General features: G+C 46.2%; 3 protein-coding genes and 1 long non-coding RNA gene across 5 annotated transcripts; 3 read left to right on the plus strand and 1 right to left on the minus strand.

Moving 5' to 3' along the window:
• Positions 1-1,885: 1,885 nt before the first annotated feature.
• Positions 1,886-73,794, plus strand: FA2H (fatty acid 2-hydroxylase). Its single transcript, XM_079988462.1, has 7 exons — positions 1,886-2,241; positions 41,348-41,440; positions 59,912-60,054; positions 62,138-62,244; positions 64,874-65,046; positions 68,425-68,677; positions 69,591-73,794. The coding sequence occupies exons 1-7, from the start codon at positions 1,954-1,956 to the stop codon at positions 69,668-69,670; spliced, it is 1,137 nt and encodes a 378-aa protein (XP_079844588.1). The 5' UTR covers positions 1,886-1,953; the 3' UTR covers positions 69,671-73,794.
• On the minus strand, positions 26,177-36,553 carry LOC307222932. The gene is made up of 3 exons (XR_013841916.1): positions 36,223-36,553; positions 30,119-30,213; positions 26,177-26,407 (listed from the first exon to the last, which is right to left on the minus strand). It is a non-coding gene; the product is annotated as an uncharacterized lncRNA (long non-coding RNA).
• A 6,451-nt stretch (positions 73,795-80,245) lies between the features above and the next one.
• MLKL (mixed lineage kinase domain like pseudokinase) lies at positions 80,246-94,390 on the plus strand. Its single transcript, XM_079988447.1, has 10 exons — positions 80,246-80,550; positions 84,040-84,504; positions 86,240-86,408; positions 86,560-86,657; positions 87,158-87,293; positions 87,453-87,537; positions 88,267-88,418; positions 90,309-90,358; positions 92,503-92,640; positions 93,565-94,390. The coding sequence occupies exons 2-10, from the start codon at positions 84,042-84,044 to the stop codon at positions 93,633-93,635; spliced, it is 1,362 nt and encodes a 453-aa protein (XP_079844573.1). The 5' UTR covers positions 80,246-80,550; positions 84,040-84,041; the 3' UTR covers positions 93,636-94,390.
• Positions 94,391-94,514: 124 nt separating this feature from the next.
• RFWD3 (ring finger and WD repeat domain 3) lies at positions 94,515-108,389 on the plus strand. 2 transcript variants are annotated; one of them, XR_013841890.1, is made up of 12 exons: positions 94,515-96,201; positions 99,290-99,498; positions 100,650-100,741; positions 100,839-101,042; positions 102,039-102,130; positions 102,628-102,742; positions 103,822-104,050; positions 104,195-104,345; positions 104,575-104,751; positions 105,470-105,684; positions 106,292-106,597; positions 106,667-107,120. XR_013841890.1 is itself a non-coding variant. In XM_079988401.1 (12 exons), the coding sequence occupies exons 1-12, from the start codon at positions 95,903-95,905 to the stop codon at positions 107,278-107,280; spliced, it is 2,145 nt and encodes a 714-aa protein (XP_079844527.1). In that variant the 5' UTR covers positions 95,270-95,902; the 3' UTR covers positions 107,281-108,389. The 2 variants fall into 2 exon arrangements, 1 of the variants encoding a protein (XP_079844527.1); XM_079988401.1 differs by lacking the exon at positions 106,667-107,120 and adding an exon at positions 107,137-108,389 and having other exon boundaries at positions 95,270-96,201; positions 106,292-106,509.
• The last annotated feature ends 1,596 nt before the right edge of the window (positions 108,390-109,985 follow it).

Below are 109,985 nucleotides of genomic sequence, written 5' to 3' on the forward strand. Positions count from 1 at the left end.
AAGCCACTGGGAGAGGTCATCAGGGGGTTGTGACTGGGTGTCCATCAACATGCAGATGATACCCAGCTCTACCTCTCTTTCAGATCGGAACCAGTGAATTCGGTGAAGGTCTTGTGCGAGTGCCTGGAGGTGGTTGGAGGATGGATGGCGGCTAATGGATTGAGGTTGAATCCTGACAAGACAGAAGTACTTTTTTGGGGGGACAGGGGGTGGGCTGGTGTGGAGGATTCCCTGGTCCTGAATGGAGTAACTGTGCCCCTGAAGGACCAGGTGCGCAGCCAGGGAGTCATTTTGGACTCACAGATGTCCATGGAGGTGCAGGTCAATTCTGTATCCAGGGCAACTGTCTACCAGCTCCATCTGGTACACAGGCTGAGACCCTACCTGCCTGCAGACTGTCTCACCAGAGTGGTGCATGCTCTAATTATCTCTTGCTTGGACTACTGCAATGCACTCTACTTGGGGCTACCATTGAAGGTGACCCAGAAACTACAACTAATCCAGAATGCGGGAGCTAGATTGTCCATTGGGGGCGGCCACCAAAACCTACATTGGCTCCCAGTATGTTTCCGAGCACAATTCAAAGTGTTGGTGTTGACCTTTAAAGCCCTAAACGGCCTCAGCCCAGTATACCTGAAGGAGCATCTCCACCCCCATTGTTCTGCCCGGACGCTGAGGTCCAGTGCCGAGGGCCTTCTGGCAGTTCCCCCACTGCGAAAAGCAAAGCTACAGGGAAGCAAAACTACAGTCAGAGGACCTTCTCAGTAGTGGGCCCACTCTGTGAAATGCCCTCCCATCAGATGTCAAAGAGATAAACAACTACCTGACATTTAGAAGACATCTGAAGGCAGTCCTGTTCAGGGAAGTTTTTAATGTGTGACATTTTAATGTATTTTTAATCTTTGTTGGAAGCTGCCCAGAGTGGCTGGGGAAACCCAGCCAGATGGGCGGGGTACAAATAATATATCATTATCATCATCATCATTTTGGCTGTGAGTCCTGGAAGACCTGCAGGCATTTTTCCACCTACGCTGGGGGGGGGGGGGGGCGCAACCAGATGCCTTTGGGGAAAGTCCAAATAGGACCCAAGAGCACTTTCCCCACCGATGGTTCCATCAACTGGCATTTAGAAGCTTATCTGCCTCCAACCATGTAGGAAGAGCACAATCATCCAGTGGCGTAGCGTGGGTTATCAGCACCCGGGGCAAGGCAAGTAATTTGCGCCCCCTAACCCATGGATTTGCGCCCCCTAACCCGTGGATTTGCGCCCCCTAACCCGGGGATTTCCCTAACCCCCAGATGTTGCGCCCGGTGCGGCCGGCCCCCCCTGCACCCCCCACGCTACGCCACTGCAATCATCTTAGTTAGTAGCCACCGGGAGTCCTCTCCTCCAGGAATTTGTCGTCTCCTCTTTTAAAGCCCTCCAGCTTGGTGTCTCTCACCGCCTCCCGCAGGAGTGAGTGCCATAGTTTATGTTCCGAAAAAAAACCCCCTTTTCTCCCCACCCCCCGACTTCCCCCAGCTTCGTTGGCTGGTGTTGTGGGGGAGAAAAACTTCTCCGCTCCCGCACAAATTGTTTCAACTTCTTTTAGAACGTCGCCAAGTTCCGCCGCCCACCCCGCTGCCCATCATAGGTGCTCCGTCTCGCCCCGAAACGAAAAGGTCCCCAATGTTGTAACCTTGCGGCTTTCGGTCGCCATCCTCGGTTAGTGGGAAGGTGGATGGGCGTGGGGAGGGAGCAAGGCGGCAAGCGCGGCGCTGCGTGGCGGCCGGAGACCAACGGGACGGGGCGTGTCCACGCCTCTGGCTTAAGTACTCTTTGGGAAGCCTGGGCAGCAGCAGCAGCAGCCGCAGGAGGAGGAGGAGGTGCCTGGCTCAGTGCTGTGGAAGCCGTCGGAAGAACTGCTGTGCCGCCGCCGCCGCCGCCGCCCTCGAGGATTTCGCTGCCCAGCCATGGCTCCTTCCCCGCAGCAGCCCAGCGGGCACACGCGCGCCGAGATCCAGCAGCGCTGCGCGGCCGGCGAGTGCCTGCTGCTGGTGGGCCCCCGCCGCGTCTACGACCTGTCAGCCTTCGTGCGGCTCCACCCGGGCGGACCCGAGCTGCTCCTCCAGCGGGCCGGCACCGACGTGAGCGCCCAGCTGGACGGGCCGCCGCACCGGCACTCGGAGAACGCGCGCCGCTGGCTCGAGCAGTATTACGTGGGCGACCTTGACGACTACGACCCGCGGCAGCAGCAAGAGGTAACGCGGGCGCCTCCTCGAAAGCTTTCCCCACTCCTGGCTACGGGGCAGGCAGGAATCCAACCGGGAAAGCCGCCGCCGCCGGGCAGCTGGTTCTTTCGGAGAGGTTAATCAGTGGGGCGGGGACGGGCGCGCGGATTACAAACCCCAGACATAATTAAATATACTCTTCCTTTGTGGATGTTGAGTAGGGGAGTGCCTGAAGAAAAACAAGGGGTGTGTGTGTCTATCTCTGGGTAGCCTGGAAAGCCAAGTTGTGGCTGCCAGGCACGTCCACAGGTGTTCAGCGAGCTGGGAGCATCATCATCATACCCACCCTCACTGCAGTGGGGTGTCTGTGTAGCAGCACCTGTTGCCCCAGGTACACCAAGGTGGAACCATCAGCTGAGGGAACATGAGCAGTTCAGTTTTGCTCTTAGCTGTAGCCAGGATTTGGAGGGAGGGGGGCATCATCCCTCATCATCCTCTGTCCGGCTCTGTCTACTAGCAGATTCGAAAAGAAATGTCTCAACAACAGTTGTTACATTCTTTTGACCCCAAGTGTTCAGAAAAATCTCTCAAAATCTTCTTACGATTTCTACTTTTAGTTAAGTATTTTTATTTATTTGCTTGATTTAGTGGGGTGGTGAAGTGGTAGCTGCTCTCCCTACCCACTGGCTACACCCATAGTTGTGCTGTCATTGAATGGTGGAGGGGGAGGCTGAGGGGGCAGAATGAACCCTCCCCCCTTCCCCATCCTTTGATAGTTCCCCTCCAATCTAGCCATTATTTTCCCTCCAGTTCAGCCAAATTGTGGTCCCCCACTCCTAGAAGCAAGAGCTAAAAGGGTGAGTATCCCAAAAGGCAACTGGGGGCTCGACTGGCTTGGTCTGGTCTGGCCTGGCCTGACCCCCATCTGGCCTTCCTGTAATTTGAGTGTGGCTGGATGTGCATCTTTCACAACCCTGGAAGAGCCCTGTGTTGAAGCAGGCAGGTTTACTGGCAATGGGCAGTGCCTGTGCTGGGGCTGTCTTGCCCCCTTCCCCAATGGTTGAGCAATGCTGCAGGTGAGGAGCGGGAATGTGCTTTTACAAGGCTGTTCATTCCATTTTTGAAACATTTCCCTAACTGTTTATTTCCACATTTTATTTGAGCTTTCTCATGTGCCTCTTCCGGAACTCTAGTGGAGTGGAGTGCAAGTTTGGTCTTATTTCCATATTGCTTGCAAATGGATTGTTTCTGGAAGCAAATGACACAGAATACCAAACTTGCACTATGTTGCAGTTCCAGAAGAGGCTTTTGTGTCATATGAAAGCTCGGGTATAATGTAACACAGGTGTGTGTTGTGTGAGGTGAGGTGCCGTGGAAAAAACCCCCAAACTGCTGCATGAATTGTAGAGTTGGAAAGGGATCCCAGGGGTCATCCAGCCCAACCCTCCCTCCAGAATGCAGAGCTCCAGTTGGGGCTTGAAAACCCAGCTGGGCTTGGCTGTGCCTCGATAGTACACTGCTCTGGGGACAGTAGCTCTAAGCAGGGCATTCCTTGATCAGGAGAGGCGTTGGCAAGTGCAGAGATTGTGATGCCATCAGCAAGGGTGGGCGGAGGGCACCTCCTGTGCCCTTGGGAAACTTTATGGTTGGTGCTTAACTAACTTGTGGAACTCACCTGGGCAGCTTGTAATGCGCCGAAGGGTTAGGAAACTCAAAAGGCCTTCCCTGCTCCCGCTGCTGTCACCCACCCCACCCCAGATCCCTCAGCATGGCTAATGGTTGGGGATAGTGGTCAAGCAATATTCAGAGGACCTCCCCCCATGCACCAGAGAGACTTTTTGTCTGATTCTGTTGGGGCACGTGCTTACGCTCGCACAGCGAGTGAGGTCCCCCCCCCCGTTCTGAACCTCTGATTTGCCAACGTCTATGGGGTGTGTGCAAGGAAGGCACTTTTGAAGACAATGACTGTCTGCTGTCATGAAGGAGTGGTGCTTATGAAACAATATGTAATGCATGATGCTGCTTATCTCCTTGTCTCTCCTCCCTATTGCAGATCACGCCCCTAGTCCCTTAGTAAGTATTCAGCCTCTTAGGTCCATGATTGAAATGATGAGATAAACTTTGCCACAGTGTATGTGTTTCGCAGTAAAGAGAGGTAGCTCCCCAGCGAGGCTGCCCTTTTGAGTAGAAGACCAGCATTCTTCTGCTTGGTGCTTTCCGCTCTCCTCATTTTCCTGCTGAAGATCACCCTCCCTAGACTGCTTTGCTCAGTGAGAGAGTCCCCTTGCCACAATAAAAGCACCTTTGGGAGGGTGCATGAAAACATCCACACAAAGAAAACATACCACCGTAAGTTTTTATTTTACACAAAAGCAGCAAAACAAAGGAGAGGATCATTTTGGTGTGTGATTTTGATCTGAGAAAATGGCTCTTTCTCCACCCACCCACTGATTTTTCTGCTCAAGTCTGCAGCCTTCTGGGGCAGATTTATCTTTGTATACGTTTGTGAAAAAATGGGGACAGAGTAACCTGCTGCTATGCAGCTCGTCCTCTTGGTTAATTTAGTGTTGGCTGCCTTTAGGGCACAGGTGAAAGGTGGGGCTCAGTGGAGGGATCCACCTGCAAGCTGGATGCCAGAGCAAATAGGAAGCACCTTTGTATGAGCCAGCATGGCCAGGCCTGGGCTGCTAATGATTATCTGGGATATTTTGCCTCCCAGGCTTGGGCTGAGCTCCCCTGCAAAAGCTACACACTCCCCTCCACCTGCTCCCCCCACCCCGACTTAATCTGGTTTCTGAGAAAGGACAGCATGGTGGGGCTGTCTGTGGAAGACCCAGCCTGGCGATTTAAAAACTGAGCTTGCTGACTTGAAATGACAGGTGTGCACAGATGCAAAACCAACTATTGGAATCTTAGGTGCTTTTGTTTTAACTGCATTTGTTCAGTTTTCCAGGATGTTACATTGCAACATCAAAATGCATGACAAATGGACATTGATTGCAATCTTGCAGCAGGGAGGAGTCATGTTCTTGAGAGTTACTTTCCATATTAATTCATTAGCAGAAGGCGTGAGCCTCTGAAAAACTTTGATCAAAACATCGTAAAAGCCCTGACTTGAAATGACAGGTGTGCACAGATGCAAAACCAACTATTGGAATCTTAGGTGCTTTTGTTTTAACTGCATTTGTTCAGTTTTCCAGGATGTTACATTGCAACATCAAAATGCATGACAAATGGACATTGATTGCAATCTTGCAGCAGGGAGGAGTCATGTTCTTGAGAGTTACTTTCCATATTAATTCATTAGCCGAAGGCGTGAGCCTCTGAAAAACTTTGATCAAAACATCGTAAAAGCCCTGTTGGATCAGAACTCTGGCCTACTTAGTCCTGCACCCTGTTCCTCATAAAGGCAATCCGATGCCCATTAGAGGAAACCTGCTAGGATCACCATGTGCCTGGAATTTCCCATAGCTGGGATCTGTCTGTCAAAAACGGTGTCTGGGTGGAATTTTCAAAAAGCGGCTGAAATGTCCAGGAAAACCCAGGCACATGGCAGTCCATATTGGAAGTGTTAATTATTTGGCGATTTCCCTAAAAAATAGGTAAAAAACTCAACAACCTTTGTGTCCGGGTTTTCACTTTTTCAAATATGGCAACCCTAAAACCTGCAAGCCCCACCTGAGCATAAGAGGGCTCTCCCTCCCTACCCCTGTTGTTCCTAGAAAATGAAAAGAAATGAGCCTAGAAGTGCAAGGTGTGGGACAACCTTGTTGGTGTTGTCCCCCGCCCAAGACAATATGGCCAAGTGGTCCATGCCAAGTGGGTGGGTGAGGCTTGGAGGGCAGTTTCTTTGAGTCTGACCAGTCTTTTAAGGCCTTGCCCATCGGTGGGTATTATGTCCTCTCTCCCACTCTTGACAATATGTTGAGGTTTAGGAAAAGGCAGCAGAAGTGTTGTGTTCCTCCTGCAGGGAATTTTCAAGGTTCGTTAAGATGCCCTTGCATTGAATGGATAGCGCTGCATTTGGGGCCTTGGTGTGAAGACCTGACTTCTGAAAAGACCTGTGGCCAAGCACCAAGGGGCCTTGCAGTTTGGAAAGCTCAGTTGCAAATAAAAATAATGATGATGATGATAACAACAACAATTGTACCCCACTCATCTGACTGGGTTGCCCTAGCCACTCTATGCGGCTTCCAGTGCATATAAAAACAGAATAAAACATTAAACATTAAAACCGTCCCTATACAGGGCTGCCTTCTGATGTCTTCTAAAGGTTGTATAGTTACTTATCTCCTTGACATCTGATGGGAGGGCATTCCACAGGGTGGGTGCCACCACCAAGAAGCACCTGGGTTTGGGGTCAGTCCCTTGCTGGTGTGGGAATGCTTACCTTTGGCTTGTGCGACCGGAAGAAAAGCAGCCAGGGAGGGACTGGCATGCCTGATGGCATGGGGTGCCAGATCCACAGGTGGGCTAAAGCTGAGGTGGTGGTGAGCCAGATCATGGAACTGGGGATGCTTTCTGAACTGGGGGACCAGGGGTTGTGGTGGAACTCTGGACTTAATAGACTTTTTGTGGGGGGTCAGTGGTCTTTAGATTGTTGTGTGTCTTCCTTTGCTTTCTTAAAATGTGCAAGCCAGGCCTGTTGCATTTGGGGGCCCTCATTCTGCTGAGCTGTGCCCTTGATTTCCACCTCTAAAGTCCTGCCCTGAAAGTTCTAGGGAGGACAGGAGTTGAGGTCAAGGGTAGCTAAGAAGAGTACTGAGTTGGGGGAGCTAAGTGGTCTGTCCCAAGGAGCAAGGAGTACAGCTGGGACGGGACTTTCGTTCCAGGCAAAGCAAAGTTCTGGTTGAGCAAAAATCCAAGCCTGACCTGGAAGTACTGTACTTGCAGCCATGCCAGGAAGAGCTGCTGGCTGCTCTGGGGCTTGGGATCATGCTGGAAATTAGGAGGTCACCTCAGGCTCCTCTTCCCCTGCTCTGCATCCTTGAGTGGCTAGAGTACACCAGTTGCCGGAAACCACAGGAAGGCAGAGTGCTGCCCTTGTGTTTGGGCCCTGCTTGCTAATTCCCCACAGGTATCTGGTTGGCCACTGTGAGAACAGGTTGCTTGGGGCTGATCCAGAAAGCTCTTCTGATATTATTATGGCTGACGCTCAAAGAAGACTTCCTATGCTCCTTCTAGGAGACTTGGGCATATACATCCTTGATTTGACTCAAGCTCAAGAAGCATGCCAATATAATGTGGGGATGGTAGCGTTGTTGATGCCCAATTCTGGGAGAAATGTGTGTTTTAGTCTTCTGAACTGTTTGTGTGTGGACAGAATAGGTGCTTTATTCCTCCTGTGTAATGATTTATCCCTGTTTCGCCATCTGACGCCTTGCTTACCAGCTGCTGCTGCTGGGGATAGGGCGCTTATAGGGACACTGCCCCGTGGCATCTCACCATCTGAGGCAGGTGTTTCTGTCCGCCTCATGGGTGGGCCGGCCCTACTGCCATGTTTAGGAGCAAGTTTCAGCAGCAACTTGACCTATGGCCAAGGTCTTTATGAAGGCTTGTACTCAGTGAGGCAAGAGCACATGGCAAAGCACCTTTCTCTAAAATCCATGTGTGGTAATACAGGGCCTTTGTTCCCCTCCAGGGCCTTTTGGGAGCCTCAGTCAGTCACTCCCTCCTCTGGGACAGAATTAGCTCCCTGCTTGTCTCAGCGCACCAAGGTAGCTTTGCAGTGGGGCCTGAGGCACAAGGATGAGGCAACCATGCTTCTGTGAGACAGTGAAAAGGAAGCCCTCCTTCATGCAAGCACGTAGTTAAACTATGGAACTCGCTCCCACAGGAAGCAGTGAGGGCCACCAACTTAGATGGCTTTCAAAGAGGGTCAGGCAATTTCCTGGAGGAGAGGGGCTGCTGATGGCTGCCTCTTGTTCTGAACCTGCAAAGTGTGTAACTCTGCCATACAGATTAAATAAGAAATTTAGCAGAGAGGGAACAAATCTAGATGATGTCAGTCATTGGGAAAACTGAGGGATTTAATCCAGAAGTGGAAGGATGGCAGCAAGACTTGGGCCAGTACTATGTTCTGATTCTGATTAAAATTGTTATTAGGATTGGAATAACACTTGCAGTTTACTGCTGAATTTTGGATATAATGGAGATGTAAAAGATGTGAATTATTATAAAAGAGGCAGGGGGAAATGATTAACAATAGGACCCATAAATTTAAAAAAGTGTGTGTGTGTGTAAAAAAGTTTGGGCCAGTACCTCTTGGCTAATGATGGACAAAATGCAATCTTTCTCAATATTTGTAGAAGCAAAGCTTGCTTCATTTTATGAGGCTCAGCACAGCCATATAAAGCCTCCCCCCACTTTTAAACACACCCACACATTTCGTTGCTTGTAGGGCAAATAAAGAGCCCAGCATCTTAATTTCCTAGAGGTGTTGCCCAAGCATCCTCCTCCAAGGTCTCAGCCACCTCCCGGGGAGTGTGCAGGTGCTGGGCTCCGACCCCCTTCCTCCTGGCTGCCTGCTCCTGTCTTCTGCGCCTCTCTCTTCGCCATCTCCTTCCGTGGCCCCCGGCTCTCCTTGTCCCTCCACAGGCAGAACGAGTCCAGCGAGGTTTCGGGAATGCGCCAAGCCAGACAAACGAGTTCTTATTCTCTCCCCTTTGAAATGCCATTGATGATGTGTAAAGGCAGGCGATATGGGGAAGCAGCCACGGAGGCAGACCGAGCACAGCCTGGCACCAAGGGAGCGGCTCGCCAGCGGCGCTGGAGGCCACTGGCCTCGGTGACAATCGCCTTATCTTGCCCTTGTCAGAGCCCGACCCAAGAGAAACACTCCGCGGTGACATGGGGGGGGGGGGAGAGAAAGCAAACAGGGACCTCCTGCTGCTGCACAGCTAGCCTCAGGCGGTGCCTTGCAATGGAGCTTCTCGGTTATTCTCTGGGGAAAGAGCCAAGACGAATTAGAAGTTAGGATGCTTGCATGTGCCTGCGAGTGCGTGCTCTCACGCTGCTGTCGGCACAGGGGGCGCTTTCAGTGAAAAACGACTGAATGAAACAAAGACACATTTTTAAAATACACATCAGAAGTCAGGTGCGGAAGGAAGCAGGTGTGCTGACAGGCGAGGGGAGGGGTGGTTTGGATTGCATTTGAGCCAAGCCAAGCTGCTCTTTCCGAAACGACACAGGCGTCCTTTGAAATTTGTACTTATCGGAATCTTGCAATGCAGAAAGATGCATATCTAGGAAAACAAGTGTGCATTTTAAAAAAACACAACCCACAACAATATTAGTGAAATCAATCAGTCAATCAATTAATTAAATTTCTATACCACCCTTCCTTTGAAGATTACAGGGTGGTTTACAATACAAAAACCACAAAATACATAATAATAATAATAATAATAATAATAATAATAATAATAATAATAATAAATTTTATTTATATCCCACCCTCCCCAGCCGAAGCCGGGCTCAGGGCGGCTAACAACAATAACCAGTACAAAAGTACAGCACAAACAACACTCTAAAATCATTCAGGGAAGTTTTTAACGTGTGATTTTACTGTATTTTTGGTTTTTATGGAAGCCGCCCAGAGTGGCTGGGAAGGCCCAGCCAGATGGGCGGGATATAAATAATAAATTATTATTATATTATTATTATTATATTCATTATAAAATTAATTAATACCATAATAACAAGCAAAACCATACTCCCACAGTTTAAAAGGCCATAGATTGTTTAATTAGCCCAAGGCCTGGGAGAAGAGGTATGTTATTGCCTAAATATATGTCTAAATATATATGTCTAAATATATGTAATGAAGGCACCAGGCAAGCCTTCCAGGGGAGAGCAATCCACAAACAGTGCCCCTGATGATTAAATAAGGTTAAAACATATTATATTAGGGATGTCAGCCTTGCAAAAATGTGTATATTAAGAGAAGTTAGCACAAAAAATGTTGATGAATTGGCTTTTTTCTTTTTTAAATCACAAACTGATTTATGGTTGTTGGTTTTTTGTAATCCTGTCACTTTTCATACCACAAATGTTTTCAGTTTTTTTTGCCGCACGTTCTTTGTGCTACGGTGCAAGATGGCAATAACGTGCTAACGTTAGGGAAGCATTGCAGAACAACTAATAAAGCACAATGATGTGTGGATGGTCTAGTATAATTCCACCACTGATGTACTATAATTGCACCAGTGACATACTGCAGAATATACCCCTTCCCCTCGAAAAAGCCTATAATATGAAAAGGGACAGGATTTCTGCATAAAATTGTGGGATATTGCAGTGACTGGGAGTGAAGCTGTATTTGTGCCCAGAAACAGGTGCAAAGAGTATTGAAAGGGGAATTGTGTCTAACCACCTTGAATACCATCATAAATACCAGTAATCACGAATGCATGATTAAAAGAACCTCTGGAGGGATTGCTTACTGCAACATTTCCAGAAAACTCACATTGTTAGCTAAATGAATTGACCCCCACATTGTTCGCATTAAGGGGCAATTCAGGTGTGAAGGGGCTGTGGCGGTCCCATTGCTGTCCTTGATGCAATAGCCTGGATGTTTGAGGTAGGGGAGCTTATGGAGGTAGCAGTCTCTATGTGAGTCAGGTGCCTATACACAAAAGCTTCCTGTCCATTTGATATGATGCAGCCTTTCACCCGAATAATGTGTCTGGAGAGAGAGAGAGGTGGTGTTGGCAAAGGAGGATCCCTGCTGATCAACTGCAAATCATTTGCAGGTCTCCCCAGTGCCGGATTTATGTATAAGCTATAGCTTAGGGCCTCAGTCTCTTGGGGCCCCCAAAAAATTTAAAGGAAAAAACCCCCTGGATGTACATTTCCAAAATATAAGATAAAAAACAAATAAAACTTACATACAGGTAGAGCTTAATAATTATTTCACTATTAATATACTTCTTAGTTATATTTCAGTTCAACAATTACTTTGATAAAATACATATTATGTTATGTGCAAATGGCTTTAGATACCTATTAGGTCCATAAATTACCATATAGCATATATCCAACCCAAAAAAACAGTGACAATTTGTTGTTGACAAAGCCACTTCCAGACCTGGCCAGGAGGTGGGGTTGCGGGCTTCACGCCCACCCCACGTGAGCAGGGGGCTGGTCTCAGCCCCCACGAGAGCAGGGGAATCCCGGCCGCGTCATCTGCCCAGCCAGCCAATTGGGTGGCTGGGGGGCGTGGCCTGCCCTATCGATAGGACCAATGCCTAAGCCAATGCCTCTCATTCCTGAATTCAATAAAGTTGTGGCCTAATGCGCCCATTTAACCTTAATTCTGGTGTCCGGTGTCTTTATTTATCCTAGGTGGGGGAGGCAGGAACTCGCCATGCAAAGGACAGCTGGACATATAAAGGGCCCCATTACCTTCAGTGGCTTAGGGCCTCATCAAACCTAAATCCGGTCCTGGTTCTCCCAGTTAATCCTTCACACAAAACACCTAAACCTAAATACAACAACAATACATAACAGGACACATAATATCCTTGCATCGTAACACTGAAAAGTTAATTATCAACAACAGCTCATTCAGTTTATATTAACATTTAAGTAAGTGTGCAGTTTACTAAAAGGACAATTCAAAGAATCCCTTAAGCAGCTCCCTTATGGAGGTTCCTGCAGCTGGAAGGTAGGGTAAAGCAGGTGAAAAAACACCAACACTGAGCCTCTCCTTCCTTTGGAAACAGCTCCCTTCCATCTTCCATAGCCAGCTTGGGAGATGCCAGTTGGCACCTCCTAGCCCAGGGCTTTCTAGATGACATCTGCAACCTCACCTAACTCCAAGTAAGTTGCAGTACTTCCTGGGAACATAGAGCAGGGGTTTTGCAACCCACAGCCTCCTAAGTTCTCCATCACCAGCTGGCTCATCCGGTTGCCCATTGTGGGACTTTGTCAACCCTAGCTAGATTTGCTTGGCTGCATTCTGACCATGCATTTAATTTTGATATAAGAAACCATGCAGTAAAGAGGCAGCAGCCACACACCCTCTCACACCCTTTGGGAGAAGTGAGCGCTGCTGAGTAATCCACTTTTGCAACAGGGTTGTTGGTCATGCTTGCAACCTGCTCTTTCAGCTCAAACACTCACAGATTTGTGTGTTAATGTGGGCTGAGGTTGTACCTCACACCCTCTCAGTCAACTTGACAGGACCCAGGATCAATATTTACGGTGTTTGACTCCACTCCTTGGTCCCGTTTCGTCATTCTGGATAGTTTTCAGTAGCAAGCATGTGAACGGTGCCTGGTTCTCTTCCTTGAAAAGAGAAGTGTATGTGTGTCTGTAGGGGTCCCTTATATTGCTTTTTATATTGTTTTAGTTTTATTAGTGCTCAATTACTTTTTAATGATGGTATTTCCTCCCCCCCCCCCTTTTGCTTGTGATTCGTATTCTTTTTGTAAACCAGCTTGAGTCCCAGTCTGGGTGAAAGGTATGAAGCAAAGAAAGAGAGAATGAATGAATGAATGAATGAATGAATGAAGAGCCTGTTGGATCAGGCTAATGGACCATCTAGTCCAGCCTCCTGTTCTCACAGTGGCCAGCCAGATCCCTCTGCGAAACCAGGATCTGAGCACAAGAGGACTCATCCCTCCTGTGGTTTCCAGAAAGTGTTATTCAGAAGCATTGCAGCCTCCAAGCGTGGAGGCAGAGCACAGCCATCATGGCTAATAGCAGTGCTTTTTTTCTGGCAGCATGCAACATTATGCAGTACCGCCACCTTTTGCCCAGCTTAGGGAAGGAGGTGTGATGCTTTGACAGGATCTTGGACCCTGCTGCCTCCTTTCCAGAACTGGGCGGGGGAGGCCTCTTCACCTGGGTGGCAGCACCCCAAGTAGGTAGGTGGGTGAGGGAACATCAAGCAGCTAACCTGCCCTCACTGCCCAGCCTTGCCATCAGGTCATGTCCCTCCCCAATGTGCTTGCCCCTCCTGCTGCTTGCTGGTGGCTGCTGGCACTAGCTGGTAGCCATTGGTAGCCTCCTCCCCCATGAATTTTTCCATGCCTTTTAAAAAACCCATCCAAGATGGCGGCCATCACTGCCTCCTGTGGGAGGGTGTTTCATATCTTAACTCTGTGCTGTGTGAAGAAGGACTTTACAGTGGTGCCTCGCAAGACGGAAAGAATCCGTTCCACGAGTCTCTTCGTCTAGCGGTTTTTTCGTCTTGCGAAGCAAGCCCATTGACGGCTTAGCGGATAAGCGGATAAGCGGCTTAGCAGTTTAGAAAAAAGGGGGGGGGAAGGGGAAAAAAACCACAGGAAGTCGCAAGAAGCAAGCCCATAGGAAATTCGTTTTGTGAAGCACCTCCAAAACGGAAAACTCTTTTGTCTAGCGAGTTTTCCGTCTTGCGAGGCATGCGTCTTGCGGGGCACCACTGTATCTTGTCTTTCCTGAATCTTCTAACGTCCCACTACTAGTATTATGGGGGGTATTTTTCTAGCCACTTTACATATGCTATACATAATTTTATAATATTTTTGAGCTGTGTCTGAGACCTGCAGTGGGATTCTTGTTAGAATAAAGTTATAAACTCAAACAGAAAGCAGCCAATCCCTGGTGCCCCCTCCCTCCGCCAGCTTACGCTCTGTGGCCCAGGGCACATGTACCTGGCTGCCCCCCAACACTTGCTTGTTTCCCCCCTGTGGCTGACTTAGCTCTTTTCTAGGTCACCTCTAGATGACCAGTTTATTGAGTACTCATCATGATTTGGTTTTGGGAGGGGTTAGATGAGGCAGCATTTGTAGGAATGTTCAGGGGTGCAGGAGAGGATATATTGACTAATTATATCCTTATCCAACTTGTGTTAACAAGTTCCCAAAATATCAGCAGAGTTTATATACATTCCCCTTGAAGTTCGCAACGGTAACGTCTGCACAGGTTCACTAGAACCTCTATAATAATTACTCTGGTAATTTCCCATTTGTTCCCTCTTAAAATACAAGACACGACACAGTCTTTATAAAAGTATAAAAGAGTTTACTCACGTTCTGTTCACAATGTGATCCCAGAAGGCAGACAGCTTAAAAAAAGTAAAATACACTCAGAATCTATCTTATAGGAAGATAGTACTGTCCTCTCTTGGCTGAGAGCCAAGAGGGCATGTTGCTCCTTCAGAAGATGAAGATGAGAGAGAGAGATATGGCTGCCTGCCCTGTGCTTTTATCATTTACCTGCACAGGTGAGGCCACACCCACCTCTGGTCCCATGTGGAGGAAGTCCGTCCCCAGGAAGTTTACCTACTTGCTAGACAGACATCCCTCCCCATGTTCTAACATGTACACTCTAGGAATGTTGTCATTGACTGCTCCTGTGTTTACATCCCACATACCCCTTCTCAGGCAATACAACATACACAAAACATAAACAACTTTATTCAACCACCCAGAGTCCCAGCTTGACACGTAGATTCTGGAAACTCTCTCTTGGTAGGGGTTTCGTCAGGATGTCAGCAGTCATCTCTTGGGTGCTGCAGTAGGATAGTTCCACAAGTCCATCCTGGATCATCTGGCGTATGTAGTGGTATTTAACCCCAATGTGTTTTGTTCTGGCCAGGAACTTCTCACTCTGCGTCAGCTTCAGGCAAGTTTGATTGTCCTCTAGCAAGCTGACAGGCCCTTTTCTCTGTGAGGAGAATCAGAACTTACAGGTTAAACAGTTCTGTGTGACGTCTCACATTCTGAGGCGTGGTTATGTTCACATACGGGAATCTTTCTTTGTGTGTGAGTTCTCTTTCGTTTTCGGCTGAGAGGCGAAAGGATGCCTGCTCTCTCGCCTGGCTAATTTATGATGTTTTTCTACTCATTAAAAGACTGTTGGAACTTAGCAAAAGGCCTGCATTCGGTCTGATTTATTATCCACACACAAGGCAACAGTTTCTGCTGCTGCAAAGACTCTGCTAAGAGAGCTGAGGGAGCTCGCTTTTTCTATCAGCACGGACGTCCAGTGGCGCAGTAGAAGCGTGCCAGACGCCATCTTATCTCACAGGTTATGGGAAGCCAGCCAAGCTTTGGAAGCTGTTGCCACGTCGTGCCTGTGTGTGTGTGGGAGAAGCTGGCTGGAGCTCCTGCCTAACGTTTGAGGCAGTGAAGCTCGCTGGGGAGGATCTCATCTTCTGGACCGGGTGCCAAGAGGAGCTGCTGTTACGTGAGTAGGCTCAGCCCCAGGGGAGAAGATGGCAGACAGCCAGGAGTCATACTCCGTCCCTTTCGAAAAATTAAATGGAAGAAATTGGGAGGAGTGGTCCAGGAAGCTGAAGGCCTGGCTGGTAGCCAAGGTTCTGTGGGAGGTGGTCCGAGGGCCCCCACAGCAAGCTGCAGCCGGAGCTGCAGCAGCAGATGTTGCAGCTGCCCATGCCTCACAGAGGAAGAATCAGAAAGCCCTGGGAGCTATAGTGCTCAGTTTGGAGGGCTCACAGCTACCTTTGGTGGAAGGTCTTGACAGTGCCCAGGCTGTTTGGCAGGAGCTGGAGAGGGTTTGCCGAGAAACCACAGCGGAAGCCAAAAGCCACGTCCCCAGATGCAGTACAGCCTCAAGGAGCGCTGCTGGCAAGGTTGGGGGGGCAGAGAAGACCAAAGGCAAGTTTGCAAAGTTTTCCACCGGTCGCTTGTGTGACGAGCAGGAACGCTGTCTGAGAGAGGGCCGAGCTGGCACAGAGAGCCCTGCCGGGTGCAGAGGGGGGGGGTCAGGCCAGCAGAAGGCACAGTTCTGGCTTTTCCCACTCGTCGCTGTTTTATCTGTGGGTCTGTTGACCATTGACCATCTGCATCGATCTTGTCCGCGGAGAGCCAGAGAGACCGGGCAGGATGTCTCCAAGGTCGCTTCCCATGGCAGTCAGCCAGGTTTCCATGGCAGCCAGTCTAGCAGAGGAGGCCAGTGTGGGAATGCGAAGGGAGGACGTGACACAGGAAGTGAGAAGGACGGTTCTTATCACCTAGCTGCCTCCATGGCAACGCTGAGGGACAACTCCAGTGAGGGCAGCATGCTGCGTTGGGTCATCGACTCAGGAGCCAGCCACCACCTGATGCCAGCGCCACCTAGTGGTGAAATGTGGAACTGCAGGGCTGTTTCAACTGGGAAAACAGTCACTCTTGCTGATGGCTCACAGAGACAATTAACCACTGTTGGCAATGTGTTTGTTTCTTTTTTACAGGCAGAGCTGGAGGTCTACATTGTGCCAGGAATGAAATGTTGTCTTTTATCTGTATCTTGTCTTGTACAGGAGGGTTATAAGGTTTGCTTTGAAAATGATGTCTGTTCTATTTCCAGGGGTGGGGAGCAACTGGTCAGTGTTGCATGTCAGAACAACTTCTTTGTTCTGGAGACACCTCTGGAGGGTAAGGGGGATGCTGAGATAGCACAGGCGAGGTGTGCTAATGTTCCCACTCATGATTCGTGTGCTCACTTGTGGCACAGGAGAATGTCGCATAGCTGTTGGAAATATATCCAGAAGTTGCCCAAATGCACTGAAGGTTGCAAGTTGAAAGCATGTGATAAATTCCTAGATTGTAGGGCATGCAAAAGAGCAAAGGTAAAAAGGTGCAGTTATCCCAGATCGGAGAGGGTAACCACAAGGCCTTTTGAGCTTGTGCACACAGACCTTTATGGACCCATGCCAAAGAGTCTGGGCGGGGCCAGATTTGTGCTCACGCTGACAGATTATTTTAGTAGGAACGGGTGGGTCTTCTTGCTCAAACAGAAAAGCGAGGCAGCGCAACTGATCAAGGACTGGGTTGCGGCAGTGAAACTACAGTTTTCCACCAAGGTGCAGAGTTTCCAGAGTGACCGAGGCGGAGAGTTCACTGGGTCTGCTCTGCAGAGTTTCTTCCGCCAGAAGGGAATACGTCACAGGTTATCGGTTGCTGCTTCTCCTCAGGAGAATGGCGTAGCAGAGCACAGGAACAGAACACTAGCTGAGGCAGCTGACGCTTTACTCTTTGACTCTGGTTTGCCTCAGAGCTTTTGGGCCGAAGCTTGGAAGACGGCCAATTTCACGTTGAACAGGTCCTATAGCTCTGTTGTAGGTGACACACCGTACTTCTTGCTGCACGGAAAGAAGCCGAAAGTGCATTTATTCCGTGTGTTTGGTTGCGAAGCCTAGGTGCTTGTGCCAAAGGCTCAACGAAAGAAAGGTGACCCGAGGTCCCGGAAAATGATCTTTTGTGGGTATGAGCCTGCGACAAAAGGGTGGAGGTTTGCCTATCCAGAAGGTGATCAGTCCAGGATTCTAGTCAGCAGAAGTGCTGAGTTCTGTGAGCAGAATGGTTGGTCAAGGATCCATGCAAATCCTGACGTTCTCTCAGAATGTCTGTCTGATTCTGATGAGGAGGGAGAGTTAGAAGCTGAACCTGTTGATGAGGACCAGGTCTCTGACCAGGGTCAAGAACAGGGAGGGGCATCTCCACAGGTTGTTAAAAGAGAGCCCAAGAGTCTTCGTCTCCCGTTAGCAAAGTTCAGAAGGCCCGAAGACGCAGTGAGTCAGAGGGGGCACCTGAGACAGTGCTCAGACGTTCCGCACGCACCACAAAGGGGGTACCACCTGAGAGGTTTGTGGCCACCAGCGTGTGGGCTGGTTTAGCGCAGTGCGAACCTGAGAGTTTTGAGAAGGTTCAACAGTTGCCTGAGACAGAAGCCAGGAAGTGGCAAGAGGCAATGGGGAAGGAGTTGAACTCAATGAGGTCTTTAGATGTGTGCTCGACCACGAAGCTGCCAGAGGGCAGGCAGGCCGAGAGCTGTGCACAGACAGATAGACAGGTGCAAGGTTTTGCCAAAGAGCTTGGTAAGAAGTTTAAGCTCAAAAACCTTGGTCCCGTTCGGGTTTATCCAGGCGTCAAGATAGACAGGTCTGAGAACGGGAGTTTCTTGCTCAGTCAGAAAGGCAAGACTGAGCAGTTGCTTGAGAAGTTCCGGATGTCTGACTGTGCAGGGGTCAGAACGCCCATGGAGTCCAACTCTGTGAAGGGTTGTGTTTGGGGTGAGTTATACTCACAGTTTCCCTCAGGATGCGAGACGAGAGGGGGTGTGAGGAGAATCAGAACTTACAGGGTTAAACAGTTCTGTGTGATGTCTCACATTCTGAGGCGTGGTTATGTTCACATACGGGAATATTTCTTTGTGTGTGAGTTCTCTTTCGTTTTCGGCTGAGAGGCGAAAGGATGCCTGCTCTCTTGCCTGGCTAATTTATGATGTTTTTCTACTCATTAAAAGACTGTTGGAGATTAGCAAAAGGCCTGTATTCGGTCTGATTTATTATCCACACACAAGGCAACAGTTTCTGCTGCTGCAAAGACTCTGCTAAGAGAGCTGAGGGAGCTCGCTTTTTCTATCGGCACGGACGTCCAGTGGCGCAGTAGAAGCGTGCCGGACGCCATCTTATCTCACATTCTCACCAACCCAAAGTCCTTTATGAGTTGATCAAGCCAGGCGATCTCTCTGCAGGCTTCTGTTGCTGCAACGTATTCTGATTCTGTGGAAGATAATGCTACACAGCTCTGTTTATAACTGCCCCATCACCAAACATGAAAACATGACCACTTGTTGATTTATAATCAGCATTATCCCCAGCCGAATCTGCATCAGTATACCCAACCAACTTAGGGTCTCTGATGGCTGGTAACCTTAATTTACAATTCATGGTACCCTTCAAATATCGCACCACCCTCTTTACACCTGCCCAATCATGCTCAGTGGGAGAATTCACTTTTCTGCTAAGAATCCCCACAGCATTAGCTAAGTCAGGTCTACATGTGGTAACTAAATACAAAAGTTTACCAATCGCTGACCTGTAGTCATTGTTGTCTGGCAACTGCTTCAAATCCTGCTGATTCTTCAGGAAGTCAGTAGCCATCGGTGTAGCAACTGGATGTGCGTCTTGCATCTGCATGTCCTCAATCAGCTCATGGATCTTCTGTCTTTGGCTGAGAAGAAATGAGCCGTCCTCTTCTCTTTCCACCTGGATCCCGAGGTAGTACTGGACATCTCCTAGCTCCTTGACTTCCACCTCTTTGCTAAGGTGTTTTACTATCTGTGTATAGTCTTTCTCACTTGCTGTGGCAATAATCAGGTCATCAACAAATGCTAAGATATATGAGAATTGTCCATTATTTGACTTACTGCACAAGCACTTGTCAGCGTCGCCTTGCTTGTACCCAAGTTGCGTCAGCATTTTATGCAACTTCTGGTTCCAGGCTCTAGCAGCCTGTTTAAGTCCATAAAGTCCTTTCTGGAGTTTGCACACTAAATGTGCCTCATGTGGTTTCACAAAACCTTTGGGCTGCTTCATGTAAATTTCCTCAGAAATCTGCCCATGTAGAAAAGCAGTAGCAATGTCTATGTGTTTCACTCTCATTTTCTTGGAGGCTGCAATGCTTAAAAGCATTCTTACACTGCTGTACCTCACGGTTGGTGCAAAAACTTCATCGTAGTCTTCACCAAAACGCTGTGAAAATCCCTGTGCTACAAGTCTAGCTTTGTAGCGCTGCACTTCTCCTTCTGACCCCTTCTTAACCTTGAAAACCCATTTACTTCCAATGGCCTTCTTACCAGGAAGCAGCTCAGTGAGTGTCCAGGTCTTGTTCTGATGCAGTGCATCCATCTCCTCCTGTGTGGCCTTCCTCCAGAGACTGGTTTCTGCAGCTGGCATCTCCTGTATCTCTTCCCAAGTGGAAGGTTCCTGTGGAAACACTGACCCTGCAAAGTAGGACAACCGTAATGGTGGGACACCTTTGTTGGTTCTGGATGAGCGCCTGACCTCTGGTTCTGCGACCGCATCAGCTTCCTCATCCTCCTCCAACGCAGGCATGTCCCCATCTGAGTCCTCATCTTCATCTCTGGTGCCGCCAGGGTTCTGGTCCTCTGCGTCTTCTGGTGCGTTGCCTGTAGGGGGTGCTGTAACACTCGAAGGCAGATTAGTACTTTGTGGGGTCTCAAAAGGGAAATATACGAACTCTTGAGTCCTTTCTGACTCATCTGAAGAATCCACAACAGTGTTCTTAGTGTCTACTTTTCCATATTCATCAACATAAACCACATGGTATGCATTTGTCTTACCAGTTTGTAAGTCCATAATTCTATATCCTTTGCCTCCAGAGGCATATCCCTCAAGGATACCTACTTTTGCCCTGGAGTCAAGCTTGTGTCTGTGTTCCTTGGGCATGTGGAAGTAACACGGACTTCCAAACACACGTATGTGTGACAGATTGGGAGCTTTCCCATGCCAAAGTTCAAATGGTGTGCGCTCTGCTCCTTTAGTTGGCAGTCTATTCTGCAAATAGACTGACATGTATACTCCTTCGGCCCACAGCTTCTGTGGCAAACATGCATCCTTTAGCATGCACCTTGTCATGTCCATAATGGACCTAAACTTTATCTCAGCTATGGCATTCTGCTGTGGTGTGTAAGGAATTGTGGTTACGTGTGCAATTCCTTCCTTGGCCAGGAGAGCCTGCATTTCATTTGAGCAGTACTCACCTCCATTGTCACTCATTATCACAGCTGGAGCTCTTTGGAATTTATTCTTGACCATGGCAATGTATTCCTTGAGCTTGTCCACTGTCTCACTCTTCTCTTTGAGGAAATATACAACACAAAATCTTGAAAAGTCATCCAGAAATATTAAAATATATCTATTCTTTCCCAGTGACGGAACATTCATGGGTCCACATATGTCAGTGTGCACAATATCAAGCACTTTGGTGCTTCTTTGTTCAGCACAACGTGGAAATGAAGGTTTTACAGCCTTCTCAGTAATACAGCTTATACACTTTGCTGGAGCTTTGTTGCTCTGCTTTACCTGCAAACCTCTTACAAGATCTCTTTTCTGTAGATCCAGAATGACATTGCTATCCCTATGTCCAAGCCTTCTGTGCCATAGGTCCAGATCTGCTTCATCCTTCTGGCTGGAATGTGCCACTTTTGCAGAATGGTTCTCTGAAAGATCAAGCTCATATACACCATTTATTAGCTTTGCTTGAGCAACCAGTTTGCCATTTTTAGTCACCTTGCATTCTCCATTTCCAAATGTGATCTGGAAACCTTTCTTGTCCAATGTGGACACACTGATTAAATTGCAGCTCAGCTCTGGAACATACAAAACTCTAGAGATTGTGTTCCCAATGCATTCATTGTTTATATTGCATTTCAGACTCATGGAACCTGCACCTTTTGCTTTAACAATGTTGCCATCTGCAATTTCAATTTCAGATCCTTCTTCATCATTTATCTCATTAAAATATTCCCTTTTATATGAAAAGTGTGAGCTGGCACCTGAATCTAAAATCCATTTATTACGTTTATTTTCACGATTCTGGACAGCTAAATTCCTTTCTTGCAGTAACCATGTGCATTCACATTTCCCCTTCTTTTCCCCTTTTGGCTGAAAGGGGTGGGGTTTCTTTGCTTTAGGAGCCCTGCAATTCTTTGCAATGTGTCCTTCTTTGTTACAATTGAAACAAATCACTTTCTTAGGCATCTCTTTGGACTTTGTACATTGCCTAGATGCATAACTGCTGTCCTTCCTTCTAGCATTTCTCACTGCAGATTCAGCTCTATCTCTGCATTCTTCTTTTAAATAACCAATCAAGTCTTTAAAAGTAAGACCTTGTCTATGATCTATCAAACTTACAAATGTGCTAAAGCGTGGTCCAAGCGATGATAACAAAAATGCTATCTTTGTATCTTCATCAAAAGCTTTGGGAGTCAGATCAATTCTTTGAATAATCTCAGTAAACTTGTTGATGTGCTCTGTGAATTCCTCTTTTGAATTCATCCCCAATCTGGTTAATTTACACACCAAGTTTCTGAAGCAGTTTATGCTAGATTCTCCAAACACGCGCTCAATATCTCTTAAGATTTGAGACGCATCATCTGTACTATTTATTAATGATAGCTGCTCATCACGAAGTCCACTCAAAATTATGTGTCTAGCTTCGCTGTTCATGCGTTTCCAAGCACTTATCTTGGCTAAATCTCCCTCAGTTGTTCCTGTAGGTTGAGGGTTTAAAGCTTCCAAAATGTGCTTATAATCTAAGCATGCTATCAAGCGCTGCTTCCAGTGTATGAAATTGTGTTCATTCAGCACGGGCATTCCTAGCTTTGCATCACTATCAAAAGCTGCTCTAGCCATCTTAAAATCCAAAATTTGAAAATTCTTCAAAATTTCAAAATTTCTCAAAATTTTAAAATCAAAATCTCAAAAATCTCAAAATACAAAACAAATTTTCACTGCCTTGGGTCACTGTGAACTCTGAGGGAAGGAGGGGTTGCTTAATCCCCACTGCCCAATGGAACAAAGGACCATGTGCTTACCAGGAAGTTCTCTCAGAAAAATACTACTCAACTCAAAATCACAATCCAACGCAATCCTTCAAAAATACGCAGAAATATGCAATACTGGGGCCAATAACCCTTTGTGAGAATGTTCAGGGGTGCAGGAGAGGATATATTGACTAATTATATCCTTATCCAACTTGTGTTAACAAGTTCCCAAAATATCAGCAGAGTTTATATACATTCCCCTTTAAGTTCGCAACGGTAACGTCTGCACAGGTTCACTAGAACCTCTATAATAATTACTCTGGTAATTTCCCATTTGTTCCCTCTTAAAATACAAGACACGACACAGTCTTTATAAAAGTATAAAAGAGTTTACTCACGTTCTGTTCACAATGTGATCCCAGAAGGCAGACAGCTTAAAAAAAGTAAAATACACTCAGAATCTATCTTATAGGAAGATAGTACTGTCCTCTCTTGGCTGAGGGCATGTTGCTCCTTCAGAAGATGAAGATGAGAGAGAGAGATATGGCTGCCTGCCCTGTGCTTTTATCATTTACCTGCACAGGTGAGGCCACACCCACCTCTGGTCCCATGCGGAGGAAGTCCGTCCCCAGGAAGTTTACCTACTTGCTAGACAGACATCCCTCCCCATATTCTAACATGTGCACTCTAGGAATGTTGTCATTGACTGCTCCTGTGTTTACATCCCACAGCATTAAGCAAAAATGTCCAGGTTTTGGGGGAAGTGGGTTTGCTGTACAGGGAGCACAAAATCCACTCCTATGGCACCACCTGAATTTGCTCTGGTGCGCAATTGAATCCCACCCACTAAATAGGGATGGTTAGGAATCACCCTAAATTGAGTAGCAAGTGTCTACTCCATCGATGTTACCTGCTGGTTTTAAGTGGTAGCTATGAAAGTTACGAAATTGAGAAAATAAAAGTTACGAACATAATAAGCAATACATAAACAAAAGGACAAATGAAAATGGCACAGAACAACATACCACCTTTTGAGTTCTCATGACCTGGCTCTTTAGGATGTTAAGCAAAACCAAGGAGTGGGTGAGAAAGTGAAGGCCCAGAATTATGCTGGAGCCCCAAAGTCTGCAGGTTCATCAATATGATGATGAAATGCAGGAGCAGTTCGACCAACTTAATTGGATTAGTCTCTGGTAGGTGCACAACGATTTCAGAATCCCCTGAAAGTTGCTGCGGTAAAGCGAAACAAACCTTTATTGTTACAATAGCCAACACGGAGAAAACAAAATGAGAAGCACATTAAAAATGCTATCCTAATGTGTCTCATAGCATAAAGGAGAATAAATTAAAATGAGTTAGATTAAAAAATAATAACACCAAGGAAAATAAAATGGACATTGATGTATTGGCTCACCCCAGCTAAGGAAGACACCTGTCTGATAGTTAAGTCTTTATTGACAAAAGAAGCACTTTCATCAGCTTCCACATTACTCTGGCTGCACATGTGCACACGCACATGCTTCTAGTCACTAGGCAGCTGTGCCTTAGACCGTTCCCCTCTTCTGGCTTATATACCCTCCCCGAAAGATTACGCACCTGTAACCTGAGACTTCTCCTGCACAGAAGTCTCCACTGCTCTTCCCACTTCAAGCCCCTCCTGGTTCTAGGAGACAGTGTGGGGGGGGGGAAGTTGAGGCATCTACTGACCTGCCTGTTGCCAGAACAGCATCTTCTTGAGCCATATCTGGCTCATCTTCCTCCTCCTCGGACTGCCCTGACTCTTCCTCTTCCCCCTGCCCTCACTTCTGCTTTGTGCCACACCCCCTACATCACTAGTTCCCTCTCCTGGGTCACTCCCCTGGTCCCCAGCCTCCGCCACCCACTCTTTGGAGCCCTTACAGACAGTTGAGATGAAATCCTGTCGCCAACTCCAAGCAGGGAAGCTGCAGAAAATCTGCAATCAGTTCTGGCGGGTTTCGCTCACTGAAGAGCCCAGTCCTTGGCCACACTGAACATGACAGATGCATCCTGAGCCAAAAGGCATAGATTAGGAGGTTATAAAATGCACCTGATCATCCTGGCAGATTTGATCAGAAGGGGTTGATAAAGATATTATGCACACAGTAAAAGGAGAAATACAGGACAACCAACTGGTCACCGACTGGTCCTCTCCAGAGTCTCGGGGGCACTTGTGTCCATGGTGGTGGTGGAGTTTGGATCCCTTCCAGTCGGGATTCAGGCCTCATCATGGGACTGAAACTGCCTTGGTCGCACTGGTTGATGATCTTCGGCAGGCTAGGGACAAAGGTGAGTGTTGTTTCCTAGTTCTGCTGGATCTCTCAGTGGCGTTTGATACCATCGACCATAACATCCTTCTGGACCATCTTGAGGGGCTGGGAGCTGGGGGCACTGTCATACAGTGGTTCCGCTCCTTCCTCCTGGGCTGTGTTCAGAAAGTGGTGGTGGGGGATGAGTGTTCAGACCCCTGGGCTCTCACTTGTGGGGTGCCTCAGAGTTCTGTCCTCTCCCCCATGCTTTTCAACATTTACATGCAGCCGCTGGGAGAGATCATCAGGAGGTTTGGGCTGGGTGTTCATCAGTATGCGGATGATACCCAGCTCTACCTCTCTTTTAAATCAGAACCAGTGAAGGCGGTGAAGGTCCTGTGTGAGTGTCTGGAGGCGGTTGGGGAATGGATGGCGGCTAACAGATTGAGGTTGAATCCTGACAAGACAGAAGTACTGTTTTGGGGGGACAGGAGGCGGGCAGGTGTGGAGGATTCCCTGGTCCTGAATGGGGTAACTGTGCCCCTGAAGGACCAGGTGCGCAGCCTGGGAGTCATTTTGGACTCATAGCTGTCCATGGAGGCACAGGTCAAATCTGTGTCCAGGGCAGCTGTTTACCAGCTCCATCTGGTACGCAGGCTGAGACCCTACCTGCCTGCAGACTGTCTCGCCAGAGTGGTGCATGCTCTGGTTATCTCCCGCTTGGAGTACTGCAATGCACTCTACGTGAGGCTACCTTTGAAGGTGACTCAGAAACTACAACTAATCCAGAATGCGGCAGCTAGACTGGTGACTGGGGGCAGCCGCCGAGACCACATAACACCGGTCTTGAAAAACCTACATTGGTTCTGAGTACATTTCCGAGCACAATTCAAAGTGTTGGTGCTGACCTTTAAATCCCTAAATGGCCTCGGTCCAGTATACCTGAAGGAGCATCTCCACCCCCATCATTCTGCCCAGACGCTGAGGTCTAGCGCCGAGGGCCTTCTGGCGGTTCCCTCATTGCGAGAAGCAAAGCTACAGGGAACCAGGCAGAGGGCCTTCTCGGTAGTGGCACCCGCCCTGTGGAACGCCCTTCCAGCAGATGTCAAAGCAATAAACAACTACCTGACATTCAGAAGACATCTTAAGGCAGCCCTGTTTAGGGAAGTTTTTAACGTGTGATATTTTATTGTATTTTTGGTTTTTATGGAAGCCGCCCAGAGTGGCTGGGGAGGCCCAGCCAGATGGGCAGGGTATAAATAATAAATTATTATTATTATTATTATTATTATTATTATTATTATTTGTGTAGCTGAGGTAGAGAAAGAACAAAACTGCCCCCACCCCATATTTTGAGGATATAAAATTGTCCCTTGCTCAAATGGGAAAACTGACTCCTTTGTGAGGCAGAGAGCAACACCCAAGGGAAACATGGTAGTTTTTGTATATATTTGCAAAGTTTGAGGTTTTAGCTAGAGCACCAGATAAAAGGGCAATGAAAGCTGACGTGGGTAGCACGGCCTGTTGCTTGGGACCTTGTAACTCCCACCCCCACAAAGTAAAGATCTGTGTTCAACTGGTAGAAGGCATATTCTGTCAGCGTTACAATCCCATCTGTAGCCAGCTGAACTCGGCAATTTCATAAGCTGTAAAAATAGGGAGGATGCTATGTTTATTCATTAGAACATAATTTTCAAAATCACTATAGCGCAGTAAGTGTTGTGATGCCCCCACCCACCCCATGGACCAGCACATCTGCCTGGGTTTATGGTATAGAAAACAGCAAGTTTTGCCTAGGATAATCTTGAAATCTCTCTTCAACCTCCTGCATCTCTTGACCAAGACAGGGCAACTTGTCACCCTTCAGATCTTACTGGACTCACAATTCTCAGCAGCCAATGATGGGAGTTGGGAGGGATGATGAGAGTTGTAGTCCAACAACACTGCAAGGGTCATGAGTTTCCCACCCTGAGGTATACGTTAGATTCCCCACTCTTCCCTTATATGTGAATAGGGCAGATCAGTGTGAACCAATAGGTGTGGCTGCTGATTGTCCCAGCTGGTGTGACCCTTAGATAAGATATGCAAACCTCTTTTTTGAAGGAGCAGAATCTGGGCAGAGGGCAGAGGGTTGGGCACATGGCTGGGGAGAGCTTTGAATGGGAGGACAAGGAAGCAGAAGAAGTGCAGCCTGAGTCATTTTGTGGCCTGATACAATTTAGCAAATGGCTCCCCTTACCCCCAAGGCAAGATGTAGCATTCCCAAAGCTCTGTGAGAATCTCACAAGTGCTTCTCATTGGTAGTTAAAATTCAGTACTAATTAGATTACTGTTGGAGAAAATATACAGAAAAGGTTTTCTCCCTTTCTCCGAACACTAGAAGTTGTGGACATCCATTGAATTCTGGATGATTCAGGACAGATAAATAGGAGGGACTTCTTCATGCAGTGCATACCGTATTTTTTGCTCTATAAGACTCACTTTTTCCCTCCTAAAAAGTAAGGGGAAATGTGTGTGTGTCTTATGGAGCAAATGCAGGCTGCGCAGCTATCCCAGAAGTCAGAACAGCAAGAGGGATTGCTGCTTTCACTGCGCAGCGATCCCTCTTGCTGTTCTGGCTTCTGAGATTCAGAATATTTTTTAAATTGTTTTCCTCCTCCAAAAACTAGGTGCATCTTGTGGTCTGGTGCGTCTTATAGAGCGAAAAATACGGTGGTTAAACTATGGCACTCCCTCCCACAGGAGGCAGTGATGGTCACAAACCTAGATGGCTTTAAAAGAGGATTAGACAAATTCATGGCTACTAGCCATGATGCCTATGTTCTTCCTCCACTGGAGGTCCATGAGTTCTAGTGCTATGCTATGAGGTGGATAGAAAAGGCATTCTCTATCCATTTTATCCATGCAATGCTTAACTTTATAAACTTCTATCATGTTACTTTTTAATCACCTTTTCTCTAAACTAAAAAGTTATAGATACGGCAACCATTCCTCACACAGGGGTTGCTCTATCACCCTCATCATTTTTTGTTTCCTTTTCCAATTCTGGTGTAAACTTTTTAAGAACAGAACAGAACTGTATAAAGTGTTCCAAGTCCGGTCACATCATATAGGTTTGTCTGACAGCATTATAATATTGGCAGTTTTATTTTCAAATGCTGTTATTTTCAACAGCCAAGTCCAAAACAGGCTGGATTATTAGAAACCTCAGAGAAAAGGGAGGTGCCAATGGCCAAAATATTTTTTTTTTTTAATAATATTTATTAAAAGTTTTCCAGAATAAAAAGGAAAGATAGCAAGAAAGAAAGAAAAAACAAATATGATTTACACTTGGTTTCAGTGGCATCTTTCCCGGACTTCCCCCCCCTCCCCCTCTTGTATTCCATTTCCCTTAAATTGATTCCACAGATTCTTACCCCAAATTTTAAAACCTTATTTGTAATTTTAAATAACCCATTTATTCCAAATTATTTTATCTTATTTATCTTAATGAACCATTTCTCCTTATATTTTATATAATTCCCTAAGATCGACCCCATTTCCCTTCCACGAATTCCCCTATTTTCAAACAACAAACATGAAAAAAGAAAAGAAAGAAATAATATATAATTTTACAGCCTTTGGATTCCAAATCTCCCCCCCCCCCATTCCCCGGTTCCAATCCCCAAAGTTCATCCATTGTCTACTGCCAGCCTGGTGTATCCACGTCTATATCTCAACTCCACTTTGCCGTCTTTTGATAGCTTTTAATTTCAGAAAGTCCAATCTCGAAAAAACTCTCAGAAAAAGTCATTGTTCTTCCATCCAGACCTCTATGTTTAAGAGTCTAACTTAAATTCTATTTCTTGGTCCTTTTAAAGTCTGGATGTTCCAAATACTCCGGCTTCAAATTTGGTCCAGCTCTTATTCCTCAGGTTGCTTTTTCCTGTTCTGCTGCAGAAACCTTCTAATTCAGAAACTTCTTGTTCTCCACAGAGGCTTTTGTTATTCAGGAACATAACTTGCGTCAAGTCCCTTCCTTTCTTCAATAGATAAATCCATTGTCTCCTTTAGTATAGAAACCTTTGTAGACAAAATAATGCTTCGTTTTTGCAGCTTTCCCAAGAGATAACAGATCCTGCTCAAATTCATAGTATTTTTCCACTTGCTGCTACTGTTGCAATGTCCCAGCCTCCCTCTAGAGGGAATATGGTAACTTAATTTCTTTCAAAATCAGACCCAAAAGTCAAATAACTTGTTGCCTTTATTTCCAATAATTTATGTCCAAATTGTAACAAATCTAACCAGCAAAGCCATCGTAACAAAGTTCTCTTTTATTTTCCTGCTTTGACAGCTACTTTGACAGCTGTCAAAGTTTCTGTGTCTCTTCGCCAGTCTCTCATAGCGGATCGTTCCCGGTTCCCGGGGGGGGTTGCATTTTAGTTCCCACAAATCAGTCTTCTCCTCCAGCACAATTATTATAATTTCCCTTCGTGAAGTTAAAATTTTTTCTCAGGTAAACAAGTTCATCTCTCGATCTTAGTTGTCAAATCCTTGCGTTGAGGGGGGGGGGACTTCCTTTTTGCACTCCCCCCGCTCGCTCCAAATTCAAAGATCAAATTTCCCTTTTAAGTCCAATCAATTTACTCACGGGTTGTTCCTTTTAGTCCAAATCCGAAATTTTCAAAGAAGAAGTCGTTGCTCTCCGCCGAATGGCATGCGGCTTCGCTGGGCAGGGGAAGCATTGGACTCACAGCACCACACCCCCCCCGTCACCCGCTCTGCAGCCTTTAAAAAGGCTCCTTTGCGGGTCGGGGGGCGCAAACGGTGCCCGCCGAGTCACCAAGTCCATGGGCATCTCCGCCCATGGTTTTTGAGTGTCCCCGCGTCGCAGGCACGGCAGGACCCGACCCCTACCCAGCCGACTCCCTCCGGAGCTCGGAGGGAGTCCGCCATTCGGCGATGGCGCCGACCCGGGAGCCCGCCAATGGCCAAAATAAACTCTATTTGGCTGTTCCTGGTGATTAGCTAAACCGAGATTGCAAAGCTTTAAGGCTTGGGAAACGCTGCTTGTTGGATGAGGCACCTGCTGGCTAAGGGTATGAGAAACCCTGCTTCTTCCTTGGCTGCCCAGCATTGGCCAACTTCAGCCCTAAGGGGCAGGACAAATGTTGTAACAGTTGGAACATGTACATAATTTTAATTGCTTGGACTACTGCAATGTGCTCTATGTGGGGCTACCTTAGAAGGTGACCCGGAAACTCCGGAATGTGGCAGCTAGACTGGTGACTGGGAGTGGCCACTGGGACCATATAACTGAAAGACCTACATTGGCTCCCAGTATGTTTCTGAGCACAATTCAAAGTGTTGGTGCTGACCTTTAAAGCCCTAAACGGCTTCGGCCCATCTCCACTCCCATCATTCAGCCTGAACACTGAGGTCCAACTCCGAGGGCTTTCTGGCGGCTCCCTCCCTGCGAGAAGCAATGTATAGGTTAATAATAATAATAATAATAATAATAATAATAATAATAATAATTTCTTTTCCACTTTTTCTCTGAGGGAACTCAAGGTGGCAGACACACTTCTCCCTCTCTGCACATTTTATCCTCACAGCAACTCGCAGCAACAGTAGGTTAAACTGAAAGGCAGGGACTGGCCCAAAATCACGCAGTGGGCTTCATGGCTGAGTGTGGAATGGAACCCTGGTCTCTCAGCCCCTAGTCAAGAATTCTAGCCACCACTCCACACTGGCTCTTGTAAGTGTTGTTTGGTCAGCTTTGGAGGTTTCTGCTGTTGTCTTCAGTTGTGCCACTTCTGTACACATTAGCACATTTTTCATGCTACTGAAATATGTAGGCAGTTGGAAAAGAAAAAACACACCCAAAAGGTTTTGAAAGAGTTGCTGAGTCAAGATTTCTGAGCAGGTGATTTGGTACATGAAGGAAGGGACTCATTTTTTTTCAAAAAGATGTGAAGGGTCAGGATGGGAGCTGTTTTTTGAATTATTTTATTGTTCAGTACCATGAAAGTATGAGAGAGAAACGTCCTTTGGGATGAGAGGCGTGGGGGGAATTCTATTCAGTTGGCATTTAGAAGCAAACCCACTTAATTCGCACTTTTCAGAACAATGAGTGAATCGAAACACAGCCATCCTTTTAAATTTGCCCTTTCCCAAAATTTGCAATGCGGAATTTCCAGCCAAGAAGCGAGTGTATATACTAGGACAAGGCATGCGGAGATCAGTGAACATCATACAAGAATAGATTATATTATGGAAAATTGCTTTGCAGAAATGTGTATACCAGGCAAAAGTATGTACACAAAATGTGTCAATTTTCCCAACAACTTTCTTGGATTTTTTTTTTTTTTTTTATGTGATCGCGAACTGATGTGGAAATGTGAAGAACTGGACTTAAGATGGAGGGAATGAGAAACGGACAGAAACTGAAATTATCAGGTTCTGCCATCTCTGCTGGGGAGTGAAAAGGAAGGTTGCACGTTTATGGCTAATCGGCCTGAGGGCTTTCCCTCCCTGCTTCCTTTTGGAGAACTGGGCTTTGCTGCTAATGAAAGGAGTGCTGTTCCAATCCACACCCCTTCTCTGCCTGTCCTACAACAGGCAAGGGATCAGTTGCCTAATTCTATGGTCTCTTGGAAATGATGCTGTGACTCTTACGAAGGCAATTGTGGAACTGCCTTTCTATGAGTCATGTTGGTCCCAGAAGTCAGAAAGGTGTCACGGGATAAATTTCTCTGGTTTCCATTTTGAAATCTTTGCCTGTGGGGATAGGAAAAGTTCTTGTGCCAGTAGTTTGAGCTCACTTGTGTAATGCAAATGATGAGCCAAATCCTGTGTCTTGAAATGCTGCGCTCTCAGAATAGGGATGGGTTAAGAGCTAGGGTAAAAGCACATGACTTCCTTGCAGATGTTGCGTCCTCCAACCTGTATCACCTCCTGATTGCCAGTATTTTGCGGGAGATATTCAGCCACATACCAGAAATTTACATTTGTGCAATTAAAGTAGCCTGGTGCAGCAAATCCAATTTTCTTTTTCTTTTTTTAAAAATGGACTTTTCCTACTTAGGAAAGTGTCAGGGATAATAAATAACTTACGAATGGGAAGACATGTGTGAAAATCAGAAGGAAAACTCCTACCCACAAACCAACTGGAACAAATGCTCACTAAAGACCAGACATCGTCTTGCCTCCACCTAAGCTTTGCGCAAGCGAATCAGGGTGAATGCTCAGTAAGCAGGCTGTCTGGAGGAACCCTGGAAGTGCCCCATGGATGGTTTGAACTCCAGCTATGATCCTCCACAGCCAACATGACCAGTTATGGGGTGGGGTATGGTTCCACAACATCTGGAGGGCCATAGTGTCCCCACACATCTGGACACATCCGCACTACAAACATAGTGTTATGAGTTGGGGTTTTTTTTGGTGGGGGGGGGGGGAGTAGGCTGTATGAGAGCTCCTTCTAACCCCTGGATCCAGAAAGTGTTAAAATATAATCCAGGCTTGCTTCCTCTGTTGAGGTGATCGCTTGGGTGATGGGCCACTAAGGGAAACAAAGGAAAGAGGCTCTGTGTGAGATGGCAAATGGGTGCTCTCCCCATCAACTGGCTAGCAGTTAGAAAAAGACAAAGGTGAGAGTTGGGAGAGGGCAGTGAGGTGAGCTAGGTGTAAAGCAGCAAGCTGGGAGAAAACGGAGACAGAACAATGTTTGAATCTGACGCTGCGGCTATGGGAGAAACAAGACCCCTTTGGGGTGTTGATTCTATGAGCCCCTGCATCGTAGGCTCAGGCTGTATATATGCACTGACCCTCCCCCCCCCCAGAAAAAGAGGTCTCAGAGCTCACCATGAATGCCTCCCTCGTTCTCTTAGAATGGCAATGGCGCCCACTGGAGAGGTGCTGGAGCTGAGTTCCAGCTAAAAAAGCCCTGTATATATGTGTAAATAAACCATATATTATAAAGATACCACAGTCGCCACTGTACCTCATTTCCAAAAGGAAGCATGAACCCTGGGTAAGTTCCAGGGCTCCTGGCATCTTGTACCACTCAGAGATTGGGGTGGCAACAATACTATCTACCAGTTTTGGAACAGGTGCACTGTTGTGGATTTCCCTTACAGTTCCTTAAGTCTCCATTTCACAACTTCTGCTTCTAGAGCTTCCTAGCAAGAAGGTAAATGATGATCGATCCAATTTGTGCAGATAACCTCTCTGCATTAGGGCAACGATGTTGCCTCCCTCCTCTAGGCATACAGGTGACTAAATGGCTACTGCAGGGGTGCTCTCCAGATGTTACTGGACTACAACTCTCAACAGCTGCAGTAGCTAGCCAGCATGATCAAAGAGTCAGAGATAATGGGAGTTGTAGAGTCTCAACATCTTGATAGTATGTTGGCTATCCCTGAGCTACTGGAACCATTGCAGATTGTTTCTGCAGGGCCGTTGTAATTCCAGTTCAGAGAGAAGCGTTTTGAGAGTCCAAGAATGTCTGGAAAGTACCTAGAACTTGCCCAGGCAAGAGCAGTTTTTAATAATAATAATAATAATAATAATAATAATAATAATAATTATTATTATTATTATTATTATTATTATTATTATTATTTATATCCTGCCCTCCCCAGCCGAAGCCGGGCTCAGAGTGGCTAACAACAGTAAAAAGATAAAACATTCTAAAATCATTTCATTATAAAATTAATTCCAATCAAATTAATGGCAACCATTGGGCTAGAAGTTCTGTGAGGATTGCCAAAGGAGGGAGTCAGGCTGTGCCCTGGCCAAAGGCCTGTTGGAACAGCTCTGTCTTGCAGGCCCTGTGGAAAGATGACAAGTCCCGCAGGGCCCTAGTCTCTTGTGACAGAGCGTTCCACTAGATTGGAGCTACAGCCAAAAAAGCCCTGGCTCTGGTTGAGGCCAGCCTAATCTCTCTGTGGCCTGGGACCTTCAAGGTGATTTTGTTTGAAGACCGTATGTTTGAAGTGGATGAAGGCAGAGATGGATGTACTTTAAAAGATTAAAGTGTGAGAACAAATGATACCAGGGAAACCAATAATCCCTAATAACTTTGGTGATTGCATATATTCAACACACAGATGAGAGGTGCAATTAATTTTTTTGAGTTTTCCTAAAGGAACCACCCACATGCTTTCCTTAGAGGTTTACAGGAAGCTCAATTAATTACTAGCTTCATTTAATTTATTCAGTGTTGGCTAGGGTTTCAATATTTCCAGAGGTAAAAATCTAGACAAAAATTGTTCTTGACCTTTTTTTGGGTGATCACCCTGCTCGGCCCCCTGGCTGTCCACTGCTGCCAAACCCAAAACAGAGCCCAAGACAGAGACAGAACCCAGGTCACCCAACCACAAGCCTACGCAAACACACACACTTTTTAAAAACCCCTACATGCCTGGGTATTTGCTGAAAATTGTAAAAATCCCCCCGGATGGGCATGTAGGCCCTCCAAAAGAGACATGTCCAGGATTTCCCAGACATATGGCAACCCTAATATTGGCTCCCCAGCTGTTGTAGCACTACAACTCACCATTCCCAGCCAGCTTAGCCAATGGGCAGAGATGATGAGAGCTGTAGTCCAACAGGTCTGAGGAACACTCCCCCAACCTTCTGCCCTCCAGGTGTTTGGGGAACCAATTCCCATCAACGCCAATCAGCATGGTCAATGGTCAGGCATGAGGCAAGCTGCAGCAGAGGCATAGGAAGGGGGGTGCGGTGGGTGCAGACTACCCCGGGTGTCATCATGGTGTGTGTGTGACATTCAGCACGCCGCCTGCCCGCGACTCCTGAATACAAACATGAAACAATATCTCCAAGGGCAGCCCCATAAAGAGCGCATTAGAAGAGCAGGTTGTGACGGGTGGTTTCTGAAAGTGCATCCTTTTCTGAGAAGGAATGTGGCTGGAATACTGGATGCAATTGGTCAGTGCTGTTCAGGGCTACTCTTGGGCTCTCTTTCTAGTCTATAGAAATATAGAAACATAGAATGGTAGAGTTGAAAGGGACCCAAAGGGTCATTTAGTCCAACCCCCTGAAATGCAGGAATCTCAGCTAAAGCATCCATGACAGATGGCCACCCAAACTCTGCTTAAAAACCTTCTCTCCTGGAGAGACTTGAAGTGGACCAATTCTTTGTTCTTCACCTTCTCCTGATGCATTGTGAAAATAAGGGTCATGACACCAAAGGAACTATTGTGCACCAGACAAACTGTAGCACCCTGCTTGTGGTTAACGCTTAGCTGGAATGAAATATTCAACGCAGCAATAGAGAAATTAAAATAATAATTTATTTGTCAGACAAATAAATATGAGGCACAGTGGTATATGGTTACCAAGCTCTGGCCTGGCCTCCTACCGTTATGGCCAGCACTTATATTTCCTTAATCCAGCCCCCTTGCTACTCCTGTGGCTGCCTCTGTCCAATCAGCCTGGTTGAAATTCCTATTGGCTGCTTGCTAGAACCAATCACAAAAGATACACCCATTTCCTCTTGTCCTTTTATGGGAAACAAAAAGATATATATTCTTCTATCTATAAATGACAAATAAGTAGTAATATATCTTACATGTGTCTCAACAAGGAACCTTAATTACCAGCTCACCTCGCCCTATTGCCCTCCAAAACAAATGGTTTAATCTTAAATTTTTATCTTAAACAGATGTCAAGGATCTTGAGTTCACATCATCATTGAAAGATCTCCTTCTCTTGAAGGTCTTTAAACAGATAACCATATGTGTGCTCTAATGATGTTTCCTGCTTGGCAGGGGGGGCTGGGCTGGTGGCTGATGGCCCCTGTGATCTCTTCCAACTATATGAAATAAGAATCTAGCGTAAGGATTTAACATTTCTTAGCTTCTAATTCCTTTGCATAATTACATTTAAGCCTATATATTTAATACATAACATAGATAGCTTTTTAGAAGAATAAACCTTTTCAAAGTAAAAAAGGAAGGAACATTTTACAGCCTCAAAATAAGATAGAAAGAAAACCTCTTCTCCAGCCAAGCCAGTTGCCTTTTTCACTGCTCTTGACCTTTCAACCTTAGGAAAATATGGCTCAAGTTTAATGGGAGGCACATGGTTTTATTTTACTATTTATCAACTCTTAATTATGTTTATCTCTTTTTTTATCTTCTGTAATATGTAGGGTCAGTGTAACCTTGGCTGTCAGCCTGTAATTCCCTTTTTACGACTTTGAGAATTGTTTTCTGCTATAAATCAGGGGGCCCCCTTGTCCAGGAGAATAAACATCTTGCCAAGGTTCTTAGGCAGCTGGTCTTCTGCCTGGCATGAACATTTGAAAATCTTTAAGCTCATTTTAAAATACAGGCCCTGATCAAGCCTTAATAAAAATGCAGGCTATGATTAGATGCCTCAAAACCAGACCAAATATGACTTCTGTGTACCGCAATGACATGTTGTTATACGTGAAAAATGGAAGAAAAGCACTCACATGCAGATGTTCCTCAGCATTCTCTCCAGTGGTGCAGCTTCATTTGTTTCTGTAGAATAGAACAGAAATCACCACCCAAATCCTCAGTTGTGGTGGTCTCATCAGGACAGCCTAGCCATGTGTTTTGCCAGCTTTGCCTTTCCTGGGACTTGCGAGGCAATGCAGAAGGGAGCAAGGCCAGCTCTTGCCTTGCTCTGCCTTGTTGTTAGTAGCTGGAAGAGATCAAACACTGTTTCCATTCCCATGGGCAAGTCTGAAAGAGGAATCTGTTCTGTCCTCTTGTGGCTTCTGCGTTGCCCTGGAGGATGCCACTGAGGGGCATTCAATGGGATTTCTGGCCTGGCAGGCAAGGCCTTCCAACTCCTGAGCAAAAGTCTGCTTGAAAGCTGCTGCCACAACCTCCATTTTTATCACTCCTGCCCAGCGAAGGCGTGGGTTTCTGCAAAAGCGAGATAATTAGCCTTGGCCAAGTTAAAACTGGGACTGCCTTTGTGCTCTTATGGACCGAGGGTGTATGTGTGTCTGCCTGCAAGTAAGCCCTAATAAAAGGCATGCTAGTTTGATCTAGAGTTGCGTAGGTGAAGAATCTGAGTAATGCAGGAAAACCAAGGCGCAGAAGAGAATTTCATTTGCTGCTACCAGCTGGACCCGACTGCCTGGTGTTCTTCCTGGTTCTGTCCCCATATCATATCAGCAGCTGTGGCTACAGCTCACGTCCACAATCTTTCATGATAGACATCCACACCCACAGTGCTCCTTCATATCCAGTCCCTCTGGGTATTGCTAGCTGCACCCTGAGGCTTATTGTCAGGGTTGGAGTGAGGCGTAGGTCACTGACAAAACAACAAATAATCTGAGGCCAGTGAAGTTAATTCTTTATTCTTTAGGAGGCTAGTGCTGAGCTTTCTTTCCCTGGGGGTTCCCTGTCTGGTGTCTCCCACCAACTCCTCTGAACCAACCAGTCCATGACACAAAGGGCTGTACAACTGGGACATTTACAATTTGCATCCCAACATTTTTAATTTTTAAGACAACAACTCTGGCACCTTAAGGTGAGTTCATGCTGAGTATAGAATCATATGTGCTCTACCCTCCTTAAGGGGGATGAAAAGCTTTGTTCTCTCCCCACCCCCACCCCCACCTGCCAAGAAGGACCAAACACCAAAGTCTGGCTTGGAAATGTGAGGCATCTCAGCCCCCTTTGCAAACAGGAGCCAGTAATGTGGGCAGGGAATGGCTCTGAGTATGGACAGAGTGTTTCTTTCTCTATGTTTTATGTATTGTTACAAGGGGGCAGGTAGTCCACTGAGCCACTTGGTCAGTGGTTTGAATCCCCAGAATGGGGTGAGCTCCCATTGCTCTGTCCCAGTTCCTGCCAACCTAGCAGTTTGAAAGCACACCAGTGCAAGTAGATAAATAGGTACCACTGTGGTGGGAGAAGGTAAATGCACAAGGGCACGACAAAGGACGAGATGGCTGGACAGTGTTCTCGAAGCTACCAACATGAGTTTGACCAAACTGCGGGAGGCAGTGGAAGACAGGAGTGCCTGGCGTGCTCTGGTCCATGGGGTCATGAAGAGTCGGACATGACTAAACAACAAATTAACTATGGAGTAAGGCACAGAGGTTTTTAAACTGTGGTTGCCAGCCTGGCGCCCAGAAATCACCCTATAGTTTCAATTGGACCCATGCGAGTAGCAAAATGTGCCTGGCATCTGGCTAATTTTGAACACTGGTTGAGAGTACTGTATGTCCCAGAGGTGTGCTTCATTTGTGCTTTGAAAATGGCCTTTTAGTATTGCAACTCCATCCATCTGGGATAAATTGCCAACTGAAATTAGGCAAGCACTGTGGCATTTAGATAGCTAAGGAAGACATTATTTTCTAAGAAGGCTTCCCCTGAAGCGTGACCCAGTCATTTTATGGAATATAAACTGTATGAATCATTTCACGGTATTACCTTTAGTTTAGTGAGCTGGTAACCTTTTAGGGACACAGGTGGCGCTGTGGGTTAAAGCCTCAGCGCCTAGGGCTTGCCGATCGAAAGGTCGGCGGTTCGAATCCCTGCGGCGGGGTGCGCTCCCGCTGCTCGGTCCCAGCGCCTGCCAACCTAGCAGTTCGAAAGCACCTCCGCGTGCAAGTAGATAAATAGGGACCGCTTACCAGCGGGAAGGTAAACGGCGTTTCCGTGTGCGGCTCTGGCTCTGGCCAGAGCAGCGATGTCACGCTGGCCACGTGACCCGGAAGTGTCTCCGGACAGCGCTGGCCCCTGGCCTCTTAAGTGAGATGGGCGCACAACCCCAGAGTCTGTCAAGACTGGCCCGTACGGGCAGGGGTACCTTTACCTTTACCTAACCTTTTATATTTTATCTTTATTCTTATCTAATTGTACAGTGCTTGGGTAGCTTAGGTCTTTGAAGTGGTTTTAAAATCTGCAGATAAATAAATCTGCAGATAAATAGCAAACAGATAGCATGAATACAACAGGCTCTGGGGGCATTTCCGTTCCAGTAATTCTGTTTTTAAAACCTTGTTTTAATATTTAGGTTATAATTAGGAAGAAAGGAACTAATGGGAAATAAGGTGGAGATGTGAAGTGGGGGAGGGAAAGTAAGAGAAGTTGTGTTGTGCTGGCAGATGGAGGTACAACAGAGTACCGGTAGATCCTACAGGTAACTCGTCGTCAAGGAATGGGAATGCATCTATAATGCTAAAATAAATGCTTGCTCTCATTTTTATTAGTAATAAATATGATAATATTTCTTGAGACTATTCATATCCTTATGACTAATTTCAATAGTATCATCGCCCGCACGGCCATTGCTGAACTAACTGTATAATTCAAACGTTAAACTTGTGTGCGTAGCAAAACACGAACGTGTATCGCCCAGCAACAGTGTTGCATTCACACGATGTTCACATACGAAAACCATACAAACACACTGCACATAATATGGTGTGGCTGCGTTGCCGTACCGTCAAAGTACATGAGCGAACGTTCATAGAGAGTCGGAGATGCTTGGTTAATGGAAGAACTTTGCAAGTCTTTGTTCAGAATTGTGTGGCGTTGAACAGGAAATGCATATATTGTTAAGAATTACATTAAAATTATGCAAGGTAACCGAGGCCCTTTTCAGACCATCATGCCCCAACAATTTGTATCAGCTTCCTGAGGCTCACCCTGCTGTCAGGTTAATGAAGCAAAGCCCGCTTGACGAAGCTATTGAGGTGGTTGGTTAACAGGTGACTCTCAGTGGGTCAGGGCACTTGGCTGTTAACCCAAAGGTTGGTGGTTTGAGCCCACCCAGGGACGGCTGTGGGCAGGATTTCTACATTACAAGGGAGTTGGACATGATGACCCTTGGTGTCTCTTCCAGCTCTACAGTTCTTTGAGTCCATGACTTTGGTATGCGGTAGCTGCAGACAGAGCTTCTGAATAGATTGCTGCCCTCCATGAGAACTTTTGGCAGTAGCTTCCTTGGACTTTGCCTGGGGTCCAGATGATGTTTCAGTGGCATGAGTTGAGCATGCTCACTCCTCAAGGCCTGGGGAAGAGGCTCTTGTTGGTGCAGACTTCAGCAGCATGGGCCTTATGCACAACAGCATCACAATGAGGGCTGGTAGAGGAATCCAGCTGGCTTCACATTTTAATATCTGCATGCCCCAAATATTGGAGAGAGTGCCTCATTCCCTACAAACTCTCTTGTGTTAAGACTGGCAAAGGGGGTCCTCTTGGTTGCCACCAGAAGTTTGAGGGGGCGGCCCAGGAGAGGGCCTTTTTGGTGGCAGCCCCTAGGTTATGGAATTCCCTCCCCAAAGAGGTGTGTCTGGCAGCTTCACTGTATAGCACTTTGCAATTGCTGGAGGCACACTTCTTTGACATAAGAACACAAGAAGAGCCCTGCTGGACTTGGTCCAGTGGCCCGTCTAGTCCAGCATCCTGTTCTCACAGTGGCCACCCAGATCCTGGGTGCAAGAACAGTCACCTCTGCCCTTGTGGATTCCAGCAGCTGGCATTCAGAACCATACAGCCTCCAACCATGAAGCAGAGCAGAGCCATTGCAGCTAGTAGCCATTGATAGTCTTCTCCTCCATGAATTATCTAATTCTTTTTTAAAGCCATCCAAGTTGATGGCCATCACTGCCTCCTGTGGAGCCAGTTCCACAGTTTAACCCTGCACTATAGTTTATAGTTTAACTATGTGTGTAGCAGTTACAGATAGGTAGCCGTGTTGGTCTGCCATAGTCAAAACAAAATAAAAAAATTCCTTCCAGTAAACTGTAGTTTAACTATGACACATGAGATGTGTGTTTTCGGGACCTGCCCAATTCCTAGAACTGTAATTTGTTTTAACCGCTTTTAATTAAGGTAGGGCATTTAATTGTTATCTTCATCTATCTGGTTTTCCATTTTCAAAACAGTACATGAACCCAAACTGTGCTCTCCTCCCAAGTTCACACACCTCTGAAATTTGCAATGCAGCTCTTTGAGTAATGTGTAGAAAAATGTGCATATTAAAGGAAAAATTGTAAGAAAAATATATATTAACTAAATAGCATTCAAAAATGCAACAGCAGAGCACACATAAACCTGCTCCTTCTTGCTGTGCCCCCTTTTTTGACCACTTCCGGTTCGCTGTGTAAAATGTGTAAAAAAGATCAGGAGTGATACCGACTGCTAGTGACTGGACAGAGTAAAAATGTGGTAGTTTGCCTGAATGACCATCTTAAGGGATTATGTCAGATTTAACGAGAAATTGGCAGGCATTATTGACTCTAGCAAAGATGAAGGGTTAATTAAAACCTATTGAGTTTTTGCACTGTTTCGTAGTCAGGTTTGTTGAGGACAACTCAGTCTATTATGTGGTGTTATGGTTAAGAGTGTCAGACTAGGAACTGAGAGACCAGGATTAAAATACCCACTTGGGCCATGGCTCTTACTGGGTGACCTTAGAAGCCAGTCACTGCTTCCCAGTCTAATCTACCTAACAGGGCTGTTGCCGGGATTAAACAAGGTCCTTCTGATAGCCAGCCAGGGTGGAAACCGGCAACTAAAGTGAATGAGTTTGGCCTTGGGCAGTTGCACATTTGCATTCAAACGTCTCTGCTTCTTTTGATCTCCTAGGACCACTCCAAGGAACAGAACTCCTCCAGTTTTCCAGCAGTAACGAAGGACAGCAAGATGGACCCCAGGTGTAAAGCAGTGGATGAAGACCAGGTAAGAGGCAGAGCAGAAGGTGTGCTTCAAATGGTTGGGGGTGAAGAGCCAATTGCAGAAGGATTTGGAGACACCCCAAAAAGCACCTCAAGAAGGGCATGTTTAATCAGTTGCATGTCACAGGAGTCAGTGGTAGCTGCTCAGACTTCCTTTTCAGGTGCCTTTGCAAGGGTATTGTAAATTTCATTCAGGATGATTTGTGCTCTTGACGCTATCTGTGGCATCTTAGGCATTCCAGCGTAGGGTTAGCAGACCTCCAGGCTTGACCTGAAGTCAAGGTGAAGTGGCAGGTACAGGGCTTGAATCTCCAGGGGGGCTAGGGTGCCTTTAATAAACAATAATATATATATATAATAATAAAATATTAAGAAGACTATACTTGCAGCTTGCAGGCATCAGCCTGGTATCAGCTGGCTGCAAATTATTGCATAGAGACACTCTGGGCAGAGTGTGCAGAAGGCCTGCCTGGAGGCACAGTCTTTTCCCAGGAGTCAAAATCACAATGGTTTTCTCTTGTCTTCCACACATTTAATTATGACTTGGGCATTTTTGCCTTTCGTGGTGAGCTGCTTCAAGATAGCTTCCAAATGCACACACTGGAAGAGTGGCAGATGCAGCTGATAGACTATATGGAACTAGCCGAGATGACCGGCAGAATCCGAGACCTGGGAGAAGAGAAAGTTGAAGAAGACTGGAAGAAATTTAAGATTTATTTAAAAAAGCATTGTAATTTGGTTGAATGTTAAGAAGGATGCTAGATCATAAACAATTGAGCACCACTAAACTAGATGGAATTAGGATGACAAGTGAGATTGAGGAAAAAACATAAACCTTTGGGAGAAATATTAGATTATATTTTAAATGAATGGGATACAAGAATGTAAACAAGATGATAAATTGCGGGTAAGAATTGACAATGATGCAAGTGGGAGTGGGAGACGTGAGGGAGTCCAATGAAGCTAAGAAAATATGTTATGATATATGTTTCATTGTTTTTTATTTCTGCATTTATGTTTAAAAATTTTAATAAATATATATATATATAAAAACAAGATGGCTTCCAAATGTGGACCGTTTAACCCGATGGTTGCTGTTCTGTTCTGAACCTAGAAGCAGAAGAGCAACTCTGCACTCAGACATACATCACCCTGTGGCAGAGGGGGCAGTCTGCACATGTTGGAGGGGTGCAGTGATTATGTGGGTGAGGAAAGGGTTAAATATTCCCATCCATCCTCACTGGAGTCACAGTCATGATTCCACCCCACACACTGCAATTTAGGAGGAGAAAGAGGTGTTATCAACCTGGCACCCACAAGTGCCATGGGGCCTGTAAAAGCCTTCCTTGAAACCCCCAGGCAAGAGGCTTCCATTTAAAAACAGGGTTAGTCTCTATCCCTCCTAGAAAGAAAGTTAGGAATCAAAATGTGCAGGTACCCATCTAAACAATTTCTGTGAAAGGATCAAGCCTGGTTGCTTCTGCATGTGTGGGGTTTATTTTGCCAGTGAGTGAAGTCAGAGCTGTGATTAATGAATGAGTTTTTTGGACACCATGCAAAAGAACCCACAGTGTCTGAAAGAGCTGCTGTTTTCCCCTGCCCTTTAATTCACTTTTCCTGTTCCTGTCTTATTTTCTAGGCAGAAATTCAACAAGTTAAGACTTTTCTCCATTATGAGAAAAGCTTCATTATGGTTGCATGCTAATTTTATGTTATGCCATGCTCCCCATTGCAGCCATTTTCTGATTGGCACTCTCTCAAAAATCAAAATGTGTCACTGACTCAAAAAACGTTGACAATCCCTCATGTAAAATGTTTTGAAGGACAGGGGAGAAGGGACACTCTTTTTCCATCCTGGTTATATTCTAGGGATGAGGAAAAATCCAATTCAATTTGCATGTAAAGATGAATCTATTTAATTCACACTTGCTGAAACAAGTTGTGAACCAAAACACAGCCATCCATTGATATTTGCACTCCCCCATAATTTTGCAATGCAGTCCTTGAGCCAAATAACGTGTACAGGCAACTCTCAATTGACTCAAGAGTTATGTTTTGGGGATCGTGTGTAAAGTCAAATTTGTGTATTAGTCAAAGCAAATTGTGTTCAATGGTGGATGGGATTCCCAAAGTCATTTTTCCTGCAACCCCGCCCCTTTTACATTCCCTTTAATTTTTTCCTTTATTCTCTCCCCCCAAATGCGTAAAGCCAAATATGCACAATTTAAACGCACGTAAGTTGTGCGTTACCTGTACAAATATTCATACATTCTATGATTCTTTGATTAGGGTAAAATGCTCATAAAATGCGTACAAGATAAGATACAAAAATGCATTTCATTAGGGGAAATTCCACACAAAAGGTGTATACTATATTAGAAGAAATTCACATTAAAACACTGAAGTGCATGAGGACACGCTCTCTCTCTCTCTCTCTCTCTCTCTCTCTCTCTCTCTCTCTCTCTCTCAGCAATGTGGAAATGTCAAGAACTTAACTTGCCACATGCCCACTATGGAGAGAGAGAGAGAGAGAGAGAGAGAGAGAGAGAAGGGATTGTGGAGACTGCCACAGCTGCTGCCATCACCTCATAAGGAAGAAGATGCCTATTTCCATTTCTCTGTTTATCATTTTCTCCATAAAAATGGAAATAGCAACAAAGCATTATAGAATTTTAGAGTTGGAGGGAACCCAGAGGGTCAACCAGCCCCTTGCAATGCTAAGATCTTACTTTCCTACTGGATGGAGTTTTGTTCTGCTGCCAAGCACCCACTCTTTTTAAAAGTTGGGGAGAGGGTAAGAGGGCAGGCGTTGTGGTGAATGCTGCTGTCGAATTGCAGTTGTTTTTGTGGGCTGAGGTCAGTACTATAATGCAGTGCGTTGTTTTGTTTTGTTTTCTTTGAAAAAGAAGCAGCTTTAAACAGGCAAGAGTAGGATTTAATAAATTCTAGGCTGTTGGGTTTTTTGTTGTTTCGTTTTACATTCATTATTGTGTGAAACACTCCTCAATCCATTGCTTACTTTCTTCCTCCCTTGCTAATATTCTTCTGTACTCCAAGTCCCTTTCATGGTTTTGTGACAGGGCACCTTGCGTGCAGAAGGTTCCACATTCAGTCCTAGATGACATCTCCCTCTCTGCCTGAAACCCCAGAGAGCCACTATTGCATTTGTATCTCCCCCTTTCTCCAAGGATCTCAAAATGGTGTGCATAGTTTTCCTCGCCCCACCCCATTTTATCTTCACAACCACCTTGTGAGGTAGCTTAGGCTGAGACGCAACGATTGGCCCGAGAGCTTCATGGCTGACTTAGGGATTTGAACCTGCGTCTCCCAAGTCCTAGTCTGACACTCTAATTTATGCCGCTATACAAATGTATGGTGCAACTTAATTTGGAATACGGTGTACAGTTTTGGTTGCCTCACTTCGAAAAGGATATTGCAGAGTAGAAAGAGGCACTTTGGGGGCATGGCTGTCAGCGTTTTGCTACTTCTGCAAAGTCAAGGCAGTGCCAACCCAGAGGTTAGATAATTCCCCCCCCCCCCCAGTGTCTGTCTTGAAATCCAGCCAGCTCCACAAAATGAAAACCAGAAAAACCCGCCTGCCTGATAGATTTTGAGTAGCAACTCCAAGCAAGACTTCCAGTCTTTGGAGGATCCCTGGAAACAACCCAGGGCTTGTTTTCAGGTGTCAAGCAATTCAAAACAACTTTCAAACACAGAAACAAGGTGGCTCCAGAAAGATATATAACTATGACTCCTCATAAATAAATACAACGTCTCGGGTATCAAAAGACCGGATAAAGAGGAATTGGAAAAAGGGAAAGCAAAATGAGCAATTCCCTTATAAGGAAAGCATACAACATTTGGGGCTTTTTAGTTTTAGAGAAAAGGTAAGAGGTGACATGATAGAAGTTTATAAAATCATGCATGGCATGGAGAAAGGAAGCAGAGATTTATTTATTTATTGAGCTAGATGGACCAGTGGTGAGACTTTATGTATGTAGGCAGCTTCCTAAATACAGCTTAAAGATGAGGAACCCTAATAAGAGAGATCTGAAGGGGTCATGGAGTTGTCCATCAACTGGGAGTACCTGGACACCAGGTATATTGAATAGACACAGACATTTGTCACCTGGTCACATTCCTCCTCACTATGGTGGCATTTGCTCTATTTCAGTGGATATTACAGACCTTATTCCTAAATGTTCATCTATGTGTATGCCCATTTTATGCAAACCTGTGTCCTCTTTCGCCATCCTAACTTGGGAAGAGGGAGAAAAGGGGAATGTGATGATTTGACAGCATCTGGATTTGTGAGAACAAGCCAGTGAGTGGGTGGTATGAGGCCTGGGAAGACTGTCTCCCTGTGAAAGCAACTCAGGTGAGTGACATAAATGCAGTCCATAATCATCGTGGGAGAAAACCATCGGACTCAGCAGACCTAGAATATAATAGGCCTGCTTGCTTTTCCATTCCCCCGGGTGACATTAGATTAAATTGTCACTCATTTGGCAACCATCCAGAAGAAACTGAGGTGCTTATTAGTACCTCTAACTTGAATTTGTTTAACACATATCAAGCCAACCTATAATCTTCTTTAGATTACGCAACCATTTTAGGGTTGCCATATGTCCGGGGAAAACCCAGACATGTCCTCTTTTGAGGGCCAACCTGCCCATCTGGGCATATTTTTACATTTTAAAGGAAATGTCCAGGGTTTTTTTTTTTAGGGGGGGGTGGTGGTGGCTCAGGCTGTCCTCTTTTTTGCTCTTCAAGATCTGGCAACCCTACCATTGCTGACAAGTAAGAGGGAATCCTTTGAACACAACTTGCCTTTTTCAAGGTTTTGATGTGGTTCTGTACAATATTCTCGGGAAGTGCCAGATTTACATATAAGCTAAACAAGCTATAGGTTAGGGCCCCACTCTCTTGGGGCCCCCCAAAAAAATTAAAGGAAAAAACCCTGGATGTACATTTCCAAAATATAAGATAAAAAACAAGTAAAATAAAACCTGTATACAGCAACAGTGTTTTGTGTTGTGTAGGCTCCTATGATGTAAGTAATGGGCCTCGCCTGCTAAAATGCTCCCTAAAATATCACTGGTTTGCTCATTTCTATATATAGGGTGCCTACATTCTGCATGGACTGGTTGTATGGCAACGTGCAAATAGCTTTAGATACCTATTAGGTCCGTAAATTACCATATAGCATATATTCAACACAAAAAACCGTGACAATTTGTTGTTGACAAAGGACAGCTGGACATATAAAGGGCCCCATTACCTTCAGTAGCTTAGGGCCTCATCAAACATAAATCTGGCCCTGTTCTTGGGAGTTATCATAATTGAAGAAATATTTATTTCTTTAGAACATTTTGGGCCAGCCAAAAAGTCTCCCAGAGCACAGTCACTTCAAAGAAGACTGTCCCTGCCCGCAAGCTTGCAACCTGAAAAACACCCACAACACCCACAGGGAAGGGGACAGGGAAGGGAGCATAGGCGCCGACTCCATGGGGCCTGAGGGGGCCTGAGCCCCCTCAAAAATTCGTTTGGGGGGGCTCTGCCCCCCCAATAATTTAAGAAAATTATTAGTTATATTATGCTTTGTAAAACCACAAAATTATGTTGGTATTTTTTATTTTCCTTGTTTGACGATAGTTACCTTTTAAAATACATTCAGTAATGAGTTAAAACAAAGCCACTCCCGATCTAGAGAGGGGGTGGGGTTGCGGGCTCTCGACCCATCAACAATCTCGCGGGGCTGGCGTCAGCCCCGCAAGAAGCAGGGATTCCCCCTAGCTCATTAATATTCACCGCCCACGGCGGCAGCCAATCGGCTGCCGCAAAGGACGGGCCCTCACAGGTTCACTTAAGGGCGGGGCAGCCCGGGGCTCGCTCCTTTCATTCCCCCAGCAGCAGCGGTTTGGAGGTCTTGGGCCCCCCAATATTTTTTATAAGTCGGTATGGGCCCCCGCCCCCCAATATTTTTTATAAGTCGGCGCCCCTGGAAGGGAGGGAGGGGTGTGTGCGAAATCACACTTAATTCCTCTTCACAGGGAACTCTAGGAATAGATAAGAGATCAGTAAATTCAAGCGTGTACTGAACACAGCTTTCCAAATCTGAGCATATTAAAAGGCTTTGCCCAACTCCTAGCAGAAATGAAGACTAGCTCCAGGTAATCCCTGTGAAGGAGGACACCCCGTAATAAGCAGCAGCCACAGTTGAAAGAGCCAGCCTCACTTGCTTCCATGGCCAGAACAAAATTTGATACAGACCCACTTTAAACAGTCACAGTGCTTTAAATGTATGGTGTGGATGTGGTCTCGATGTCCCGCAGTTTGGTGGTGTGTGCCTTTGCATCTCAACTATGCCCCCTCCCCTCTTGAAGGAGGTTCCAGCCTTTTTGATGCCTTTGAGGTTTCACCCATTTAGCGTGCGCATAGCCACAATGACTTTTCCTCTGCTTTTCCCAGAGAGGTTCGTACATTAAAGCTCCGTGACTGAGTGCCCCCCCCTGCCCGTTTTGTTTTTGCTCTGGAGCTTCCCCCATGAAAAGCTGCTCTTTAAAGCTCAATCAGAGCACAATTTGAAGAAAACTCAAACTGGTGTTTGGCTCAGGGCAAAGGAAAAAAAATGCTTTACATGGACCTTTTAAGTGTGGGCTTGTTCCTAGAAAGCGTGGGGCGAAAGGGTGATAAGCCCTGACTTAAGGAGGCAGGGTCTGAATTTCTCCAGCAAAATTGAGCTGAGTCCTCCATTACCAGTATATGGGGCAGGTGGGAAATATGTTGTTGGTATAGCAATAGGAAAGATGTGGGGGTTTTGGCACAGAAACTGCTTTGGTCACCCTGTAGGATGACCTCTATCAGGAGAGAGGCATGGAAAATGCATCTCTGTTATTTCTCCTCAAGCTCTCAGCAGCTTTCAATATCATTAACCATAGTATCCTTCTGGAGCAGCTGTCCGAGTTACCGCTGGGTGGCACCACTTTGCGGCAGTGGTTCCGGTAGTGCATGGATGGACCAGAGGGTGTTCTTCAGCCCTGTGGAGCCTTCACTGTGGGCTTCATCAGGGTTCAATTTAATCCCCTATGCTGTTTAACATCTACATGAAACTGCTGACTGGAGTTATCCAGAGTTTTGGAGTACGTTGTCAGCAACATCCTGATGACACACAGCTCTGCTTCGCCTTTACATCTGCAGGTGAGGCAGTGGGTGTGATTGTCTTGACATTGGTAATGGACTGGATTGTCTTGTCTTCATAATGGATTGGATAAGAGTCAACAAATTGAATCTCATTTTCTGATGCTTTTTTACTTTTTTATTTTTTCTCTTTTTTGTTAAAAAACAAATAAATATTTTTTTTAATAAAAAACAAACAAACTGAATCTCAAATCAGATAAGACTGAGACACTGTTAGTGGGCGGTTCCCTAGATGGAATGGCTGAGCAGTTGCCTGCTTTTGATGGGGCTACACTTCCTCTGAAGGAGCGGATACATAGCTTGGGGAAACTCCTGGATCCTTTGCTGTCGCTTGAGGCTCAGGTGGCCTTGGTGGCATGGAGTGTCTTCCACCAGCTTCGGCTGGTGGCCCAGCTGCACCCCTATCTGGACAGGGATAGCCTAACCTATGTTGTCTATGCTCTGGTAACCTCTAGGTTAGATTAGTGCAATGTGTTATATGTAGGGCTGCCTCTGAAGATGGTTCTGAAACCAGCTAGTGCAGAATTTGGTGGCAGGCTGCTCACCAGGGCAGGACTAATCCTGGTCTAACTGTTTTTGACCTATAAAGCCTTAAATGCCTCAGGACAGGAGCTTAATACCTCAAGGACTGCCTCTCTCCATATGAACCTACCCAGACCCTAAGGCCCTTCTTCACGGGTCTCCTCCATGAGAGGTCCAGAGGGTGGCAACACAAGAATGGGATTTTTCTGCAGTGGCTTCCCATTTGTGGATGGCTGTCACCAGGGAGGTTTGGCTAGTGCCTTCATTTTGTTGTTGTTGTTAAAGATTTTATTGATTTTCCATTTTCAAAACAAATATCCAACATTAGTTTTTCACAACCCCCCTCCCCGTTGACTTCCCTCAGCTTCCATTTCTGGTTTATTACATCAAATGATACGTTCTGCCGTTTACTGTATATACCATAATATGTTATCACAGTGTTATATTCCTTGTTTATGTAAGTAAAATGGTAAATGTTTATTTAAATCCTGCCAATGATTCCATTTTTTTGTGTTTCTTCAAATATATTGTAAAAGGTTCCCATTCTTTTTCAAAGTCCCTGTTGTCCTTTTCTCGCAGTTTGTCCGTTAACTTTGCTAACTCTGAGTAGTTCATCAATTTTTCTTGCCATTGTTCTTTAGATGGTACTTCTCCAGTCTTCCAGTTTTGTGGTATTAGAATTTTTGCTGCTGTTGTAGCATACATAAATAATGTCCGTTTTTCTTTCAGCTGCTCTTGTCCTAAAATAACTAACCAAAAAGCTTCTGGTTTTTTAACAAATGTTATTTTCAAAATTCTTTTCAATTCATTGTATATCATTTCCCATTTTTTAAAAAATAATCTTGCACTCCCACCACATATGATAAAATGTACCTTCCCCTTCTTTACACCTCCAACAGTTCTTTTGTTCTGTTTTATACATTTTTGCCAATTTTACTGGTGTGATATACCACCTTTACATCATTTTCATGTAATTCTCCTTCAACAATATATAATCGGTAAATTTCAAATTCATTTCCAAAGCCTTATCCAGTCCTCAAATTGTATGTTGTGACCTACATCCTGTGCCCACTTAATCATTACTGGTTTGACTTCCTCATCTTTGGTTTCCCATTCCAACAGTATATTATACACCTTTTTAAAATAGTTTTGAATTATTGTCTATAATATCCTTTTGGAATTTTGAAACCATGTAAGTAAATCGTTTCTTATTATCTTCTTTGAAAATTTCATTTAGTTGTCGGTGTTGCAACCAACTCTGGAGATTTTCATTTATCTCATCATAGCCTTTCAATTTTAACTTTCCTTGTTCTGTTAGTAATTCTCTGTAAGTTAGCCATGTTTCTTTCATTGTTGATGTTTTAACTGCTAATGCTTCAATAGGTGATAGCTACCACAGAGTTTTGGGTTCCAGTAATTCTTTATATTTTTCCCATACCTTTATTAAAGATTTTCTTATATGATTATGGAATCCTTTGTGTACTTTAGCTTTTCCATACCACATACCACAGCTATGCACGCCAGCCAAATCTGTTATCATGTCCTTCCAACTCTATTGCCTCTTCCCCCCCAATTTTATCCAATCCTGAATCCAAGTAAGGCATGCTGCTTCATAGTAAATTTTAAATTCTGGAAGGGAAAAGTCTCCTCTTTCTTTTAAGTCTGTAAGTATTTTATGTTTTATCCTTGGCCTTTTCCCAGTCCAGATAAATTTTGAGATATATCTTTGCTATTTTTTGAAACAGGCATGATTACTTATTATTGGTATTGTCTGAAATAGGAATAACATTTTTGGTAATACATTCATTTTGATTGCTGCAATTCTTCCAAAAAGGGAAAGATTCATCCTGTTCCATATGTCTAGATTCCTTTTTATTTCATTCCAATTTTTTTCATAATTATCTTTGTAAATATTAATGTTCTTTGAGGTCAACCATATTCCTTAATATTTTACCTTTTTGTGGGTTTCTGTGTCTATAGATTCTGATAACTCATTTTCTCTTTCTTTAAGGTTTTTAACTAACAGTTTAGTTTTGCTTTTGTTGTTTGAATCCTGCCACCTGTCCAAACTTTTGATTTTTTTCTAGGGAGAGAGTTCTTTGGGTCTTCTACTATAATTACCAAGTCATCAGTGAAAGATTTCAATTTATGCTCATTTTTCTTTATTCTTATCCCTGCTGCCTCTTTGTCAACTCTAATGTTTCTTGCTAATACCTCCAGGACCAGAATGAACAAAAGTGGTGATAACGGACATCCTTGTCTAGTTCATTTTTGTATTTTACATTGGTTTGTTATCACCTGATCAATGATTAATTTTGCATTCTGTTCTAAATATATAGCTAGGATTCCCTTATTGAATTTTTCTCCAAATTCCATTTCTTCAAGAACCCTTTTCATAAAGTCCCAAGAAACATAATCAAATGCTTTTTCTGCATCTATAAACACCAATGCCACTTGCTTTTCATTTTGGACTTCCAGGTATTCAATTATATTTAAATCATTCCTAATATTATCTTTCATTTGTCTACCTGGAAGAAATCCTGCTTGATCTTGATGTATATATTCTTCCAAAACTATTTTCATTCTATTGGCTAAGATATATGGAAACAGTTTGTAATCATTATTTAATAATGAAATGGGCCTATAATTTTTAACTAATGTTATATCCGAATCTTGTTTTGGAATTAATGTTATAAACGCCTCTTTCCATGTTTCTGGTAATTCCCCTGTTTTTAAAATCTCATTCATCATATCCTTAAGGGATGCCTTCATTATACACCTTTAGGCGCCAGGCGAAAATGTTCCTATTTAACCAGGCCTTTGGCTGATTGACATCTGATGCACTTTTAAATGTGTTGTGGGAAAGGGGATTATTGTGTTGATTTTGTTCATATTTTTATTATGTTTTTTATATTGTAATTTTATGTTGTGAACCACCCTGAGATCTATGAATAAAGTGTATTATGCAAATGTTAATAATAATAATAATAATAATAATAATAATAATAATAATAATAATAAAACAATAGCCAGACCAATTCTTCCTCTGCCCTTCCCTCCTGGGGATTTAGTCAGCCTCCTGCTGATCCTGATACCAGTTGCCACCTAACAGCTATCAGGACCCTTAACAAACTACAGCTCCCAGAATTCTTTGGGGGAAGCCGTGACTGTTTCAAGTAACACCATAATGCTTTTAAATGCATGGGGTGAATGTGGCTTTGAAATGTCATGACTTATCTGAGTCCCAGGAGGAGGTGGATAATTAGCAAGATGGAGTGATGCTTTTTGTAGCAACCTCTCAGCTCTTGTAAGCATCTAGTTCTTCCTCCAAAATGCCAGACTTCTCAAGATGCGACTGTCAAGATAACCAACCCAGGTTCATAGCATTATCCTCCTCCCTTTTAAAAATGTACAGGTTTTCTGCTTGATTCTTGTCTGCACCAGTTGTCATACTATCTGTCCCTGCAGCATGGGTGGAATCTGGCTGAAACTGATCCTTATCTCCCCAGATTGAGAAAGGCACTTTGAGGGAAACACTGTTATGAAGCAGGTAGAGGGGGTGTTAGCAAGCTCAGGGTTAGGTGATGTGGCTGCTTTCTAGGCAGAAATGTTGCCACCCCGAATTCCATTGCAGCTTCAGAAGGCAACCTTCTTCAAACTAGAATGACAGCTACGTTTAAAATGACTTATTCCAGGGTGGTGCAGTAGTTGGTATGTTGAGGTCCCAACACAGCCACAAAGCTCACTGGGTGTCAAGGCTTGAGTCAGGCGTAGGAAGGGCAGCAAGAAAAAACAACAAATCACCCAAGGCCAGTGAAGTTAAATCTTTATTCAAGGAAACAAACCACAGTTCAGGCCTAGTGGTCTCAGCAACTCTTCCTAAAAGGTTTTGGCTTGATGAAGCAGTTGTGAGGACTGAAGGTCCCTGCTTTCCCATCCCTCTCTAAGTCTCCTCTTTTCCCAGGTTTTCCCCATGCAGACTCAAACTGCGCCCAGCTAATCTCTGTTCTGCTCTTTCATTTCTCTGTGTGTTCCTGGATAAGGGGGGAAGGGGAGCTGGTTGCAACAGGAGGGGGAGACTCCCTGGATTCTTCAGCAGCCTCTTGACCGCCCTCCTCTCCAGCCTCTGCTCCAGCCTCAGAGTCTGAACTGCACTCTGCCACAGACCCTTTCTGCTCACAGAACCCTGTTGCCCCTCCAGCTTCTAACACCTCCTTCCCCAGCCTTCTCCCTCTGGCCACTCATCATTGTCCCACCACCAATCCCCTCACTCAGAGCCTTCTTCCCCTGGGGCTTCCCTAGGGGGGTGTCCTTGGCTGGTGCCTCCCAACACTCCTCAGCATCCAGTCATTCCATGACACTGAGTGACCTTGCGCCAATCACTCACTCTCAGCCTGACGTACCTCATGTTATTAAATGAGAGGGAATTAAATTAAATGAGGATGGGGGGAACCATGTACACCACTTTGAGCTGTGTATCTGGGGCTGTGTTGCACGTATGGGCGGGGATAGGGGGGCAGTTGCCCCTCAATTATGCGGCAGATCAATTAAAAATCAATTTAAAACTAATTGAGGTTCTGCATCCTGGCTACACCCATGATTACACATCTGCAGCATCTCTCCAAGGCCTGAGGCATGGCTTGGTCCCTGCTGCAAGAGCATTATCGCAGGACTGCAAGAACATTTCTCAGTACGTCTTGTTTTAGGTCATGCTGCTTGGCATGGAAGTCTCCACCTCACCTCAGGCACCTTACACCCTCTTTATCAACCAAATGAAGCGTGGTAATTCTCGCTAGATTTCCATGTGAGATTTTGGGAGTTGTTCATTCTTCTTGGGAAGTTCCTGATGACTAAACATTGGACGCCCTAATATCAATAGGATAGCACTCAAAACTCTTGTTCTGTCATTGCATCATGGGTAGCATAGCATTGGGCATTTTGGGTGTGCAAGTTCATAGTCCTGGCTTTACTTGTTGCTTTTTCTTTAAACCGCATCAAGTGCCTAGTACTCAATGACTGGCCTGAAAATGTGTAGGCCAGTGGTGGCCAAACTTGGTCCTCCAGCTGTTCTGGGACTACAATTCCCATCATCCCTGGCCACTGGTCCTGTTAGCTAGGGATGGTAGGAGTCCAAAAAGAGCTGGAGGACAGAGTTTGGCCACCACTGGTGTAGGCAATGCCTGCAGTCCAGTCTGTGCTGCTACAGCAGAGACAGCTGGTAGGTTGAGGTTGGTCAGGGCAATACGGAGAGCAGGGGGGGAGGAGTGTGAAACGTGGTTGGGGGACGCTAGTTGTGGGGGAGCTAAAAGTAGGCGGTGAGGGAACAACTGGGGACTAAGTGGGAGTTGAGCGAGAGGGGATGGAAAGTTCCCCCAAAGAAGGGGCAGTAGGTTAAAGTGGTGGGGAAGGGGGCTTTGGTGTCTGGGAAGGATACTGGAGGGTAGGTGTGGGGCTCTAGGTGGCCTTTCTCTCCCCCCCCCCTCGCACTGGGTGATCTTAGTACATTGAAATTTCTTGTTGTGTTTTTTGAAATACACTCACACCTCGGGATAAATACGCTTTGGGTTGAGCACTTTCGGGTTGCTCTCCACAGCGACCTGGAAGTAATGGAGCGTGTTACTTCTGGGTTTCGCCGCTCACGCATGCACAGACGGTCAAAATGACGTCACGCACATGCACAAAAGCGGCAAAACGCGACCCACGCATGTGCAGATGCGCTGTTGCATCTTATGTTCCGTTCGGGATGTGAACGGGGCTCTGGGACGGATCCCATTCACATCCTGAGGTACCACTGTATGTAACTCAGTTGTCAGCTGTCTTGGAAGGTTTGGTATGGCAAGGAGGGTGTCAGAGCAACTTATGGAGTGTGGTAAGTGGGCATTAATGGGGTTGAGGTGGTGAGGGGGCAATCTCTGTGCATTGAAAGGAGAGTTTGAAAATGCAAGAGAAGCATTGCTGGGTTTCAAATATTCCTGCTCTCAAGCCTTTAGTACAGAGATTGGCAAAGAGAACTGAAGGTGAACAGATTGCGAGGCACCATGAGAGGAAAGATAGGAGGCGTGATAAAGGATTGGGAGATGGTAAGCCAGCTATGCAGGGCAGCTGGAGTTGAAACATGAGGGCCAGCTTGGCCCCATGACAGTGCCCAGCCCATGGGGAATTTTGTGGGTGCTCAGGCACCAAGGGCCCCAGTAAGCCGGCACCTATGAGTTGAAGCAAGGGGGATTGGCTTGGAAATGAGCAGGGAGAAGCTTGCATTACAGGAAGGAGCACATTAGAAGGAATCCTGTGGTGCACTTCTCTTTTTATGTGTGGGATTAATCTATTTGTACTTATAAAAATGAGTTATGTAAGGGTAATAGTTTCTTATGTGGCAATGTTTTTAAATGCACTGATGATGCTGATTGCACTTCGATGTTTGATTAAGTTTGATGAATTCATTTGCTTAAATACACATTACTCCATTAAAGTAGTAATGGATTGGCCTGGAAGCGGAGACTGGCCTTCACCATCAAGGCAGGTAAGGGGGCTCCTGCAGGGCTGGTAGCAGACAGGGGTCAAACCAATTAGCATTATTAAGCCCAGCTGTACACATGATATCTAGTATTTTCCTTAAACTTATCAATTGTAGTGATTTTGTTATTTCTTTCATTGAACAAGGCACTGCCAACCATGTGTGCCATTTACAGATAGGTAGCTGTGTTGGTCTGCCATGCACACGAAAGCTCATACCAAGAACTAACTTAGTTGGTCTTTAAGGTGCTACTGGAAGGAATTTTTTTATTTTGTTTTGACATGTGTGCCATTGTAATGGATTGCTGTGAAGTAATTTCTGAACCAGGTAAATTAATTTTTAGCCCACCAACCCCCCCCCAACCTGTCCTGTATTTTGCCCGACCAAAGGTGGCAACCCTATATGCAGAGATTCTGTAGGTGGTTCTCCACCCCGCTCCTGCCAGCCTGGTAGAAAGTTGATCCTGTACAATGTACAGAATAGGCCTGTGATCTGCTTAGCCGGTGCAATAGAGCAGCTGAAGAATGGGGCTGTGTTTGTGCTGTGTGGAAGCAATCCACTCAGGACAGAAGTCCCCATCTACACAATAAATTTACAGCAGTATCGTGCCACTTTACAGCTGTGGAAAACAAACCTGCTGGGTGTGGAGAGTGCAGCTGAATGGGACCCCACTGTGGGAAGCCTGAGGAAGGAAAATCCCTTGCCCCAAATAGCAAGTCTAGACTGAGAGATGAGGATGATGTTCCACCTGCTCTGCTGTCGCCTTTGCTCTTCAGATCCAAGGTGCAAAGGGGAATCATTGGTGGATCAAGACAGGGCTGAGGATGTGCTAGGAGGGGATTATCTATTCATTTAATACATTTATATCTCACCTTTCCTTCAAGGAGCTCAAGGTGGCAAACATGGTTCTCCCTTTCTCCATTTTAACCCCACAACCACCCTGTGAAGTAGGTCAGGCTGAGAGTTGGAGTGACTGGCCCAAGGTCACCCAGTGAGCTTCATATTCAAGCAGCGATTTGAACCCTGGTCTCCCAGATCCCAGCCTGACACTCTTAACCTGTATACCACCACTGGCTCTCTGGTTACGGGGAGGGAGAGGGAGACATCCATGGACTTGGTGCCTGTAAGGCTGCCTTGGGACTGCAGTGCGTTTCTGCTGGTCCTCAGCTGTATTGAGGTTCTTTCCACAGAATTGTAGAGTTGGAAGGGACTATGAGGGTCATCTAGTCCAATGGCCTGCAATTTAGGAATCTTTCACCTGACATGGAGCTCATGTTCTGTCCTGGCTTGGTACTCAGACTCTTGGCTCAGCTGTTGTGATAATAATCTGTATTCCAAAATTCACTACAGCTCCCAAATATAAGTAGGGTTACAGCTCACAAAGTCAGAAAGCACGGCAGAACTTGGGAGGACTGGGCAGAAGCAAAGACCCAAGTACGCTCTCGCTCTCTCGCTCTCTCTCTCTCTCTCTCTCTCTCTCTCTCTCTCTCTCTCACACACACACACACACACACACACACACCAGGCTCCTCACTTGAAGAGCAGGACAGTCACCTTCGTCAAAGGTGTGGTCAAAGTCCTGAGGGTCAGAGCGAACGCTGTGCCAAGTACTGGCGCAGTCCCTCCAGGCCTTGCTGACAGAGGTGGAGACCATGAGGCAGGATCATTGTCAGGTTTCTCCTTCCGTTCCACTCACAGAATCCCAGAAGTGTAAGTTGGAAGGGACCCCAAGGGTCATCTAGCCCAAACCCGCCTCAATGCAGGAATCCTGCCCACAGCTGTCCCTGGGTGGGCTTGAACCACCAACCTTCTGGTTAACAGCCAAATACGCAACCCATTGGCACCACCTGAGGGGTTGGCCCCCGTGCTGGCAGAGGTTGGCTGTGGAGCAGCCTTGACCTGCTTGGGATGTTGTGCCTGGGGTATCAGATGACACTGAGTTGGGCTGTCCCTCTGACAACCCTTCCCCCAGGTCAGAGCCCCCCCCCCAGGTTCTTTGTCCTGCCTCCCGATCCCATATGCCCCTCCCTGGGCCAGATGCCTCTCTTTCCACCAGTCCTCCTCCCCATCGAAAACTCCTGCCCAGACATTCCCACAGGTTTAAGCCCCAAGCATCTTTCTCAGCAGAGGTATCCCTGTGATCTGGGATACCTTTCCATCTGCACCCGCCCCAGCACTTTGTGTTCTCAATGCTGCATGCCTCAGCAAAATGAAGAAATGAGTGAAAATTAGCCAATGCAGAACAGAGCCCCACCCTCTTGGTGATCAGTTGATGAAACTTACAACATCAGTAGGTTAGCAGGTAGACAGGGTTTGAAAAATGGCCTCATGAGCCAAGATTGGCTCCAAGGCTGAAGGTTGCCCAGCCCTGTCATAGACTGAAAGGACAAAAATGGGTATTGAATTCTCTCAAATCAGCTTATTTCCTTTTACATAAATACAGCATACTCTGCAACTGAGGCCGGTTGTGCTTTCCAGATGCTCATGTAGTGAAAATTTCTGCCTTAATTAAACCTGACTCACCTTGTTACTTGTGCTTAAAGAATGGAATTAATTTTTAAAAATTAAGAGGTTATGTCATTGAAATCAGTTTCATAATGAGCTTATGACAGTCAGGTGCAAGGTATGATTGATTCTTGCAGGAACGCATCACCCCCTGCATTCTGAGCCTGAGATCCTGCAGCTGGGACGTTAGTTAGAACTTATCAAAAGCAACAGATTCATTAGTGACTGGGATCATAATTTCTTATATCACACTGCCAGTGTGAGAGTATGCAATACCATTATGCAATACCATTATTAGTATTATGTTTTATTGATTTTTTTTTATAAGTTTGATACTTTTGCATCTTAAGATTTTGTAAGGTGCTTAGTTTAAGAGGTTTTGTAAAAAGTGATGAACAAATACCGGTAATCCTTAAGGGTGGAAGTATTTAATGTTGGTTCTTTCATTTTCTTTTTTCTTCTTTAACTTATATTTTGTTCATTACATTTTGCAGCAATTCGTTGGGGTTTTTTTTGTTTAAGTCCTCATGAAAATTCCCTGGCATTTCAGTGTGAATTTCTCCTAATAAACACTTTTTCGATGCATTTTCGATGTACAGTACACATTTTTGCAAGCGATTTCCCCTAATACATTTTGCTAAACTCTTTTCAGTAATATGCGCATGTTTATGAGTACCCTCCAATGATATGTGCATCTTTAAAAAACAGTGAATGGAAAAAAATGTATTGCAAAATTTGGATAAGCGTGAATTTCAAGGAATAGCTGTGTTATGATTTGCATATTATTCTAGAAAGTGTGAATTTTACAGATTTTGTTTTGAATGTGTACTGAATTGAATGTTTTCCTCTCTCACTAATAATGATAATACTATGACCATTACTCCCCAAAGAAGAGCCAGATATTAGCTGGTTCTTCTGAGTCATTTCATAGACTCATAGAATTGTAGAACTGGAAGAGACCCAAGGATCATCTAGTAATCCAACCCTCGACAATGCAGGGTTGCAGTTGTTGCAAGGTATGCGTCTGAACCCGCATGTGTATTTATACACATGCTACCAAGAGGTTTCGCTAGAGTTATGAATATGTGCATACCCTGGAGCTTAATTACAATTTAAGCAGGCAGCAAATTCCGCAGCACCTACACACCTTGATCTAAAGAGTGAAAGAATTCCTAACTATTCCCCAGTAGCCTACAGAAAGTGAGTGTGACCATTTTGCCATAGAACCCACACCAATAGCAAGTTAATAAATGGAGGGGGAAGCGGGTAGCTGCCCTTAAAGCGATGCATGTGTTGGTTCCATGAGAGTGTTGATTTAGGATCATTAACTACGAACTAATGGGATGGAGATGTTCCTTGTTGCAGTTTGGAGAGCAAATTAACTACTGAATTATTATTGGGGGGGGGGGGGGCGTGTTGTACTAATTTAGCCAATGCATTCTAATGGACAAGGGAGAGGGGCTTTGAGACAAGCACTTCCTATAATCCCAATATTTCCATTGTTCTATTGTCTCTTTCCTGCCCTTTTCTCATTTTGCTTATTCTGCTTAATTAATTTTGGAATTACAGAATGTGTCCACAGCCCTGACTGTTGCTTAACCCCCCCCCAAAATGGCTAAAACCTGAGAGTGCTTCAGGAGAAATCCCATGGCTCTGACCAGCCAGCTGGGGAGGTGAAAAGGCTGCTTGATCTTTCTGAAACCTCTGACTCTTTGCACTCTTTCTGTTCTCTAGGAGCTCGTGGACTGGCGTAAACCTTTGCTGTGGCAAGTGGGCCACTTGGGAGAGAAGTATGATGAATGGGTGCATCAACCAGTGGATCGTCCCATTCGCTTATTCCACTCGGATTTCATTGAATCTCTCTCCAAAACAGCATGGTGAGGCTCTGGGGTGCATCAGATAGCTGGGAGTCCAAATCAGTCCTGGCAGGTGGAGAATATTGGGTTAAGTTGTGTGAGTCATGTTGCGTTTTGGCTGTCGCTGGGCAATCCTCAAAGGGGGGGGGTGCCAAATTCACTGGTTTGGAAGGGGGCAGAACTGCTACCAGTCAAGTTAGCCAAAGTGGTCCCTCCAAACATTGCTGGACGATGACACCCATCATCCTTGGCTGTTCGCCACACTGGCTGGGTCCCCAGTAACATGTATAGGGGACCACATTGGCTCTGCTCTAATCCAATCTAAATAATCCACCCCAGCTAAGGAAGCACCATTCATTCATCACTACAATTGGTTATATGGAATTAGGAGTGGTACTAGAGAAGACATTATTCATCCAACTAGAAATGGTGTGCAGAGTTTTCGCCAGGTGGGAGGGGGACTGCAGCCATTTGTGGGTGAGTGAGTGATCTGGATTGAGACCATGTTATGGAGAAGATTTAGTCCTTTGCCCTCACCATAGTCCTGATATGGATCAGGAGGGCATCATCATCATTTAAACCATGGATAGGCAAACTAAGGCCTGGGGGCCGGATCTGGGCCAATCGCCTTCTAAATCCGGCCCACGGACAGTCCAGGAATCAGCATGTTTTAACATGAGTAGAATGTGTCCTTTTATTTAAAATGCATCCCTGGGTTATTTGTGGGGCATAGGAATTTGTTCATCCCCCCCAATATAGTCTGGCCCCCCACAAGGTCCGAGGGACAGTGGACTGGCCCCCTGCTGAAAAAGTTTGTTGACCCCTGACTTATTACTTGCTTTTTTTGTTTGTTTACAAAAGCAACTCAAAGCAACTTACAAGAAATAAATAATGCATCCATTAAAACCAGAATAAAACAGAACAAAAACCTAATAACAGGGGGCGGGCGGGTGTGGGGGACTCCCTGGTCCTGAATGGGGTAACTGTGCCCCCGAAGGACCAGGTGCGCAGCCTGGGAATCATTTTGGACTCACAGCTTTCCATGGAGGTACAGGTTAATTCTGTGTCCAGGGTGGCTGTCTACCAACTCCACCTGGTATGCAGGCTGAGACCCTACCTGCCTGCAGACTGTCTTGCCAGAATGGTGCATGCTCTAGTTATCTCCCACTTGGACTACTGCAATGCACTCTACATGGGGCTACCTTTGAAGGTGACCCGGAAACTGCAATTAATCCGGAATGCGGCAGCTAGACTGGTGACTGGGAGTGGCCGCCAGGACCACATAACACCGGTCCTGAGAGATCAGCATTGGCTCCCAGTACGTTTCCAAGCACAATTCAAAGTGTTGGTGCTGACGTTTAAAGCCCTAAACGGCCTCGGCCCAGTATACCTGAAGGAGCATCTCCACCCCCATTGTTCAGCCCGGACATTGAGATCCAGTGCCGAGGGCCTTCTGGCGGTTCCCTCATTGTGAGAAGTGAGGTTACAGGGAACCAGACAGAGGGCCTTCTCGGTAGTGGTGCCTGCCCTGTGGAACACCCTCCCTTCAGATGTGAAGGAAAGAAGCAGCTATCTTATCTTTAAAAGACATCTGAAGGCAGCCCTTAGGGAAGTTTTTAATAAATCAAATCAAATATCCTTTATTAGGCATAATACACCACACATGAACTAACAAGCATCATATACAGACTGTATAAAATAAGGGCTTAGCGAACACAGTTTATGAAATTTTTAATATTTAATGCTGTACAGTATTCTTTTTAACACTCAAGTGGAAGCCGCCCAGAGTGGCTGGGGAAACTCAGCCAGATGGGCAGGATATAAATAAATTATTATTATTATTATTATTATTATTGTTGTTGTTGTTGTTGTTGTTGTTGTTGTTGTTGTTACCCGCTGATGGCTACTGCTCTCTCTCTCTCTCTCTTTTTTTGGGGGGACAATTGGTTGTGGGGCCTGCAGCTGGGAGAGATACACCTGCCTCCTCCCTCTCACCAGCTTAGATTTTCCCAGAATTTGCAGGGCTTCCTAAAGGCTCTTCTTCGCCTGCCAGGAGACAGCTGATGTTATGAACCTAAACCAGTTTCCCCCCTCTTCCTTCCAGGTACACAGTCTGTGCCGTCTGGCTTCCGCTGGTGCTTTATCTCAGCTGGCATAGCTACACGTCGCTTGCGAAGGGAGAAACCTGGCTGTTTTCTACCTTCACAACAGGTGCCTATGCTCAATCCATCAGCCTCTTTAAACAAGCTTCTCAGGACACTACAAAGCTCCGAGTGGGGAGAGGCAGGTCTGCACCTGGGCAATGGGGCATTAGGAAAAGGGGCATCTTTCAACTGGTGGGGCCAGTTTGTGTTTGTGTCAGCTGAGGAGCAATCCTGCCTGGGAGCCCTGTGCCCTGTGCCCTAAGCCCGACCCCTCTGTTTTCCATGGAGAGAAAAGGCAGCATGAAGCCTTATTCTTGGCGGGCCAGCAAGACAGTGCATCTGGGCAACTGTGTAATGGGGGGAAATGGAGGAAAGGCCTTCTGGTCGTTGGGAATGGAGAGAAGATAAGCGTATACCCCTTTCATGGGCTGCACACATGCTTCAGCCTTTGAAGCACTTTGTTTTGGGTTTTTTTGAAAGCCCTTTTGGGGGGATCACTGCAGGGGCCCATATTTGCACTCAGTGCAGGCACCATGAGCAGCTGCTAAATCTTTGCCATATGTACGCATGGAGGGGGTGCCCTCTGTGCCTGGTGCACATTAGTTTCTTTCTGTTGGATCAATCCAGGATTGATCCAACACTTCCCCCTTTCAGTGCTCCCAGCACACACGTCCTGAAAGTTTATTGCCGTACCAATAGCACAGGCTGCACAGGCTGAGCTAGTTAAAGTGTACTCAGGCTTTGCTCCAAGGAGGCAACTTTGACTGCATACCTCCTTGTGGCTGGGTGGTGAGCCACAAGGAGGTGAGCCGCAAGGAGCCACTCTGGGTTCTGTCTAACTAGTGCCTACTTCATGGTCCTGAGTCAGCCATGTCTATTAATTTCAGCTGGTCTGCTCCTGAGTATGAGTTACATTGGGTGCAACCCTCTGTATGTGTCCCGAAGCTTCCTTTCCTTGCACCATGCAGGGAACTTCGTGACCACATGTACCTTTTCTTTTCCCAAGGCGCTCTTGAGTATGCTCAGGCGCTGCCGCACATGGCTAATTACTGACTATGTGATTTAATGCAAGACACCCAGAACATAGTGTGCTCGGAGTCTCCCTGCTATGACACCAGGCAAGTGGGGGAACATCACACAAATTGATTTATTCCATGAGGATTGCAACACAGTGGTACCTCTGGTTACGTACTTAATTTGTTCCGGAGGTCCGTTCTTAACCTGAAGCTGTTCTTAAGCTGAAGCACCACTTTAGCTAATGGGGACTCCTGCTACTGCTGCCGCATGATTTCTGTTCACATCCTGAAGCAAAATTCTTAACCTGAGGTACTATTCCTGGGTTAGCAGAGTTTGTAACCTGAAGCGTATGTAACCTGAAGCGTCTGTAACCCGAGGTACCACTGTACAATGATTGTATCAGAAGCTGTACCTCATGCCACCACCTCAAAATATTGGCGGTTTAAGGAGTGCAGCCTCCAGGCAGGTTTCAGCAACAATAATCAGGAGTCAGGAATGGAGAAAGCAGCTATTGTCCTGAGTAGCTCCCTCCGCCTCCACGCCACCCACAGTGGGCCCTGCACAGAGAAGGGCTTGTGCTGAGCCAGAAGCCTGAATCTCACTCAGTCAGACTCCAGCTTGTGGCACCTGCAGTCTGAGGCGCATGGCCTGCCCCCTTGTTCTCCACTGGCTGGCTGTCTTTTTCCCTCAGAGGTGCCATTCTGTGCCAGCCTAGGCTCCTCCTTGGGGAGCGGGGGAGCTTTCTATTTTCTGCTCCTATCACACCCAGCCAATAATAATGCCAGCAGGCTGGAACAGTGTTAAAACAACATTCGGGACAGATAAAAGAAAGTACCTCTACACGCGGCGCATAGGTAAATTATGGAACTCGCTCCCACATGAGGACAGTGGTGGCCACAAAAGAAGACTAGACAAATTCACAGGGGAGGAGAGGGCTGTCAATGGCTACTAGTCATGATGACTCTGCTCTGCCCCCACGGACAGAGGCAGTGATGCTTCTGAATACCAATCACAGGAAGGGAGAGGGCTCTTGTGCTTGAATCCTGCTTGCTGGTTTCCCACTGGGGCATCTGCTTAGCCCCTGGGAGAACAGGATGCTGGACTAGATGGGCCATTGGTCTGATCCAGCAGGCTCTTCTTCAATTCTTACATTCTTATTCCCACCTGGATCCTCTGGGGTCTGGTGAGTGGGGTGTTCCCACCCTCAGATTTTTCTCAGAGGGAAAGGTTGGGTGAAAGGATGAGGTCTGTATCTCCCAAAGCTCTTGGAACATGCTGAGGATGTTACCAATTTGTATAACTGGGTTTCTTTTTTTTGGGGGGGGGGGGATCTTTGCCCTCTTTCTGATTTGACTTGGATCACCATGCAATGTGGCCAATGAGATTCAGCTACCTGATGACATTCGAAGCCAGCTCAGAATGAGGGGTTGCTCTCTATCTTCACTCTAGCAACTTTGGATGGGTAGGGGGAACAGTGCACCCACTAGAGAGGGTGGCATCCCCAGCGCACAGAAAAATCGAAATGACAACCCCTGGACTGGCCAGTGTTGGAAACTAGCTGCTGGGCTGAATGGGGCTGTGTTGGGTGCTGTGTTGATGTCCTTAGAGCAAGTCCTCCTCAAGGAATGAGGAGGTCCAGACTGTAGGGCTTGCTGACCTCTCGTCTTCCTGCTGTGTAGCATATTCCATCCGTGTTCAGAAGACCTGGTTCCCGTTGCTCTTCATTGTGGGGATGTGCGTGTGGTCCTTAGTCGAATATATCATCCATCGCTTCATCTTCCACATGAGTCCGCCGGCCAACAACTACTACCTGATCACACTGCATTTCCTGCTCCATGGTCAGCATCATAAGGTAAATGGGCCACCACACGATCTAGTAGCCTCTTGGGGAGAACTTTCCCAAAACTGATTTGGACTGCAACTCCCATCAGCCTTGGCCAGGATAACCGTGTTCCCTTGGCCAGCATGACCATTGTGGAGCCTTTCTGATAGGGGCTGATGGGAGCTGTAGTCTGAAACAGCCAGAGGGCACCAGGTTGGGTGAAAGCTACCCTAGATGGATGAGGGTCCCTTTACAAGGTCATATTTTTGGAATGCAAATGCCATGAGGCAGCAGCTGGAAAAAAAGAAGGCTGTCACTCGGAGCAACAGCCTTCCTGAGCACTGAAACTACCTTGTGTGGGAAGGAACTCCAGACTGAATTCAGCTACCCCATGCAAATGGATGTGGTCTATTTCACAAGGCGAGCCCTTGTCTCTTTCCACAGTATGCGTGGGGAAACCTCTGGGCCAAGGGCTGCAGGAGGCCTGCTAGCATTGTGAATTTGGCACACAAGAGATTTAGCTTTTTTTGAGAACAATCAGAAGTCTATTTTAGGTCTCTTTTTGTTTTAATTTTCTTGTATTTTTACTTTTCTTTTGTATGGGATGGGGTATAAATTGTAATATAGTACACTGATGTATAAATATGTGAAATGTTTAATGAAGACTTTAAAATAATAATAATTATTATTTTTTAAAAAAAGAAAGAAATTTGGCACACAAAGGGGTTTCTCTGCTCCCCCTGGCATGCCCACCTGAAGTGACATCGCATGTGGGGGCAGGTAACTCTTGTGTCTGTAATGGAACTATTAGAGCAGAACTTGCCTCTGGTGCCAATTGGGACCTTCCAACAGGTGGAGCATATCCCCAACGGAAGCGGGGCTAACCTTCTGCATCAGATTCAGAGCCAAATGCAAGATCCTCTTTGGGCAAGAATCTTCTGTTGCGACCCTGGCTTAAATTAAAGCCATGGCTGCAAAGAAGAAATCAGGAGCACACTCAGAGCAATCTCCTGGTCTTTCTTTTGAAGTCAATCCACTTCTAGAACTGGCCCGCTGGCCAGATGCAGTTCCTAAGCGGGCCATAGCTTAGTGGCAGAGGATGTGCTTTACATGCAAAAGGTCCCATCCTCAATCCTCAGCATCACCAGGTAGGGCTGGGGGGAAAGCTCTGTCTGAACCCCTGGAGAGCTTCTGCCAGTCAGTGTAGAGACAAAACCAATGGTCCACCTCTGTATAAGGAAGTTTCTTAGTTGAGGTTAAGGTAGAACTGAGTGGTGTGTGCAAGAGCTCCCAGGTTCAATTCTTGGGATCTTCAGGTCAGGCAAAGAAAGATTACCACTGTACAGAAGGTTGGTGATTTTAGCCCACCCCGGGATGGCTGTGGACAGGATTCCTACATTGCAGGGTTTGGACTAGATGGCCCTTGGTGTCCTTGGTGTCCCTTCCAACGCTACAATTCTGTGGTCCTGTGATCCTTTTTAATGTATTTATGTCGCCCGTTCCTCCCCAGCTGGGATTCCAGGAGGCTTACAACATTTATAAACAAGGTTATAAAATAAAAAGCGATGAAAACAAACTTAAGCAAAAAAGAATAATTGAAGTACATTTAGAACAAACAGTTAAAATCCAGTTTGCCCTGACAACTGCATCACCTGCACCTTAGTTTCCAAAGGTGTGTCTGAACAGGAAGGTTGCCTGCTGGGAGGGTAACAAAGAGGGAGCCACTCCAACTTCTCTTGGAAGGGAATTCTGTAACAGGGGAGCAGCAACAGAAAAGTCTCTCTCTCCCTCTTTACACCACCAATTGTGCCTCCAGTGTGGATGGGACTGAGAGAAGGGGCTCACATGGGGATCTTTGCACCCAGGCAGGATCATAGCAGCAGATACGATATTACAGGTGGCCTGGGCCCAAGCCAGAATGATCCCCATTTGAAACCTTAGGGAGCCGCTCCCAGCCTGTATAGAAAATACTGGGCTTTTGGGGCCAACAGCCTGACTCTGCATAAGGCAGCTTTCTTATGTTTCTCTCTGGGAGGCAGCAGAAGAAAAATGGTGGGTGCAGCATTCGAGGAATGCACACAGGCTAGCACTTGAGCATGCATTGTGTGGGTTGGCGCACTTTAAGCCCCCAGGAAATAAGTATGTTTTCCTGCGTTAAAGCAGTGAGTGTTTTCAGTAACACCTCCTCCCTTCCACCCACAAATACCCAGAGTGGCTGCATTTGAATGTCATGATAAACTTTAGTTTATCATGGGAACCATCTGCAGCCCCTCTTCTCTCCTTGACTGGCGTACCTGTGCAGAGGTGTCCAGAAGCTTCTGTTCTGATTAAGCACCGCTTGCCATTTTGCCTGAACCCGACAAACTTAAGGTTTGTCTGAAACTGTGGTTCGTTTGAAACAAGTTAACTCCAACACATTAACTATGAAGCTGGCTTCTTTGAACAAACCATAGTTAGGATTCACCACAGTTTAGGGTTCAGGTGTAATGCTAAACTGCCATGGACTGGCTGGATGCAGAGGAGTGCTGGGAGGAGGCACCAGCGGGGGAATCCCCAAAGGAACTCCTAAGGGTAGAAGGTTCAGAGCCAGGGAACTGGTGGTGGGATGACAATGAGTGGTCAGAGGGAGAAGAGGAAGCAGACTGAGAAGGGAGGTGTCGGAAGCTGAAGAGGCAACAGGGTTTTGTGAGCAGGATGAGGCTGGGGTAGAAAGCAGTCCAGAATCCAAGGCAGGAGAGGAGGGCGGCCAGCAGATAGAGATGAGGCAAGCTGCTGAAGAATCCAGGGAGTCTCCCATCCTGTTGAGACCATCTCCCCTCCCCCTGGACAGACAGAAAAATGTAGAGGACAGAGCAAGGAGAAGCAAGACAACAGAGCCTTAGGCTGCTGGGGAAGGAAGCAGGGGAGAAGTCTTAGAGAGCGGTGGGAAGGCAGGGACCTTCAGTCCTCGCAACTTCTTCACTGGGGCAAGTCCTACTGGGAAGACTTTCTGTGAATGCTAGGCCTGCACTGTTTTGGGTTTTTTGAATAAAGAGTAAATTTCATGGACACTGGTGTCTTTTATTGCTGACTTACTCCTGACTCCAGCTTCTGACATAAACTTCAGGTAATCAAAGACATAAGCAAAAGCTTCAGAAGGTGTGGCTTGTTTCCATTAAACCTAGGAATGAGGGACATGAGACCCTCCAGATGTTGCTGGACTGCAGCTCCCATCAGCCGCAAACTGACATGGCCAGTGGTTGTGCTAAACTGTGGTTTACAATGTCAGCCAAGTCCAGCCATTGGAACTCATTTCTGCTCTTCTGCATCATGAGTATTTTGACTCCAAACCATGGGATGTCCCTCAGCATCAATGGTGTCAGTTAAACTACTAGTAACTAATTCTGCTCCACCGCGATTCTCTTTCAGTCTCCATTTGATGGATCTCGCCTGGTCTTTCCACCTGCACCATCATCCCTGGTCATTGCCTTTTTCTACGTTCTCGCCAGAGTTGTATTTCCTGAAGCATTTGGGACCTCCCTCTTCGTCGGGGGGCTCTTCGGCTACGTTGTCTATGACATGATGCACTATTACTTGCATTATGGGTCACCAAAGAAAGGCAGCTACTTGTATGAGTTGAAAGCGTACCATGTGAAGCACCATTTTGAACACCAGAACGCAGGTAATGGAGGGGGGATTTTGCCTCCTGAACAGCTGCTACCACAGGAATAGGAGCCTATGCCCCCTCCCCCAGTGTTGTTGGACTACAGCTCCCATCATCCCTAACCACTGGCCTTGCCTGCTACTAGCCACAATAGTTCGAATACCAGCTGCTGGAAACTGCAAGAGGGGAGAGGGCTCTTGGGCTCAGGTACCACTTGCTGGTTTCCCTTTGGGGAATCTGGTTGGCCACTGTGAAAACAAGATGGTGGACTAGATGGGGCACTGGCCTGATCTGGCAGATCACTTCTTGTGAATCCAACAATATCTGGGGGGCCACAAGTTCCCCATCCTGGTCTGAATAGTTTTGGGGTAGTGTTAAGAAAAAGCAGGTACTGTTTTTTAAAAAATGAATCCATAAAATAAAAACAAAATGGAGGGGACTTTTGCTCCCTTCCTGCTGATCTCTCAAGGTTGCTAAATGCCAAAACTAGCTGGTGGAGCCTCCAGGTGGCCACTATTTTGTGGGAAGGATTCAAGTGCATTCTGGAACTTTAGGTTTCCACGATTAAAGTGCTCTGTCACCTGAGCACAACAAATCCACTTTAGAAAAGAAGCAGACATGGTGTGGTGTGGTTTGGAATGTGTTGGGGTGAACATTGAAAGAATCTAGGATGCACAGATGATCAATAGGAAGGCTTATAAGCACCACTAAATTAAATCTGGACAAATGCTCGTTTTGTCTAACTGCCCTACAATGAAACCTGAATGAATGGTTAATAAAGACCAGCATTAGTCTAACCACTGCATAAGCTTCGTGCAAGCAAATCAGGAAGACTGCTGCATAAACAGGGCAACTGGAAACCGGAAGAGCCCTGACGGAAGCCTCCAATGCCTTGACTTAACTCTACACCTCTCTGTCTTCCCTGTTTCAGGCTTTGGCATCACCAGCAAATTCTGGGACCATCCGTTTCAGACGCTGATCCCAGAGGAAACCCCTGAGAAGGAAGACTAGCACCCGTTACTCTCCTGCATGGTCTTTGGCTCCTGTTTTGCTTTCCTCTTGCAAGCCTCGTATGCCGCCCCCAGGGACTCTGCAGAGCTTGGAAGCCTGGGACCTGAGGAGAGAGGGGACTGTCCTTCTGCTGTGCTGCTTCTTTGTAACATGGTTCTGCTGTGCAGGTGACCTTCTGGAAGGAGCCCTGCAAAGACTAATGGAGAGGGAAGACCAAGGTGGTGTTGCTGAGTGTCTTAGGCAGGATGCAATGGCAAGGGGCAAACTCTGCCCAGCTCAGCACCTTGAGATCAAAGTAGAACTCTGGTTTTAGACACGTGTAAGAGTTTCATTGTTGAGCACATGCCACAGCTGACTTGGAGGACTGGTATCCTGTGATGTGTTGAGCGGTAGGCAAACTGCTCTGGCTCTTAGTATTCCTGATATCTAGCATGGTGTTTGGGTGGTGGGTGCAGGATTGCATAATGGTGCAACCTGTTGGCATCCTTTCTGTGTAGACAATGGGCAGTGGTCTAAGTCCAGCTTGTTGCATGCCACCTACTTGGCTGATCTCTCCAGGGGAATCACTAGGGGAAAAGACTGCTGATTTCCCACAAGCTGGCACCAGGTGTGCGGAATGGCCACCCCTTTTACGCTCAGTGTGATTCTGATCTCTTTAGAGCAGAGCCCTGTGGGTTCTGGATTTGCTATGCAAGTGGCTGGATACAAGCCACCGGAGCTAGAAGTTATTTAAGAGGTCATCAAGTGTATCTCCCTGTCCAAAGATGGAGGATCTGGCACCAAAGAGTCCCTGACTGGTCCCTATTCCATTACTAATGTAACTTCTCATCCCAGAATTTGGGGGTGAAGTGAGATTGTAGTACATAGCCTGATTTGGAACTGCTTGAGTTTGGGGACTGACTTGGATGCAGACTGAAGTTGGTAGGCAGAGGTGGGATTTTAAAGCAAAACCAGGCAAGCAAGAAAACAGAAAGAAGGGCGAGCCCCTTCCAGAAAAATGACAGATAAATTGCCACAGATTGCATATTGCAGAAATTCATTTATGCAAAAAACAGTCCTGCTTGAGTCAAATGCAAAAAGCCAACATCTGTCCAAAAAGACGCTGCCTAGGAATCCTCAGAAAATCATACTGGGTCAACTGACTTCAGCTTTGCTTTGTATACACTACAGTATTCACAATCTGATTAATCTGCAAAACCACACTGGGCTGTCAATGAGCTGTATTCTGAACCTACTGATGTGCCTTACTTCTCCTCCTTTAATGGGATGGCAGCCTTCACTTGATGTGCCATGTACCTTAACCGTGACATTTGAGAAACTGTCAGAGATCCATAACTGTTATACACGAAGTGCAATAAAATCAAATACTTAGTCCAGTGTAGGGATAATTGCAGGCAATAATTACAGAAACGAAGAGCAACATTGTTTTTTGTATAATTCTACAGTATGTCATTTTTGCAACATTAACTGGCCTGCTGTTTATTGTAAAAGGGGAGGTGGTTTTTCCCAGAGGCAGTGATGAAGAATTTGTTCATCCTTTGTTCATTGGCCACCCTTTGGGAAGAAGACTTACCATAGTTGGACTCTGGCCGCATCAGGCACACAATTTGCAGTCCCAGATCCACTTGTCCTTGCCAGCAGCATCCTCATCCCACCTTCTCAGACCTATAAGGGCACTTTAGGAAGATGCTGGTTTGTGGTTGGGATTGAACCACAGCTGAAGCGGATTTGGCACTTTTGCACAACAAACCTCCAAATTTTGTGCAACAAACCTCCCCAAAAATGGGTGGTTTTTTGTGGGGGGGTTTTGCAATAAGGAAAGTAACAGAATACAATGCTGAATGTGGGTAAACATTCCTTGATGAAAAGTTGTACAACCTCCTTGCAAACAAATCAGGATGAATGCATAATAAGCAGGTGGTCTGGAAGGTGGCCTAAGATGTGATGCCCTCCAGGAATGTTCCCTGAAGTTCCAACTTGCCATGCAGCAGGCTAGCCCTGCTCTAATCCTGCTCGTTATGTTTTTCTATGCAAGGGGAAGCTGCTGTAAGCATCTTGGACTATGCTTTGGTGTTGTGGCCTCCTGTTCCCTTGTCGTTTTTGCCAGTGACTCCAGGAGCCAGAAGGTGGTGACCTCCAGTCACAGGATTGGGGTGGGATGGTTATGTCAAGAGAGCAGAGTTGGCAGGGTTCTTCTGGGAGACACCCTCCAGGACTAGGATGCTCTCCTGCACCTGATTCCAAGACCCTTCTTCTGCTGGAAGGTGAGCGGGCAGAGTGCTGTCCCTCTACAAATAGTCTAACTGCACAGTAATTCAGGGAGGTCACTGTTGGTATCTTCTGGCTCCTCTGGAAGAGGCAATGTCTCCTGGTCTCTCCCCCTTTGGCCTTTGAGGGCTTATTCACACTTACTGTTCCTGCATGCCTTCCAGGCATAGTCTGCACTTTAAAGCTCTGTGTGCGATTGCTCTTTTTGTTGGTTTGTTGCTCTGGAGCTTTCTCCATGAAAACCTGCTCTTTAGCACTGAATCTGAGCAAACAACAGTCTGCGGGGGGGGGGGGGGGGAACAAATTCTTGTTTGTTGCACTTCAGCTTTGCAGAGCAGTTTTTGCTGGGGAAGCTCTGGGAGGGGGGAGAAAGAAAGGAGTGCTCAGACATGGAGCTTTAAAGTGCGGACCTCTGCCTGAAAAAAGTGGGGCAAAAGGTAAGCATGGATGAACCTTGAGTCATCATTTTGCTCTCCCTCTCTCCCCTGCCAGTGCACAACAAAACTGTGTCAAATGTGGTCCTTTGTGCTGATAAAGAGGGAGGACGATGGCAGCCACTTGCTAGATGATGTGCCAAATTGTGGTCCCTTCTTCTCTTCCTCTTTTTACCTCTGGTGCTGCTTTCATGTGTTCAATGGCCTTGTGAGGTTCTGTAGTGTCTACACACAACACGAGGCAGGAGAGGCTCCTTCCCCTTGTTCCACTGGGAAGATTATGGGGATATAATTAGAGGGAGAACATTGCACAGATGGGGCTACTGCAGGAAAAAGTTTTGCTCTCTCCCTGACTGCCACTGTCCGGAGCGTCCTTGGAAAGGAGGACACAGAGAAGGACTTTAGACTTATGATGTCAGGTTCTGGACAGGTTCATATGGGGGAAGGTGGTCCTTTAGGTATCCTGAGCCATATTAGGCCTCTAGATCCCCAACTCTCCGGTGAGATTCCACCATCCCCATAAGAGGGCGAACTCCAAACCCAGCAGCATCTGTTAGGCCATGATGGTTTTTCCAAGGCAACGCGCAGCTGTCCTTACAAGGCCTCTGCAGATTACACCCCTTCCTCCTTCCAGGCAATGTTCACATTCCAAGTGCTTACTGTGCACTTGTTGGGTTTCAAGGACGAGGTGTTCTTAATCTGTGTTTGCCCTGCATTATCCAAAGCACATTACGCATCCAGATCTAAGATACTTCTGTTCAATGTGTTGTTTGTCAAACTGGCTTCATACCAGTTGGAGTCCACAAACGGTTGTTAATTTGTCTCTAGCCAAGGTGCAAACACTTTTGTATAGGGTAAAGACATCAAAGGAATCAAAGCTGTGCTGATGTGAACATCTGGAGGGGGTGGTAAAGCTGCTTAATGCACTGGGAATGGGGGAAAGAACCTCACTATATTACAAGCCGGTAATATGAACACGCCCTGAGTCTGTGGTGATATCTCTCTCTCTCTCTCTCTCTCTCTCTCTCTCTCTCTCTCTCTCTCTTACTGGGTCCCAGTTTTGAGTAATTAGATTGTGGAAGACTTCAGGTCTTCAGGTTCTGGGGCCACCACCAGCTTCCCCTCTCCAGCCCACAATCACAAATACAAGTGAGCTTCTCCACCACTGTTTCATCTCTCCACTCCCAAATCTGTGTTTGGTCAGGTCAATTTTAATGGTGTGTCAGCTTTTCTATGCTACCCTGCCCTTTTGCCTGAAAGAATTTATGCAAACCTCGACTAACCTGGAGTTTTGGACTTTCAGTAAAGGCAATTGCAAAAAGATGCCCACTGGGTTCTGGATTTTGTCACTGTTTTCGGTTATACCCAACCTTCTGATTTCTCTTTGCCCTCCCTCCATGTTTGCCGCAGGATATATATTTTTTTTAAATAAGGATGAAGTTATATAAAATTGTAGACGTAACATAATTGTACATAGATATGATGTATATGTTGAAAAAATTAAACCATTTGAAGTGTTGACATGTGTGTGGCGGCAACATGCTTGAGACATTTGCTTCTGGAAGAGGGGAGGTGGGGGAAGGCGCAGCAGAGCAATTGTGGCTGCCGTGTTGCGGGTCTGTTGTAGCTTTTGGAAGCAGAATCACCTAGAAGAGAGCCTTGCAGCAGCTTGCCATGAGGCTGTCGCAGTGGCCAGCTGCTGCAGTCAACCCAAGCAAAGAGGGTAGGAGAAGTGCAAAAAGAGACTGTTAGCCACCTCTCATCTCCCTTTTCTCAGAGACCCCAGTGCAGAGGTGGTAGCTGTGACTTCTGACATTGCACCCCTGCTCGGGGTTGCAGGCTGGGTTCAGGTGGTTATGGGCAGGCCGTAGCCCAGAGGTCAGCAAACTTTTGCAGCAGGGGGCCAGTCCACTGTCCCTCAGACCTTGTGGGGGGCTGGACTATATTTTTTTGGGGGGGAATGAATAGATTCCTATGCCCTACAAATAACCCAGAGATGCATTTTAAATAAAAAGACACATTCTACTCATTTGAAAACATGCTGATTCCCAGACCATCAGCGGGCTGGATTTAGAAGACGATTGGGCCGGATCCAGCCCCGGGGCCTTAGTTTGCCTACCCATGCCATAGCCCATGGTAGAACACCTGCTCTGCATGCAGAAGATCCCAGGTTCAACCCCCAACACCTCTTTTATGTGGGGCGGGGAACGTCCCTGGCCTGAAACCCTTTTCATACATTCTCAAGTTGCCTCCCTCTGGCATTGGCCTATCACTGGGCAACCTGCTGCCAGAAGCATGTTTGGCTTTTCTCTCTCCATCCTGAAATGCCTCTTGCTTGCCTAGAAGGAGAGAGAGAGAGAGAGAGAGAGAGAGAGAGAGAGAGAGAGAGAGAACCTCTTGTTCCTGCACGCCTGGAACGTGATCACCTGGACAAAGGTAAGAGTTGCATCCATTGCTTTGCCCATCTTGCCTATGGATGTGGACCCCAGAATGTTGGCCAAGAGTGAATACCGCCTTCAGGCTCAAGAATGTTTCTGACTCCGAGTTCAGATGATATTGAACTAGCTGTTCTGTAGAGCAGCTTCCCATGTTCCTATTGAGTGTGCATCACTTAGAGGCCTTTTGCTCCAACAAATGGAGTACACAAGTGGTGCCAGGCGTGCAGAGGCAAATGCACCCCCCTCCTGCCAACAAGTGATATTTGGTTCTGGGAAGCAAAATGCGCTTTTAATAACAGGTAGGCCAGTGATACAATCCTAGAACTGTAGTGTTGGAAGACAGCCAAGGGGTCATCCGGCCCAACCCTCTACATGATTGAAGCAGCCTTCGCCAACCTGGTGTCCTCCAGATGTTTTGGGCAGCAGCTGCCATCAGCCACAACCCACACTTCTATTTTGTAGCCCAAAACGTTTGGAGGACCCTAGGTTGCAAAGCTTGGGTTAAAGCAGCCTTTCTCAACCTGTGGATCCCCAGATGTTGTTAGACTACAACTCCCATCACCCCTAGCTAGCAAGGCCAGAGCTCAGGGATGATGGGAGTTGTAGTCCAACATCATCTGGGGACCTACAGGTTGAGAACTCCTAGGTTAAAGCATCAAGAAAATGGCGGCCTGGGATTTCCCTGCCCTCAGAGGCAGCCCACCTCTTTGCTTGCTCTGCATAGAACCTCAGGTGCCTCCAAGCACTCCACACACCCTTCCCAGCTGAAATGGGCCAAACATCTGTATTGCCTGTAGAACAAGTTTGCTTTAGCCATGACAGAAAGACCCGACTTCCACACCCCTGAGACTTTACGGAAGGCAAAGCAGCCCTTACTGGTTGAAGCACCAGCCATTGTTTGAGAAGTGGCTCCCCTGCTCAGTTTCCCATCTCATCAGAGTTCCTGTTTGTTTCCTCATTTAACCCAGTTCTCCCCACCCCCACCCCGCCGCTGCTGCTGCTTTGGACGTAGTGGAAGAAGTTTCTTCAGACAAAAAAACAGTTTCTTCTCTTTTTTTAAAAAAAGCACCTAGTTGTATGATTTGAGGGGAGAGGAGTCCTTCCCCCCGACCCCCAAGCAACCAGAGAACGAACTGGTAGGCTTTTGAAACGTTGATGCAGAGTGATGGACTAGGACCTGCAAGATCAGGCTTCAAATCCCTCCTCAGCTCACTGGGACAGTCGTTGTCTCTTTGCCTAGCCTACCTCACAGGGTTGTTTGGAGGATTCAAAGGGGGAGAGGAAAACCGATGGGTGCTGCCTCCTTGAGTTCCTTGGGGGAAAGAAGGTGGGTTAGAAATTGAATCTATAGAGAAACAGCACACACACAAAAACTCCACTTGCTTTCTGCAATGGTAGCTAGTTTAAAAACCTTGAGTAAGACCATCCAACACAGTGGAGTTGCATAGGACTGGGAATTCTAATCTGTGGTAGCCATGGTGAAAATTGAAGTGGGATGGGCTTTATTCCAGGTCCATGAATCCAGAGCACTTTGGTCTTTGGTACTGTCCGTGGCTGGCATGCAGGATGTGATTCCTGATAAATCGGCTTGCCCCCAAGAGAATGGAGCCTTCAAGGAGGTGGGCAGCCCATCCCTCTTCCGCCCCATATTAAATATCTCCTCCTGGACATCTTTGGTCTGTGTTACTTTAAGCACCTTTCTGGAAACAAGCCTGGCCTTATATATGCAGAGGGCAGGTTTTTCCCCAACACCAGTGGCTGTCTTTTGACACAGTCCATAACAATTTATACACATACATGCATAAAATTTTGTATACATGCAAAACCAGTTTGTTGGCTCTTTAATTTTGCTCAAGCAGCTTATTTTACACAGAACTGAGCAGTGACTGGGCAAAGTTGATTGACTTTTACACAGATTGAGCAGTGACTGGGCAAAGTTGTAAAATGAGGCAGAGGAGGAAAAACGGTCCTCAAATTAAAACAAGAACCCAAAAATTAATAGTAGGGAAGAAATGGGAGAACTTTTGCAGCCCGAGGGCCACATTTCATTATGTGCAACCTTCTGGGGGCCACAGGCCAGTGGTAGGAGGGGCCAGAAGCAAAAGTGGGTGGGGCAAATGGTACCTTTGTGCAGTAGGATGCTTTCTACACACACACACACACACACACACACACACACACACACACTGCAATGTGTGGGAGGAGGAAGATGTAGGATATTACCATGGGGTGATTTCTGCTCAAGGGGGGGGGGTTACTACAAGAGAAGAGGAGAGGAGGCATGGACATGGGGGTGAGATAGGGGTGCAAAGTGGGGCTGTGGAATAGAATGAGGTTGGGAAATTGAGGAGGTAGACTGGAATAATCTATGGGCAAAAAAACACTTAAGAGTTTTGGTAATGACAGACATCTATCTTAAGATGGAGTGGAAGAGTGAATGAAAAGAAGAGGAAATACAGAGCATGCATAGAATGATTTAGTGCTGTCTATGCCAACGTGATACCGTTCTGCTGGGATGCCTGGGACTGATGGGAACTGTAGAGCAAAGGATCCATAGGAAAACAGATTGCTGATTTAGTGTTTTCAAGTGTTTGTGTAGAGCAGGCGTCAGTTCTTCCTGGAAGTGCCACATGGTAAGAAGGGAGTTTTTCTTTTTCGTCTCAAGGCCGTGCCTAATCAATAGCTCTGAAATACTCTCTTCTATTTCTTTTGCACAACTTCACCTTTGACCCTGGGACTCTACATGGGATCTAGAGCTGAGCTCCAGCTCAAATTAAGCGTGGGGTGACCCAACCTGTGTGTGTCCCCGACGCATGTCCAAAGCCTGTCATTTGGAGGATGCAATTTGCCCAGCCACCCACCTCTCACACAAGGAGGAGTGCTGGGGAAGGACAAACCAATCCTAAGCAGGCAGCTGCACTAGGGGCAGATACTCCAAAGTGAATTCCCCTGTGTCAAAGTTCACCCTAACTGATTCTGGACAAGGCATTTGTTTGGGGAGTAGTGTAAACCTTTGTTTTCTGCCTTTCCACTGACTCCTGTTGAGTGAACTTTATACCTGCATTTTTAGTGGTGTCTGCAAGTGTGTTTCACCAGCTAGGAGAGGTTAGAATGTGATGGTATCTCTAGGTGTCTAGGTTGTGTTGTAAAGCCATGTACATAGAATACCACCACCATCTTGTGGTGACTCATTGTAAGTACTGTTATTAGGTCAATTGGTTGTGGCAAAGGGGGTTGAAATTACAGTACAACACCCTGACTACAGAATCAAGAACTGAAACCATTCCATGGGGGGCTCCTGCTAAAACACTGAGGCCAAAGGCAGCTTCCCTAATAACACTTGTCAAATTGAGAGAGTTTGACAAAGGACTGTTAGGAGCACAGACAGCTAACCCTATATGAAGTGTCACACCCCCTATTAAGATTACCACTACTGTTGGTGGATTGTAGCATCTGACAGGTCCCTACACCATGGGGACAGGCACCCCCATGAAACACAGAGCCATCCTTCAAAATTCACACATCTCTGAATTCTGCAATGCAGCTGTTCCACTGAGTAAGGCGTACGGAAGTGCACCTCCTAAGGTAAAGTGTACATAAAATGTCGGAATTCTGAGCATCTCCGACTTAAAGGCCCATATATAGTCTTGTGGGTTTCCATAAGATGTAGCTCAGAGGGGTTGCCTGCTTCAGAGCCTGCAGGTAAAGGTGAATAGACTGGTGAGAAGGCATAATGGGGCCTTCTCTCTGGTGGCTCCAGTATTATGTCATGCCATTCTTGTGGGCATTGGACAGGCCTCATTTCCCATGGTAGTTAATGGCCGTTGGGTAGGGCAGAAGGCAGGGAAACCAATGACAGGCAGAGCCAACTAATTCTTTTCCCTGGTGAATTTTAGAAGGGGAACACTGAGAATGATGAGAAGGGGGAAGCTGAAAACCAAGGCTTGAAATCCCCTGGACTGATTTTAAGGAGGTAGGGAGGCAGGTATGGGTTAACTGAGGAAAGACTGAGGACCAGTCTCCACTGCCCATTTCTCACATTTTAAAAGAAGGCTGTAAAAACCCACCTTTTCTCAAAAACCTTTGATGAGCAGGGTATGGGGGTATTGAGAGATGGCCTTTTCCCTTGTACACCCAGTAGATCCCTGTGGTCTGTGGGAGAGTTTCTCCAGCAAGTTCCAAACATCTCAGAAGCCACCTCTGCAGTAACTCAGAGCAAGGCTTTCAGTGTGGCTGCTCCCATTCAGTGCAAGAGCATTTCTGCCCAGTTATGACAAGAGCTCACTCTCTGCACTTTCTGGAAATGGCTGAAGGCATTTTTGTTCTGACAGGCGTTACCAGCTTGATAAAGGTAAAGGTACCCCTGCCCATACAGGCCAGTCGTGTCCGACTCTAGGGTTGTGCGCTCATCTCACTTAAGAGGCCGGGAGCCAGCGCTGTCCGAAGTCACTTCCGGGTCACGTGGCCAGCGTGACGAAGCTGCAGCTGGCGAGCCAGCACCAGCGCAGCACACGGAAATGCCGTTTACCTTCCCGCTATAAAGCGGTACCTATTTATCTACTTGCGCTTAGGGGTGCTTTCGAACTGCTAGGTGGGCAGGAGCTGGGACCGAAAGATGGGAGCTCACCCTGCCGCGGGGATTCGAACTGCCGACCATACGATCAGCAAGTCCTAGGCACTGAGGTTTTACCCACAGCGCCACCCGCGTTCCCTCCCAGCTTGATAGATGGATCTTTACCAAGAGTGTCTGTTTGTCAGAGTTTTAGTCTTGTTTTAAATGTATTAGTTGTTGTTTTTAAGTGCTTTTTATCACCCTGTGTGTAAATCACCTTGAGATGGTTTAGAAGCCTAGTAACACGTCAATGGTAATAATGATGATGATGATGATGATGATGATGATGATGATAATGTATGGCTAAGGCAGTATCACTTTCTGCTAGTAGTTTTAAGGTTATTGTTTCTACTTGTAGTGCTAGCTACAGGCACTTCCAGGCTTTTGCTATTTTTAGGTGGGCATTAACCGCAGCCTGGAAAATCCCGGTTGCACAATTAAAGTTGCTTTGGAGCTCTTGCATAACAAACCACCTTCTGCAAATATCACACCTGAATACCACACCAGGGCAGAAGCTTAATAAACAAGCTGTCTGGAAAGAACACATTTTTGCTTCGAAAGATTTTAGGAAACAAGTTTGCATTTGAAAACATTGTAGCCACTTTGTGATGGATTTTCTGAAAAAGCACGAGTACTGTACAGTGGTACCTCAGGTTACATACGCTTCAGGTTACAGACTCCGCTAACCCAGAAATAGTGCTTCAGGTTAAGAACTTTGCTTCAGGATGAGAACAGAAATCGTGCTCCGGCAGCACGGCAGCAGCGGGAGGCCCCATTAGCTAAAGTGGTGTTTCAGGTTAAGAACAGTTTCAGGTTAAGAACAGACCTCCAGAATGAATTAAGTACTTAGCCCGAGGTACCACTGTATACACCTCTCTCCAATAAAATAAAGTCAGTTGAATTTCTGTGTCCAAAGCATGTGGCCTTCCCCTTTTGAGAACTGAAAGTAAAACAGCAGCTCAACCAACGGGAAGGTGTCCCACCCGCCTTCCTAAAGTGCTCGATCCTCCTTCAACAGGAAGTGAGGCCAACTTCTGGGAAACGGGAAGCTGAGAGTTCAGCAGTTGGAGCAAACTCTTGATCGCACGGCAAGAAGAAAGGGGGGATCCGGAGACCACCGATAAACAGGTAAGCAGGAGCTGGGCGGAGGAGGGCAAGGAATCCTGCTCCCCTGCAAGGGCTGAAATGGGCACTCGGGGCTATATTTAGAGGATTGGGAGACCTTACACAATACACCAAGTAAAAGAAAGAAAGTTTTACCACCAGCCCTCTCCCCCGCCCCTCTTCTTCCCCAACCTTATGCTGTATATAACATTAATGTCTCACACTGTGTGTAACTGATCAGTAGAAAAGACTCTACGAACTGAAAATAGAGACAATGCACGTACCTTTGTAAGCCAAGAAAACCTTTAATAAAAATTCCTTAAAATAAAACAAAATAGGGGATGGGAAGGAGAGATTAGTGGCCCAGGTGCTGGTCTTTCTGAATTCATACTAAGTGCATTTGTTTTATTTTATTTGTTCCTTGCATTTATATACCACCTTTTCTTCCAGTGTGGTGCACATGGTTCTCCTTCTCCCCATTTTATCCTTGCAACAACCCTGTGAGGTAGCTTAGGCTGGGGGCAGTGATAGGCCCAAAGTCAACTAGTGAGCTTCATGGCTGAGTGTGTGTCTGTGTGCAATTAAAGCGGAGAACAGCCGAGTGTGTGCAAATCTTTAACTGCTTTCTGCTTTTCGCTTCTCCCCAATGCTCTGGCCGCAGCTGAATTTCACTCTGACCATGGATGGCATCTGGCCTCAGGCTGCAAAAAGGAATTTAAAGTAAAGCCAGTCCACGGATGAGGCTAGCTGAAGCATCTGCCTCGTAAGAGGCAGCGTCCTGCCCACCACATTGCTTCAGCCCCCTTGCGGAACTCGCTTCTCTCTCTCACACCGAGTTTGGCAAGAGAGGGAGGGAATGTTCCAGCTTGTGGTATAAATGGGGAGGGGGAGGGGGTGACACATTCCCATTTTGCGTCAGGTGGTGAAAGGGGATGGGCCACCCATGATCTAACAGCTGTGGGGTGGAGGCCTCCCCATCCCCTCTGGGCATGCTGGATCTCTGCTTTGTACAAATGCAGGGGCACATATTGGGGATTGCAGTTAATCCCCATGAGATTCCATCAGGTGGAAATCAAAGAGGGATACAGTGGTACCTCGGGTTAAGAACTTAATTTGTTCTACGACACAAGAACTACCCACTCTGGAAGAATGGCAGATGCAAGTAATAGAATATATGGAGATGGCGGAAATGACTGGCAGAATCCGAGACCAGGGAAAAGAGTCGGTGGAAGAAGATTGGAAGAAATTTAAAATTTATTTACAGAAATATTGTAAAATTTTTGAATGTTAATGGCATTGAAATGAACTGAAGGGGTTCTAGCAACGAGGTTAAAAATAAGATTGGATGGATAATTAGACAAATAAATTGGATATGAATTTGCTGAATTAATTTTCAACAGGGATACAAAAAAGGGAGATGTGAGGAAGTCAGGAAAATAAGTGAATCAAAGTTGAGAAGTAAAAAGAGGGATTTTTGTGTTTTTTCTTCTTTTTTTCTTAAAATGTGTTTTTTCTTTTCTTTTTTGAAACTATTTTCTCTTTTTTCTTATGTACTTTATAATTTTGTATTTGTGTGTATTTGTTCTTGTTTTTTCCTATGTTTGTTGTCTTTTCTAAAATTTAATAAAATATTTATATATATAAAAAAGAACTTAATTCGTTCTGGAGGTCCATTCTTGACCTGAAACTGTTCTTAACCTGAGGTACTATTTCTGGGTTAGCAGAGTCTGTAACCTGAAGCGTCTGTAACCTGAAGCGTATGTAACCCGAGGTACCACTGTAGTCTGCTGTGAGCTTCCAGGCATGTGAGGGCCAACTTAGGAGGGCAATGGCGATGCTCAGTGCAGCTCTGTACCACTTTTCCATGCCGCTGACTGAAATATTTTGCAAATGAGGCCTTGGCACCAAGCTTACGTTTAACTTTAAAAAACAAAACAAAAAACACCTTACCGGATTTCTTCCTGGAAAGGGTAGGTCTGGATCAAATTGCGGGGAAGATGCCAGTGTGGTTGCATCTATTTCCATAAACCACCACGTGTACATTTTTTGTCCTCTTTTTATTAATTGTTATGGTAATGTACATAGGTACCCTAGAACCCTACTCAGCTTCAAAATGCAGAAGAGAATTCCCCAGAGCATGTTCCACCCCTTTAAAAAATATTATTTGGATGATGATGATATATTTATTTATACCCTGCCTTTTTCCCTGATGGGAGTCAAGGTGGCTTACAGATAAAAACATAGTAATATCAATCATTTAAAAACAATTAAATATTGATAGAGTTAAAACTATATACACATATAAAATCTGTTTAAAATATCACCAAAGAAACAGCAAGGCACCGGCCCTCTATCTAAAATCAGTCAATTCCTAAAGGAATTGGAACAAAAAAAATCTTCCCCTGCCAGTGGATGGACAGCAAGGAGGGAGCCAGTCCAGCTTTTCTGGAGTCTGGGAGTAGCCACTGATAAGGCCCTATCCCATGTCCCCACTAAACATCCCTGTGAGGGTGGCAGGACTGAGAGAATAGCCCTCCCTGAAGACCTCAGGGCCCGGGCAGGTTTGTATGAGCCTTTCAGATAACATGTACAGAGCATGTGTTGAGTACAATTATCTAACAACGAAGTAAAGTGGAAATAGGGCAGGAGCAGAGAAAGCTCCGCAAGGCACACCCCTCCTTTGGCAGTCTTCACAGAACTCTAGCCCAATGGTTGCCATCAATTTGATTTGAATTAATTTTATAATGAAATGATTTTAGAATGTTGTATTATTGTTGTTAGCCGTCCTGAGCCCGGCTTCGGCTGGGGATGGCGGGATATAAAAAAAACTTATTATTATTATTATTATTTTTATTATCTACATTTAAATTTGAAACCAGTTCAACTTCCCACTAAAGAATTCTGGTAACTTGCTGTTTTGTGAAGATGCAAGGGATTTTCTGACAAGGCTTGGGCAGCAACCATTTTCATAGTTGCTGTTTGGAATCCATCATGTGGCTGGCCCTACCATCTGGCAGGGTAAGTTGCCTGCTTCAGGCAGCAGAACTTGGGTGTCATGAATGGGCAGCAAGTTGTCGAGCCATGTAATTTAATTTATCAGAGTTGTACTTTTAGGTCCAGGAATAGAGAGAGGTGTGGTTGCCACTTCGGCCAGCAAAATACCTTGGGCTGGCCCCAGGTCTCAAGCTGGTTTAAGGCCACATTCACTCTGTACATTTAAAGTGCTATCTTGTTGGCATCCATCTATCTTAAGAGACAATGGAGTTCACTTCCGGGAGTGACGCACCCTTAATAAACTACAGTACCCAGAATTCTTTGGGGGAAGCCAAGTCTGTTTAAAGTGGTATCATTGAACTTTATATAATGCAGACCCTTTCAACAAGCAAGTCTCCACTGGATGGTGGTGATCACGAGCTGTCTTGTGTTGCCCAGCAAATCCCGAGGGAAGCACCTGTGTTCTGCTTTGCTCCACCTGTGTTCTGCTTTGCTCACCATGTCCTTCCTTTCCCGCAGTTATGGATACCATCCAGGCCATTCTGAAAGTTTCGGTCACCATCTTTAACCAATGTGAGAAAATGACGGATTGCAATAAGCACAGAGAGCGCCTTGTTGAGCGCATTAAGACCCTCCGGCGGCAGGTTGAGCGCTTGCACCAGGTCTGCACCAGCTTCTCCGATGACCTGGTATTGATGCTGAAACAGACGCTGAACGTCCTGAAAGAGGCCCAGACGAAGCTTTGCGAGTATGGTGACATGCCCCAGTTGCAGCGGTTCTTGAAGGCTAGCAGAATGCTAAAGGACTTTGAAAGAATGAACATAGACATCAGCAATGTCGGTCATGACCTAATGAGGCAACTAGAGATTGAGAAGCTATTAGATGACCGTCAAGACCTCTTGAAATTTAAGAAGCCTCTTGTGACCCAGGAAGGCAGACAGGATCTTGTGGAGGACTGTGTATCATTGAAGGAGATGAACAAAGGTGCTCCCGATCCTCTGCCTTTGAGAACAGTGGAGTGGGGAAGGGAACAAACAGACCAGCATTGGCGGGGGGGGGGGGGCGACAGCAATGGTGGCAGCCACCAGCCAGGGGCTTGTCCTTAGGGAGGGATATTTGAGTGGCGGCATGATTTAAGTCACTAGTCTTCAACCTTTTTAGACTCAGGACCTGCTTCTCCCCTAAGAATTATGGGAAGTGTTGTTTGTTAAAGATGCAGAGAGTTCTTGGGAGCCCCCTCCCCCCAGTTCCCTCACAGTTACAGTTCAGAGTGGTTTAACAATCAATCCTTCTTCCCACTGAACTTGGGAAATTGTAGTTGTAGATTTGGGAGGGCGAAAAAGGCCTCCTAACATCTCTCAGCACCCTTAACAAACCACAGCTCCTGGGATTCTTTGGGGGAAGCCACAACTAAAATGCATGGTGAATGTGGCCTAATTCAGGCGTCAAAAGTCGCCTAGGTGCCCCACTGGCTTCTGGGTGTTTCAGTGTATACAGTAGATCTCCCCCCCCCCTTGGGATAACCACAACCTTACGCTGTGCTCTGTGGCCACCCTGTACCCCAAGAACAAGGAAATACATTTGGCTCATTATCACTTCATTGCTGTGCTCTGAAGGAGTGTTGCCTTGTTGGGACCTTGCTAGGAACTCAAAAGACTCAGAGCACAAATTAAGATGGCAGGTAGCTGGATTCTCATCAACACTGGACCTTGTTAACACACTCAGCCACCTTGTAACCGTTGTTTTTTTTTAATGATTAAAAAAGCCAGAAAGTGGCAGAAGATCTAAGGCTCACTGCAAAAGGTTCTGGGTTTGAGCCCCTTCTAGTGCTGCTGTTTCTGTGCTTTTCCATTGAAACCTTTTGGAACCAGAAGTACCTGGCAAGATATAGAGACATACCTTGTTTTCCCCGACACCTTCCAAGCTCCCAAGAAGCAGCTTTTGAAGTGAGTGTCTTAAAATCATTCCGAAGCTAATCTCTCAGTTATGGGGGCCAAATGTACTTGTCTTAATTAGAGAGCAGGAGGCCCAGACACATGTCCGAGCCAATTTCAGAGCAAAGCGTGCAACCAGATCAGGCAAGCTTCTCAAAGCCACAACTGTCTTTTATTGCTACACCACTTCAGCTTCAAAGCTTATTATTCTGGCTCATTAACCAACACTAGAAATGAACAAGCATTCGAAGGCCCACCGCATGATCCTTTATAGATGGGAGGGCATTCCACAGGGTGGGTGCGACTGCTGAGAAGGCCCTCTGCCTGTTTCCCTGTGCTCTCACTTCTTGCAATGAGGGAACCACCAGAAGGCCCCTCAGAACTGGATCTCAGTGTCCGGGTTGAACGATGGGGGTGGAGGTACACAATGAAGGTTCTGGTACTGGTCTTGCTGCACTCCAAGGAGCCTGGCTTAAATACAGTTCAAAGGGGAGGGGTAGATGACACACAGCTGGCTCAAACATCTCCCCTCCAGAGGAGGCTGACAGCAGCAAAAGGTGAATGTTGGGGAAGACAGTGATGGCAAGTCTCTCTTCCCTAGCCCTCCTGGAAGTACCAGCTGCCGGTGCAGGTCTTATTGCACTTCCAGTTTCTTTTCTTCTGAAATACTGAAACTTGAATATTGCCAGCTCACCATGTGGGGATCTCCAAGTGACTGTGGGCCTCTCTCCAAATTCTGATCTGTTTCCATGGGCTTCTTTCTTACCCCCTTCCATTCCCTCCAGGCCAGGATGCTGCTGCTTCCATGGAAATCACTGAAATACCCAAAAGCCAGATCACCAATGTGACCTTCCTGGCGGAGTGTGAGAGCTACACCCTGTGCAGTGGACAGTACAATTATTGCTCTGTGGCCATCAAAGTCTTCAAGAACCCTTTGAATGAGAACAAACCACAGTGAGTGCCTCTCTTTGGTCCTCTTCTTGAGTGATGGGTACAAGTGGCCACCTCTATATTGCAAAGCTAACCTAACCACCCTCACAGAGGGAACTGATGGAGAGACTTTCGGCTCCATCACAGAGACTGATCTTTCTGTTGCTTCCCCCAGGGATGTGAGGAGCATCTTTTGGACCGAAATCAAGACTATGAAGAAGTTTGAGTCTCCCCACATTGTCCGTCTGTATGGGATGTGCATAGATGAGAGTGGTAAGACCTTTGCTCTTTGTGTGTATATGTGTGTTTGGGGGGGGGGGGGGAGGTAAGAATTCATCCTTCCACAGTAGTTAATGCATGTCTGTATTTAACTTTCTTTATGTGGTTTTTACTGTATGGTTTTATGTATTTTTTTTGTGGTAAACTGCTTTGATATTTTTCATGAAATAGCAGTTTCTAAAATATATTTTATAAATAAATGAAACAGAAGAAAGAATACACAGCCAGATATTGAACCAAGAAACATCCATTGTATTCATACATGCTTTTGGTGCAGTGCTGTGCCTCACCCTCAACTTCACAGGAGCGAAGTTTTATTTCAAATAGCACCAGGTCTTCCACTTAGCCTCTCCTGACCAGGAATATGTGCTCTCCACTCTGTTTTCATGAATGTCTCAAGGAGCTGAAAACTGTTTGGTAGCAGAGCACAAAAGACAAAGACAGCCACTGACTGAAATGGAGCAGCAATTCATCAATTGTCTTCTTTGCCATAGGCTTCCCTCCTGAATACTCCATCATCACGGAATATTGTGAAAAGGGTAGCCTGAGGCAAGTGCTGAAAAAGGAGCCTGACCTATCCTGGAAGATTCGCTTGGAAATGGCAAAGGATGCTGCCATCGGCCTGTACAGGTACACTGAGCCTGGCTAGAAGGGAAAGGGCTCTGACGTTGTGTTTGCACAGCACCCTCCCACTCTCCCTCCAATAAGTGGCAGTGACTCTGCTGTCTGGAGGTCAGGTACACAGAGTGTTGGCTTTTTCCTCCACTTCTTGGCTCTTTTTGACTGCAGGTTGCATCAGACGGGGGACAAGCCTCAGGTGCATTACTGCATCAACAGCACCAGGTTCCTGGTTGACAAAAAGTACTGTGTAAAGGTGAGAGCTGTGTAAAGGTGTCGTGGCTTCAAAGAAGGCTTAGAAAGGCATATCTGCCTTGCACACTTTCAGTGGCTTAAGGATCATTTTCACCCTCCAAGGAAGTCCGGAAACTGGAGACCTGCAGAGAGGGGCTGATTATTGGACAGGTCTGCCCAATATATTCCATAAAAGGTAAAGGGACCCCTGATCATTAGGTCCAGTCGTGACCAACTCTGGGGTTGCAGTGCTCATCTCGCTTTATGGCCGAGGGAGCCGGCGTACAGCTTCTGGGTCATGTGGCCAGCATGACTAAGCCGCTTCTGGCGAACCAGAGCAGTGCACAGAAATGCCGTTTACCTTCCTGCTGGAGCGGTACCTATTTATCTACTTGTACTTTGATGTGCTTTCGAACTGCTAGGTTGGCAGGAGCAGGGACAGAGCAATGGGAGCTCAAATACCCATACCCACCTTCAAATGTCTGCATCTCTAGCTGTGTGTGTGTGTGTGTTGCATTCCTGACCCTTGGCTACAGAGCTAGAGTCATAGAATTGGGAGGGTCCCCCAAAGGTCATCTACTCCAACCCACTACTGCTGTGGGTACCAGCCTCCCTGGTAAACAGCTATCCAGCCACCCCCTTCTGAGGCACACTCTTCCTCAAAACAGCTCGTCCTGTCAGGATGCTCTCTTCAACGTTTAGCCTTAACCCCATTTTCCTGATCACACAACATTCTCTCTGCTCTTCTCAGCTCTCTGGGTTTGAACTGAGTCAGACGGTCTCTTCCATCAGACGGAAGCCTAAGGAGAAACCCAAAAAAGAGGTCAGTGCTTCAGCCTACATCTGCCCCGAGGGCCTGCGGTCAGTGGAGCATCAATACAACCTGGCCAGCGAAATATACAGGTATTTTATCGCAAAGTACTGCCACACCCCATTTTTATTTATCAGGGGCATCTTCATTCCATTCTTTAGCCAAAGAAGCTGCTTTACAAAATCCCATAGTAAGGCAACCCCTGCCTGCAGGCTTATACTCTAAAATACATGACACAAAAGGAAAAAGGGATGGGGTGGGATGAGGAAAGAAAGCAAGCTCAGGCACCTGTTGGGGTGGAAACAGCTTGAAGGATGGACTGACTGCTGCTAAGTGAGGGAAGGTCAAAGGCAGCTGGCCAGTCTGTGGAGGTACTTAGCATCCTCAGAGGACCACAACTTATGGACAACATATGGGCTGGGTGGGCAGAACCAGCCCATGTCTCCTGCATGTGTTAATTAAATGAGATGCATGTCATGGCATCATAAAGTTTCTAATTACTTCTGCACAGGGCTGGCATCAAGGGCTGGTGTTGGGCACCTGCCAAGGTCTGAGTTCCTGCAGGGGCACCACTGCCACCTCCTGGCCCTGCTTCTCTTCCCCTTGCTGTCGCTGCCAGTTCACCTGCCCTCTCTGAGCAGCTGGAAAGAGGGTGGAGGTGGGACAGAATCCTAGAGAGCCCAAAATATTATTTCATTTAGGTGGGGACAAGTAATTAAAAGAGGGAAGAAGAATGGGAGAAGTGTATGGAGTGGAGTGTAAGGAAATATATCAAAGTTCTGATTTTCCCTGTGATTCTTCTCAAATGTGAAATTCCTTTTTAAAAACCCAACTCATATTTTCATATCAGCCCTCCTGATGTTTTTGGCCTACAACTCCCATGATCCCTAGCTAGCAGGACCAGTGGTCAGGGATGCTGGGAATTGTCGTCTCAAAACATCTGGAGGGCTGAGGTTGAGGAAGCCTGATCTAATGCAATACAAAAATGTGATAATAAAACAAAACTTTAAAATAAGCAACCTTCATCACAAAAGTAATACAGTGGTATCTTAGGATGCGAACGGGATCCGTTCCGGAGCCCCATTCACATCCCGAATGGAACACAAGATGTGACGGCGCGTGACGTCATTTTGAGCGTCTGCGCATGCGCAAGTGGCAAAACCCAGAAGTAACGCGCTCCGTTACTTCAGGGTTGCTGCGAAGCGCAACTCGAACTTGCTCAACCCGAAGCACATTCAACTCGAGGTATGACTGTATTCAATGATCATTAGAATAGTATAAAATAATAATACCAACATATAAAAGTTAAACAGAAATCCACTCAACAGTTACAATAAATAATTTCTAAACTATAATCAATAAAACAATGGCAAGCCACAGTACATAAAATAATACAATACAAATTGAGAAGCAGAGACTAGAGGGTGGAGCAAGGCAGGTGGAAGGAGGCCTTGCCTGACGAAGTCTCTCCCCTCACAGTTCTTCCTCCAGGAACGGCTCCCTTATGAGGACTCCTAGGGCCGGAGGGTCGGGCAAGGCAGGTGGAAGGATCTTCCTGTCCACCTGGAAATGGATAGGCCTCCATGCAGGACTGGCCTGCTCATAAGGCGAGGTGAGGCAATGGCCTCAGGGCAGCCGGCTCTGGACAGCTGGGCGGGGCAGCAGAATCTTCTCCAACGCCCACCCATAGGTGTGAGCAATGCTGGGTGTGCATTGGAGGAGGAGCAGATGGCATGGTGCACATGGCATCTTCTGTTTCCACTTTCGCAGCAAAGCGTCCTGGCCAGCCCTGCCTCCCTGAAGAGTGGCTGAGCTGGTAAACTTTGCTACCTTCCAGCTGTGGAGGTTCTGTGACATCGCATTCCCTAGGCATGGCTGAAAGCAGGCAGAGAGCCCACCTACCATCTGCTGGCCATAGCCTTGGGGGTATAGGTCAAGCATATCATTGCATTCACACCACAGACGTGTTTGCTTCGTTTCAGCTTTGGGATTGTCCTGTGGGAGATCGCAACTTGCAAGATCCCATTTGAAGGTGAGGCATGGATGGGGGCAGGGTTGGGCTCATTCTTTTGGGAAGGGATCAGCAGGCAGGCTCTGCAGACTTAGGAGCGCAACTGAGACTACAATCCGAAGCTGCTAGGGGAGGGGGGCTGTTTTTCAGAAGCCGTCCGAGATTCCTTGCACTTCCCTTTACATGCAAATATTACAGACTGGCAAAGTGTAATTCCTGGTGAAATAGATGTAACTGTTCAGCTTCAATCTGGTAAAGCTCCAGGCTCCTCCTCTATCCTACCTGGTCAGTTAAAATCTATCCTAAAGTGCTGAGCACCTATTACCGTACTTTCAGTTCTTGGATTATATTTGGATTAAAGCTATAATAATCCCTGTTTAAAAAGCTCAAAGAAAAAGTAGATAGACTTAGCAGGATTATTTTTAGCAGCCTCCTTTCAGTTATAGAGAAGTAATGTGCTGGGTTTTTAATCCAAACTTTTCTGACTTGGGTTGAAGACAACCATCTCCCAGGGGAGAAACAGATTCATCTCAGAGCAGGTCAGTGTATTATTTGTTGCAGTGTATTAGCCCACATTGCAGAGAGAGATACATACCTCATTTCCTGGCAGTGGGTTTTTCTCTTACTTCCATTGATTTTAAGTCAGCTTTGGACTTGGTTCCAAAGGAACTGTTATGATCCAAATTCAGTAAAACCCTCTGTGGTGAGCTGAGCCTAGGGATAGATGAATATGTCAGTTCCTGCTTCTCTCACTATCTATTTCCACCTCCCCACCCCCAAACTTCAGTTCACATTTCTGCACCACTGTGCTTTTTTCTTTCTTTTAAAAGTCCTCATGAAAATCCATCAGCATTTCAGTCCACAATATACACATTTTGTATGCATTTTTGCCCAGTATGCACATTTTTGCAAGCATTTCTCCCCCAATACATTTTCACTAATAAATGAATTTTATACACTTTCCTCACACATTTCCTCCACTTTCCTCTCCTTCCTTGGAGGTTTTTAAGCAGAGGTTAGATGGTCATTTGTCATGGATGCTTTAGCTGAGATTCCTGCATTGCTAGGGCTTGGAGCAGATGACCCTTGAGGTACCTTCCAGCTCTACAATTCCATGATTTTTTTGTACACAGCATTCGGTTGTAGAACTGCATCAAAAAATTCAGAGAGGTGTTAATTTCAAAGGATGGTTATGTCAGTTTTAGTCTGCGTAGACTCTTTGAGATGAATGGACATGACTAACAGGTTTATTAATGTCAATAGGTCTACTTTGAGTAAAACGCAGTTGGCTCCAGCCCTAAAATCCTAAGCAAACTGAATTTCTCCCACATCCCTATCTGAGCCATGTGTCCATCCTGCTACTATCTTGAGGAAGTAGGACTCCAAACTTTTGCATGTACATAGTCAGAATGCCCCTTTTATGTTGGTGGAGGAGGCACTGTGGTGGCACTGTGCTTTCTGGAATGGGTGGGATGACGTGGCACCGTGAGAGCTGGGAAGCCACTGGCGCCAACCTGGAGTCTCCTTGCTTCACCCCATCCTCATGCAGATTAACACAGTGCTGTTGCTGCTGGGAAGACACCACTGCTTTCAGCCACACATTCCAAGAGTCACCACTAGAGCACAGGTCTCTGTGTGGTTCTGTATGATTTCCTGACCTGCTTTCCCACTGCAACTCTCTTCCCCAGCTGCTTGTCTTCTTATGAAATCCCAGACAAGGGAAGATAACACATCTAGATCCCAGTGGGTGTGTGGAAAGGATTGGAGCAGAACAGGGGCTGGCAGGGAACTGCTTATGTACTTACCCCGTCACTTCTCCTTTGAAACTTGAATGCCCTCCCGCAGCAGATTTCATAACAGTTTTGGTCCCTGCCTTTGCAATCAGTGTTCATTGGGGCCTAAGAGCAAGGAGTAGGGTTGTATATCTCCCTGTGTGTCCACATGGAGCCACCCAGGCCAAGATTCCTATCCCTGGCTGGATCTACACAGATATAAAAAATGCTATGGGAGAAAAACGCACTCTCTCTATATAGAGCTCCCAATGGAATTTGCCATTGACTTTGGATTGCAGCTCTACAGCCCCATCTGGTGTCACATTTTTATAGCGCACTTATAACATTATAATTGTAGCTGTGTAGCTGAGTCTCCTGTGATTATTAACTCAGGTTGCACTGCAAAGGAGATCCGTGATAAGGTTTGCAATCAGGAGCAAGAACCTCTGGGAGACGACTGCCCCCCACGTCTGCGGGACGTCATCAACAAATGCCGGGATTTCGACCCTTCCCAGCGGCCAACTGCTGAAGGTACCAGTGACCTGGCCTGTAGCAGGTCTTGGGGACCAGAGATGTGGGCATGGCAGCTAAAGGGATCCAAATCATCATACCCTATTCTTCCTCCACAAGCAAAGCAAAACTGGCATAGGTAGCCTCTCCCTGCCCTCCCCTTGCTTGGCCTCACTATTTGGAATGTTCCATTCTTTTCTTTTAAAAAAAGGTAACTCGCAACTTATGCACATTTAACTTATGCACATTTAATTCAGCTTTAAGCACATGGCAAACAAACAAACAAACAGGGAGGGGGGAAAGTTCAGGAAAAAAGAATTTGGCAATCCTACTTGCCATTGAATGCAGTGTTTTTTGACTATACACAATTTTTGCCTTATGTGCTATCCCCGAAATGTAACCCCCATGAAAGATGAGAGTTGTCTATACTATCAAACAAGCACCAGACAACAATAGCATACAGAAAAGGGAAACAAAGGCAAGCAACATGTCCCCACTCAGTAAAAAAGCAAACAAGCAGGCAAAACAACAGGACATACCTGTGTGCCCTGCAATGGTCTAAGATAAATGCAATATACATCTGAAAACTAACTGTGTTAACAAAAAAATACTAGAGGCAATACACCTAGAATTAAGACACCAGGCCCCTCCAAAACAACACAACAATAAGCAACAATGGTGGTGGTAGTGTTCCTCTGGGTAAGAATTAATAAAGGAAATAAAAGGGTAACCAATCCTCATGGAACTTGTCTCTATCAAGTTTCACCCCTCACAACTTTACAGTATTGCTTTAACTTGCAGTTCTGCAAAAGTAATTGCATTTTTGTGGATGAGTTACTTATCAATCTCCATTTGAGCAGCCACCCAAAGGTGAAGTGTTAACGATTAAAATAATACACTTTTATTAACTCCATTCTGAAAACCAGCTTGCCTTTGTTTTTGCAGAGATTGTGAAGCAACTCATTGTTCCTGACCTTTTGAAGGAGGAAGAGCCTGACCACACGATGGGGGACTGAAATACAAGAACTTGTTCTCAGCACCATTTTGCAGGGCCACCCTGAGCATCAGCACAAAGCCAAGACCTTTTTCCAATGGGCATGTCCCTACAGCCCTTGGTCAAATTGGCGCACTGTCATAACTTGTTAATTTGGGCCTGGTTCACACACAATGCTGTTTAACTGTGGTTTGTTTACTGCTAGCAAACCACAGTCTCGATCCATGGTCTGCTATTATCTTATAAACCTTGGTTTGTCTTCACTATGGCTTAGTGTTACAGGTGAACCCAGAATCCTTCCTTAGCTATGATTTTTTTAACCACCCCACCCCAGATGCTCATCAGATTCAGCAGCAGCAAGTTTTATTATATGGTCACAGACCTGGAAAACTAATCCTTACAAAGGCATGAGGCAAGAGCTGCTGGAAAACAAAACAAACTATGGGAAAAGGACAGCTGGTGGTTCACTCAGGGCTTCTTGTGTACATGACTTTGCATTATACTATTTGCACATTATACAAATTGTGGCTTAGTGTTAGTATATGTGAGCATAACCTTAGTAAGCTTCAATGCACTTCTTGCTTCTTGCTTCTTACAAGCCAGCTCAAAGATTTCTTTTGGCGGAAATGGTTGCCCCACCCCAATGGAAATCAATGCATGTTTTTTGATCTATTAATTAGCACAATAAGAATTCCAGACCCAATGCTTCATTCTTCAAACTTAACTAGGGGTATTGTGAGGTGTTCTGTAATTCAATAAAATTATACTGAACCCATAGTAGGAATTTTTGTGTGTTCTTCTGACCACAATTTAAAGAAGGATGATATGGAGCCAGAAAGAGCACGTAAGAGGGAAATCAAAATAATGTCCTATGAGAAAAGACTAAAACGAGTTGGGGGCGGTTGACCTTGAGCTGGCCTCCCATGCAATTTTTTCTGCTACTCCCCCCCCCCAACCTATTTTTGGCATAAGCGACAACAATAAAAATAAAATAGATACAGTAGCACTGGTATGGATAGAGCCCAATGCTCTGATGGAGTTGCTGCAATGATGGGTGCCAATCTGAACTTTTTCTTTGGTTTATTTCTGGAGATCATGGCATCAATGTAGTGGGCATAACTTGATATAAAAAAACCCCATTATGAAATGTAGTGATTCTGGTACTATTCCTTACCTTAAACATGTCCTGGAATGTATGAGTAAGTACCCTGAAATCTTAACACTTAATCTAAAGACCAGCACACTAATCTATGCTACCAGCCAAGTTTGATTATCATCTTCTGTAGGAAAAAATGGGAGTTCTGCAGACAACGGAATGTTCTTCCAGAGGGAAAGTCATGATTCAAGAAGCATGCAAGATAATTGGTTAGCTATTTATCACTAAAGTCATGTCCTGTCAGCTTCAAACTTAGCAAGGTAAACAGAATAGCAAACAGAAATAAACAAAGGTACAAAATGGAATAAAGATGTTATAGCACACACTCATCTGAGAAGACCCCTTCCTTCTCCATATGGTAATATTGACCCAATATTTTGCAGGTTTTCAATTGTTGGGTTGCTCACATGCTTCAGCTGGACCCCATTTTTGCTTTAAAATCTCAAGGACCGGTTTCATGTCTCGCTGGACCATGAATCAAGTAATTGTGGTGGGTGGGTGGGGGGAGACGTTAGCCTTGCTGGTACAGGCTATAATAGATCGGGAACGTGACAGGTTCAGCTTGGTTCTGAACAGATAATACCCTTCCGTTCCCTTTTCTCATGTTACTTCTAGTGTGGGTTTGTGGCATTAAGATCTGAGCCAGAAGAAGGGCCGACATTTATCTTTGCTTCTACAGTACAATGCACTGCGGTGAACTATGGTAAAATTCTGCATTTTTCCCATTCTATGCTGTGAAGAGCTGTCACTTGATGCTTCGGGTCAAAAACCGGAAGTCCCGCCGCACCTATGGCTATTGCAGTTGTCAGTCTTTGAACCCTTTCTGCGCATGCGCCTTGCCAATTGCGACCTCAACTTTTCCCTTCCGCTCGCAGAGGGCGGGGCCCTTCAGAAGCGTTTCCCACCCTCTCCTTGACAGACGTATAGCCCTATGGAAATGCGACGTACGCTCCGCTCTGTCCCAATAGGAGCCGAAGCCTGCTTTCGCGCTCGGCCTTTCGCGGCTGAACGAGCAACCAATAGGGGCCGCGGGAGCTGGAGGCGGAGCAGCGGCGGGGCGCTCGAGCGACTGCAGTTGAGGGAGAGTCAGGCCCGGACTCCTGGGTCCCTTCCCTCCCCTCTGAGGGGAGGACATGTCCCACCAGGAAGCGATGGACGTGGACTTCGCGCCGGTGGCCGAGGAGCCCGAGTCGCCAGCCGCCGCCCCAAGCCGCCTTCAGGAACCGGCCGCGGCAGACGGGGACGCCTCGACGTCCGGGGCGCCTCGGCCGGCGGCTTCTCGCTCTTCATGGGGCGCCTTCGTTGGGGAGCGCGAGTCGCGGAGGCCGCCGCCGCCTCGAGCCAGGAGGAACCCGCCTCGGCAGCAGCAGGGACCGCGCGCCGCCTCAGCCGCCGCCGCCGCCTCCTCCTCCCAACGGGCCTCCCGAGCCAGGTGAGGAAGGGCGGGGGAAGGGCTCGGATCCTGTGGGGAGCTTCTCAGAGTGACCATGGGGCCTGAGAGAGTACGAAGGGCTGGGCGAGGGGAGCCCCTCGGAAACGGGGCTGAGCGTGGTGGGCCCCGCGGAGGAGGGAGAAGGTGCCTGTCGGAGCGAGGCAGCTGGGGTTTGTAAACAAGAGGCCTTTCGCGTTCCCTACCCTGGGGAAGCAAGGCTGTTAGGCTTCTCGGGCGCAGGTGGCTGTCAGAACGGAGGAGGAGACGGAGGAGGAGGAGGAGGAGGCGGGTCCTCGGGAGCCAGGGAGTGGATTCTGGGGTGGGTGAAGGGGGGCCTTTCGCAGGGGTTGTGGATTTTGTGAATCTTGCGGGGTGGGGTGGTGGAGGTACCTGTGGGTCATGCGTGTGGGTATGTGGATGAGTGGAGGGGGTACCTGTCAGAGCAAGGAGGGTTGCTAAGCGAGGGAAGGAAGTGTGTGAGTGTGTGATGGTCATAGAAGGAGCATCTCAGAGCCAGGGGATGGATCATAGGGTGTGTGCGTGAAGGAGTGTCTGTCACAGTGGGGGAGTAGAGATCCTGGGGGAACACATGTCAGAATGGGGGTGGCGGCATGGAGCCTGCAGGGTTGGTCCTTGGAGCAGCAGATGGGTTCTGCGAGGATATGTGAAGGTGGTGTCTGGTGGAGCACATGCTGAATGCAGCTGGTATTTGTAAACAAGAGGACCCTCACATTTTTCTCCCTGTGTTCCTGAAGGGGAATGGGCTACACCACTGTCATAGTGTAGTAGCAGAGCAAATAGGCATAGGCAGGATTTTTTTGAGGGGGGGGTGTCTTTTTGTTAGGGGGGCAGAATAGAGTTACCTGCAGTACAAATGGTCAGTTAAGCATTTCTATTTATTTACTTGATGTAGTGGGGGGACAGCTGCCCCCTGCACCGCACCTGGCTATGCCCATGGTAGAGCATGTGTATTGTTGTGATAGAAATTACCCAGGGGCGTTTTGCTACTGGCGTGGGTCCAATTGCAACCACGTGGATGCCAGGTTGGCGACTAATATCTTCATCTGGCTGGCTTCAACAGCTTTCTTTAGCAGTAGCTCAGCAGAAGAGCTTGCTTATTGCATTTATATCCCATCCTTTTCTCCAAGGAGTACATGGTTCACCCCTCTCCTACAGTGACCCTGTGAGGTAGGTTAAGAGGCTGTGACTGGCCCAAGGTCACCCAGTGAGCTTCATGACTGAGTGGGGATTTGAACCTTGATCTCCCAGGTCTTAGTCCAACACTCTAACCACACTGGCTTCCTTGAGTCCTCCTGCTATGGTGCAGTTATATAAAATAAGTAGGCTTCAGAAAGGTTTAGAAAGGAGGTACCAGGTGGGGTTGAATCCTTGGTACACATTGTTGGCTCCTATTGGGGTCAATGTTGCAGTGGGGGAAGGGGGCTTCTCAGACCCAGGGAAAGGGATATTGAGTGTTTGTGAAGGGAAGCTACTGTCTGTGAGGAATGGATACTTCAGATGGGGGCCTGTTGGAGTGGGAGTCAGATCCTGCAAAGTTGGTCCCTAACAGAGTGTATGCGAGAGGTGGATCTTGGGGGTGTGTGAGGTGAGCATCTGTCAGTGGGAGGGTTGATCTTCCAAGGAGGTTCCTGTTGGGGGGGATCATGAGGGAAGCAGATCCTGGAGGCAGCTGATATTTGTAAGCTGGCTTCTAGATAAACTCATGTGATAGGCGTGGGGCTTTAGTTTGGTGGTGGAGCTTGTGTTTTGCCTGCAGAGTAATTTGCTTGTTTCATGTGTTCTCTACCCAGCTCTCAGAGTAACTGTCAGAGCTGCCCCAAGGTCCCAGCTCACAGAGGACCAACGCCAGGTCGTCGTTATGTGCAAAAGTCTTTATTAAAGTTCAGTTTCCATTTCAAAGCCGTAGCGTGCAGCCCCTCGTCTTAGACCCTAGACCGCCGAAGCTCCGTCTGAGTCTCCGCCCCCTAGACACCAGTTTAAGACTCTAGCCTTACTCCACCTCTTCCGTTGTTCTTTCCTCCTCTGGGTCCATCTGCCCGCCGGGGTGTTGCCCTTTCTGGACTCTTCTGATGCTGAAGAGTCCCCGGATTCTTCCCCCTGCCTCCGGCGTGCTTTAGGACCTGGCTCCCAATCCGAGCCCCCTGCTGTCCCGCGCGCCTGTACATTTGAACTTGGCGCGCGCGCTCACCCGGCCACCTTCCTCCTGACCGTTACACTGCTCCTGTCACTGCTTCCCCCTTCGGGGGGGCTAGCTGGATCTGACTTCCCCTCCGTTCCCTCACTCAGCGATAGGGGCGTGGTCAGCCCTGACTCATCTTCCCTCCCCACTGGAGGGGAAGCCTGCCCTGACACATGGGACTCTTCCCCCCCGCTACGCTCTGGTGGGGAAACTGGTCCCGATCTCCAGCTGCTGCCCTGAGAGTCGCTGCTGGCCCCTAGCTTCTGGTGCATCCCTCCCGGGACCCCCCTTGCCCTGGCCATCGGTGCCCCCTTCTGGGAATCTTCCGAATCGCTGGAGAAGCTCATGGAATCTCTCGTCTCACTGTCATACTCTCCTACGCTGCCCTTGGATTGTTCCCCTTCGCTCTCCTCTTCCTCTCTCCCCTGTGCCTCTGCTCCTGAGCCCCTGACAGTAACTTTAAGTTAAAAAAACAAAACTCCAGCCCCTGCCCTCAGAATTTACCATCTAAAGACTTCGCACCAAAAAGAAAGGGATGGGGAAGCAAGCCCAAATACCCATTTTGTACAAGGACCTGCTGGGATGGGAGATACTTGAGGGAGAGAAGATGCACTTCACAGAATTGGGTACAAGGATGAGCATTTGTTGTAGGAATTTGTTGAGCTACACTTGGCTACAGAGTTGAACTTACAGAGCAATGTTCATGTTGATGGAAGGTAGCACATTATGAAAAGTTGGTTTAGAATCTAATGAAAAGTTGTGGCTTCTGAGGCAGAGGAGGAGAGAGAGGTGTGTAAATTATTGAACTTTGTGGCTTGGAAATGGGTGGGTCATATTCTTCTTTCCATCTTACATTTTCTAATGGAAATTTATGCTTTGGATGTTCAGGTCCACAGCACCATTAGACAGTTATTTCCAGATCAACAGGACACAAGCGACAGCAGCATCACACATCCTAGCAGGTCACAGTGGGAACAGCTCAGATGAAACTGTGGTTCTAAGTGATTCTGAGAGTAACAGCAGCAGCAGCTCCACTGAGGAGGAAGAGGAGACAGTGGGTGCCCTTGAGGAGGCACCTGGGCCAGCCAACTTGGGAGGTTTGTATTGGTTCTTTAAAGGGGCCTAAAACTTCAGAAATGGCTCGTGATGCATTGCCTACCTTTGACCACAACCATCTAGTTGTTTACAGTCATACCTCGGATTGTGAACGCTGCGGGTTGTGCGTTTTTGGGTTGCGGACCACACCAAACCCGGAAGTACCAGAACGGGTTACTTCTGGGTTTCGGCACTTGCGCATGCACAGAAGCACAAAATGATGTCATGCGCAGAAGTGCCGAATCACGTCATGCGCGTGTGTACGCTGAAGGTTGCGAATGTGCCTCCCGCACGGATCACGTTTGCAACCCGAGCTATGACTGTATTCATTACCTTCTGCTTAGGGCAGCTTACTTCAAAGGGTATGACAATTGAATTTTCATAACAACTCTGAGAGGTAGGCTAGGTTGGGAGATGATGACTTGGGCCTGACCATACCGTTTATTTCATGACTGCAGAGACTTGAACCAAGGCCAGACTTTGCCACTGTATCCTGCTGTCTTTGAATAATTGAAAGCTGTTTTCTTTGTATAAACCTTGTTAAATGTCAAACTGAGGTTCTGTTATGCAAATAGGCATGCTTATTATTATTTTATTTCACACATACACAAAAAGGGTTTCACAGAGGAATTTTGAGAAGGGGTTTATAGGGGAGATTCAGGTACCATATACATTTTATTTGTGCATTGTACTCCCTTTTCTGAACAGCAAGAGAAGTTTGGAGGTTATTTAAAAAGAGCAGATGAGGATAGTAAAAATGCAGGAACAAAGGTGGGGCATCTTGGGAAATGAGGGAAGAAAGGAAGGTTGAAGCAAGCCAGTTGGAACATAGGTGGAAGGGGGGTTGTGCTGGGAAGCCACCATTGGAATTTGCAGAGGGTGTCTTGCTGGCTGAGTTATTTTACTATTTTCTTACAAGTTTTTTTTTTTTTTTAAATTGCCTCCTGTTAACATAGTTTGAAGGATTATCTTGGTGAAAAAGCTGCTCTCTTTTCTCTTTTTTTCTTAGACAGCAGTGGCTTTGTGTTCAGTCACTTTGAACTTCCCTTTTAAATGCTAACAATTTGTTACTGAGTTTTTGTTTATGTGGCACTAATTACAACCTGTCCCCATCTCTTCCTATATTAATTATTCCTTTGTTTCTCCCCTGCAGTTTCTGATGCAACCCAAATGGAGCCTCCTGGAGGGGATTCTGTTGGGCCAGAGCATCCTGATGCTAGAGGTGCCACTGCCCTCCAGAAGAAGGTACGACTGATTTGGTGTGTGCTGTGGAGGGTGTGCAGCCAATTAAGATAAACCAATATTGCATTTGCTTGACCTTTTCCATGTTCTCTTGTTTCAGACAACTCCCTTAAAGAGAACTCACCTAGCTGCTCCTCTGGCTCCTCTGGGTGAGGAAGAGGAGAGTGGAGATACCTGTGCCATCTGCTTTGAAGAGTGGACAAATGCTGGGGAGCACCGTCTTTCTGCACTGCGGTGTGGGCATCTCTTTGGCTATAGCTGCATTGAGAGGTGGCTGAAGGGACAAGTGGGCAAATGCCCACAGGTAAAAGCTTGGAAGGGTATTTTGTTTCCTCTGTCTGATGCGTAACCTAAATCTTCCTCTCTGAAACCCATTTATTCTTTTCCTGTCCTTGGTAAAATTTGTGGGCAACAGTTCTCTCCACATTATTTTCCTGTTTTCAATTCTCCCTTTCTGCATTACTTTCCATGCCATCTTCCTGTAAGCTCTTCCTCTTTTGGCTTGCCTTCTGTAGACCTTCTTGTGTTTTTCTTTGCACTCCCCTGAGCTGTGTTCCATTTTTTGGATGCCTTCTTCCTTGTTTTGGCACTCAAACACTTTAGTGGCACAGCACTTTAGCCAGCGTTGAGCACAGCAGGACTCCTCAAATCTGGGCTCTAGGAGTTGCAACAAGTTGTCCTTCCCTTTGGTCAAACTCTTCCTGTGAGGAGAGTATTTTTATCAGCATTTGCCAACTTGGTGCCCTCCATATGTTTTGGACTGCAAATCCCCTATCAGTGCCAGCTAGCACAGATGTGCTGGTTAAGTCTGAATGAAGTTATGTAATCCAAAACTTCTGGAGGACACCAAGTTGGCAGCAGCTGCTGTACATCATATTTGGTGACAGAGCAGTGGTAGAACTTCCACCTGAGACGATGGATTTTTGGAGGGGGGGGTAGTAAGGTGCTGTTTACCTTTTTAAGTTGTTGTCTTTGCTTTGTTGGCTAAGTTCAGGATTTTGCCTGGGATCAGTCAGGTCAACAAGACTACCTGTCGGCACAAGGAAACTTTGAGAAGAGATGCTTGGGCATGATGTTGAGCAGGTCACTTTTGCATGTTTGGGGGAGTCCCACTAATTGTTCTGGAGAATTACTTGAGATAAGGGGAGTCTCTCAGCAAGCCAACACTGTACATTCATCCCTGCTTTTGCAAAGAGATCTATTTGAAAAGCAGTATCAGTCATGAAAAATTAATAGCAGCACAGTAAATGTCCTTCATAACCAATAAATTGGCTTATGTTCACATTTTTTCATTTTTTAGTGTAATAAGAAAGCCAAGCGCTCGGATATAGTAGTCCTTTATGCTCGTACCCTGAAAGCGCTGGACACCAGTGAACAGGAACACATGAAAAGGTATATACTCACAACTTTCCTCCTATAAGTTTGAGGGTAGCAGTACCTGGCATAAACACCTGTCTTGGCAAACTGTCACTATGCCTCAGCTGAGTCACATGAGCATCTGTGTGATTGGAGAAGATACTTGTGTCCTAACCCCAGGCTTTAGTTCAAGGCCTTGCTTTGTTACACTTGTATTAGGTAGGTATGATAGGTACAGTGTTTGGATGTCCCTGTGAAGATATATGCCTGCTTCTATAACTTTTTTTTTTACTGGTATATATATTTAAGATAAAATGAGATGCATTTTCTATTGAATCTCTCATGGTTATTCTGAAATTGAAGTATTACTATTTAAATGTCTCTGTCTAAATTCAAGAGACTGTTATTATGTCTCTAAAAGTTTTTGGGTGGCAGGAAAATGGAACAGAAAACGAATTCTTCTCATCAGTGGGAGAGAGATGGGTTGGCTCATGAGCTTCCTTAATTGCATCTGTTGTACTTTCCTCCTGCAGCTCTTTAGAGAAGGAGCAAATGCTACGAAGGAAGGCAGAGCTGGAATCCGCACAGAGCCGCCTCCAGCTGCAGGTCTTGACAGATGAATGCAGTAAACTTCGGCAGCAAGTTCAGGTAGGTTTAGCCATATCCTGTTCATGCAGTACCTTCTAAATTCCCTTCCCATGTACAAGAAAATGAAATGCGCTATCTTCATGGCCTTTTCTCTCACTCTCTGCTAATGATGGACAGGATAATAGTATACCCCAGTTCACTGGCCCCAACTCTAGGGGGCCCTGGGTGGCACGGCACCCACAACATTTTGTGGGTGCTTAGCATCCACACCGTGGGGCTCCAGTGCAACCTCTGAGGCGACGTGCGAGGCCCTGCCAGGCTTCCAAACGTGATTTCTGGTAGAAACGTTCTGCTGATGTAACATGACATCATGGTGTAATGTTACGTTGTGGGTGCCATTGGGCACCCAAAATCTGGGGCCCAGGTCGTCACCCTGGCCCAGTTTCATTCCTTGCTTTGAGTTTGTATGTCAAAGCTTGTGATCTGGGGAAAGGAGTCACAAAAACATTCCAAATCAAAACTCTAATCTGGTAAAATTTATATACCCTCAGTGAATTTATATAACTCAGAAAACTTCCAGAGCAGTATTCCAGAGCACAAAAAAATCTGAATGGGGACCCACACAAGACATCCCCTGCCATACCCCCAGAGACAACCTCTCAAAACAGTTCTGAGACAGCGCTCTTCTTTGTCCCAGCCTGCATCTTCCAGACACTCATCACATCAATACATGGAGAGGAAACAGACACAGGAAGGAATAGAAATTGTATATTGCAGGAAATAGTGAAAAAACTAAGGCAAGCTCAGCTAAGGAACCACCTTGCAGAATGAAAAGTGGCAAGTTGAAGGGTAGGATATCCCAGCTATATTTTAGCTGGGGGATGAGATGGTTGGGCATTTGAAGGGCTTTTGCATTTGGTGTATTTCTTTTCTGTGACAAAGTTTTTGTTTCAGAATTTATAAACCACTCTACATGCAAAAAATAGCCAAGTTGTATACAAAAGCAGTAAAGGAACAACAACCCTGAACAAGTTGTTCATGACTTTTACTACTGTTCTGCCTGTGGAAACATCCAGTGCTCTCGGCTCCACACATACCGTACTTTCTTTGCCTCATTTTTCCTGCTTTCTATTCTATAGGAATTAAAGGCCCTGATGGCTCGCCACAACACCCTTTCCTCTCAGCAGCCCAGCAACTCTCGCTCATGCTTTCCAGGCTGCCTCTCCTCCAGCCAGGGCCAGCACAAGTACCACTTTGAGAGGGCCACCCTAGTGTCTCAGGTGGGCAACTGCCGGGTTATGGCATACTGCGACCCACTGAGCTGCCTTGTAGTGTCACAGCCATCTCCACAAAGCACCCTCATTCCTGGTGAGTTGCCTGCTGAAGCAAGTCACTAAGTTTTATGATGGTAATGGTTTTTTCACTGCCTTGGTCAATCAAGAGGACAGACATTGCAGCATTTGGACTCTAGCAAGGTGGGCTTTCTGCTGATCAGTTTGCTTTGTGTCTCAGGCTGTGGAATTAAGATGATGAGTGCTGTCAACTCAAAGAGCAGCCAATATGTCCCCATCCACAGCAAGCAGATCCGGGGCTTGGCTTTCAGCAACCGTGCAGATGGCTTGCTCTTATCTGCTGCTTTAGACCATACCCTCAAGCTTACCAGGTGAGTAGTGATGATTATGATGCCTGCTTCCTTTCTCTGTGGTCCAGGAGATTGTGTAAGGATCTTATTCTGGAAGTATTGCCTGGCTCCTGCAGAGCAGCTTTGTCTGAACTGTGCTGTTCTGCCCACAACTGGGTATCTGCTGGATAGCGTGGGCCATGTGCAGAAGTGCCAAGGTCCTCAGTGGGAGACCGCTTTGATATGTAAAGCTCCGCTAACTTTCCCTCAGCTTGACTACAAACACCGTTGTGCAGACATACAATACTGGTCGACCTGTCTGGAGCTGCAGCTGGTGCCTGGATGACACCAACTATGTCTATGCTGGCTTGGTCAACGGCTCTGTCTTGGTGTATGACCTGAGGGACACAAGCTCTCATGTCCAGGAGCTTGCTCCACAGAAATCCAGGTATCGCTTTCCTGCTTTATACAGTTAGGTTGTCCTTTGAACATATGAATTAAGACTGTAGAGGACTTTGAAGCAGATGAAGGATGATCTGTGCTTGTAGAACTTTACAATTTTCACGCCATGTGTTACTGGTATATCTTTCCTGGCACAGAATTTGAGGAACACTACCTTTTACTCTGGTTGCTGGTTACCGCCCCACTGTAACCCAGAATGAAGACCTTTGAGAATGGCCTAATGGCAGAGGTTTAGCTTGATAAACTTGTCTGGAACCCATTTCCAGTCCTTAATGCATTGCACTAAGACTTCTCAGAATGTGTATTTTTCAATCAGTTCTGTGGATGAGGAATAGGAATGAACATTGGGTGAGGTAAGCCCTGGAGAGATTGTCATACTTGCAATGTTGCTTGCAGTGATTGACTTCTACCTTGTTCTTTTCTGGGGTTGTGAACAGTCATGGTGATATGGAGCTCAGTTTGTTTCTTACTCAGAAGTCAATTGTGCAGTGTTCAGTGGTGCTTGCTCAGAGGTAAATATTAATAGGATTTCAGTCATAGCACCAGTTCTTTTGGCCAGTGGTATGTAGAAGTGAGAGTGATTCTCCAGTTCTCTTTGAAATCCTTCCTTACTCATGCTCATTCAGACTCACAACAGCAAATGGGTAGGGAAAGTGGAATGGTTTGACATTGTTGGTTATTGCTCTTTCCTCTGTCCCTCACAGGTGCCCTGTGGTATCCTTATCGTATCTTCCCCGAATGGCCTCTGCCTCACTGCCCTATGGTGGACTGGTATCTGGGACACTGGAGGGAGCCTGCTTTTGGGAACAGAAGGCCAGTGGCTCTTACCGGCCTCACCACCTCCTCCTGGAGCCTGGAGGTTGCATTGACCTTCAGACAGAGGCCAGCACACGGCACTGCCTTGCAACATTCAGACCCAGTAAGTTGTGATGTGTAGACATCAGGGGAGGGCTATTTTTATGCAGTGTTGGGATTCCTTTCACCCTAAATGTGGACACAGTTACAACTTTGTGGACAGAAACCACTTACCATATTTGTTGTTGGCGTCTCTTGCACACACATTAAAAGAGAAGAGGATACCTCTGGCCTGCTTCTAAAATGCTGCACCAGTTATTCTATACCCCAGTCTCCCCAAATCTTTTCAAGATGATGGGGCACAGAGGGTGCAGTCTCCCATCCCCAAATACAATATGGATCTTTTACGGGAGGCATTATTTCCACCCTGGTGAAGGGTAAGTGCCAACTACTTCAGGAGTCTATCCCTCCCTAGAACTTTGCAGCTCCCAAGAGGGACCTTCTGTGCAGTATGAGCACTCCTGCTTCCGTAGGATGACATGCAAGGAAGGGATTGCAAGTGAGTAGTATCCTAAGGAAATGGGGTAGTTGCCATGAGCGGTGAGTGAAGCGGTCAGGCAGTGGCCTCTGGGCTGCACTTAAACCAGAGTACAGTGTTTTGTCTTGATACCTTCCTATGATACCTTGATACCTACCTGTCCCCTGAAAAGCTCTTCACTTTCATCCCACAGATAGAAACAATAACTGTTTACGGTGTGTGGTGATGGAGCTGACCTCTACTCAGCTGACTGATGGGACTGAGGATGTGATCTGTTCATGTCGTCCAGTTCAAACTCTTACTGCGGGTCCATCGTGCAAACTCCTGACCAAAAATGCCATCTTCCAGAGTCCTGAAGATGATGGCAGTATTCTTGTGTGTGCTGGAGATGAAGCATCAAACTCTGCCATGGTACCATTTTTTTGTTCTTTGTTGTAGGAGTAGGACGTTGTTTCCGGCTCTGTGTTAATAGTCTAAAATGCTGGAAGCTTTGGTGGCGGTTAGGGTACTTGAGTAATTGTTTTCCTATGTTTTTAAGGCTATGCAGTTTCAAAGAGCTTAATGCCAGGTTGGTCATTGAGAAAAGACTTGAGCCCTTGTTCTAGTGAAAATTCTGTTTTGAGACACTGGTATAGCCTGTATCTGCCTCTTTGGAGCATTTCCTCATGGCAATAACAGTGCCATTTCCATTATATGGACATGGGGCTCTCTTGTCCTCCCTCTTCTCACTTTCCTTGAGGCTTGACTCTGGGTATGGACATGCATGTTTTCTGTGCCAGGGCTGCAACCACTCCTCCTTGTACACAGGGAGCGCCAAAGAGGGATGTCCTCAGCATTACAGCACTAATCACTTGCTCACTCTGAATCCACCCAAAATGTGTGGTGATGTTTGGCTGCTTGCCAATGTATGGGGGAAAGTAACAGTTCAATACTTTTGTAACTGGTCTCCTTGCTACATCCCAACTAGTAACAGCTAGAGTTGTATTTTTATTCAACAGGATTCCTGATAAGCTGTGACTCTATTTGTTTATCCTGCAGCTCTGGGATGCAGGGAGTGGCTCCCTGCTGCAGAAACTCCCTGCTGACCTTCCTGTGTTAGATGTATGCCCTTATGAGGTGAACCGCAACAGCTTCTTGGCTACCTTGACAGAAAAGATGGTGAAGATCTACAAGTGGCAATGACTGTCTGCTGCATGCTGCCCCAATGAGCTACTCTCTGAACTGAGCCAATTTCCCACAAGCCAGCTCTGCTGCTAACTGGATTCTAGCTGCCTTGAGTGCACCCTGCCAACATTGCTGCACAAGCAAAATCTTGCTCCTTAGAACAGCTCTCTCCCATGCCCAGCCCACACATTTGTTCCTTTTTTTTAAGATGAGGTGGATTTTTGTTTCCACCTCATCTTAAAGGAAACCACTTTTACCTTATTGTGGACCGTGTGCTTTTCTGGCTTTACTGCCTAGGCAGATTACGGGGCCCTTCTGAGAAAAAAATTGGCTGCCAGTTTATATTTCCTGGAAATTTACCATTGACCTTGGATGAAGATCATGATCTCTGCTCTTCTTGTGATTTTGGAGGCTTGTGGCATGGGCAATACTCCTTTGGCAGAAGACTGCTTAAATTTCTGTTTCAGCCCATCTCATAAAGAAGATGGGACCTTGCCTGAAGTGAGCTGTTCAAGTTATATCTCTGGACCATGACTGGGCTTGGTAAAAGGTGGCGGTGAAGCCTGTTGGGAATTGGCTGCTAAAAGACATTGTGAATAAGAAAATATAATTGTGGTCTGATGAAGAATGGGTAACTTCAGGTATAAATATGCTCCTGTAAGACTTCCTATAGACCTCCATTGAGAACTGGGCAGAGTGCTGTGCCTGACAGATCATTGGGAGTTGAAACATGAAGCAATTCCAGAACTCTACCAACTCTATTGACAGAAAAAAACCATTTGCTGGGACTGTTGGTGATTCATCTTCTGCTATAAATTAAAATAGGATCAAATATTTCATGTATGCGTTCTTGCCCAAGGCTAGCAATCAAGAGAGTGATGCAAATTACAAGACCAATATTAGGGTTGTTGGTTTTTTACTTTACCTGAAGCCCGTAGAAATCACACCATTGTGTGCTGCCTGAACTGATGGGTTACTATACAGAATTACAGAACAACATTTCTAAAGTTTAACTGTATGGCCCATTTGTCTAAAAATGTACATGTTTCCATTGAACTGTGCTTTGTGTGTGTGAGATACTACTTTTATATGCAACAGGAAGAATAAAGAATGTTTAATATATACAAGAGGAAGAATATAGAATGTTTAATATCTCTGGCTTTCTCCAAATGGCAAAACCCTCCATTGCAATGTTAAATTGCTGCTTGCACTGCCTCACAAGCAACTGCAATGTTTGAGATATAAATATAGGATCCTCTAAATGCCAAATAAGTCATGAAGTTTGGGTTAGTGGATCCAATATGTTGTGGTAATTATGATATATGATTGGGATATTTCCATGTAGCAAGGTAATCATGTAGCAAGCTAATCTACCAGAGTTTGGAACAACTGTGAAACTTACCTAGTTTGCTGAAAGGTGGCTGCATAGTCTCCACTCTAAATGACAGAGTGAATTCAATGTTTATCTTGGGTGAAAGGCAGGCGTGGTGGTGTTTCAGGGTCTCCCTCCCAACAGTGCTGTTCTTGTATATCTGGGTGGGGAAGGGCAGCAGCGAAGTTGGAACTGTGCTGGTGCAATGGTAAAGCCAATTGAGTGTCTGAAACCACTCGCCATTTGGAATTGGAGGTACACTGAACATATCTTTTAATTACAGTGGTACCTCAGGTTACAAACGCTTTGGGTTACAAACTCCACTAACCCGGAAGTAGTAGCTCAGGTTGAGAACTTTGCCCCAGGATGAGAATGGAAATCGTGCAGTGGCAGCGGGAGGCCCCATTAGCGAAAGCGTGCCTCAGGTTAAGAATGGTTTTGGGATAAGAATGGACCTCTGGAACGAATTACGTTCGTAACCCAAGGTACCACTGTACTATGTAGTAGTCATACTTTGGACCATTAAAGTGTTGATACAGGAATTCAGCTCAGTATTTGTGTTGCTGAGTTTCTAAAGCATAATTGCTGGCCTAAGCCTCAAAGAGGCTTACTTACAAATAAAGATAGTTTAATCTCAAATAATATAATTTACCAACAACAAGGGTAGGACCTGCATTAACACCATGTTCTTTCCTTTCTCTGTAATGTGTGGGTATCGTTACCTATGTAGAGAAGTCAGGTAGACGGGATAACATTTACTATTACTATGACTACTATTGTGTTCCTGTTATTTATTATTATTATGTGTGTTTATATCCCACATTTTTCTACAAGCTCATGGTGGTCTACATAGTTCTTCCCCTCTAAATTTTATCCTCACAACATCTCCCTGAAGTAGGTTAGGCTGAGAGTGAGTGTTCAAGATTGCCATCTGAGCTTCCTTGTGACTGGGGATTTCAACCCTGGTCTCTGAGACTAAATACACTAGCTCTATATAGCAAGGGAGCATACAAAATAGAGTAAAAACAACTAAAAGCCGTTAAAACCAACACAAAAACTAATAGAATATGATTTTTTAGAAGTAGTATAGAATGGCCAACCTTTGCAGAATCATATTCATCCTGGCTGGGAAGGTGTTTGCTGCATTAGCCACAGGTTATGGCATTTGCATGACTTGTGAGCAAATAATGTGTGCAAAAACTACTCCCACGGCACTTAAAGTACAGATAAGAAGGAAGTTCCATTGAGCCTTAGGCAATTTGCTGGGCACACAGTTCTGCTTGCACAGAAAATAAGATTACTGTGTACACACACACAGAGACACACACACAAACACACTGTATATACAGTA

This window comes from Podarcis cretensis (genome assembly GCF_951804945.1).
Source record: "Podarcis cretensis genome assembly, chromosome: 8".
Classification (NCBI taxonomy): domain Eukaryota; kingdom Metazoa; phylum Chordata; class Lepidosauria; order Squamata; family Lacertidae; genus Podarcis; species Podarcis cretensis.

Excerpts from the sequence above, each read along its gene's own strand:
- FA2H (XM_079988462.1), top strand. The coding sequence starts at position 1,954 with ATGGCTCCTTCCCCGCAGCAGCCCAGCGGGCACACGCGCGCCGAGATC. Across the intron at positions 60,055-62,137 it reads TCTCTCTCCAAAACAGCATG|GTACACAGTCTGTGCCGTCT; the intron begins GTGAGGCTCTGG and ends TCTTCCTTCCAG. Across the intron at positions 68,678-69,590 it reads TTTTGAACACCAGAACGCAG|GCTTTGGCATCACCAGCAAA; the intron begins GTAATGGAGGGG and ends TCCCTGTTTCAG.
- MLKL (XM_079988447.1), top strand. The coding sequence starts at position 84,042 with ATGGATACCATCCAGGCCATTCTGAAAGTTTCGGTCACCATCTTTAAC. Across the intron at positions 86,658-87,157 it reads GATGTGCATAGATGAGAGTG|GCTTCCCTCCTGAATACTCC; the intron begins GTAAGACCTTTG and ends TCTTTGCCATAG. Across the intron at positions 90,359-92,502 it reads TTGCAAGATCCCATTTGAAG|GTTGCACTGCAAAGGAGATC; the intron begins GTGAGGCATGGA and ends TTATTAACTCAG.
- RFWD3 (XM_079988401.1), top strand. The coding sequence starts at position 95,903 with ATGTCCCACCAGGAAGCGATGGACGTGGACTTCGCGCCGGTGGCCGAG. Across the intron at positions 99,499-100,649 it reads TGGGCCAGCCAACTTGGGAG|TTTCTGATGCAACCCAAATG; the intron begins GTTTGTATTGGT and ends TCTCCCCTGCAG. Across the intron at positions 106,510-107,136 it reads AAGCATCAAACTCTGCCATG|CTCTGGGATGCAGGGAGTGG; the intron begins GTACCATTTTTT and ends TTTATCCTGCAG.